Source organism: Falco biarmicus, chromosome 3 (genome assembly GCF_023638135.1).
Source record: "Falco biarmicus isolate bFalBia1 chromosome 3, bFalBia1.pri, whole genome shotgun sequence".
In the NCBI taxonomy this organism is placed as follows: Eukaryota; Metazoa; Chordata; class Aves; order Falconiformes; family Falconidae; genus Falco; species Falco biarmicus.
In genome coordinates, this window is record NC_079290.1 from 118,907,776 (window position 1) to 119,045,624 (window position 137,849).

The window sequence follows — 137,849 nt, forward strand, 5'->3', positions numbered from 1 at the left end:
GCTTTAGCCTCTCGGTAACCTGCTGTCCACATTGTCCTTTCCATCCCAAATGCTCATTCCACAAAGCGGGGGACAATCAGAAAGTTTGGACTAAATTGTAACACCCTGTTCAGTCCTTTAGGTGGAAGGTTGAGAAAACAAATCTGATTATCAGAAAAGGGGTTGTTTGTCCCAAAGAGCAAAACTAAAAGTGCAATCACTTCTTTGCCCTCTTGACTTGATGTCAGACATGAATCAGGCGTGTGGGCTGGGAGGGCCCGCTCCAAGGCTTGCAAGGTCTTAGCTGAAATAGTCTGACAAACTCAGATCCCACAGGCTGTTCCTGTATCTTGTGTCTCTTGAGTCTTCTGCTCCAGATGCTGTTTTGCAATAAATGCATCACTCTTTTTGTACGCTGTTGTGTAAAAGTGGAAAGACAGGCTGGGGCCTGGCTGTGCTCTCCCGCTGCGGTACCAGGACTGAACAGAGCAGGAGCAGGGCTGGGCAGTGCAGGAGGTGGCAGGGGCAGCATCCTGAGCACATGTCTGTGCCAGGGGAGCTCCCCGTGCCCCCCAATGCCACAGAAATCCTCCGCTGCCCGGGGGCAGCCACAGCCCGGCACAGCCGGAGGCTGCTCCAGCTCCACACCAGCACCGCGCACCTCGCACTGGGGAAATCCCCAGCCAAAGGCAGCGAAAGCACGGTCTTGCCTCACGGAGACAGGCTGCTCTGACAGCGTAACTGGAGGGAGAGGCCAGCCTTCTCTGCACTTCTGCATTGTGTGCATTGCACAACCGCTGTGCGGGGTGTGAAACGCGGAACTTTCCTCCGATACCAGACGGCTCAGTCCTTTCCCACGCTCGTGGCCATCCGCCGTGCGCTGGGAATGAGCTTTGCCATTGACCCGTGGGCCAGTTAACACCTTCTCTGCGTTTAGCCCAGTCAGGTAGGAAACCACCTCCTGGACCCTGCCTGCTGGCTCCGCCGGCTGCCACGCTGCCATGGGCTGAGTCATACCAGAGGCTCCCGCTGCCACTGACATCATGGGAGTCGTGAGGGGGGAGCCCTGCAGGCTGTTTGTCTTTCTGCCCCCGTGACACACATCTGTCTCATGGGAGGGCTTTGGGGCAGCCAGCGCTGTCCCACATTGCGCAGGGCCCCCGATAGCCATGCTTGGCCCCCTGCCTGGGGACCGCGCTGACCTCACCATCCTGGCCCGGAGAAGGAGGAAATGAGTTTCCTGACCGGGAATGTGTGCTCAGCCCAGCAGAGCCAGGACCTCCCATTCCAGCTTTAACAGGAGGGCTGGGGAGACCCAGCCTGTGTCCCAAGGGGCTCACCCTAAGCCCACTGAGCACAAGCTGTCCCTAAGCTGCTGTCAAGGACTTAACCCCTTGGGTTTGTAGACTTCGGCAGGGCTTGAGATGTCCTTCCTTGATCTCCTGGGTGCCTGGAGCAGACACTCCAGCCTGGGAACATCCAGAAGCTATTCGTGCATGGACAGCTTTCTTCCGTAACATTCCCGTTGCACGGTGACAACCACCAGCGCGTGCAGCAGCTCGGGACTGGCGGTGCTAGGGGAGCTGAGGGGCCAGGCTGGCGTGGCTGACCCTCTGCTGCTCCCTCCCACTGCGGGCACTGAGAGCTGCCAGGTGAGGGCACGTCCCTGTGTCTCAGGGAGATGTTCCTGCTCTCAAGGCTGGAAACGCAACAACAAACCTCAGCGGGGACAGCACAGGGCCATGTGTCCCTTTGCTCAGGAAGCGTTTGACACTTCTGGGTTTTGCTACATGTCTCCATTCATCCCAGAGATGTGCCTACAGATGACTAACAGCTACAAGCCATGACACCGCGCCTCGCTGCGAAGCCGGCCTTGCTGACGCGGCTTGCTCGCAGCCTGTGTGCTGAGCTGGGGCTCGATGTCACCACACGCCCATGTGCCAGAGGCATGGGGTGGCCACGGGGCTGCAAGTAGGCACCGGGGCTCTCCCTCAGGACCTGCAGGGATCTCAGCCCTGGGCAGTTTGGGAGGTTTTTTCCCCTGCCCCAACATGTGCAGGGCACAGGGAAAGAGCAAACACATCTCCCTGCTCCCTGCAGAGCGATGGGCAGCCCTAGCCAGCTCTTTGGGGGGCTGGGGCTCCAGAGGCATAGCTGTGCCATCTCCCCTCTGCACGCCCATAGCACAGGCATGGTGAGCTCTGCATCTCCTGTCCCCAGCGAGGTCTGCTCTGTAGGATCCTCTGCCACCACTGGAGGGGAAGAGCAGGAGAGCTCCCGGCACTGCTGCCCACCACTCACTTGTCTCAGGCATGCTCTGCTTTCGGCTCCTTAGAACAAAAACTGCTTCCCAGATGTATGTGACTTCTCAAGAGGTATTTGTTCAGCTATAAGCATAAATCCTCTGCTCTTCACATTGCTTTGGGTGGGATAAAATATTCTGTGACTGTCTATTTAAACATCTTATGTTAATACCATGAAGTGTTTGTTCAGCTTCTATTATTCTTTTAGCTCTGAAGTCAAAAACACTCTCAGGCATGTCAGAGTACAGCAAATCCACAGCTACAGATGCTGCATCTGAACAAAACTCAGGCTGAGCAGGAAGGATGTGTCTGGAGAAGGGGACAGCTGACATTTTCCAGCAGAGGGGCCATGACTGGGAAGGGCTTAGCAAAACGGTAAATAGCTGCTGTCACAGACACTTGCATAACCGCTTGGTTTTCCTCATCATTATTTATTAGTTGAGTCGGTTGCTTCTCCCTGCTTTTGAATCTGCTGTGGCAAACCCAAGGTTAGCCGGTAAGCCAGGAGCGCTGCTTCAGAAAGGAGAGGGTGCTGCCTGCATGCAGATGCTCTGGGAGCATTCTGTTAAACACATCTGCTGGAATGAGGTGATCACAGCAAGGAGGAATCATCTAGATATTGAGTCACTGACGCATCCTGGGCAGGGGCAGTGGGACCAGTCCTCCCTGGCTTTGGTGCAGGGATGTGGGCAAACCACTTTCCCAGGGCCAGCCAAGCGCTTTCCCTGCTGCCAGGACGGTCAGCAACAGATTTCTTGCGAGCTGTCTGACACCAGCCATGGTTGGTCTGTGCCTTGCTGAGGTGCAGTTTTACCTTTTGTGGAAGACCTCAGGAGATGCACACTGAGCTGGACAGACGGGAGGATTCATTTCGCAGCCCCCTTGCAGGGTCATCATCCCTGGCTGGTCAGCCAAGACCTGACGTGCTCGTGCAGCACCACATGCTGCACCTGGGACAGCCCACACAATGGCGAGGCTTCTGCTGTCTCTGCCATTTCAGCCCTCAACTATAACAGATTTATAGTCAAAAAGACCTGGGGAAAAAGGCTCTTTTCCTTGATGGAAGCGCAAGAGAAAAAAAGTAGTCAGGGTGTGGCCAATCCATCTGTCACTGAGGAAATAAGCCCGTCCTCTTATAACTTAATGCCATCATTCACTAAGACCAAAGGTAGAGATCAAGGCTGCTTACTCGGAGTAGTACCTAAGGCCGTGTCTAGTCAGGCACACAGGCAGTCGCAGTGACAGCCAAATATAAATTACTCTGGCGTGGTCCCTCGGGAGTGCGCGCTCTCCTCCAGAGCAAGCAATTGCCTCCCAAATATGTCTACTCTGCAGGGAGCCCTCGGGCTACACAGGGAGTAAGTTACTCTGCAGAGTACTTATAAGGGTCTCCTTAAAAGCCAGGGAATAAGTTCAAGACAGAATATTTCAGAGAAAAATCAGTCTATTTGTCTGCAGCTGCAAAGGAATCCCATACTCGTGGATGAAGGCGGCACTGGGAAGACAGCTAGCAATGCGACGGGTACTGTGGGCATACGGGCTCAAAATATCAGTCAGTAAGTTCTACAAATCCCGGTTTAGCTTCTACTGTAGTCCTCCCTTGCTGCATTTTCCTTTTATCTGAGAAGGCTTGAGCTACCTTTTGTCCTCTTGAACCACCATGGCATGTCACACCAGGGACGGGGTCCAGGAGCTCTTGCCCGACAGGAGCGGAGCTGCCCTGCAAGAGGGGAATGACCTTCCCACTGGTGCCTCCGCTGGGCACACTTCCAAACCGGAGCGATGTGTCAGCTGATGGGTTCTCACTCTGGCAACCAGCTACGATGCTGCCATCAGAGACATCTTTATTGAGGCAAAAAAGAGAAGCAGATGGTCTCTCAGTCAGCATCTCCATAAATGTGAGTGGTTGCATCTATAAAAGCAAACTGCTATAAAGGGATGCTGCTAAGCTTTCCTTCCAGCATTATTGCTCGACTTTCCTCATGAGGCATGGTGACCCTCTTCCAAAGAAAGGGCATAAATCATCACTGGCTTTTTCCTTTAATTCCTGGATGTGCTGAGTCCTGTGTAATAAATTATACTGCTCACTGTAGAAGAAAATTCAGATGCAGCTCTGCCAGCCCCTTGAATCCCTAGGTCACAGGTGATGGGAGGGTTCAGTCAATCTACCCGGCCTTGTTCACATCAACCAGGAGCACATGTCAGTAAGTGAGGTGAGACGAGCCATTAGGTCACCCCGCAGATGAGCAGGGGATTTAGGATGCCAAAGCTGTTGGGAACGTACATGTTCCGAGGCAGCCAGCCCCAGCCCCGTCCCCCCCCAGCGAGGTCTGAAGGCATGAACTCAGGCTCTGAGCAGGCACAGGTGCCTGCCCCTCACTGCTTGGGGCTTGTCTACACAGGACTCTTAAAAAATTTAAATTGAAGTAACTAAATCTAAAATGGATTAAGGAGCATTAAAATTCTGCATAAAACTCTCATTCAGAATTAAAATGGCCTTAATTCAGTTTAATTTACTCCCAAATGCTACTAAATAAGGCCATTTAAATTGTCCTTAATTAACATAAGTGGTCCCATATAGGCATTTATAAATGAGGTTTAATTAGCCCATTTTTAAAAGTGAGTTAGCTGCCTTGAGCTTCCATAGGTAGGCGAGCCAGGCCCATGGCTGCTTTGCTGACAAGGCTCCTGATTGAGGCTGGTTAGCAATGGGTTTGTAGCGCTGGCGTCTCTTCCCAAGCAACTGGCACGAGGCCAGCTTCTTCCCCGCCAGCAGATAATAAGATCCTTGAATACCACCTATTTTGACTGCGTTAAATGCACGAGTGGGAGATGAAAGGCTTTGTCAGAGGACGAGTTCTTCCTTTAAGATCTGGGACACGGGAGTAGTAATCCCTAGAAAAAATCCGTAGAAAAATGTGATGTCAGGGTTTTGTGAGACTTGCTCATGAGCACGGAATCAGACTGGAAGAAAGCTTGCCTTGAGTCGGCAGGGAAGTGGAAGGAGATGGAGGACTGGGAGGGACCGAGCCCATCCCTGGGACAGGCCTTCTGCTATCACAGGCTACCTCGCTGTCACCACTGCCCCCAGATGCTTTTGTTCCTTTTTTTGCTTACTAGAAGCCCCAGTTCAGAAAGATAACCCTTCAGCAGCGTGAGGGCTGCCCTCGATACCCAGCGTGGTGCATTGGGCACATCCTGTGGTCTCGTGGCTGGCCTTGCCTGCCCGTGTCCTCCCCCTCGCTCTCACCAGTTCCTCCTCAGGAAAGGCCCCACGCATGCGCGCGATGCCGAGGGGATTTCCACCTCCTTCCTGTGGGCGCAGAGAGCTTGCAGCAGGATGGAGGCACGAGCACCGCTCGGCAGCCCAGCAGTGCCAGCAGACGGCCTGTCCCACAGTGAAAAGGGGACGATGCAGCTGCCTGATGGAGGGCACAGCACTGCCGGTGCTCAGCCCGCTGCTCCCCAGCCAGGCCTCGCCAACAAGCCCGGCTGGGCGCCTCAGCCCAGGGACCTGGACCGTGTCCTCCCACACGCCATCCAACCGCGCAGCCCTGCAGAAGGAAAGGCAGATTGCTATGAGATGAGGGCATGACCTCTGGTGCACAACACAAAAAAATCACCTTTCCCAAAACAAAGTGGGGTTTGGTCGTGCCTGGAAGCAGAGTGTGCAAGGTGGAAAGCATTTCTGCAAAACACACCACCACGGAGGTGCTCAGTTCCCCTTATGAAATCCATGAAATGGTTATTGGCATGTCTCTGGCAGACTTGGTGCTATTTAGGGTCCTCTGAATATGGCTCCCTTCCCTCCCCTTGGGCTGATTCTTTGCTCTGCAGCTCCTCTGGCATTCCCTACTCCAGGACAACTCGCTGCTCCAAACTCCATGTCAGTGGGCTGCTGCGATCATGGTTTTCTGCAGGGTACTGCTCCCCGGGTAGCGGCTTTACCGAGGTCTGGCTGCATGTGACACCCCCGGGTGCGCAGAGAGGGGCAGAGACCTTTGGGTGTGCTCGGAGGGAGCAGGATGGCAGATGGCTCCTGGAAACCACAGTGAAGGTGGCACAGCAGCCACACAGGTCCAGGGGACAGCGGAGCAGAGGCGTGACTGTCCCTGAAGACACTGCATGCTTGTTTCCACAAGGAATTCAACAGCAATACCTCCTCCTCTGCGCTGTGTAGTGGGGATGGGTCAATACACTTTCAAATCACACCAATTAAGTGAAAGCTGGTTTCTTGCTTTGGAACTAAGAAGCTTCCTTCTCACAGGCGGGCAGAGGTGTCAGGACTGTGGGACAGCTCTGCTCCTCCAGCTCCTCTCCCTGTGCAGGGGACCCTTCGTGTGCCTCGGGGACGAACGACTCTCCTGCCTTGTGTGCGCAGTAGCGCAGGGCCTTGGTGCATCCTGGTCCTGGCAGAGGCTTTGTTCTGGAAATCTTCATACCCTCAGAAGCTGCAGCCTCCACAGGAGCCCTTGCGATGCCAAACAACTGAAGCACTTTCTCTTCAAAGCAGTTTGTAAATGTGAAAATGGGGGGGGAAAAATCAAAAGTAACCACTGGGAGTTTTGGGGTGGGGCCAGCATATTGCCCCTTTTGACTTTTAGGGAGAAGCCAACAGACCCTCTCTGTGCTGGCTTCTCTTTTTACCAAATCAAAGCAGGCAGCGTGCAGTTGCTGTCACTGCTTTGCATAAATCAGAAGATCCAGCTTTGTGGCTCTTACATGGGGTATTTCCTATAAAAAGCACATCTGTGGCCACACTTTTTGGTGCAATAGGCTTTATCCTGGAAGCAAAAGCAGAAAAACAATGCTAAATTCATGCTGACTGGAGTAGATTCCAAGGGAAAGAAGAGTTGGGAAAGCACCTACTTAAGTACTGACTAAGGATGTTATCTCTCATCTGAATCTAGCCTCTGTGTGTGTGTTACTGTTGAGTACACAGTGCGGTTTCAGACATGGCCAGAGACAAGAAAAAATGATTGTTTCAGGGTAACCACAAGGAAGATGAATGCAAATATATTCCTGTAACTGGGAGAGTTCCCTTGCTCTTAAGTTGGGCTCTGGTACATGGCTTCAGGGAAGCAAATTTGCAACTACCTTCATTAAGTTGTTTGGGAATGATTAATCAGAAGTCAGAGACGTAAAATTTTTGCACATTGTGAAATGTTGGTTGAATTCCTGCAGTTACGTACTGTCTGCAAGGGCCGCTTCAGGGAATAGTCAGGGGACAGGTACTGGTGGCTGACAGATGCTTCCTGTCGGCTCTTATCTCCTCTGAAAGCCGGGGCTGATAAGCTCCTGCGGGCTGAATCACAGCCACCTGCATCACGTTGGGATCAAAGTGGTGCAAGAGACGTGTGGCAGAGGCTCCAGCCTCCCGTGCGGTGCACGCCCAGCGCGCAGCCTGTCCGGGCACCCTCCATGCAGGGCACTGCCGGCACAGGGGGGGCCACTACAGCAGGAGACACTGCCGTCACCCCTGAGTGCGCTCTGCCACGTCCATCCACCAGGTGCCTTCCGTGTCACCGTATGCCGTGTCCAAGCAGTGGCTGATGGCAGTGCAGCACAGAGCACCTGCGCCAATGTGCACGAAGCCTGTGGCTGCACGTTCACACCTTCCTTCGCGCCTTCACACCTTCCTTCTGCCTAAAGCTGCCTACAGCTTCGGCTTGGCTTAAACAGCAGTGGCTTGTCCTTGCACCTGATACAACCCGCTGCCCCCGGCCCTCTGTCCCCTCTCCCTTCCTGGTTTCAGCTGCTTCCCAGCCATGTGCCGGGCACGCCGCGGCCACCCCCTCCTGAGGGTCCTTAGGCCCCAGCCTGGCCTTTGGCGTGGCGGGGGCAGCGGGCGGTAGCACCATACACCCCGTGCGGGTCGGGGGGCACCCAGCAGGCGCCGTGGGGCTCTGGGACTCAGTCACCACTTGACACCCACCTCTGATGGGGGGTGGGGGGTGAGGGGGGTGGTAGTTAAAAAGGGTCAGGCCTGGAGTTTTGACGCATTGGTTTTAACCCAAGAGCAGCCAAGGACAAGCTGGGAAGACCTCTGAGGAACTGGCTATCGCCCACGCCGCCGCAGATGTGCCTGCCTGTGCCAACGGGGGGCTTCGCCGCACCGCCCGCCGCTGGCACCCCGCACAGGGGGCCGGGGGGCCGGGGCAGAGCAGGAAGCAGAAGGGCTCATTTCCCTAAGGAGCAGCTTGTCGGGGCAAATCTGCCCGCGTTGCAACACGATTTGCATAAACCCCAGGTGTTTGCAGGAGGGACCTGCCTCTGCATCTGCCGGGGTTATTCCACAGGCAGCGGCGGCGGGGCTGGACGGGGCCCAGAGGCGGCCGCCAAGCCGCCGCCCCGCGGCGCTCGCCCAGCGAGGCAGGCCCGGCGGGCCCCGAGGCGAGGCCGCAGCCCGAGCAGCGCCGCCTCCCCGCCCCAGGGCCGCGGCCGGGCGGGGCGCGGGGCGGACCGGGAAGCGGCCGCCGCACCGCCCCCGCCCGCGCTGCCCTTCCGCGTTGGCGCGGCCGCGGCCCGGGCCCCGGTATAAAGCGGCGGCCGCCGCCCGGCCCGCACCGGCCCCATGGAGACGCAGCGGCGGCCCGTCGGCGGCGGGCCGGTGAGCGGGGGCGGCGGGCCGGGCGGGCTCGGGGCGGGCGGCGCGGCCCCGCGGAGGCCGGGCACGGGGGCGCGGGGGGGGCCGCGCGGAGGCGTGCCGGGGGCCGCCGCTAACGCCCGTCTTGGCCCGCAGGTCCGGGGCGCGACCGGAGGCCGGGAGTCCCCCGCGGGGAGCCATGAGGGCGGGCAGCGGCGGCCCGGGCTGGCCTGAGGCGCTCCCGGCCGCCAGGCTGCCGGCGTCCCGGCTCGGCGGGAGGATGAGCGGCAGAGAGCCCTGCGAGGGCCGCGGGCTGGGCCCGGGCCTGCCCGGCGCGGAGCCGGCCGAGGAGGCGGGCAGCCCCGGGCGGGAGCCCTGCGACAGCGCCGAGATGCAGCTGAAGGTGGACTTCTTCCGCAAGCTGGGCTACTCCTCGGAGGAGATCCACGTCGTGCTGCAGAAGCTGGGCCTGGGCGCCGACACCAACACCGTGCTGGGGGAGCTGGTGAAGCACGGCCCGGCCGAGCGGGACAGCGGCGAGGCCCCGCCGGAGGCCAAGGAGGCCCCGCTGGTCCCGCGGGGGGGGGCGGCCAACAAGGCCCCGGCGCCCGCCCCGGAGGAGACGGAGAGCGAGAACCTGAAGCCCATCGTCATCGATGGCAGCAACGTGGCCATGAGGTGGGTCTGGGGGCTGTGGGCGGGCACCGGGGGCTGCCCGTGCGGGGCCCGGTGTGGTGCGGCTTTTGCCTGAGCTCCAGTCCGGAGATTGGCGTCTGACACGCTCTGGGTTTGGCACCGAGAACAGCCACCGCTGGCAGCCCTGGTGATGCTTCCCGAGGCACCTCGCCGATACGTGCGGCGCTCGCCAGGGCGAGTGTCACCCTTGCAGGCGCCAGCCGTCTTGCTGGCCTCTCCCGCCCGTGGACCCCACAGGGCTCTGGCTGGAGTGGGCATGTTTGCTGGGAGTAAAGATGTTCCCTTGTGCTCTGGCTCATGGGTAGGATAACTGGAGATAGGTTGTCTTCTTACCTAATGGCTTTATGTAAGTTTCTGTAGCAGGAAGTTGCTCAATAAATAATTATGGGGTTAATTAGAGAAGACTTTGTAATATGGAGCTGTCTCCTGCATTGGAGACTGGTCTCCACATTACGACTCTCCTATTTTGGGTGGATTTGGTACAGCGCAGAGGACGGGTGAGAAGTTGAAGAGACACTGTAGCCTATCGAGTCACCAAGGCAGGGCTGCGACTCCTCCTCAGCATCTCTGGCATTGTGGTGGCGATGGGGCAGGTCCTTGGGCGCTGCAGCCAGAGCAGCCTACGAAGCCGCTTGGGTTGGAGCGGTAATTTGGGAATGCCGGAGCCCTAATATCCACGGAGCACCCAGACTCTCTGGGATGGGTATTTACTGGCTTGATGACCCTACTTTCACCTTGGCGTTTGTTTCCCACGATGGTGAGCGTTGTGTGCTCCCCACCTCTGCACAGGGGGTCTGGGCTCTGTGAATTTAACGCACCAGGTTTCTAAACAGGGCTCTGTCGTTGCAGTTGAAAAGCAAGCCTCCTTCACAGTGTTTTAGCCTAATAGGTTTTGTAGCATATGTTTGTGTGCACAGAATTTTTAATAAAAAAAAAAACAGACCAAAAAACCTGGGTGACCACAGAGCTGCCGTGTGTGTTACGGTAGATTTTTTTGTCTAAAGCAAAAGTGTTGAGTGGAGCTTTGTTTACGTGTGTGGTTTTCTCTAAGCCATGGTTGACAGTTCTGAGAACAGGACTGAGAAAAGATGGGGTACAGTCTGCTGTGTGTCCAAGAAATAGAGCCTGCGAGTCCCAGGGCAACAGAGGAATTCCGATGGCAATCAAGCAGGGCTGGAGAGTAAAAGATATGACCTTGGTGTCTCCAGGAGAGCGCAGTCCTGTTCCTGCAGCTCTCCAGCAGCTGTGCAGTCACTTGAGGAAAATGGCCCACTGCGGGACCTGTGCTGAGCGGTGTGGCTCTTGCAGCGGAGTTTACCTTTGATAAGTGTTCAGCCTTCAACAGAATTGGCTGCTGCTTTTGAAATGAGGAGCCTCTTACCTCATTTATCCCAAAAGCACAGGAGGGATCACAGCAAATGTGACTTAGGGCAGGCCGGGCGGTAACAATGCTGCCGATAGGAGTTTGACATGAGAAAAGCAGTCTGGCTTTTTTAAGCAATTTGCTAGAAGGGGAATTCCATTCTGAAACTTCCTGTATTGATGGTGTGATGTTCCCTGCTGATTCATTTGCAGTGTGTACCGGGGCCTTCCTGAGCAGCTCTTGACAAACATATGCAAATCATAGTGGAAATTAGCTTTTACTTCCTTCTAAGGGAATTTTTTCTTGGCTGTTGCCAAATCAGATCAGCCCAATTAGCTACCTTCTGTAGGTTTGAGACCGGTAGCAAGGACTCGGGGAAAAAAAAAAAGTTTTTAAAAAACTTCATAGTAACTTGTGTCTGGCTATCTATGGCAAAAACAGACTGACATTGGAAAAGTTTTCAGAGCATCGTTCTGCTGATTGTTAATATCAGCCTTTCTGTAATTTGGGATTCTTAATGAAGATGCGTTAGGTGTCTCTTCAGGTACTAGTTTTATTGCTAAACTTATAGTTCTTTTAGAATAAGTATTTTGGTACAACTTTTCAATTTTCTTAATAGGAGGAGGGTGAGGACAGGAGGAGAAGTAAAGCCTCTTTCTAGTGGTACTGTAGTAATTGTGCTGCTTAGCTGTGCCTCTGCTGGGATGGAAGCTCCTCAGTAACTTACGGAGGAGTTCACTGGCACGCTAAGTGGTGGTGGGAGTTGAAATGTCATTCAAGTGTAGATGGGAAGAGTAAGACTTGTGGCAGGGTAGTCCCCAGATGGGGAAAATCTTACTGAATCATGAGACCAGTTATCTTTAGTGTAGTACATATTACCAGAGTGTCATCATGAAATGCAGGCTATTAGATCTTGAATGACAGATCAGGCTGTAATACAAAAAAGTTGAAAGCTTGCCAGAACCATTATCAGCAGAAGAACTGATTACACTGTAAATACTGGCACTTGTAAAACAGGAGTGGTAGCTTCCTCTTAGAAGTTCTGGAAACTTACTGATATGACCTAATAATTAAGAAGCAGCTTTTTGCATTGGTACGTAGCTTCTGATGCTGTTGTCAAACTTTGTTCTCAAACTGCCAAGTTGAGACATTCAGCACTGATCCTGTAACCAGGAGTTACTATTGCTATTTTATGCAAATAGTGCACTTATATATGCATATATAAAAATATGTATATATTGGGGGGGGGGGGGGGCAGGCATAATGTAGCGAAGAAGCATTTTTCCTCAGTGCTGATGTCCTTGAGGTAAGAGTGCATAAAACCTTGTTTTCCTTGAGTTATCAGAATAGCTTTACAAACAGAACACCTAGTGAGGGTACAGTTTACACTGGCAGAGGTTAGCCACTGGTATTAGCTGGCAGAATAGGACAAAGGGTGTTCAAGATCACATTGTACTCAGCACTAAAAATAAAGATCTAGAGTCCAGAGCGAAGCAAGAGCTCTGTTTCAGAGCAGCTGCAACAGTTACAGCTGCTTTCTCCCTCCCAGTGAGGATATGGGTATTTATTGGCATACTGAGGTGCTAAAGGAACAGTAATTCTGTGAAGAGCTTAGTGATGTCTCTTTACACAAGATGAGCAATGAATGCTGATTGTGCTACTCTAAACACTTCTTCACTAAAGATTATCTGAACTGCTGGATCCATTTGCTTAGTATATTGCCTGACAAGTCTGTACATAACCTGAATATTGAAGTCCTTAATTTTCTTCTTCAATGCAGCCATGGAAATAAAGAAGTGTTCTCCTGCCGAGGTATCCTTCTGGCTGTCCAGTGGTTTTGGGACAGGGGACACAAGGATATTACAGTCTTCGTGCCATCTTGGAGGAAGGAGCAGCCACGACCAGATGTGCTTATAACAGGTGTGGAAATGTGAAAACCAAAAGCAGCTTTTCAGGCTTACTGCTTTGTCACTTAATGAGCTTGCAAAGTTCTGGCTGGTTAATTACTAACTTATGAATGGAAGATCTGAGTGGTAGGAGATCCAGCAAGCTGAGCTGACCAGTGAGAATTAGTCATTAACTTCTCCCCTAAGCAAGTTCTTGCCTGAATCGGTGAAATAATTCAAGAACAAAGAATGTAGTGCTAGTCTGTTTCCTAACTTGTCTCTTACCGAGTTTTTTCTTCTTTCAGGGACACACCTTCATGCTATGTATTTGACAAACATATTTGACACTGTAGACTGTACAGAATTTCTACATGCTAAAAGTTAAAGCTCAATGGGAGCTTAGTCAGAATTATTCAAATTGAGGGGACTTTGCTCTGAACTTGCGAACAGCTGAGATTTCTAAGCAACTCTCCTCAGAAATCCATGCACTACATGGTACAGCACCATACAAGATACTAGCCTGCCAGCCTTAACTGCTGCATGCAAAGGGCGACGTGGCTGGGACTTGCTGTGTTACAGCAGCCTCGGTGGTGGGTTCTAAGGCTTCTTGGGTGCCATGCAGGCAGCGGGGCTAGGAATCCACCTCTGACAGCCTGATCGATGGTATAAAACAGATGAGAATGCAAGCTGAGCTGTGGAGAGAAGAAATTACTTTAATTTTGTCATTTATTTATAATGTTACTTTATCTGTGTGAAAGCCTTTGGGCTGTGTAAGTGTGTTCACATTTGTGTTTGTTCTAGACCAGTACATTCTCCGTGACCTTGAGAAGAAGAAAATTCTGGTCTTCACCCCTTCCAGGCGGGTTGGAGGCAAGCGTGTTGTCTGTTACGATGATCGATTCATTGTGAAACTGGCACATGAGTCTGATGGCATTGTGGTTTCTAATGATACTTATCGGGACCTGCAGAACGAGCGTCCTGAGTGGAAGAAATTTATTGAGGAGCGTCTGCTGATGTATTCCTTTGTTAATGACAAGTAGGTTCCCATTCTTTCTTTGCTTTAAAAAAAAAAATTCTGTGTGAGCGTGCTGTGTTGTTTTAATGAAGCAATAGCAAGTGATGCATGAAAAGAGCAAAATGCTGGTACAGTGTGGAAAAAAAATCCTGTAGAGATATTGGGAGGTATCTTAAATAGCTGTTCATGGTTTGGAACTAGGAGCTGTGCTGTAGTGGAGTTCCTAAGAGAGCTCCAAGGCTTGATTTCTTCACAGGACAATCATTTGCAGGCCTGGCAGCAGGTACTAATTTGGGTCAGCAACAGCACAAAACCTCCTCTCTGCCTGGAGTGAAGCACTTTGTGCTGGTCTTTACCAGGTGACAGGAGGGCTATCTCTGCAGTGAAATGGGAAAGTTTGGGGTTTTTTTTAGAGCTCAGAGAGCTTTTAATCTTCAGCGAAATGGGAGACTTTAAGAAGAAATTAACCCTGTCCCAAGAAAGTGAACTGCTCCTGACTGAGATTTATTTTTCTTTAGGTTTATGCCTCCAGATGATCCCTTAGGGCGACATGGCCCCAGCCTGGATAACTTTCTGAGAAAGAAACCCGTGGTGCCAGAACACAAGAAACAGCAGTGTCCTTATGGTAAGACTTGCCTTCTAAATGTGATGACCGAGGTCTCTGTGCAAGTGTAATTCATACATGAGTAAAATTCAGCTGCTCATTCCATGTTCTGCCTTCCCTTGCAGGGAAGAAATGCACTTATGGAATTAAGTGTAAATTCTACCACCCTGAAAGGATCAATCAGCCCCAGCGCTCATTAGCTGATGAACTCCGAGCCAATGCAAGGTTGTCTCCTACCAGAAGTACTGCTGCCAAGGAGGAGAAAAAAGGCAAAAGAGGTTCCCAGGCAGAGGTCTTGTGCTCCGTGCCCACAGAGAGTGATAAAAGCTCTTTGCAGAAGGTCTCTGCAGAGAGGAAAAGCTTGACCCACAAAGCAAAACCCAGTGATGTTCCGCTTCAGGTCAAAGGCTGTGTCTCAGGCAGCGTCCCTCCCAACAGTGGGAACCACAGGTCCTCCGACAGGTACCAGCAGCCTCATATGGACTCTCTCTCTTACATCTCTCAGGAGCATCTTGACTCAGGCATTGGGTCTCTGGAGAACCAACTGTCTGACATGTGGCCTTACAGATCTAGCAGTCACTGTGATCATTCCCCTGCTGATCAGATGGCAGTCTGCAACTGCGGTAGGCAGAGGCCTGTCTACCCACATTCTCCCGGCTTAGAGCAAAATGGTCTGGTCTCTTACAAGCATGGTTCCCATAAATCTTCCTCTGGTGCTAGCTTCTTGCAGTATAGCCCTGAGAGATCTCACTCAGGACCCCCTCACTCTTTCTCAGGCTACGGAGTACCAGTACACCCAGCTAATGCTGGCCAATACAGTCTGCCCAATGAATACACTGCTCCTCCACCCCATTCTCGCGAGTTCTGGTCTGAACCATACCAGATGCCACCGCCTCAAGTGAGATCTACCAGCGTGCGAGATCCTCGTTCGGTACAGAGAGCCCCAGGGCCAGCGTATGGGGACTCCTGCCAGTGGGCTGTCTCTGACCAGTTCGCAGAGGAGCGAGCCAATGTGCATGTCAAGCTGTGTGGCATATTCCATCCCCATTTAGTTGATGCTGTGATGAGCCGTTTCCCTCGACTTCTGGATCCCCAGAGGCTAGCTGCAGAGATACTAACGTACAAGTCTCAGAACCCCGGTATATGAGGGATGCCGAGGGCAGCCAGGCACGTGGAGAGCTCGAGGGGCAGTGTTTGCGCTCTGTAGCTGCCATAGATGCCTTCTGAGGGCTCCTCCTTGTTTCTTGGAAGTACCGGGCTCCAGTTGGAGGCTGGATTCCAAATGTGGTACGCTCACAGCAAATTCCGGTCTAGGCATGACAGTGTGCCCCTGTTAGAGAGGTGAGAGCACCCTAGGGCCCCGTCTTACCAGAGGCTGTTGAAGAGGCTCTGGGTGCTGAACAGGAGGAGGGGCCGTAGCTTCAGAGCAGGATTTTTCCTTTGGGTTTGTGTGGCGAGTCAGGCACACCCCAAATTCCTGCAGTTGTTCAGGGCCAAATGTGACCTTATTCCTCCTGTTAGCTTCAGGTTTGAGATGGCTTGGTGTGTTATCAGGTGTGTGGAGGGAGGATTCGGGGGAGGGGGGGGGCTTGTGGAAGGTGAGGGGGTTACTACCTTTGCACTGGTGTGAGGCTTATTTGTGAAGACTGAAATGCATCGTCAAGGCTGTTCTTGGCTCTTAAGTAGGCCTGTTTACCAAACCACGCAGATCTGTGGAAAATGTTTGATTATAAATCTAGTACAAAGCTGGGTTTAGCTGACTTTAATTTGGTTTTATTGGTGCACTTCTTTAATGATGCTTTCCATACCCCTCCCACTTAAGCTTACCTTCCTGAGATGAGGCAATTCTCCGGTATGTACCACAAGTGCTTAGCAAGCTGCTTAGCTCCCAGAAATGAGAGGAGCTGGGAGCACAATCCCTTCTCGGGATGAGAGGCCTGACACTGCTCCAAAGCGACATGCGAGCTGTGTGTTTGTCATCTGCTGGAAAACACAGGTGTCGGAACACGAGGATGACCACGCTGTTGATGCTGCTCTAAAGCAGTGACCTTGCCTGGTAACCTGTCCCAGGCTATCTCTGTACAACGCTGACAAGGAGGATTTATGATGTTGTGCCTTTTGTCTTCAGACAGCAATAGTTTTGAGCATTCGGTAAAACAGCTGTAGTCATGTCTGGGCTGCTGCCAGTCCTGGTCACGAGGATTCCTTAATATTTTTCTCTGTAAAACTGTTGCTTCATCTTCCTTCTTACTAATGTTCTCCTGTCCCCTTCAGCTTTGTCAGACTAGCAGCATCCAAAAATGTAGAATAAGACTTATTTGGTAAGACTGCTCCCCTCTTGTTCCCTCTTACTCTGTAAGGTGTTTTGTTTGGTTTTTTTTTAACTGTAGATACTGTAACAGATTTTAAATATGCAAAACCAATTGCTGTAGTAATTGGTTCTGGTCCTGGAATTTCATTGTGCTTAGAATGCAAAGATGTTTCTTGCACTTGCAGGCCAGAAGCAGTTGATTCGTTGATACACATTGTATCTGTGTTTTTGTTATGTTTTTAAAATACGTCTATCTTGTGGTTAAACAGAGGTTGTTGAGTGGCATATTATGAAGGGGAGAGTGGAATACGGCTGTTTTCTGAGAGCCCTTTCAGGAACAGATTTGTCTGTTCCTCTTCTTCCCTCTGTCCAAGGAGTGACCTACCCAGACTGGCACCATGTGCCATAAAAACCACAGGGACACAGAAACCTGTATACCTGGTTAATTATGATACATTACAAATTAGTAATGTTTCATGTTAGTAAGCAAAATGCTTCTTAATTCTAAGTAACCTGATACTTTGCATATTTGTAAATTACAGGAAAAATGGTTTTTAATGTTATTGTCCAGCAACTTGCTGCTTGATGCTGTTTTTAATTAGTACTGTTCTTGACTCGGCCATTGTGTTACTTGGCGTGGTGTGTGTTGTTTTTCTGGTGGAATGCTGATGTATGCTTCTTCTCTTGCAATCAGAAGGTTATCATTTTATACTCGCAAGCTGACATTTTACTGAACTTTCTGTATCGTTATGCAGTATATAGTTTATGTACTGAATGGAGGCAGCCACATGGAAGCTGTGGCAAAGTAAGAACTTGTGTTATATAAATAAAAACTGCTGAGTTGAATTACTTGGTCTCTGGTGGCTTTTTGGAAGACTGTTCAACATTTTGGTTGTTTTTCCAGGAAAGCTGGAGAAATTATCCCTCATCCCTGGGGTTCCTCTGACAATCTTCAATCTCCATATGCAGTCGAATGGCAGCGACAGTGTGATGGCTGGATATTGACAGGCTTGTTAACTGATGCAGTGTGACAGGTCAAAAAAATCAAATTGCTCCAAATTGGTGTAGCAGAGAATAGTGATAAAAAGTTTATTTGGCATTACTGAAGTTAGCTCGCTGCCCCGGGGATGCACTGGCAGTCGAGGTGCAGTGCAAAGGCATGTGGCTGTAACTGCAGTATGGGAACAACCATGTTGGATGTCTCGTGTGCTAAAGAAGCGCGTGCTCATCATTATTTTGGGATAAACTGTGGGCTGTGCTTCAGTTGTAACGGACAGTTCCAGAGTACAGTCTGGAAATAAATACCCATGTTGTCCAGTTACATAGCACATCTGTGTCAGATGTTGCACATGATCGTATGCTGACTGTAACATGTCAAGACTTTGCTCTAAAGCTCTGTTACCAGCTGGGAAGGAAATGCAGTAGGAATATCAAGGCTCACATTTCTGTGTAAGAATCTTCCCCTCCCACCTGCTGTACCGCAGTACAGCATGTTCTTATCTGACTTGTTAAATACCTTTATGGTCTTTATTCAAATTTGTGCTCTTAATTTAATACAGGGCAATGGCTATTTCTAGTTAATCAAAACCAAGGAAGGCAGTGCTTTGATAGTACATTGTCTGAAAAAATAAATCCGAAACCTCACAGTCTGAAAGGTCACTGACGTGCTGTGGGAGAGGAACATGCCCGAGGACGTCATTTGAAGTGACGGTAAGCTTTTGTGGCTCCGTACAGGTATGGTGGCCAGGGTCTTGGTGGGGAGGGGATTAAGTGATGCGTCATGAATTGGATCAGACCTTTTAACCAGGTGAAGGCTTTTCTGCTGTTTGTAGTGGGGTTCTGTAGCTGAAAAATGCTGCAGGATTTTTAAGGCTGGTCTTCTATAAAATACCTTAACAGGGGACTTTGGTTTTGCAGGATGGGTAGGTGTAGGGGGGAATGTTGATTTTTTACTTCTATCAAAGCTGGGCTGCTGCAACTAAAAAAGCCTGTGCCGAAGCACAGATGTTCATTTACCATAACCAGGAAAAGAAGAGCTGGTGGCCACTTTCTTTGGTTATGATGTGAATGGCCCTTTTCTATTGCAGTGACAGTCCTAGTGGCACAGCAAGTTGAGGGGGTTAGTCCCCAACATGAATCTTGTCAAAATTATTCCCACAAACTTCTGCTGTGTGTGTTGCTGTGCCCCCTGCCCCCCCGAAAACCCAGCTGAAATCTAGCCACTGCTGCTCTGAATTCTCTTGATCTCTTACCCAAGGCTTCTGCATGAGAGACCCCGTGCCTCCTGCCCCTGGAGCAGCCCGTGTGTTCCAGTGCGAGTACTGCTTTCTCCTACGCCAGGCAGCCCAGTGGTGCCCAGGAGCTCGGGAAATGTGGGGAGTGCTGATCGGAGCTGTCACTGCTGCGTATTTTTCCCCCCTGCGCAGTCGTCTGCACTGAGTCAGAGGAGCTGCCTACCTGCACGCTGCGGGCTGCTGCGCTTGGGCAGGTTCTCTGTGCTGTTATTGTGGAATTTTCAAGACTCATCCGGTGGCTTACCACTTCCTTGGGGCACGGCGGCGAGGGGGACCTGTCATGACTGCTGTGCGTTGGCTTTGTGTTTCTTATCCAACTAAAATAGGTTAGACCTTGTCGGGTTACTGCTCTGTTGGTTAAGGAGGTCACACACAGGCACCCCGTGGAAAGTTCCCTGTACCTCAGTGGGCTTGCGCTGCCTTCGTCCTGTTGGCCTCGTGCGGCTGTAAAGCCTTGTGCTGAGCCCTCAGGAGGCTGGCTCCTCTCTGAGCACCTTCTCCTACCCTGACCAGGTGAGGAATCGCTGCTGTTCTCTTTGAAAGGGGGAGCTCCCAGCTGAGCTGGAGAAAAGGGGTGCAGAAGGCTCCTGAAAAGTGTCGAGGCACAACCACGGGAAAGAGAAGGATTACAGAGATGACCCAAGGCTGTTTCCATTGGGCAGTGGGGCCAAGGGGAGCTGGCCGAACAGCTGCGAGCTCTGCAAAACAAGTCTGGTGAGCCCATCCAGTGCTGGCTCTTTCCTTCCAAATCAAGCGTGCCAGCCTCCAGCAGCGGGCAAGTCGGTCCCACCACGCGCATTGCCCTCAGCGTGAGGGGGCAGCCGTGGCTGCATCCTCCCCAAAAGCACAAAGGCAGCATAAAGGGAACCAAGGAGCGTGGGCTGGGGTAGGAAGGACTGATGTGAAAGTGAGGAGGCAGTGAGCGTGCTTGTAAAGAGCGATGGGGGGTCCGCCAGTGTTTTGGGGATAGAGAACAGTGTCCTCTTTGCCTTTGTGGTAGAAATAGATGGAAAAGGTAATTAAATATCATCAAAGGAAAGGCTTTGCTCCCACTGCACAAAGAAAGGATGAACAGGCACGAGGAGGAGCCCTCCATAAGTCAGTGCTGCAGGATGTCTTGACTTTGGGCTTTTTTTTTTTTAAATCAATACTCAAAAGAGGGAAGGAAGAAGTGGGAAGCTGTGCTGTGGCAGAGGTCAGGGTTAGAAACTGCTGTGTTCTCATCTCCTTCCCCTGTGCTGGGCGGTGACCCCGGAGGGGCCCTGGGTGGCGGCTGCAGCCCCCAGCCCCGTGGGACCGGGCACCCAGTGCCTGCGAGGCCCCAGCCTTCGCTCGCCTCTCCCCTGCGCCCGCTGCCGTGTGCCCTTCTTGCTCGCTGAACTTTTGCTCGAACCCATCTGGTTCCCTCCCCTCGGGGGATTTCCAGGATGTGGCTAGCCCAACTCTCATTTCAAGGCGTTTCCAGAGGCAGGAATCTGACCCAAGGCTCCTGCACAGGCCGTGGGAAAGGGGCGCCTATGTAATGGAGGCACATGTGTGCATGGCATCACGTGGGGGTGTGACAATGCCACCGGCCTGGGGCAGGCCACCTTACAAGGAAGCAGGTTCAGCATCAAACTGCTGATTTCACCCAGCTCTGAGGCTGCAGGGCTACTTCTCTCCCTGCAGAGAGGAAGAGGTGCCCCGACATCTGCACTGCATCTTTGAGGCACTTTGGGGTACAGGTTTGCTGCAAGAGAGAAATGCAGGAAGTGAGCAAGTCTGCAGAGTAAATGCGGCACCAAAGTGAACAGAAAGGTGCAAGGGTGGGAGAGGGTCTGGGTCCTGCTGGAGGGAAGCAAAGCTGACAGCGGCAGGGAGGCTGGAGAGTGCTGCTGGTGCCGGTGCCCCTCAGCACTTGCCCTCCAGCCACGCATTTTTCAGTTCACCTCTCACCATGCTCCCTCGGTGCCCTGAGTACCCCCGGGCTCCCTAAGGCCGAGGTTTGCTCCAGGCGCTGCGCCAGGCCAGCAGAAGTGCTTTCTTCTGTCTCGGTTTCTCCTTGAGCAACGCCAGACCCCAGCCCTCCTGGTGAAGCCGTGACCCATGAGCGAGAAGCAGCTCTCAGCTTCCCCGTGTGCCCCCCCAGGCCTGCATTGCACAAATACTTTGGACTAAATACAGCATCTGGTTGAGCAATAGGTCAGGAGGATTTGCATGGCGTGTTGGCCCGGGGGAAGGTTTCCCCAGCCTGTGAGGCGGTTATTGCCTCACTCGGAGGTGTCACGGTGAGGGTGCTGCAGCAGGGGCTTGGCCACCCATGGGGGGCTGCTCCAGTGGGGAGGAAGAGCTGGTGAATGTAGTTAACGCTGCTTGATTCACCCTCCACCTCCTAAACCCTGCCCCTGCAGAGTGGCTGAGCTGCTGTCGGGGTGGGGGTGACGGGGGATTTCCAGCACAGCCCCGGGGGCTGCCTCAGGAGAGCTGAGCTGTGGGGCCAGGACCTTGTCACAGCGCTGCAAAGCTGCTGTCTGATGTCCCCAGCGCTCCTGAGGTCTCTTCACGGATGCTGCTGCCATTCCTGCAGGAGAGGGGATGGCCAGTTTGGGGCTGGGGTTTTGTGGCAGCAGGGACCCAGGAGTGGCTCATTTGCGTCACCTGGTTTATTTTGATATTTCTTAGTGTGGGCCTGTCCCACCTCAAGCATCGTGCGGGAGCCAGGTCAGTGCAGGATGAGTCAGGCTGCTGTTCCTTGCATTGCATCAGTTCCCCGATGGTGCAGGGTGCTGCACGGGCACGTCGGGAAGAACGATTCCCTGCTCGCTGCAGGGGCCTGTCCCCAGCCCCTGCACCCAGCCAGCTCCCTGGGGTGGGGGCTGCAGCAGGGCTGTGGGGATGGTTTCCACGCGCTCTCTGGGGCGCGGGGGGGTGGGCAGCAGGCCCAGGGTCGCGGCAGCCATTCCGCAGCGTTGCAGGTTAATTCCCAGAGTCAGACAAGCCTGCCTGGTGCCACAACAAAACCAGAATGGAAGTGTTCCCATCAAAGCCTTTGTGCTGGAGGCCAGTTGCGAGGGCTGCAGGGCCGGCGGGAGCAGGGTCACTGGCAGACCCTCAGCCGTGTGCGCTGGCACTGTTGGCGAGCGCCCATAGTGTGGGCAGCTGGCGGTGGCAACCAGCGCGGTGCTGGGGCTGGCGAGACACGTGGTGAGCGATGGGCACAGTGCGCCCACCTCTTGGCGGGGGCGGCTGGTTTGCACTGGCTGCTCACAGGGCAGGATCAGTGCCCGGGCGGGAGGTGCTGCTGCCACGCGGTCCCCACTGCCCGCGCTTGCCGCGAGCGCTTCCCGGGCTGAGTGCCGGCTCCGGGCCAGCTGCCGTGGCGTAGGGACCGGGCCCCTCTCTGCTTTAGCAAGGGTTCGTCTTGGTACCCCCTCCCCAGATGGCTGCGGGATGGGGGTCTCTGCAGCGCGGTGGCGGAGCAGCCGCCCCAGCGCGTGCAGCGGAAAGACCAAGCAAACAGCCCCGTGGAAGGTGGCTGCCTGTATTTCACAGCGGTGGCTGGCAGCTGGGGGGGGGGGGGGGGCAGCAGCACGCAGCCCCTGAGGCTGGGTCAGGGCTTGGGCACAGGGTGGCTCCTTGCCCCTTGCATGGGGGCCCAAGGCTGATCCTGCCACGTGTGGGGCCCTGTAGCCGTGCCAGATCTGCCCTCCTGCGGGGTGGGAGGCTCAGCACCCTCCTGCAACGCCCCCCGGCCCCTTCTTTTCCCTTTGCTGGGCCAGGGGCTGCCTGACCCAACCCAGCGCTTTGGAGTGGGCAGAGGCAGGTTTGCCCAAGCCTGTTCCACCCGTGGCACGGCCCCCCTGGCTGCGCCATCCTCCAGGAACGAGGGCCCCTCGGCCGCCCCCGAGAGCCACGTGCTGTTGCAAGGAGCCAGCTGGGAGTTGCAACTTGTGTGGGGCAGTTCCTGCAGGGGACTTATCCGGCCAACGAGGAAGTAAACGGGGCAGCTCTTGGGTTTTGCAATCCATCCGTCACCCCAGTGTCTCCAGCTTGTGCAAGGTGAACAGGAGCTGGCGGTGACCTTACTCCTTGCTCCAGGAAGCTCCCAGCAAGTTGCAGCAGATCAGGAAGATGCTCGTAGCTGGGCTCCACCAGAGACAACCTGCCCAGGGCACAGCCAGCCCCCGGGGTGGCCGTGGCAAGGGGTGGCTGTGACCTGCCCTGGGCAGTGCAGGAGGCTGAGCTGCCTCCTGCTCCCAGCGGACCGGCGGGGCTGGGCAGGGTCCGGCTGGCACTAGGGGGTGGGGGCACGTCCAGGGACACGGCAACACAACTGGGACCGCGCCGTCCTGGCCTGTGTCCTGTGGTGCCTGAGCAGGGAGGGACAGGTGGCTCCTTCTTGTCTCGCTGATGCCCTACTTAAACCTTCACTTACGGTTTCTGCCTGTCACGGAGCTGCTGGCTCCGAAAGGCGGCACGGGCACGGGGCCAGCTGCCAGCGTGGCTCCATCCACCGGCGTCCTTTAACAGAGCAGAAGGGCGAGAGGGGAAGCGATGGCTGGAGCTCTGCCATGTGTGGGAATGCCCAGCCAGGCTCCCAGTGGCAACTGGTACGGAGGGCTGGGAGCCTTCCTCGGCCCCCTCACCTCCCAAGTACCTCCCAGGGCAGCCCATTGCTGCCCAGTGCCCACCAGTGCTTCCCAGTGCCCAAGTGGCAGCTGGTGAGTTCCCCATGTTGCCCACTGGCAGAGCTCAGCACGCTGCCCCCTCCCCAGCTCTGGCTGCAGATGGCAGGTCCCCCCCCTCCCCAGTCACTGCCTCCCTGTCCCCCCATAACCCCCCAGACCCCAGCTGCTACCTGCCAGGCTCTCTCCATCGCTCCCACTGGCACTTTGGTCCTCCAGCCCCCCCAGCAGCTCAGGGTTGTCGCCGCTGTCCCACTGCCACGGGCGCTCCTGCAGCTGGGACAGGGCATGAGGGTCTGGGGGTATCAGGGGGCTGGGGGGACTGGGGGCCCCATGGAGGACTCACCCGCTGGTGCAGGCCTTGCTGCTCCCGCAGCAGCTCCAGGAACCGGCTGCTCCACAGCAGCTTCTCGGCGCCCAGCTCGGTGCAGAGGAAGCGGACATCAGCCTCCAGTGCCTCCAGCCTCGCCAGCACAGCCTCGCTGACACCACCGCGCTGCTGCCGCTCCGCCGCTGCCCTGGCACCACAGCTCAGCTCCCGCCAGCGCCCCGCAACACCCACCCACCCGACCTCTGCACCAGGGTCACCCCTGCCTGCCCCCACCACCGTGCCAGGCACCCACCTGCCTGCCCAGGCTCCAGCGCCGGTGGGGAACCCCCGTCCTCCTCCTCACTCCCCTCGCTGCCACCTTCCAGCCTCAAGCGCAGCGCCACGCCGAGCTGAAAGCCGCCACACACCGCGGGGACTGACATGTCCACGGGCAGCTGAGCCCGGTGGCCCCGACCCTGACCAGGGGACCCTGCCGTGCCGTGCCCTGGGGACCTACAGCCACGTTGGTGCCACAGGGCCACCCACAGACCGTGTCACTGGGCTCAGCCATGTCCCGGGGGTCGGAGACCTCTGCAGCCCCCACAGCCTGGGGCCACGTTGGGGAGTTACCTCCTCGGTGACCTGGAAGGCGCCGTCCCAACAGCTCTTGTAGCAGATCAGCAGGTACTGGGGAGAGGACGGCGGCCGCGTGGTGAGAGCAGCAGGCTCAAACCTGCCCCAGGGAGCAATGTCCCCACGTCCCCAGGGCTCTTGGTGGGCAGAACCGTACAGTGCCTTGAGCCAAGAGCCAAACCCCAAGGACGAGGGTCCCGATCGCCCAGCCACGCTGCTGGACGGCGCGCTGTTGCCCACCCTGGCACCACCGCTACAGAAACAGAGCCGCAGCAGCACCCCCACCCCCTGCCCCGGCCCCTGGCTCTGGGCACCACATCTGGAGCCAACACAAGTCCGTGAAGGCAATTGGGGAAGGGGCCACATGGTACCGACCCACGCCAGCCTCCAGAGCCACTGCAGCCCCCGCAGCGCCATCCCGGAGAGCGACAGGAGCCACCAGCACCCAGCGCGCAGGAGCTGCCTCCACCTCGGCACCAGCGGGCCGTGCTGCCTGCCCATGGGCACCCTGCAGGCCAGGAGACACAGGTGACGTCCCTGCACCCCCAGGAGCCTCTGCCTCGTGCACCCGCCCTGCTCCACGCACCGGAGGGACGTGCGGCAGCTGTGGGGTGCACCAGCTGACACTGGTGTCCAGCCCAGCTCGCCCAGTGCCAGGCTAGCGAAAGGGAAGGTATTTTCAGGGCCAGATCGCAGCACAAGGCACCCGCTCGGTGGGGATGGCTGCTCCCCTTCCCCAGCTCTGCCCCCTTACCTGGCGCTGCGCTGCACCACGCCTGGACCCCTCCCGGCGGCGGGGCAGCTGCTGCCTCTCCTGCCTGGCGTCAGCTCTGGCTGCTGCTCGGCCCCTTGCTCGGGCTCGATAAACTGCCTAATCCTCCTGGCGAGGGATTAGCGTTCCTCCTGCCCTGCTTTCGGTGGCCGTAAGGACAGCTGCTGCTCTGCCAGCCCTCATTTGCTCTGCTCGGGATTCACGTTCTGCAAGCAAAGGGCTTGTGATTTATTTTCAACTACTACCCTTAGCTTTCAGGTAAAAGCCTGTGCAATTCGCTCCGACTCCTGCGTCCAAGGGCCAGGCACCGGCACTCCTGGGGATCTTTGGTCACTCAGGCTGTTTAAGGAGAAAGTTAGCAGTCCTCAGGAATAAAAATCAAAGTTTTAGGCACAACAGCCAGACTCCAGCATCCACCTCACGCCACTCTTGTAGGTGATGGTGCTTCTGTTCCCAAAGGGATCAGAGACCCTGCGTGCTGTCCCCCAACCTGACAGTAACACCGCAGGGAAGCTGGGGCTGTGCCCACCACTGCTTGTCCTGGGACGAGCGACCGTTCCGTCCCGGGGCAGACCTAGACCTCCCGGGGCCCCTCAGCAGCCGAAGGGCTGCTGCCCACCAGTGGGACCTGGGGGCGAACAGCTCCACATCAGCTGAACAGGGTGCCTTTAACTGGGAACCAAGCGCTTGCCATTTAACTTTCTGCGCCGATCAATGTGCTGCCCAGGGCTGCTGCCATCAGACACTGTCCTCGGCAGAACGGCTGTCCCCTTTCTTTAGTGACAAACGCTGCCAGCGGCAGCAAAGTTTGCATTTTCCCCTTGTCCCCGCAGCACCCCTAATGTGCATCACAGGGAAACTGGAGCCGGTTGACACTTTGCCACAAAAAATGCCTGTACACACACAGGACTCCAAGGTACACCAGCCCTTTGCTGTGCCTCTGCAGGGAGGTGTTCTGGCCACAAAGGTTACCGCAGCTTTCCTCGAGGTCAGAGGTGCAGCAGAGACTTTTACCCTCTGAAGTTCAGCTGCTCTTGCTATCCTTGCTTTTGGAACAGCAGCAGTAGTGGGAGAAACCTGCTTTTTTATCAAGGCCAACTAGACAAAAACCATCAGCTAAGACTTCTTTGTTTTCCAGAGCTATGGAAAAGCAAGGCCTTGTAGGAGCTCATGCTATTTCCTAGATCTTCCACCCCCCTGTATTTAACCTCTGTGACTTAAAACACGCAAAAGTAGGACAGCTTTGCAGCTTGCCCATTAAGCCGTTACATCCCGACACCCCCTGCAGATAAGCAGTTGCCAGCCGCACAACCACTTGCTCTACTGCAGGATAAGCCAGCTCCCACCGTGAGCAACTACGGAGCTGCCTTCATCCCTGAACCAGACAACAGAACAGGGGAGAACTTGGCTCATATAATTTTGCCTTCACTCCTGGGTAATGCTCTGCACTGACTGGGTTGCCTGGAGGGAGCTGAAAAAGACCCAAGAGATGAGGAAAGCAGAGGTGCAGCAGAACGGAACGAACACGCGGCTGTAACAAGCACACACGCACGTGCTGGGGGGCTGCAACAACTCTCCCCGTGGCACTCTCTATCGGTGATGTTTAGGCAGACACAAATGCATTACAGCACCAATAACAAAGGCAATTTACCCTCCCGAGAAAAGCAAAGCTTATTTCAACATCAACGTTGATCATCTTGACCTGGCTACTGTGAAAAGCACCTAACGCTCATCCCTCTGCGTACTCTTCCAGTGGCAATGCAGACTGCTCATCCCTTATCTGCGGGCATCCTGCCAGGATCAGCAAGAACCGACTGACATCCAACTTCTACCTTGAAGCGGAATTAGCTGAACGCAGCTGGAGATTAGAGCCTGGCAATCCTTTCGAGTACTCGATGTTGTGTCTACCAGAGGGAAGAAAGCACAAAGGAAACCTCCTAAGGGTCACGAGACAAGGAACAGCTACTACGCAAAAGTGGAAGGATTCCAGCAAAGCTCCTCATAAAGCAGATGGAGCATAAACAGCACTAGGAGTCAAATTTTGGACTGAACAAAACATGAGAAGAGAGACAAACATGTAACTTTTATTGTTTATGTACAAATGACAGAAGTTGGTATTAAAAAGAGAATCCACCCAATCTCAAACATAGCAAAGAGCAAGATGGCTTTGAGCTCCAGCCCTCCCTGCCTCTAAAAGCACTGCGTAAATTTTAGGAGATGTTGCTTAAAATTAAAGCTAGAGAAAAGGGTTAACCACCTTCTTCTCTACTTGAGGAAGAATCAAAATGAGCTGTTCCACAAAATGAAGAACCTTCCACTCTACACGGATTAAAACAAAGAAACCAAAAGTCATTTTGTTAACTATACACTGGTTTAAAAAAAACCCAACAACACAATAAAACCAACAAAAAACACAAAACAAAAACAAAACTACAAAGCTAAGTATTGGCAACGGAAGTAATCTAAGTCTTAGAACATGGATGGGACATACTGAATCATACCCCAGTTCCAGTGGAAAAAGCAATACCTCTCCATAGGTTTGCAGATGACAGGGGTGGCAGCAGCAAGATCAGCCAATATTAGGAAGTTCCCAACTGAGGTGGAAGCACAGAATAGTCAGGAATTCAGGACTACTACTACTACTATTACTACTACTACTACTACTACACCTTAGTCTTCCTGCAACTCAGGTGATTTAAAAATGATGCAAAGTACATGGTCCAAGATTTTCTCCCCCCATCTAAGTTCTTTAGAGCGAGCCACTCCCATCTGCAGACACTTGGCCAGAGAGCTGCCATCATGCTCATTCAGTCGACTGGCACTTTTCTCAGTGGGGATTCATGTAGACCTAAATCCCGGAAGCATCAGCACTGATGAGTCTAGTAGTCCTGCAGAGAAAGGAGAGGACAGGCACACTGAGACGCTTCTACCTTCAATTCTGCTTGCAGAGCTGGGATTTTCAGTCTTCTCTCATTTCTACATACCATTAGTTGCAGGCAAAACAGAAAAGAGGCTTTTTTCTTGTAGCTAAACATTCAAAAGAAAGGACCCTTCAAAACTTTAATTCAAGAGCGCATCAACTCAAACCAGATGCTTTTAACGTTCCAGATCATGACAAGATAATAGGATGCAAAACAGCTTTTTCCATAAAAAGTGTGTAGGACTTAACTGTGACCTAGCTTCGTAACAAGCCTACCTGGGCTTATTTACTGTTAAATCCACAAGACAATGCTTCTTTCATACCATGAGATTCCTCGACCACGAAAATAAGATCTTAAATTACAGCAGAGGGAGGCTTTTTAAGCTTAGGAGTCAGTCAGCCACTCAAGTCTACAGATGAGCAATGAAAACAACGACAGAGCACTGATACTTACGGCTCTTGGCTTTTTGTTTAACTTGAGATCAATCCTGTGGTTGGAAAGATAAGAGAAATGTCCATTTCAATACATTAAGCCAACACTAGAGTTCAAAGAACCAGCTACTGCATATGGCACAGGCTACAACAAAGACTATTTGGTTAATTCAATCCACATTCTCAATTCGGCTGAGCCAAATCACTGTCCCAATATTACTGGACAAGAAAGCAGCAAAGAGACAGAGAGTGGATTCTTTATAATTTGTCAAAATGCATATTCCGTCCACTCACAAAAAGAGTTAATAAAGGTTCATAATAAAAATCACAGGGAAGTTATGCAGCATAAAGAAATAAGGTTAAATACGCATGCTCTATGTTAATTTGTTAGATGTGTAACTATGCCATAGGTAATTATTCAGACATAGTGGTAATGGTTATTTACTTGGAATAGAGATAGGAGTTTAAGATGACAGGGGTTATACGAGTCAAAGGTACTGAGTTTATTACATTTTTCCAGAAGGAAATATCCAAGTCTACACTAATCTCCTTCAGAAGCAAAGCCAGAAGAATCAGTTTTTAAACTAAGTTTTTAAGTTAAAAAGTTTATCTATTTAAAAATGAAATAGAAAGGTAAAGAAGAGTGAAGTTAATTTAATTTTGCTGAAGTTATTAAATAAAATGTTACCTCCATCACGCTTTTCTGTTTTTAAAAAAAACTTCCCAGCCTAACCTAATATACATACCTACAATTAAACAGATAAACTATGGGTTAGAAAGGTCTCAAAAGGCACATTGGTGTCTACACACTAACAACACAGCACAAGTACTAATTCAAGTCAAACTTACTCAAAGTCATAATCAAACATGCCAGACGGGCTGAGGGGCAGCATTTGAAAGGAAGAAAGCAATAGAAATTAATATACTAATGAATTAAATAAATTAGTTGATTAGCCACCCTAGCGAGATTACTAAAAAATAAAATAAAAATAAAATAAATAATAAAGCCAGTGTTCAAATGCCATAAAGTGCTTAAGATATCTTAACCAGAATTGGGCACAAAAAGCACTCTAGACGTGGCAATCCAGAGTCCCCCTCCCCAATCGGATTTCTGGGAAAAAAGAGGCGTTAGGACAGAGGCAGAGTGGTTTTATGGAGGGAATTTCAAAAGGAAGCTATCGGATACTTGAGAGTGCACACTAGCTCACAGGCAGAGAGAAAAACGGATTTGCTTGCAAAAGCAAACGAGCGGGTGGTCAGGAAGCAGTGGCTTTGTCTAATTATTACGGCAAAGCAAAGCTTGTTCAGGCAGAGGTGGAGACGACACGGAACTAAGTGGCCAACTCCGCATTCGAATGTTCTCATAATGCACGCGCATATGCACACACATCCTCTTGCACTCGCCTCCTTCAGAGAGCTAAAAAGAGAAGACGGTCACTTGGCCAAAGCTAATGACAGTTTGGTAACATTCCCACCCCTCGCCTCAGCACTCACACGGACACCACGGCGCTGCCGCTAGAACCAGCTCTGCCCCAAAGCTAACGGTGTATTTGTTGGAAAGGACTTATCATCAAATCAGCTGTAACTTAGTAGCTTTTCAGCACTGAATTTCTAAGAGGAAACAATACTGTTTTCTCCTGAAATAGTTTCTAGCCATGAAAATTGCTGAGCACACAGAAAATAACGGTCTTGGCATTCCCATGGTCTCAGACGGAACAGAGCATGAGTTCAGTAAAAACACTTTCATTTCCACCTGATGCCCTGGTTTTAAGGGTGGGGAGTTAAGCTGCCTATTCACAACAGTTCTGCCCAGCCCGAACCCCACCTTCCACACAGCTCTGGGTGGCGCACAAAGCAGAAAATCCAGCGGGGTCAGTGCACCTCCTGGGTGCCTGCTCCCATCACCTCCCCGTTCTTCAGGGACAGGTGAGCAGAACTCAGTCGTATGCTGGCAAATGGAAGAGTTTCTGAACAAAAAGACATGCCAGTATTTCTTTTTATTTTTCTCTTTTTCGTTCCGTGACACTCAAGAAACAGACACACCGGTCTCATCTGAAAGAGCACTCTGGGCTGTAATGCATTTTAAAACACTTTGCTACACTTTCAGTAGACTGGGACTGTTTTGTTGTTGTTTCTCTTTTTTAATCTAGAGGTACTTGACAATTGTTTGGTCTTTTCTGCCAAAAATTTAGGGGACAGTCAACAATGGCAATCACAATTTTAACAGAGTTTTTATTAGAAACTTATTTATCCTCTTTTAGTTATCTATCTGGCCATGCTAAGCACTACAAAATAGTCAATTACTAACTTACTAAGCCCTTCTGTAATGTAGATGCATCTGACGTATCTCTTGGGACGTTAAGAATGGCCATACCAGATCAGACCAGGGCTCCTCATGTCCAACACTGTCCCAGACAGTAGACAGCATCAGCTGCTTCAGTGGAAGGAATGTAGAAGAAACCCCAAAGCAACACAACCTGTCAGTAGGGCAGTTTCTTCCTAACTCCTGTCACTAAAGTTCGGGCTATGTAACAGAGCAAAACAATTTATATTATTTACACCTTTTGTATTGCACCCCGCTGCATCTGCACTGGATTGGTTTGCTGTCCATTTAAGTGCTTAATTTTATAATTTGTTTGAAAAAGCAATTTTCTTAAGCGGTACTTCAGTTTTACAGACTGCTTCTCTGAATTTGTCTACAGATGTAGTTTCTTGTGTTATTCCTGAACTTCTTTCCAATTGCCTACAGGCCAAAAAAAAAAAAAAAAAGAAAGTTTTGAACTGCTTTGGATTCCCAGCTCATGAGGAACCAAAGGGACATCCAGTACTTTAGGATGTTTGCCCAACAAAAACTGCTGTAGGAAGAAAATTCTGACCTAAGAATTAAAGACACGCTAATGACTCACAACCTGATAAACAAATAAAATTAGTTAAACATTCTTCAAGTGCTATACCTACCTCCGTATCTACCAAACCAACCTTCCCCCAGCAATCTTTGTAAATTTTTACCACTTTTCTTGAAAACATTTCTCTCTTGTGATTGTATGGGAAGGTCCCTTAAAGAGGAAAGTAAAGCCCATCCATACATAAAGCCAACAAGCTCAAAGTTAGCAAGAACACTTTTAAAAAGCTCCTTCTAATAATCTTTAGGTACCATTTGCAGCAATCGTTTCCAGTGGTGCAGTTCTGCAGTAAATGTCTCCTCTCCCCAAGGCCATGGATTTCCATGTTTTTTTCCCCTTAGGCCCCAGCTCCACAGTGCACTGGCAGACGGTGTAGAAAGCCCTGGGCTAGCTCTGCTGGGGGGCACCGAGCCATGGCTAAGCAGCCCGTTATGCGGGCCCACGGAGGGCAGTGCTGTAAGGCAGGGAGCTTATTTCAGATTTCAAAGCCATCAGCCCATCACGCTGCATCATGCCATAGGGGCATACCGTAAGGGGCAGAACCGGTCATCTAAATTCAGCCATAAAGAGTTCAGGAAATCTTTGTTTCACATGAATTTAGGTCAATTTAGTAACAAACACTTTGAGGTCAATGTGACAAAGCAACTTTTCTATGCCCTAATCAAGAGAGCCAGTTTGGGATGTGCCAGCTGAAAGGGTTTGGAGTGGAAATCTTCGTGAAGATACTGGCAGTATCCACAACCCTCAAAACATTCCGATTTGCTTTTACACTCTCCTTCTCCACAGAAAGTACTGACATTCCTATCTTACTTGGTTCTGCAGAAACCAAGAAGCAAGGACAGGAGGCCAGGACCGCACTCTTCCCCTACTGGAAGGAAGGCAGCTTTATGACTCTCCTGGACAGACAGAACTGAAAAAGCCTGGTCAAAAGCACAGCTGTACCGGAGCTGGGGTCAAGCGCCCTGCGCTGCTTGTTTAACTTCTTCCGTGTGCTTTCCCCTCCTTGAGACACTGGGGCAACGGGGTCCTGAGGAACACTACAGGATGCACACAACTGAAACCCAGAAAAATTGCCAAAACGAGCCACCTGAGCTGCTCAGTATTCTAACACGTTACTAGCTCCTTTCACATCATACAGTAAACTCAATGACAGCTGACCATTCAGAAGGTATGACAAGAAGGCTGCTGGTACCACTAACCTGTGTCGATTTTTGTTCTTCCGTTTTTTGTGGCTGCTGTGGTGGCTCCCAGAAGAAGTAGAGGAAGCAGCTTTCTGGGGTTTCACCCCCTGCACAGACCCATCCAGCTCTTCAGCATCCTCCTGGTTGGGCTCATTCTCCTGATTGTGAAAGTCTGGAGAAGTGTCACTTTCTGTGCCACTGCCTGGCTCCCCTAGAGCGTGACAAACACAGACGAGCACAACAGTTACCTCCCTGCAGCTCATATCCCAGGCTGCCCTGGCAAAGCCCTGCATGGAAGAAGCAACTGCCAGCAACAGTACACGGGGCAGCAGACACACTGAGCCTTATGGCACCAGGAGGTACATAAGAGAACCTGAAAAATATTTCTGAAGGACAGCAAGTGGCCTCCTCGGTAACTGAAGCACGCTAGAATTGCAGCTGATTTGGTATTGACTACAAACCCATTTTTTAAAATCCTGAATGTGTGGCCCCTTCCCACATCACCTGCAACTGACTGACAGACACACAAACAGAAACCCATCCCTTCAGCTCTACTCGCCTCCTTCTTCAAAGAGCACAAAGTCCATTTAAATAAGTTTTATGCACAACAAACCCTTGCTGAACATGAGTTTTCTCGAGAAAGGAAGCTCAACTTCTGTTTCTCACAGTGCCACTTTGCCGACTTGCGTAGCCAGCGGCTGCGCTGGGAGGAGGCGGCAGCCAGCCTACGAGGAGCAGCCACAGGTCCCGGGACAGGGAGCAGCGAGCACAGCACGAATCCAGACAACTGGAGACAGAGCTGAATGGTGGGGAGCAGAGTAATTCTTTCCCAAGTCTGAGAGAAATGAAAAAGTGACTTACGCTTCTCAATGAGCTGGTCCTGAACTCCAGCTAATGCACTGACCGCCTAGAAAACCAAAAGGGGCGTTAATGAAAGCCATAATCCACTTACCACTTTCCGAATGTTCAAAACCACAGAGATCGCCTCACAGAGAAAGACACATCAAGCTTTCGCTTGAAAGAACATATGACCTAGCACCAGCAGAAGGGGGTTAGGAGCAAAAAGGTAAGACACAGATGGCAGTGACAAGTGTGTGGCATGGGTGGTTCTTGACTGCAATTCCCTTTCGCCTCTCCGGACGCTAGGAAAAGGGTTTCTGAAAGAGGCTGCGATGTGGGATGAAAGTGCTTGGGTCAGGGGTGACAGAACAGAACAGTGGTCCTGCAGCAGCCTGAGAGACTGCCACGGGACCAGCTGCACTGAGGAGCACCAAGGGGTGGAGGGGACATCGATGGGGACAGGGATGGGGCAGGGGACGGGGCAGGGGATGCGGATGAGGCAGGGATGGGGAAGGGGATGGGGACGGGGCCACCGGCCAGGCCCCACTGGGGCCAGGCCTGGCACTCACCGCAGCCGAGGTGACCGAGGACTTGCTGAAGAGCCGCTCAGCCTCCTTGAACTTGCGGTTCCTTCGGTCGTTTTTGCTGTTGGAGTTCCTGAAAAAGAGAGAAAGGGCGTCGCGGGGGCCCGGGGGGCGGGCGGGACCGGGCCGGGCCGGGCCGGGACTCACTTCTGGTTGGTGAGGTAGCGGTCCCAGCCGCGGATGATGTTCCCGTACATCTGCGTGTCCTCCAGGTAGCTGCCCTCGAAGGCGTAGATCTGCCGCTCCAGGTTGGCCAGCGTCTCCTGCCGGGCACAGGCAGCGCATGGAGCGGGCCCGGCCCCGCGCCCGCCCGCGGCCCAGGCCCCGCCGTCCGCCCGCCCGCCCGCGGCCTGCAGGCCCCGCCGCCCCCGCCCCCGCCGCTCACCGCCAGCTCCTGCTTGCGCTTCACCAGCTCGGCCAGCTCCCGGCGGGTGTCGGGGATCTGCGGGGGGCCGCCGGCCTTGGCGTGCAGCGCGGCCATGGCGGCGGCGGCCTGCGCGGGCCGGGCGGGGCGGGGCGCGGCGGCGGCGGCTGCGCTGCCGGGAGGGGCCGCCGGGGGCAGCGCCGAGCCCGGCCCGGCCCGGCCCCGCTCCGCCCCGGCCCGGCCCCGCTCCGCCCCGGCCCGGCCCCGCTCCGCCCTGGGGCGGCCCCGCCGGGGCGGCCCCCGCCGGCCCATCGCCCGGGCGCGGAGGGGTGATCCGGGCCCGCCGCCAGCCGGCCCGGAGGCCTCGGGTCAGGCCCTGCCGGGGGGCGGCCTCGGTCTCGGCCGCAGCGGGGAGCTGGCCCCGCGGGCCCGGCCCGGCGCAGCCGTGGCGGGGGGGGGGGCGGCCGAGCCGGGCAGGCTGAGCCGAGGGGCGTTCCGTGCCCCCGGTGCCCGCAGCCTACTCAGCCGGGCGCGGGCTGCTGTGAGGCGACGCGCGCCCCGCGCACCCCCGCCCCACTCCCTCCCTCCCTCTCCCCCCCAGCCCCACGCACCCCCGCTCCCCCCCCCGCCCCACTCTCTCCCGCCCCACTCACCCGCGCCCCCCACAACCCCGCTCCCCCCCCCGCAGCAAGGCCTGAGCACAGGGATGCGGTGCGAACCCCCTCGCGCACACATCCCCCCCACCCCCCAAATCACACAATTTTTTTTTAAACTCACTCGGTGACCTGAATACCGAGACGAGCATGGGAAGTCCATCTATTTCAAGGAACACGGGAGAAAAAAAAGACACTAGGGACTAGGAAACTACCAGTGATTAGGGCTAAATTTACAAATTCTTTATTTAAAAATCCCTGGTGTATATATAAAGGAGATCCTCCTAGCCAAAACTTGTTCTACCTACTGTTTGTAGCCCCATGTCAATGCCCCATATTTACACCATAAATGTTCTAGCCTGTGTATACAATATGCAACACTTGTATACACAAAGTATATACACAGCAGGTACAAATAGCTTGTGACCAAAGAACAAACATCCAGGCAAATTAGTAAATGGTGTGGAAAATACACATTTCTTATACCATAAAGCAATGGGGAGGAGACATCCAAAAATAGGCAAGACTTTCAGTGAGTGGGATTGTTTCTTCTCTTCCCAAAGCAGCGTTTTGTTTCACAGGGGAGAAGACTAATTTCAAACAGGTGACTTGTATAACTTTTCATAAAAAGAAAACTTAAATAGTGCAAACTGTGGTTAAAACATGTCACCACGTTAAAGGTCTTTACGTGTAATACAAATGAAACCAAGGAGAAGTTATTCATGGGGCAGGGGTGGCATCAGAAATAAAGGCCCCAGCTTCAGACCCATACACTCACCATCCAGTAACAGCTTCAGCACCACACGCTGGAACCGTGCCGGGCAGACGCTGACCTAGACCTCAGCCCCCAAATCACAGTATCCTCACCTAGAGTCCCAGGGAGTGTCTAACTTTGATTTCAAATTACCTTGTCGTTTTCAGGTAGTGTAATCCAGCGAAACATCCGTCCCTGAAAGTCATCACAAGGCAAAGGAACTGCCCAAAACATACAAAGACAAGAGGGGCTTTGCAACATTTCCACCTTCTCAGTCATGAGCCGGGTAAATCCTCCTGTCTAGAACTCCTAACAGGCAAAGGAATTTGGCAAACTACCAAACAAGACTTCTTACAAAATGCACCGGGTTACTTTCTAACTACTAAAGTAGCATTTTCAAAGGGCTATAACAAAACAATTAACAAAAATAATTTAAAATATGCCAGCTGTGTTTTACACCGTTTTCTAGAAGAGGACAGTCTTTCAACATCTGTCGAGTACTTCCAGCATCAGAGCTTTCACTTCCAGGTGCTCTTTGCTTGTCGGAGGGGGGGAAAAAGCAGAAGAGAAGAAAAAACAAAACAAAACCAAAACAACCCACCTGTATTTCCTGATATGCAGAACTATCAAAAATGAATAATCAGTGAAGTCCCCCAAAATAAACTATGATAACAGACCAGCAACAGAAAAAGGACTTTAAGGCAATAAGAGGCATCGGTGCTGAGATGCTCCAATGTTTACATCCCAATGCACGTTCAACTGCAATGAATTCCTCTCCCCTGCCCGCCCCCCAATTTCCTCCTCATCTGTTAACTGTCAGACTCTTCCTCCTTCTCATCATCATCATCATCGTCCTTTGTGTTGGCCTCAGATTTATCTGAGGATTCATGGAGAAGAACATATTCCCTGCTACTGAACCCAAACTTCAGTACATCCTTTTCCTTGAGTTCGTAATAACGCTGAGGTTCAATCCGCTGGTTATTCAGAAAAGTGCCGTTCCCAGAGCCCAGGTCGATTATGTAGGGCCTCACTCTGCGGCCAACGGTACCATCCGCACGCGTGTACTCCACAAGCCTAGCAAAACAAAAACCACTGATTCAATCACAGCAGCAAGAGACAGAAAACATACTCCAACAGCAGACACGTCTTCTAACATGCAAGCCCCGGTGCTGTTAATGCGTATCTGTCCTTGCAGAGATCTGAACTAGTCTGATGAAAGCGACATGAAACTGCGTGAGACTGAGCAGATTCTGACAGACTGCATCACCTCCTAAAATTTCTGATGATATAATACAGTAATTCCGACAACAGAACAGATGGCCATTCCCTAAGACGGCATCTTTGTCTTCCGCAGCCAGCAACCCCTGCTGCTTCAGATCTGCAGACTTTGTTGTGAAAGACCAAATGAATAAAACCTCTCCTTGAAATACTTTTACTGCCAATTACACCTGCCAGTTTATTTCAAGTCAGATACACACACAGTTCTGTGATTAACCCTGCTGTGTTATTTGTCTTACTAAAAGGCTGCTTGTGGTTAAATGAGAGCAATCGCAGATATTTTTGATTACTGCTAGGACGATACGCTGCAGCAGAACATAAATTCCATCTCTCTCTAACATACTTACACCAAATTCGTACCTCTCAACTGTGCATATCCAGGGGTTTTTTTTGTTTGCAGGTTTTTTTCCTCCATAAATTCCTCAATAATCCTGTTTCACCAGCAGGCAGAGTAATACTTACCGGTACTGAAACACAGCATGCTGCTTTGAGCAGGAGGGATGGTCAATGGGGATATCTGCGATTCTGCGGTGCCTGCCCAGAAGATAAGCACTCTGCCTGTGAATGTACATGACCGGGAGAAACTCATCGTTTTTGAAAGGATAGAGGCGCCACCGCTTCTTCGGAATCCGTGCTTCGGGGGGCTCACTGTACTTAATCACAACACCTCGGAAAGTGTTGGTATCCTCTAGAAGCGCACCAGAGAGTTCAAAGCTTGGCTTCTCTTTGTTTACAGAAGCTTTTGCTTTAGGTTTGTTATCAGATTGCCCGAGTTCTGGATTCTGGTCAACACCATTGCCTTCGTTATTTTGTCGATGCTCTCGTCTTCTCTCGTTATAAAACTCCCTCTCAGCCTGCTGCTCACGGATGTTCTGAACATCTCTCTCTCTCTCGTGGCCTCGAACTCCAGGCCTTTCATTTGCATTCTTCCTTCTGTCAGAGTGCTCTCTGTGTCTATCTCTGTCACCGCTTCTGTCTCTCCTATGTTCTTGTTCTGATGAGTATCTCTGCTTTCGCTCCTCGTTTCCTCTACGACAATGATCATCTCGCTCCTGTAACAAAGAATCACTTATAGTAATGTATTCAAAATCAGAATGAAAGAGCAGTAAGCCTGCCGCGTTTTAAGAAATCACAGTCCTACACACGGACAACGCGTACTTAGATATGCTGTGTGCAGAACTAACACGAAGCGAGGGGAACTTAGTTCCTTGCCAAACTATCTGGATTCTTACAATCTGTGCCGAATAAAGCAGGATGAAGAAACAGCACGATGCATCACCTGCTCCCGAAATGCAAAGCAACTAGCGGGGGCAGCCTGGGTAGGGGGCAAAGGCCGGGTTCAGGTGCGTGTGTGAACGCCCGGTGGGTTAAGGCAAAGCCTGGGGCAGGCAGCAGGAGCCGTTAAGCGGCTATGACCCCCCGACCCTCCTCTTCCGAACAGGCCGTGCTACAACGACGGGAAGACAGTAGCTGCCGGCGCGCGGTGGCTGTCCGTACCTCGCACGGGCGGGTCCCGCTGCCGCTGGGGCCGGGCCCCGGGGCTACCGGCTGCGCGATTTACCTGCTTCACCTTCACGGCGGCGTGGTGCGGGCTGCGGCTCCGCCTGCCGCGCGGGGACCGGCTCCTCCGCCCCGACTTGCTCTTCCTCTTGGGCGATCTTGAAAACAAGAGGGGGGTGTGTGGGGGTGGGGGTGCGGGGGGAGGGGGGGGGTGCGCCGCGGAGCCGCGGCCGGGCCGGGCGCAGCCCGGGGCCCGCTTCCACCGGGCCGCCCTACCTGCTGCTCCTGCCGCGGCTGCCCTGGCGCGGCCCGGCCGGGCCCCGCCGCTCCTCGGCCGGCGGCGACTGGCTGCCCCGCGCCGAGCGGGAGGCGGAGCGCCGGGGGCTCCGCTTCTCGGCCTTCACCGTCACCTCCCGCCGCCGCCGCTGCCGCCGCCGCTCGGCCGCCGCCTCCATGGCACCGCCGGCCGCCACAAAGGGAAGCGCGCGCCGCTTCCGGCCCGCGCGCCGCCACCCGGAAGCGCTTCCGCCGGGGGCGCCCCCGGCCGCTTCTGCGCCTGCGCCAGGCCCGCGCGTGCGCGCTGCCCCCCCTCCCCGCGGCGGGCGCCGTCGCCACGGCAACAGCGGCCGCCATGATCCCGCCGCCGGACTCGCTGCTGCGCTATGACCCGCCGGTGCTCGTCAGGCGCCGCACGGAGAAGCGCTGCCCCGGGGCCGGGCCAGGCCGCCCGCCGGCGGCCAGTGCCTCCCGCGCTCCGCAGCCCGGGCCGCTGAGGGGGACGCCGGGGGCCGCGGCCGCCCAGCAGCCGCAGGAGCTCCTCAACGCCATCCTGCCGCCGCGGTGAGGGGCCGCGCCCGGCTGCGCCCGGCAGCGCCCGCGGCCGCCCTTAACGCCCGGTGCTTTTCCTGGCAGGGAGTGGGAAGAGGAGCAGCAGCGCTGGGTGCAGGAGGTGTCCAGCGCGCCCAGCACCCGCCTGGATGTCATCCATCTCCAGGAGCAGCTGGACCGGCGGCTGCGGCAGCGGCAGGCGCGGGAGACCGGCCTGTGCCCGGTGCGCAGGGAGCTCTACGGGCAGTGCTTCGGTCAGTGCCGCGCCCGCCACGGCAGCGAGCGGCGCCCCTCACCCTCTCCCACCCGGCTGCAGCTCCCGGAGCCGCGTCCCCCTCAGCACCCCTCCGGGCCGAAGGCTGACACGGCCTCGTGCCCCCGGGCCAGGCTGACAGCGGGCCACAGGGCCGACACAGCCCATCAGGGTCACACCGGGCTGCAGGGCTGACACTGGCCCATCAAGGTCACGCTGGGCCATGGGGCTAACACAGCCTCAGTCCCCACCGGGCTGGGCTGACACCAGGCCATCGGGGTCACACCAGGCCGCAGGGCCGATACCAGGTCACGGGGCTGACAGCAGGCCAGGAGGGCTGCCACTGGCCCATCAGGTCGACACTGGGCTAGCAGGGCTGACAGCGGCCCATCGGGCTGGCACCAGCCCATCAGGCTGACACGGGGCCGCAGGGGGCAAGGGCTGCCCTTCCAGCAGCCGTGCTGCGACCGTTAACCCCAGCTGTCAGCTTTCATACAGAGCATTTTACCCTGTCTCGTTACTCACAGAGCTGACACTCAGAAGACAGGTAAAGGTGTGCCCGTGGTTTGAGCAGGATTCTTCTAGAGGCTCTGAACTCTACTGGAGGCGTCCGAATAACTGCAAAAAAATCATTACAAACGTTTAGGTGTTTGCCGTTATAGCTTTAGTGGAGCGGTATCACTGTTGTTACCATAGGTTCTGTACCACCACTCCACTTTTATCTGCTAGTGCTGATGCTATAGCTGTAAAGTAAGAAAAAAAATAATTACAACCATCTGTAGTAAATCTGCGTTGCTTTGGTGGCACAGAGACTAGGTAAAAGACAAGAAACTGGAGCCTGTGTGTATCCAGCATTCCCGGGTAAGTGTACAGCAGCTACTTTAACTAGGCTGTTGTAACCTTTCTTTAAAGATGAATTGATCCGTGAAACTACAATTAACTGCGCAGAGCGAGGACTATTGCTGCTTCGAGTCAGGGATGAAATCCAAATGACAATTGCTGCTTATCAGACATTGTACGAGAGCAGCGTTGCGTTCGGCATGCGGAAGGCACTACAAGCTGAACAAGGCAAATCTGACATGGAAAAAAGAGTAAGTTGGGCTGCTCAGTCCATAATGTAGTTTTCTGCACATGATACTGCGGAAGGATGTTACATATAGCATTTTGTATGAAATTGGTTATTTCTATTTCCACTGGATGGCAGTAAAGATCATCAAAATACTTGTCTTATTGTTTTCCTAGGGCCTAATTGCACTTCCCAAGTTATGTGCTATTCTATCTGGAACACTTTGAAGACTGTGCAACATACAACTTTGTTCCATCTTAACTGAAAATTGATTAGTAAGAAACACAACTTGAGATATCTCTACTCTTTTCCAAGATTGCAGAGTTAGAAGAGGAAAAGCGAGAGCTGGAAAGACAAGTGAGTGAACAGAAAGCCACGTGTGAAGCTATTGAAAAACGTGAACGTGAAAGGCAACAGATAGATGAAAAGAAACACGCTGAAGAGGTTCAGTTCCTGAAACAAATGAATCAACGGCTGAAGGTTAGTAAAAAAATTCAATTCCAAATAGCAAGGGTAAAACTTCTCATTTTGTAATTAGAAAGATATAAAAGCACCCTTCTGCTTATAGTTCTAGAAGTGTTACACTTACAGTGCAATTGTATTAACATTCCACTTTCTTTAAATTCTTAATGACATGAGTTAATAGCACTTTTGCATTCTCTACTTCCATGCTCAGTCAGCAGCTGGTTGTTACCAGTAAACCTCATGATGCAAACATCAGGTCAGATTAGCTGAATTCTAGAGATACACACATTTGCCGGGGAGAGATCAGAATTTGTTCAGAAAATGATTGTTATAGTCAGCTGGAGAAGATGATGACGTGCATGCAGCTGAACCCCAAATGGAGAGGCTTCAAACTTCGCTGATATCTCAGGAATCTATTTCTGCATAATTTGACTATAAGGTTATAATAGTTAGCACCCCTTCTCAACTACAATATAGAAAATCTAGTAAAGGCAAATTAAGATGGTTTATTTTTTTGCCTTTGGCCATTAAAGCTGACTCCCTGATGACAAAACACACCATTTAACATTAATTATTTCCTAGTAAGAATAATCGTGTACTTATGCAGGAGGGACTGCATAATCACAGCAGTATTTTTGTGCAAGCTGCTTTGGTGAAAACAGAGTTGCTCCTCACTACTTAGCTTTTGAAAGGAAATAATCCCACACTTTTTGAGTAAAGAAAAAATGTACCTTAAGTATTTCTGGCTAGAGCTAAAAACAATTTCCTTTACACCAAGCTGCTTTCCGTATTTGCTGTTCCTACAGTTTCTCCCTTGTAAACCATTAACATCTTCAGGCCATCTTGAAGTATTTTAGGGCGTAAAATGGAATTGCTGTTAGACCAAGTATGTGTTGCCACTGAATCCGTATTTCTTCCTTGAAGTAACAGCTGTGTGTATACCACTGCTGTAGTTTATTTTGATGGCAGCTCTAGGAAGAGGACAATCTAAGAGTCCTGGAAGTTCCGTGCACGACACGCTCCCTAAGCATGGGTAGCTCTCCAATCAATCTACTAATTGGGCGTCAAGTTGTCTCAGTAACTGAGAAACTTGCTGTTCCCAGCTACTTTTGTCCCAGAGTCAGAGTTTGTGTTCCAAATGTTAGAGCCAAATATTCAATTTAGCTAACATAGTCCAGCCTGAAATCAGAGAATTCAGACCACTGTTTCAACAGCTTTTATTTAATTTCCTCTTCAGTGCTTTACATTATAAAAATGAGTCTTTCATTGTATGGAACCAAAGCCAGCTCTTTTCTTCTCAGAATGCAACAAGTGTGTATGCCAAGAATGAAAAGCTAATTTATAAAACATGTAGTAAGTAACGGAATAGCTAGGAAAAAAAAACAACAACCACACAACAAAAACCTGGCCTGCTTCTCTTGAAGTATTGCAGCATCCCTGAGCTCCTCACTTTGAATATCTACCAATTTATCACTTTACAGCAATGTGGGTGTATTTTTTAGGTTGAATCTAATTTGACTTACTGTCTCATTTGTTTTTCAGGCCCAACTTGAAAGCATCATTGCACGAAATAAGTAGATTTTTTTGTTATCCTCCAGGCAGTGCTCAGAATTGCTGTCAGAGCAAGAAGTTTGCAATTAGTGACAAAGACTTATCTTCATAAAACAATCTTGAATTTTTGCTTACCAGTAACTGAAGGCAGCATAGTTGTGTTTCTTTTTCTCTTGAAGATTTTAAATTCAAAACCTTAATTACTGCGCCCACTTTTCAATGCCATCTCAGCATTTAACTCCTTAAATAGCAAACCTGTCTGGTATTGCCTGCAGGCAATATGCTAGGTGACCTTCAAAGCAATAAACTAATAAAACATTTTTATGTGCAAACATCTTTGTAACATTATTACTTTGAAAATGTAGAAAATTCAGAAACCATATACAAAGTGTCTACAATAAATGTAAGTCACATTCACAAAGAATGAAACTGCAGGTAATTGTTGGATGGGTGTTTGGAGGGTATTTCCTTGAGTATGTGCAAGTCGTACCTCAAAATCCTGTCAGAGCCGTCAGCAGTAGCCTATGAACAACACCAAAGCTCTCTACGTGGTTATTTCAGAGGAAACAAAGGGGATGATGCCATTCCACTTCTCATGGGAAGCAAATGAAATCTTTACTTGAGGTACCTGTATAAGTAGCTGGTTATACACAGCAAGCAGACATGGGAAAGATATCACTGTAGTCATATGAAGAACTCCATGAAGTTAGTTTCCAGAAACAAAACCACCCAGCCCAAACCAAAAAAACCCCACCACCACTGAGTAACACTTCAGGATATGTTTTGCCAGCGCAGTGTTTACTGGCCTTAGATGGAGATGTGGAAATACCCTGATCTCCAACTGCATAAAGAACTTTCAGATGATGCAGAAACAAAGAGTGAGATGCTACTCCTGGGAACAAGACAGACAAGTCAAACTAGGCTTTGAATGGGAACTACAAGTTTTATATTAAAAAAAGCCACTGCATACTAGAGCTGTTTTATGTAAAATTTAATAGAATAAGAAGTTATTGCTTATGTTTGTATTTTTTCTGCTTTGATCTTTGTCCCTCCAAGCCAGTTTTTTTCTTGTTCTTATTCTTATTTTTCACGTTGTGAGTTTCATAATACCGGACTCCAACTTTCTTGGAGCGCTGCTGCCTCTCAGCTCGTCGTCTCTGCAAATACACACAAAACACATTAGCAAGTCCACGGTACCCCACAGCCTGAATGTTTGCATTCTTTCAAATGTTGTTCACTTTGCATTCCTTAAATAAAATTATTTCAAACAAAATATTACACCTCTGCTTTTAAAATGTTAGAGGAAGATATGCTTTAATCTTTACAAAAGTAGTGATCAAGGTATAAGAAACAACGTGATGTGCACAGTCACATAAGAGGTCTTTAAAGGAAGGTGTGACAGAACGTTCATAAGAAGATTCACTCTTCTGCTCCCCTCTGACAGTCCTAACAGTCCACAGCAAACTCCAAACAGCCCTCGCTGTACAAGTTTGCTTACGAATCACTTTCAAAACCCTACAGACTATGTCACTTGGTATTTTAAGTTGTTCTAGAAGAATTGTTTAGATGTGACTAACATGAACAGAAAGCAGCAGCAGCTCCTGTCTGAAGACAGACTAGTGCTGCCCATGTAGTCCCAAGTTCTCCCATCTCCCAGCAGTTAGACCCCTGCTCTCTCAACAGCACCAGTGGGGATGCAAACCCCGCAAGCAGAACAGTTACCTGCAACAGATTCACCCCTTCAACGCTGCCACGGTTACCCGCTGGGTAACCCCATGGGTCCGCGCTCAGCTGGACGTGCTACTGCCCCATCTCACATCAGCAGCAGGTCACCCTGTCTTCGTACTCCCCCTATGTGAGCTACAGTCCCTGCGCTCTCTCCCCCCTACTAGTGCCCAGTCTAAAAGCTCTTAAGGAACAACGGGCAATTATCTATAAAAAAAGCCAGCTCTATTACCATGCTTATTGAACTACAAGAAATTACACTTACTTCTTTGGATGTAAGTTTCTTGCAAGGCTGTTTACCCAAATCATCATCACCATCATCTTCCTCTTCTGCTTTCCTTTTCCTTTTTTTCTCTGTGCTGCCTGCAAAGAGCAGAGATCACATACTCAGGCATCTTCCAGAACACGCAACTCTTCGCAGAACTTAACACAGAGGTCACCAGCCCATCTACTCCAGCAAAGCATTCCTTTGGTTGTATTTTAACAGCTTTTACCTAAGCAACATGCATGTTCCTCAGCAGAGAATCACTCCCTATTACTATGCAAACTGCTCCTGAGAAGCAGATTGCTTAAAGCCCCACGGAAATCCAGGATTTCATAGTCTTGTCAGAATAGGTTTCTCCCACATGATTTTGCCTTTAATCAAACCTACTGTTGAAACGGAAGCCACAGACTTCTGGAAGTCACCACAGTAAATGCTACAGCCTTAAGTACCTCTGTGCTTTCATAATATAAATTTTCTAAACCCCCTCCACTCCCTTCCGTGTACTATCACCCCATCTAGAACAGCAATTGCTCGGACTGCACTCTGCCCACAGCATCATTCTTTTGGAAATGCAACATTTGTCTTCACTTTATTCTCCTTCGCTAGTAGAGGGACACGTTGTCTTATAGGGACAGGTGTTCTAACGAAAGGCTACAGCAAGGTCATCATGCAGCCTATAGGTTAGCCATGGCAAGATTTAAATAGCTTTAGGGGAAAAAGAACTTGCAATCAGGTGCTAATGGATGCTTCTCCCCCTAAACCCTCTCTTCTACTGCTGACAGGATTTCAAAATATAGATTAAGAACATCTACTAATGTCATTTTACCTCTGTCTTCGGTTTCTTTAGGTTCTTCAGACTTCTGCATGGATTTTGCAAACACTTTTTCACTCAGCTGCTTAGGGATTCTACAAAAGATAAAATAAGCAACATAAGAATGTTGTAACACAAAAGGACACCATCTCCAAGAAGTGATCAGTCTGCAATAGATCCAAGTAGTGTGTCAGCAGCAAAACCACAGCCTTTGCACCTAAAAAACATATTACAGTAATCTTGCCTCTGGAGTTACTGGGCTTGTGTGCTGCACAAAGGGACAAAATAAAACAAACTTGAAATCTCAGTCCTCACAAAGCTGGCGGATGGGCTTTTCTAAAAGCGGGCATGGTGCATGAGCTAGGATCCTCTTGTACATGCACGGGGAGCCAGCAGGCACATCCAGGTAGGACACTGGCCTTGGTATGGCTCAAGAAAGGGCCCAACATCAAGCAGAGATCCAACAATGTAATATCGCTACCCAGAATACCAACAGATTTCTAATCCATAGCTTAAGAGGCAGCTTTCCAAAAGTGAGGACTAGTTATGCTGGTAAACAGGGCTTCTTGGAAGACTCTTCCAAAACCAAACTGCTGCTTAGCCAAATTCAAATATTTATGGCTAAACTAGATAAGCTGTGGCAACTGGTGTCTGGCAACACAGAGGAATCAGTCAAGCAAGTCACAAATGGAGTGAAACTATAGCAGAATCACTTTAACCCTTTCCCCCCTCCCCTGCGAAATATCCAAGTCGCTGAACAGATTCATATACCTTATTGCTGAGAATCTCTTGGCTTTGGCTTTGTCCAGAAATTTTTTGTATTTTGCAATCTTATCATCCAAAGCCTTAAGAACTGCCTTAGAGCTCTCCTTGGCACCTACTACAGCCAACTGCGATTCCTCCTCTACTGAATCCTGACGTTGCTCATTTTCCTCTTTCTCCTTTTCCTGCTCCTCCTCTCCAGAAAAATCACTGTCTGTTTCATCAAAACCTGGCACATCTACAGGAACCAGGTCTTCTTCTGAGAACTGAGGTGCCACATTAATCCTCCCAAAGTTCTGCCGAACATGTGCCACGAGTTGCTTAATTTCAGTGTCCATATTATTTTTCTCTTCTGCTGGCTCCACACTTGATACCAACTCAGAGATTTTCTCCTCGTTACTATCCTGGCTTGATGTCATAGCTACTTCCAGTGCAGGAGGCTACAAGAAAGAGAATGATGGATATATTATCCACAAAATCTGTTCCACCACCTTCGAGCGCAATTTTCATTTTATGTCTTTGGAAAAAGCCTAAGATGACAGGCCAATGACATGATAATTACTGATGTTTCTGGTAGTCAGATGATTGTCAAATGGCCCAGACATCTCTTTACAGGGTATTGCTACCTGGTCCTCACCAAATTCAATTGGGCATCATCTGAATCACCAGGCTCGGGCAGAGGACAAGATGCGCACTGCCCAAGTTACATGGCACTCTGGGAAAAGCAGCAGTGAATACCATGAGGAAAACTGAGTAATATGTGAGAAGAGGCACGAGCATCACATTCTCACCTGGGGACCTGTTTCTGCATTCGGTGGCTTCACAAAGAATGGAATTCTGCCCCTCTGCCAGTCATTGAGAACCATCTTGCTCACGGTTTGCACATCAGGCTCACCACCCTGAAAGGAACCAGTAACAATTTATGTCCACGTCTGCAGGGCATACTGCCTTCCCATTTCCTGTAAGCAACAGAAACGTTCATATTTCCCATAATCAGTAACAGGCCACATGCTCTACCGGCCTGCAAATAAAGTTGTCACACCTTCAGCAGTTTTCCAGTCCTACAAGCAAGTTTCTCAAGGAAGTCTTCTGTATCCTTCCAGGAATCAATTTTGTACGTCTTTCTGATGTACTCTGCTTTGGCTCTTTCCAGCACAGCACTAATATGATCTTCAGGGTTCTTAATCTTTTCAACTTGAACCTGAAAATAAACGGTAGAATATCAACCCTTTGGAAAGCGTGCACTCATTTCTTTGAGCCCATCATACTAAAAACAGAAAAAAATCTCCAGTGTTTAGTGCAGATACATACCACTCCCTTCAGCACGATGTCTGTTTCTGTGTCTCCAGATGGATAAACTACACCCGGGCAGTCGATGAGAAAAATCCGCCGCATCAAGGTAATGTATTGCCACACCTGAAAGAGATCAGTAAATCCCCATGTTACCTCTTGCCACACAGCCCACTGTTTTGCTTTTTAAATGCACAGTGTTAATAGAGAGGAGTCATCTTAGGAACTTGGTATCAACACACAGAAACAGAATATAACCTGGTGTTCTTGTTCGGCAGCCAGGATGTACTCACCTTGCTCCTTCTGGATCAGCCAACACTATCCCTACAGGTTTGCATCAAACTACGAACTCACAGCACCAAGGTGAAGAAACTACAGTTACAACAAACTACAATATTCTGTGGTTTTCCTCTTCCATGACCCTTAACTTTAATGATATTTAGGGGTAAAAGGCACAGGCTAGCAAAGATTGCCATAACTTTGTCTTCTTGTTTATTGCCACATTCTTGAAGAACAAGAGTTCCTCAAGCACTAGGAGAGCCTGACAGCACAAATATACCCAATCACGTGACTCAAGAGAGCACAGACCCTGAGCCAGGGTGGCTGAGCATTCAGATCACAGCACTACAGCCCAGGGAGAGCAGGGACGCAGGAATGCTTCCAGTAGCCGTGCTCCAGAGCAACAACTCCATCAGCCACCCCTCAGACTCAGGGTCACGTAGCCTGTACAGTTCAAGTGCTAGACTTGAACATGTTACCCTAATTTTACATGAAATCTGCCTTTGACAATGCATTGACATAATTATTTTTTATCTTTAATGTAGGGATCTCTTCCTACCTTTGTTTCACCTGCAATAGGGGCCACATTGCAGACCTTCTTAGACCGTAATGTATTGATCACTGAGCTTTTGCCAACGTTCGGATAACCAATGAAACCCACGCTGATCTGTTTCTTGTCAGAGTGTAACTGTTAAGAAATAACGCATCTTTTTAACACCTCATAGAGAAAGACAGAATTACTACTACAGTTCTGAGCATGTGAGCAGTTACTGTTCTCACTATATTGGAAGGCAAAGGGGGCTCCAAAGTACCAGATCAAAAAATGAGATCAGCTTTTTTCTATCAGGAGAAATGTGTAAGGGTACAACCAATTTGCCATCGAAAAACTCCAAGGATCAAAGAAAATATCTGCTACTTCAGAAGGAAGAAGTGAACCTCTCGCATTCCCAGTTGCTCTAAAATTACTTGTGAATGCCTTATTTGGAAACCATTTAGGTTGAAAAACCAAGCAAATACCAACAGTATGTAGCTGGGTAAAGAATACAGATGTGAAAATTAACCTAAAGACACCAGAAAGTGCCTTTCTTGGAAAGACAAAGACACTTAAAAGGAGAACACCTTAAGAGGATATGCGTACATGCAGGACGTGAACTGGTGTGAGGTATGTTCCCTTCTTCTACACACTTGATCAGACCTAGGAGTGTCTGTGGGATACTCTGTCTACACAAAACCTAGGCCAGAGATTGCTGGTCAAACCCACTCCTGCTGGATCTCCTCAGCTTGACAAACACTTTGAACATATTTGAAGGAATATTTTCCATTTTTAACTCCAGAGAAGGGAGCTTTATTAACGGAGATGTTCGCTGACAATGGCCATAGGGAAGCACACTGAACCCCAAACACTAACAAAACAAAAGTTTCCACCCTAAAAAAATAACTCCAGCCCCTGCACACAACAATACAAATCCCCCAAATTCTTCTGTACCTTTCCAAACTGCCTTAAAAGCTGTATGAAAGCACCTTTGCCAAAAGGGTTTGTGAGGCTGGCGTGAAAGGCGAGTGTTGGATACTCCTGGGAAAGGACAGCAACCCAGCGCTTCTGAAGAGGAAAACATTAACTCAGTTAGGGATCCTGTGCTGCAGAGGTGGTGAAACAATCTGCTTATGAGCAGAAGTACACAGCATCTTCACTTGGGTCACAAATGTGACTGTCTATGAAAATTGCTCTGTAAGAACCTTTGAAGCATTTCACCAACCCAATAGCTAAAAGCACTGCGTATTGTTTTTATAAAAGACAAGCAATTTCCCAAAAATGCCTTCACTGCTAGCTAAAACTAATTAGTTTAACAATATAAAGCAAACCAGCTGTGGTGGATATGGATCTTAAGCGGACTAACATTTAGCATACTCTGGAGACATCAGCTGAACTGTTAAATCCAGACAGAGGAAGTAGAGAATTTGTGGCTGGTGAGTGTTGCTCAACTCAGCCAAACTTGGACAGATTTACATTGTAATTGTTACTTTTATAGCAGACAAGCAGCGAGCTCCCATTGACCCAGTTACATTATGCCCTTTGAGACCAGCAAGAGGACTGGCAACAGAATTAAACCAGAGGCTACAAAAGGAACAAAGAAGGTCCAAGGAATAACAGGCAGGACTGTGCTTACAGTAGCCCAGGTAGGAACAAGATCACATTTGTTCAGGACAAAAATGAGATGTTTCCAGTGCTTCTCCTTTTTAAGATAAGATTCCACATGAGGGGAGCGAGTACCCATGGGATCCCTGGCATCAAGAACTTGAACAACAACATCTGATGAGTCTATCACCTGAAAAAAAAAATCATGCAGAAGGAAAGGATTTTACAGAAAGCAAGACATCTATAACTCCAAAATTAAAAATAATTATTTCCTGAACTACATCATTAATCTGTAACCCCCCCGTATCCTTCACAAACAACTGTTACTTCCCTACAGAGTAGTGAAGCTCAGACTAATATCATCCACTCTCCTCCTAAGTCCCATCCAAATTCAGGCTGGACAGCTGAATAGTTTTTACCTACTCTTATGCAGGAGGAAGACGCTTGTAGCACTTGGGAAAGAAAACACTGCACCCAAACGGGAAAATTAATTGCTTCAGTAGACAAAAACAATGTTCCCCATCCATTCTGCAGCAACTCAGTTCTGCCATTTCATAAAGGATCAGGATATAAAGTATGTTTTCTGGATCAGTATGAAACACACAACCAAGTAGGAACCTGCTGTTAGTCCACTAAGCATCTACAGCAGGGAGCTGTCATTTTATGACTTGCTTCAAGCCAAGCAAATTTGTTTCAGTTATTTCCTGCATTTTTGGCAGCGTCTTACTGAAATCTGTTTTGCTCTATCATTCCCAGCACTTTTAGATCTAAATGAAAAGGTTTTAAGCTACATTCAGAAACTCAGAGCAAAAAGTCAAGCAATTTCACACCTAGCAGTCACTGAGAACATACAAACTGCTCTTACAACCTCAATTCATTCTTAGTCTCCATTTCTCTAGCAGCCACGGTGGCTCACAGGGAACGGAGGGTCAGAGCCCTCCAAAGACAACCCTATCAACATGCCAGATGTTTTTAGCCTCAAGAAACTTAAGGGCATGTGACTGGTTTATTTGTGGTGAAGCCCCAGGAATTCAAGGGAAACGAATATCTTCACTCTGCCAGTCTGTCTCTACGTGATATATTATGGATGTCTGTTCCAGGGGGACAAGAGCTCAAGAATCAAGCTCAGTCACACAGAGATGTGAAAATGAATCTCTGCTCCCTTCTTCAGCTGGCTTTTTCTGTTTGTGTTTAGGTACTCCATCAGTACTGAAGAAAGGGTATATGGTTTCAAGTCAGACAGTTCAACTAGGCTGACAGGAAAGCAGGCAAGAGAATGACAAACTCGGAACAAGTCTGCATGAAGAAAGTCACTTAATGTTTCTAAGAAACTTTACAGCGAGATCAATTGTATCAAAGCTTCCCTAACCGAGCAGTAAATGGTTTTCAGAGCTATTCTGGTTGTCACTGTACAGGATTTCCAACGCTGTGAAGCACCTGACTTTGTAAAGGCTGAAAGACAGATATGACTCTATAAACATTGCTTACCTTGTAGAGCTCACCCCAGATTCTTTTGGACTGTCCTTTCTTATATATTTCCTCTTGTGCTTCATCTCTGAAAGCGGATTACCAAAGACATCAGCAACCACAATAACAGGGTTACGGTGTTGTTTTCTCTAAAGCCATTTACAGACAAAAGAGGAGATGAGGCCCAAGTAACAGAGAGCTGGATTCTGCCCCACTCCCCATCCTCCCCCTTCAATCTACCCATTTGCAGAAAGATCCTACAAACATGTGCCCTTTCAAAGATTGCCATCTGGCCACTAGTCAGTTTTTTACCTAACCCAAAATGTGAGTTTGGAGATATTCTGACAAGCCACAGAGAACAAATCACAAATAAAGAAGAGTCTCATGGCAGTAACAGTTTGGTTAAACACACAGGGACAAAACAGAATTTTAAAAGTCCCAAATTCAGCTCATCTCACTTTCCTTACTCCTCATGCAGTAACAGCATTGATAGATGTACTAGATACATCTTTAAAAATAAAGCTGGCTTTTCAGAAATGTAAACAATGAATAAATTCTCCCTTCTATTTACCTTACACCAGTGTCTTCCGTCACGAGGTCTCGGTCCTTGCCCTGATCATAAGATCCTGATGAGGCTTCAGCATTCTCCACCAGAGACTGCACATCACTTGCAGAAAGATTTGGTCTTTTCCTCTGTGATTTGGGGCCAAATGTTGTTTCAAATGTTTCTGTGTCAAGAATGTGAACTCTGGAAGTCTGACGAAAAACAGGTTGGTAAGAAAAACAAGCATTGTTTTTTCCATCTCTCATGGCACGCAATGAACAAGACCTTAGATCAACACAACCCTGTGACCTGTGACAAGAGTTACAGGCACTTTCCTAACAATGTTTGAGTTTTCCAGCTTAATCTTTGAGAAATATAAGAGTGGATATTTAATAAGCAACAAAACACACTGCACTTGCCAAAGAACTATGCTTCAGTTCTTTCACCATAAATTATGTCAAATGTAATTAAAGCTACAATGATGAAAATTTAGCTGCTATCTTTGATCATTTCTTATTTTTCTAACAAGTGCACAAATCTCGCCAAATTCACAGATTTTTGTCAGGGATAATTACAATCAAAGTTGTAGATTTTAAAGCCTGTAATGAATGCCAACTTTTTTTGGAACAACATATAATTCATTGCTGAAAGTAGTAATTTGTTTTTGTAACGCACATTTTACTTTCTTGTAACTTTTTCCTTTATTTAGGTAACAATTTTTATGACATAAACCTGGAAAGTTTCCACATGAAAAAATAGCATGAGTCCAACATAATAGTTCAGACATCATGAAAGAAACCTGGTAGTAACTAAAACTTGGTGTACTAGAAATGACGGCTACATGCACAAGCATTTCTGATTCAAGATAAACACATATTTGAGTTCAAATTCATCACAGAAGTGTCTGCTGTGTGAAGCATCCTCAGAAGAGGTCCCTCTGTCACACGAGCTGTTAGAAGCATTAGAAGATAAGGCGGCAAGCTGCTACAGTCATCCTAAGGAGGTACGCTAACCTAGGAAGCATTAGAGTAAGTTTCCTAATGGAAAATGAGGATTTCTAGTAAATAATAGATCTTCTCACAAACTACAAGGAAATAACACACTGTTTCTTTGACTTCACATTCAACGTCCACAGCAACAGGCTCTCAAAACCATCCTTCCTCAAGTCATTCGCTCCAGCTGCCCCTCCCAGTGCTTCCAGAACACAATATTTCACCAGACTGGACAGAGACTGCACCATCGCCCAGGTAAGTAATAGTGACAACACCTCTGTGCACATAACCCAGCTTTCAGCCCGTACACACGAGTGATACACACGTGAGGTTTAATCCGATCATAGAACAGGGACATCGGCAATTTTTTTTGCTTCATGACCACCCTGTAAGGATCTTTCATGACAGTTTCCATCTCTTCTTGAAACTTCTGTAGGGATGATTGCTTGATCACACGAGTATTTCCTGCATGTAAAGATAAATATTGCACCTGACCATTCCTCATTTTAACCACTTCAGAGACCCCAGGTACACCAATAAAATATTAATACTCCATCTGGAATCAAAAATACCAGTGACAAAAAATATGGCATTTTACTTGAGACAAATCCCAAATTAGGATAAATAAGGCAATCCCTTTCTTCCCCACCACTTAAAAACAAATTTTAAAACTATCCCTAGGACACATAACATACGTAGGCTACAACACACACACACATGGGCAAACCCCAGAAAATGACCAAAGGAGACAGAATAATCACACTTTAGAGGAGTGCGCAGAAAGCAGACACCTGAAGTGCAGGTACATGCACAGTGTGAGCCCGTACTCATGCCTACAGCAGGGGTCCTTCAACTTCATTTTCAGGAACCATCCCACACATCACCGAGAGCACAATTCCAAAATAAACACCCTCCAAAAATACAAAGTTCGACAGTCTTTAAGCTTGCCTAGTCTGAAAGTTGAAAAATACACTCACCAAACCATTTAATATTTGGTTCCACTCTTGCAACTGTGCCTGGTGCCACTGTTGACTGATACTGTAGAGGCTTAATCACTTTACCATACTTGTTTCTAAGGAAGAAATGAGAACACATGTAAATACACAGGGGCAGCACTGACTCCTCTAGCACTTTTGTTTGCTAGACCAGAAAATTCATCCACAAAATCCAGAAAAACCCTTCACTAGAACTGGTGCCCCTGAGAGTGACACTGGGGATGGTACCACCTGTAAAGGCTAATTCACTTAAACACTGGAACAGAAGCAGTAACGTCAGCCAGCGCACGCTCCTAAGCCTCACTCCAGCTTGATCAGACTCTTCTGTTTACATCAGACCAGGAATGGCTTAATGGGGTGCAAAAAGCACCAAAGGACAACTTCCCAGTAAACACGACCTTGCTCTCCCACGGGTTCATGTGGACCTTTTTAATCAGCTCTACCCATCAGCTGGTGCAGAACACTCATCACAAGATGATTTCCAAGTTGAGACCTGGCTTAAATTTAGTAATTTTTAAAAATACATATTCTCCAGTCTCAAAACAAAGTGCAATCTGGCAAAACAAAACAAAACTGCTAATCTGAACCAGGACTCTCAGAAACCCCTGCAGCATCTACGACATGGCAGAGACACATGTTTACAAGGTGGGGGCTACTCCGCAGCCAGCAATTCTCAAGCAGAGCTAAGGGGTGTCTCTCAGCAAAGGAGCCGTATGGAAGTCACGCTATTCAGGCATTCTGAGGCAACTTTTTAAGTTATGCTGTCGTGGGAAATTAAGGAATTCTGGGCGGTTCTGGGTTCATGACATTGCAATGAGACCATGTCGGCTGTTCTGCATCACGTTTCCCAACTGTATTCCCTGATACGCATCGCTGGCCTGGTGGAGCTTCCCAGCTCATGGTATTAGAGAAGACACGAAGGAGTGGCTCCGTGCCAGGAACTGACATTCTGTCATCAGAGCCCGGCCAGCCGCCCCCAGTGCGGTCCTGCTCTGCCACACGGGCTGCAGGCGCGGGCACCGGGGGCCGCACGGCTGCTCCCGATGGGCACGGCCCAGTTACCAGTGCCCGCTCCCTGCCGTGCCCGGCCAGACCCCGGCCCCGCGGGAAACCACCCCCCGCCTAGGGCCGGGCGGGCACACGGAGCCGCCTGCGTCCCGCCGCACCGGGAGGGCGGCTCGGCCAGGCCGCGCTCACCTCCGCTCCTTCTGCCGGTACATGTTGAGGCGCCGGATGGTGGCTCGGTCCCGCATGTTGTTCCCTCCCGCGCCCTCCACACGATCTGCGGAGACAAGACAGCGTCAGCCAGGGGCGGACCGACACGGCACGGCCTGGCCCGGCACGGCACGGCGACCCTGCACGTACCGGGATTGGTGCTGGCGCGGGAGGGGTTGATGGTGCTACGGCCCTTATAGCGTGGCTTCACCATGGTGCTGAGCGGAGCCCCCTGCGCAGGGCCGGGCAGCGGTCACAGCCGGACCGGGGGGAACCAAGAGGCCGCTCCGCCACACGCACAGCACCGGGCTGGAAGCGCCGGCACAAGCACTTCCGGTGCGGGGGGTCAGCGTCATGACGCACTTCCGCTAAGGCCGTCTTCCGCCTGCGCAGGCGCAGCAGCGTGCCCCGCTCACCACGTGTGCCCCCCGGTCGCCAATGCAACGCATGAGGCGGCCCCGGTCCCCCCCACATCCCCCCGGTGCCCCGCGGTCCCCCCGGGCTTCCCGGTCCCCCGCCCCGGCTCGGCGTCACGCCGCGGGGGCAGCTAGCGGGGCAGCCCGGGCCGCCTGTGCCGCGGGGCGCTGCGGGCCCGGCGGGCCGAGGGGGGCGGGGGGCTCCGGGCCGGCCGAGGGTCGGGGGGCTGCGGGGCGCCGTGCTTGGCGGGGGGCTCAGTCACCGGCTCTGCCTCGCCCGGGCCGCACCGCCTGGCCGGGGCTGCGGCCTGGCACGGCAGGGGCACCGCAGGCCGTTCCAAGGGAAGGGGAGGCTGTACTAGCGAGGGCACTGGCACAGCAGCGCTCATTGTTTGTGCAATGTTGTTGTTCACAGAAGCATAATCAGAATCACTTGGGCACTTAGCTTTAATGCTTCTTTCCATTCGCAGATGAATGCATGCGGTCAGCAAAGGGGCTCAGTGGTGCAGGGGTGCTGGCGGGAGCGCTGGCGTCGCGGAGCATGCTTGTATGCAGCAGGGCGGCAGCGATGGGATGTGTGTTGCCACACGGGGTTGTTTTTTTCTGGGTTACTGGCAAGGACCTTTTGAAATTAGAACGGTGGCGTTTTTATATATGTGTGAAGAATTCCATGGACAGTGCAGGAACTTGAATTAAATTTAGGCAAATTATATGTCTAAAGACTAAGCCTTATGTTCATGTTACTGCCAGATTTTTATAGAAATTGGAAAGATCATCACCTAGGGGGAATTAACAAAGCACCACCGAAACGGTGTTAATTTATACCAGAGACTGCATGGGGGCCAAACTGCTCAGCACATTGGGGAATCATTCTCCAAAACGAAGGTGTGGCCTATCGTTTCTAAATAGTTATTAGCAGCAGAGTGTTCATGGCTAGTTAAATTTCCTTCTTGTTTTGCTAATGCTTTTCTAAATCCAGAACAATAACAGAGCTGCTGAGATTTTGTTCTTTTAACAATTTTCAGCATTTTGCTGTTAGGTGGTGCATAGTCCCAGTTGTACAACGAAGTCTTAATGAGTCAAGACTTGCGAGATGTTTTGTAAGATGGCGGTTATGAATTCTGAGTCTGTTTTGATTAAGGCTATGATTTCTGTTTTTGCTCTTAATAGAATTATCTATGCCTTGGGCATTTAAAAAATACACATTGATGTGGGCATAAAAAATTAATTCCAAATTGTAGATAATTGTTTAAGCTATCAGACTTGAGGCTCATGTAGAAGAGTTTTCCCAGGACAAGTGTGTTTTCCATTAGAGTTGATAGGAATCTGTCAGAAGATCCTTTTGACTTTCGGATTTTTAGACTAAATAGTTGAGTAATACTTGCTCTGTTCTCACCCACTCTTTCTTCCTTTTCCTTAAGAAAACACCCTTTTTATTGTAGCAAGATATCTTGGACGGTATCCAGAAAATTGCTGTCTTTTTCTGTGAAAGAATAGAAATAGCTGGCTTCAGACATGAGGTTGTGTCATGGAGAACTTTTATTGGCAATGCCTCAGAGTTAATTGTTGAATTCCCACGTCGAAAACTTTAACAGGGAGGTCTCAGCACCGCTCTCCCCAGCCTTGCTTACGGTGAGCCCTGTTGTCCCAACTGGAGTGGGCGACGAGCCTATGGTTTCTGTCATGAGAAAATTTATACTGATAACATATGGGAATTGCGTTCAAATTGGCATAAATTCATCCTTTCAGCTGCGCTCTCCTCTCCCTCATGTTTTTCCTGACCAAAATTATGTTACTGGGGCTAAGAGTTAGTATTTAACTTGCAGTATCTCTGTAGCTGTGGTTGTTTACTTGTGTATCTGATAACATACGAGTCAGATATTTTACTCTACTAAACTAATTTTTTGTTGCTCTATGACTCACATTTTTTCATTTGCTATTGATGCATCCTCCTGTTCCAATTTTTAACTTTTCTTCTTCTTCTTTTTAAATTGGCTACAGTGGGATGTTGTCCATGCTGCGTACCAGACCGGACAGGGGGGTTAGTGATGGATGCCAGGCCTGTCGGATCTGCCAAATGGCCTCAGCTTCTTTGACACGACTAGCCTGACCGTTGCTGAAATGAAATAATTCTAAATTTTCCGTGGCCTCTTCCTTGTCAAAAACCCAGTGAATGCGGTTATGTGATGCCATCAGAATGACTCATTGCCATAATTACATATGTTCTAAGGGGTTATTCCCATTGTATTATTAAAAACTAGTGATGCTTGATTTTTGGCAGGGATTGTCTTCCTTGTATGATTTACAGATTTTGTCAATTGAATGAAGGAAAAGTAGATTTCCAAGACTTCAGAACAAGACTGGACTTGTACTAAGAGCACTTTTTCGGTGTGGTATTGAGCTACTTTGTTTTATTTAACAGGATAAAGGCAACATCAGCCATCTTACTCTCCTTGTTGCAGTGATTCCCTGCAGAGCACAAGGACAGAAGTGGGTTTCGTCGCTTGCCTTCAACATCGTCCCAGGCACAGCCAGAAGACACAGCAGGTGGTTTATTACCAGAGTAGTTTTCCCAACTCAGTTCTCGGGAATAGGTTTTCAAGGATGTAGCTTACAAGAGCAGGCGGCAGGGCTCCTTGGCAAAAGGCTCCAGGTTTGACAGGTCCTTAACAGAAAAAAACCAAAGCGATCCCAGATATCATTGCCTTGGATCTGGAGTTCCCAAAATGGTGACTGAAAGCAATAGGGGGAGGCCAGAGGGAGGAAAAAATTGAAAGTCAAGCAAAAAAAAAAAAAAGGCAAAAAGGTGAAAAAGCCGAGCCCAGCACTGTGCCCAGCAGAGTCGAACCCTCGGCCCGAACATCCTCCGAGCCTTCTGCTTTACTCTTTGAATGTCTGCCAGCGCTATAGGTCTTTCACAGGAACTAAGTGTTTACTACCACTCTGGAAGCTAAAGCATTTGCATGTAAATGTTTTACTTTCATAATTTGATTTTAATAGTCATGGAAAGTGACTTCTTTTCTAGAAAGCTGCACATGCCGCATCAGGTGTGTTAGCCTTGCGCGTCAGCAGGATCTGACAGGGCCTTTTTCAGGCCGTTTCAGCAGTGAATGGCAGGTGAGGTTCTAACCAGGCATTTTAGCTTCTGGTGTAAATAACAATGTATTATCTACCTGCTAGCCTTTTTTTTTTTTCTCCCTCTTTTCCCCCACTAAGATTCTGCTGCTCTTCAAAAATCATGGAGATTCTGGCAAGCAGCTCCATCTAAACTACGGTTTGGCATTCAGTTGGGTATAATATATTATCATGTATATAAATGCCATCGGTGTGATTTATTTTTGGTGACTGGTTAACTACAGCTGGTATTTCTGTAGTTTTAATAGAGGGTTTTTTTGAAATGTTATGCCTAACAGCTCTCTCTCTGAAGACTATTGACTTAATAAAGTCTGTAAATATATATAAAATACCTCTTTTCGTGTTCTCAGACAATGTAATCCAAATAACAGTATTAGGGATATATATATTCACTATCCTACTCTATTTCCTTTAATCAAAGCTAAGATTTCTTCTGAGTGAGAAATTGTTTTAACATAAACATGAACTAAAAAGTATTTACATTGCCTCCATCTCCATGGGGGTAGAAAGCTAGTAAATTATTGTTTGAGGAGTATGTGTGCACACATTGAACTTGACTGTAGCAGATGAAAAATACAGATTTATATTACACAGAGAGGGTAAGAACATAATGCAACCAACCTGTGTTTGGTGAAATTTGTCTGCTTTAGTCTCTAAATCTCGGCAAATGAGATAAAAATTAAACAGTTGCAAGACTGTAAGCTGTTAATATATTATTCCTTGTTTTTCGTTCCCCATTACATGGGATGAATTACCCCAAAGCTAAGTAAAAGCCTAGAAACTGTCCTGCAGATTTTGATTAGAATTCTGTCCAGTGAATAAACACCCGTTTGTTCAACAGTAAAAATGAAGATTTTTTTCCTGTGCAACAATGTTTCTGAGGAAGGATCTGGCTGGCTGGCTGTATATCTAGCAACTGCTTCTCCAGCTCAGCAACTAGGTGGTCAAGGTACAGAACGGGAATATTCGCAGAAGTCAGAGCAGCAACGTTTCCATGCCGTGATCCGTGTAGGTATATTCGGTTTCAGGATGGCAGACAGAAGTTACTTAGGAGAGGCTCTCTCTTTCCAGACATTTTTGGTTAGTTGGGATTTGAGTCCAGTTTTGGTGAATAAAGCAAACAAAGCTTGTTCAGCAAACCCAGTTATTTATTTATTTGTTTAAAGAAGCATATTTTACAGTCATGCCATGGAGAGAACACCACAACAGATTTTATTTGATGGGCTGAAAGAGAGCGTTCATGTGCATGTGAGTTGAGATGACATCAACCTGTCTAAGGAAATCTCCGGCTCGGACTGTTGAGCTGAGTGTGCAAATCATGTTGGTCAAAGGCAAAATGTTTCTAAATTCATAAATGAACCAGCTCTCTGGGAGTGGGAATTAGCATAATTCTGGAGCTGATTGAAAAAAGAAATTTGATTTATTTTTTAATACTTTCCTCCTAATTTTTCTAAGACAATTTAATTTTAAAATCACCCATACTGAAAAATCTTGGATTTTCTTAGTATGCATTTTAAACTTTCCTTTGCCTTTCTCCCTTTTTCTTCCCATTTTGCTATGAAAGAGGAAGAAAGAAGGGAAAAGGCCACAACAGAAAGAAGTTTGTCAGTTTTTCTAAAAAAACTGGAGAGTTCTATAAAATAGGTTGGTTGATTTGTTGCATGCGGTGTAGTTTTGAAAAAGTTGTGCTAATATTGCCGTGAGTTACTGTAGGGAATCCAGTCAGTTAACAGAGCCTCTGTGTATAAAACCTTACTAATGCACTCTCTTTAATCCTTGTTGAGAACTGGATCGAGATGCTGCAGCAGGAGGGAGGAAGGAGTCATTTATGAATTAGCAAGCTGAGGTTCACGAAAGGGTTACTGATTATTGCTGCTAAAAAGCGGAAAGGAAAAATGGTTCTGCTTACATGCAATGCCATGGCACAAACAAAGTAACTTCTCTCACAGGCTAGCTGGGGCTAGAGAACAGTGAGATCCGATCTTTCAGCTGGGAGGCTTTCAGGAATCTTCTGAACATGATCCATAAACAACTCAAAGGATGACTTTTAAGAACCTCTTTCTCTCTCTGCTTGGTATGCTGGTCGTTTATCATTGTGCTGAAATGGAATCCCCTTTAAAAGATATAACGGCTCCTTGTTTACTTAAACGCAAAGTGGATGATGGGCTGAAAGGTTTTGCTGCCAGCAGAGCAGTCACAGAGAGCTTGGTACAGCTCAGGAGCTGAAACAACTGTGCAGCTCCCACGTTCTGCACTGAGCCAAAGCAGCCGCAAAGCGGATGGGGTGAAGGGAGAGTTTAGGTGTCCTCAGGCTGGAGTCGAGTCCTCAGCGGGTGCCACGAGCCGCCAGCTCTTTGTGGGAGAGGACCAGGACGGCCGGGCATGGGCAGGCGACCCGTGAGAGCGAGCGGGGAGCCCTCCCACAGGCATCCCTGCCGGCTCGCTCTGCCCTCCAGAACCAGAGCAGAGAGGGTGGTGCAGAAGCACACGCAGTGGAGATGGTATTTGCCAGGTTTAGCTTTGGGTGAGCTTTTTGCTGCTCATCTCCTTACCAGGGGAGCCAGGAGCTTTAGCAGTGCATCACTGATCTGCCCCGGGCACATCTCTGGGAGCCACCACACCTCCCCTGGCTCTGTCCCTCAGGACCAGAGGGCTTTTGCTGAAATCTAGAGGAATTAAATGTCTGCACATATTTATATCCAGGAAGCACATTTTAAAATACAAAGGAAACTGAGCAGTATGCCACCTCGTGAGGCTGCTAGAGGTAAAGCTCTCCACGCAGAGAAGGCAGCATTCACGTGCACCCTGCACGAGTCTCACCAGGTCTCTGTCCCGCACAGTCCTCGTCCTGGTTCCTCTGCCCAGGTGTTGGCTCTTGCAGAGCAGGAGTGCTTTTGCTGAATCCAGGGAATTCCAGTCGGTGGCACACAGACCAGTAGTTTCTACCAAACTTTAAAAGTTTGCTTCTCTTCCACAGAGCCCGAACTCTGCCTTCCCCCTCCCGCCTGCCTTCCCTCCTGCTACGCGCCTGGGTGGTGTCCGGACGGATAGACGAGCGTGTCCCCAGCCTGGGATGGAGTCCCGCAGCTATGACTGTACAAGCGGAGACGCGATATTTCGGCAACCTGCGGTTTGTTGTAACCTCTCATTTTCTCAGTCTGCTGTATGTTAACTGGATCCTTCAGTGGGAAATTCCTTAGGGGCTCCGCGGAGCACAGCTGGGGTCCTGCAAATGCAGGATGGCTGATTTGCGGCTGCAGTGCAGCTGGCAGCATTTTCTGGGATTTTCTTAAAGCTTTGGTGAGTTTCCCTTCTACAAGTGAGTCTCTGTCCTGTGGGACACCAGCCTCCATAGGGGCCAAGGCATGAACCACACACTCAGGAAGCTGGTTGTCATTTTGTTTTTTGTTTTTGTTTTTTTAATTTGAAATAACTCTTTGAAGCAGATTCAGGGCAGATACCACTGACCTCTTACCACAAATGTTTAACATGTATTCGCAATGATAAAGTCATACAGCTTAAAACACAAAACAAAGGGTGGGGGGAAGAGAAAGAGGCCATGCCTTTGTGTGAGTCTGGGTCCCGGCTTGGGGAGAGCAGCTGTGTGGGGCCAGTCTCGTCCCTCTGGGTACGACCGTGCTGTGCTGAGGCCACGGGCCTGGTCTTGAGTTGAGGCCTTTGGTCATGAAGTCTCACATCTGGGTCCTTCGCTGGCTCATACTCCACCTTTCCTCCCTGCAGCATCCCCCGCGGAGCCCTGGGGAGGTGGGCTTCCCTCCACGTCCACTCCCACTCCTCGGCAGCTTCTTTCTGCAGTCCTGGGTGCTGTGTGTGTGTGCAGCCTCCCTAAGTATCATGTATGTGGTTTCTCTCGGGTCTGTGGGTCAGTCTGGGAGTATATGTCTGTCTTTTCTGGACATGTGTACGAGTTGTGTAGCAGTGCTCTGGTTCGATAAAGCTTTCATATACATAGCAGCAATGAAGTCTTGCCATCAGGTGACATAAAGGGGCAGCTACTGGGCAGGGCTAGCGGACGTTGTGGGGACCGCGGCCCCTCTCTGTTTGCTCTTCCTCTTCTTGGTGCCAGACTTCGCGTCTTTGGTGTCTTTCCGATTTCTGTTCCCATTTGCATTATCTTGCTTGCCTTGTTCTTCCTTTTTCTTCCTTTTCCCTGCAGTAAAGCAAAGGGGCACTGTGAGGCTCTCCGGCTGCGCGAGCTGGCCTGCGGCCCACCGCTCCCCACGCGCAGAGGTGCCCAAGAGCCGCCCTCGCTATGCTTTGCATTGCGAGCTGTTGCCTAAACATCAACGGGGAAGAAGGATCAAATCTGGATTTAGCTTTGTAATTGTCAGTCTCCAGCAGAAGCGTTAACACTTGCACTTCTCTGCGGCCGCACACCAAGCCCCTTAGCTTACGCGCGCTGCTGTGTGCATCAGAGGAACAGATCGGCTGTGCCTGCCTCCCCCTGCCCGCTGTGTAACCCCTGTGGTGATAGCCACCCCTCCAAACCCGTTTCCTTCCAAACACTCAACTCAGCTGCAATCCTTGTCCATCCCGTAAGAGGACAACCAAACGACCATTCATCCTGAAGACACTGTAATTCCTGGGGAAAACACAGACCTAAGCGTTCCGGTAGAGAGAACGACTGCCATCACCACAGCGCACAGGCATGCACTTTGGCTGCTCGGCTGCCTTGCTGCTGTCTGGCCACAGAAGAAGCTAAAATATCTGAAAGCCTGTGGGACATGTGGGAAGCCGTGCTGAGCATCACCCACCCAGGACTCTGTGCTGGTTCCACCCTGAGGTCTTTCTGGCTGCTGTCACGTTGTGTTCCCTGTACCGCAGAGCGGTAGTGAGATGTGCAGCACATTTATGATACTGGACCATTGGCTGAATACTTGTGCCTGACAAAGAAAGGGTGCCAGGGTGGGGTGGTGAAATATTCCGTATCAGCTCACCTTCGGGGCACTGGTTCTTCTGCACGGTGCATCGCCGCACCTCCGTGGTGGCAGGACACAGGGAGACGTCTCCAGAGGGAGCCTGCAGAATCCGCCGCGTTCGGTCTTCATTGCCCTTCTTGAAGCCACAGAGCTTCCTCTTCTTGGAGCAGGGCCCCCAGGGCCCCCACTCACTCATTTCACATTGTGCTGCCGGATAACAAGAGAGGCCAGAAGTAATTCTCATTATTCTCATTTCTCCATCACTGCCTCAGGACCTCCCGGAGCCCTTGTGCACCATCGCACCTCTCCCCCACTTTAGGTTTGAAGGGCACATGTGTTCCCCAGCAGCTTCCTAAGTTTTCAGGGCACCCCCCTCCTGCCGTACCACACAAACCATGAGTCACGCTTCACAGACATGCAGCAGCAATGCTGGGGTGCTGCTCCCCATCTAGGCTGGATTCCAGAGGCCTCTGCCCTCTGAAGGGCTGGGTCTAGCCTGTACTGTCACCCACTCAACACGGGTATGATGAGCCATCGTCTCTGAGGGGTTTGTTTCATCATATAAAGCAAACTGTAGCAATACATGCAACTGGACCAGACAAAAAGCTCAGTGAAAGGCCCTGAGCATCGCTTACCAGGACTGCTGCATTCCATGGTGCCGTTGGCAGCAGAGTAGCCTTCGGGGCATGTGACATAACATCTCCCTTTGTGCAAATACAAACCTTCCTTACATTTTGTGCAAAAGTTTCGACTGAAACAGGACTCACAGTTCTCAATTTTGCATTCTGGGGAAAAAAGACACAAAGCTGTCACGTAGTCTGATGTGAGGAAAGGACTCGGGAAGATCTTGACTGCTAACTGGAGTTCACTGCTGGCTCCAAGGGGTCTGCCAACAGCCAAGGCAAGTCTCTGAATGTCCTGCCAGGCCTGGTTGTGCTACTTAGAAGTCAGTTTTCTTTGCACTGTCCCCTGGTACAGGACAGAGCCACTGTGCTGCAGCTCTCTTAGCCAACAGCAGCTGCTGCCAGTTCGAAATCAAGCAGGGTGGAAAAGGCTTGGGCTGGTGTTCAGCTTGAGCATCAGTCAGCCAAAGTGGGACAGTGCAAAGAATAAAGTCTTGTGTCAATTGCTCCAGCTGCAGCTACAGTGTGGGCTGCAAAGAAACGGAGTTAGACGGAAATCTGGCCATGATGGTGGTTTGCATGAAACTGCCAGGGAAGTGATCACACTTTTCCATGTCCGCTTCTCTCTGGTGCTCTGGCTGAAAGATGCAGCCCCAGGCCAAGGATCTCATTCAGAGAGCTGCTTGGCCATGGTGAACAGGCAGAGGCAAGAAGAAAAGGTACTTGTGCGAGCAGTACATTAAAACCCGAGAGGATCTCCCTCCTCCTCCTTTCTCCCAAAGCAAAAGGGTGCCAGTCTGGCAGCCCAGGTAACAGAGCTTCCCAAATGTCCTGCAAGAAGCCACCTCCACAGCATATTATGCGGCGCTGAGCATGCTGTGACAGGGTAACACAGTCCTGAAGGCTTTACTGGTGGCCCTCTGCTCTAATGGACCATTGGTCCATCACTACCACCTGCCTGCAGCACGGAGAGACCCACGGAGGCTCTCAAAGACCAGGAAGGCCAAAACTCACGTCAAAATCTGCATGGAAGGGCTGATGTGGGGGTGGGGGATGCCTACCTGCCTTCTAGAGGCACTATTCGGGCAGTATCTAGCAGCTGCGCAAAGGGAAGGAGCATAGCCTGGCTGCACGCTGACCCAGCTGCAGGGGGGAAGCATCTGGGCACTTGAGGCCCATTAGCCATCATCAGCATAAATTGCGGGGTTATTCCATGGGTAGATCGCTGCCCTGCTCAGCACAGCCTTCTCCCCTCTGATACAGCCCCAGCATCTTCTCTCACCTGACCAGAGGCAGCGTGATCCCCTGCAAAGCACTGCCACCCTCCCATGTCTCGCCCCTTCCCTCCCACCCCCATACTCACTGATGCACTTGTTCATGTCTGTATTGCGAAGGCCAAAGTATCCCAGTGGACAAGATGGTAGGCAAATCCCAATTTGCCGGATATCATTCCTCTCCAGAAGGATGAAGAGTTTGGGGGAACATCTCAGGCACCCATTGAACTCTGAGCACAGGTCGCAGCCTCTGGCACAGCCCTGACTCAGCTCGGTGCTAACTGGAAGAGCAAGAGAGAAGCAGCGGTTAGTGCAGCCCGCAGGGCTGGGCTCTGCACGCTCCGGCTTCAGCCCCCAAATCCAGCACCAGCGGCAGGCAGGGCAGGGACCGGGGCAGACCGAGGGCTGGGCTCCTGCTGCACCCATGTCCTCGCCGTGGCTCCCGGCACCGCTCTGGCCGGGTGTTACAGCCCCTTGCCCGATGCTCGCAGGTGCCAGTGCTGTGCCGAGCGCAGGCGCGAGGGTCGTGACAGTGGCAGCAGTGATGAGCAGGACCCAGAAGCAGATGCCAACTTATACAGAGTCCCAGTGCTGTCCCCCCACCATTCCCCTGCCTCCCAGCTCTGTTCATCAGCCCCGCTGCCAACGCTGGGCAGGCACCCATGAGGGACACGCGCCCGAGTGGGCCAGCACTTCCCCACCGAGTCCCCTCTCGGAGCTGGCAGTGCCACCCCGCAGAGCTTACAGGCACGCTGAAGATGAGCAGGAACCAGAGCCGTGCGGTGCTGGAGTGAAACCGTCTGACTAATTCTGCACTGCACTTGGAGCCAGGCTGCGTCCCAGGCTAGATCTCGCTCTGACCCTGCTTATGTTAACTATAACTGGCAGTGCAGGAGATTTCACTGCCCCCAAAATAGAGATGTGTTCTCAGCTCCTAGATTCAGTCCAAGAAAAATACTCAATCCCATGTCTTGAGAGTTTTCTGCTTTTAATTATCGTATAAAATGATGCTTGTTTTGAAACCAATAGCATTCTTTGCAGGCTAGAATGCAGGTTATTTTTATTAGTTTATTATGCAAGCAGCGTCCTTGTTTATAGAAAAGCTGTGTATTTTAAAAATGTATTCTTTTAAATGCTGTGTTTACTACACTTCAAAAGCAAGCGTGAAGGACCACAATGTTCACATGCCAGACCGAGAGGTAAGAAAACTTCCCTCTCCCCTCGCAGTGACCCCAGACCCCAGCAGCTCCCCTGCTGCCGGTCCCAGCCTCATCGCTGGGTCTGCGGGTGCGGAGGCTGCCGGAGTCTCGAGAAATGAAACAGAAGGCAGAGGGGGTCCCCAGCCCTGAGGACCCTCAGTGCCCGGCTGCCAGGAGGGTTTGCTGGGTCTGGACTGGGACCTCCCCTCAGCATTTTGGGCCCTGAAACCCCAAGCGCAGGGACCCCCAGGTGATCCAGCCCCATCTCTCCCGCAGCGCCGAGCCGCGGTGCCAAGGCCTGCCTCTATGGCAAAGGTATAAACCGGGCCCTCGCTGGAAATTGCACTTTATAGCATTAGCCATGACATCAAGTTTTCCTTGTTCTCACAGGGCTCAGCAGTCCCAGTTTTAATATAAAATCATTTTTATATAATTTAATTTAAAACAGTTTTAATGTAAAACAGTTCTAAAACTAGCTTACATAAATGAAGGCAAACCCCTGTGGCTGCTCTTGCACCGATTCAGCCGAGCTGCCCTGCCTGAGCCCCGCGCTGGGACCGGCCAAGGACCATCCAGGCTGGAGGGAGAATTAAACCCCTGTGCACCTCAGGTCACCCCGCGGCCAGACATCCCTGCAGCAGCTGAGTGGGCACCCGTGCATGGCGCATGGCCAGGCAGAGCTGCCGGGGGCTCTGGGTGGGACAGGGCAGCCGGGGGGAAAGGCCGGTGTGGGGTGGGAGCCCGCCAGCACAGCAGGGCTGCGGACACAGATGGGGAGCGATGCGCGGCTCCTGCTCCCTTCCTTTCCTTCTGCTGCGCCTGTCTCCCAGGTGGGCACCTGACCATGAGGTGGTGGGGGACCCGGAGGCTGCCAGCCTTGGCAGGGTGCAGGGTGGGCTGCCCGCTGCTGCCTGCCCGCTCAGCACCTGCCACAGCAAAGGTGGGCTGTAGGAAGGGGGGAGGCTCACCCCATCCTGCCCTGCAGAGCAAATTCCTCCAGCCTTGAGTGCTCTGTGGGCACCAGTGTGCCTGAGGGCTGCAGCCCTGGGGAGCAGTGCTGGCAGTTCCCTGCCCCGAGCTGCAGGCTGTGGGGCTGCTCATCCCCATCCCTGCCCGGCAATGCCTGCGGGGTTAGAGGGGGCTGCTGCCGCGGGCTCAGGGCTGCGGCAGGTCCAGTGGGATGGGGTGGCACATATCTCTGCATGGGACTGGGACCCGGGGAGCTCCCAGGGGCACCCCAGGCTCTGCCCAGCTCCCTGGGTTGGTAAACACATTCACCATCTGCATGAACCATACAGCATCACAAGAAGAAGTAGAGAAGAAAAGCGTTTCATACATACTTCGTCTTTGTCTCTTGCCCTTCACCACTTTGCTGCTGCCTGTTAGATCCATCGAGCTTAGAAAAACCACCACCACAAACAGTCCAAGCTGCATAGTAACACTCCAGCGCTGCAGCCCCTCCGTTGCAGGGTGATCGGAGGAGCCTGCTCCACAGCTGGGGATCTCTCTGCTGCTGCTAAAACGTCTCAGGCGGGATCAGAGCTGAGAGTCTGTGCACGAAGCCTGGTACAGGACCATATCCACAAACTACACCAGCAACAGCGAGCTTAGGTAGCAGGTAACATGGCTCTACCTTCATCCCCGTAAGGAGCGCAGGCGCTTGGCTCTAGTCCCATCTGGGGGCTCTGGCAGTGAGCATTAGCTGCTTGCAGTTTCCCAGTGCGCTCGCAGGAACTGCAAAGGAAGAGGAGGACAGATTAACTCAGCAGCCAGCACTGCTTCAAATGACGGCTGGGCTCGGCACTGAGGTGGGAGAGCGTGGAAGCCGTGGGGCAAACTGGGGGAGCGATGCACAAGGGGTGCGGGCAGTGGGGCAAACTGGGGGAGCGGTGCACAAGGGGTGCGGGCAGATGGTGGCACCCGGAGTGGTGTGGGGTAAATCACCCTCCAACCTCATCCACAAGTCAGTGTTGCTTAATAAGTTAGCACACAGAGAAACGCCTAACCCAGCTTTGCCATCTGCCGATGCTGCATACAGTTATAGCTGTAACTTGTTTAAAATAGTGCCAGTCCCCCTCGGCCGCCCCTCCTCGAGTAGCAGATGGCCTCTGCGGACTGCCAAGCGCACAAGATGTTTCCCATCAAGTGGGCACCTCTGGGGCTGGTAGTCGAGCCGAGCAGAAAGTGAGCCTGCAGTCCCAAGCCAGAGACAGGGCTGTCTGGGGACGGGGTGGGATCGTCCCACGAGCTGCCTGAAGTGCCGCGTTTCTGCTTGGAGGGAATTTCCAAACCTCCCAGCTCCCATTCCCCCGGAGCGGCAGGGAAGGGTCAGCGCTGCCTGCGCAGGCAGAGGCAGGGCCGAGCACAGGAGCTGCTCTGCCCAGGGCTCACTGGCTCTCGCACGGCCGTGCCAGCGGAGGAAGCCCAGTGTTTGGCAGCGAGCGCGGCTCTAAGTGCTTGTGCTGCCCTCGCCAAGCGGCAGCAATGAGTTGCCCGACATGCGTGGCAGGACGGGGTGATGAGACAGCAATGCCGGGAGGACAGGCTGGGCAACAAACCAATTGCTCTGCATGAACTTCTTGGAGAGCAAAGGGAAGCCCGGTGCAGCAGGAGATTGCCGGGTGGCAGCCAGGCGCAGCCAGTCCGGGAGCTGCTGTGTGTCCTGTCCTCACCCTGGAGCATCTGAGACCTTGCTCCTGCTGGCTGCCTGCCTGACTCTGGGGGACAGACAGCGCAGGCAGGGCTGCTGCAGAGCAGCGTGCTGCTCCTCCGAGAAATGACCTGGGAGGTGGTTTTCTGTGTGCCCTGTGGCTGGTGTGCAGGAAAGGCAACCTCTGAGCTGCACCAAGAGCTCTGGCACTGCCAGGCAGAGCCACGCTCCTCTCTGCAGCTGGCAAAGCCCTGCCAACGGCTGCCATTGTGTGGGAATAAAGGCGACAACATTCACTCTGTGAAGTCAAATGAAACAGAAAATGGTTTTAATCCTTTTATAATAACTGCGCAATCACCGATGCCCCAAATGGCCAGTGGTGATGGTGCTGGAATGAAGCCTGGCTGCACCCTGCACGCTGCCTGCAGGACGGACATGGGCCCCAGGGTGCCAGCCCCCTCCCGTGCCCACCATGGGGTGGGGGACCTGCCGAGGGGCCACCAGCTGGTGCAGCTCCCCCACTCCAGCCCAGCTATAGTGTAGTTATGACTACAGCAGCAAAATACCTGAATGGAGAGGGCTGCCCACAGCAGCGGTAGCGGGCTGGCAGCATCTTCAGTCAGCTGCTGCCTGGAGATGTGACTCGGGCACCGCCAGGTCTTGTAGCAGCACATGACTCAACACCGAGAGGTGCCCCAGGAGCAGGCACCTCGTGGTGGCTTTGGCTCACATGTGCTGGCAAGGCATGGAGGCCATCGGGTGCTGCAGAGCACTACTGCCATCCTCCCGCCCCGATGGCTTTGAACTTTTCACCATGTCCCTGCTGCGACTCTGCGGAGCACTGCTGGGGCAGGAGCACAGCGCTCCCTCCCCATGTGCTTGTCGTTACAGCCCACAGCTCATCCACAGGATTTTCAAATAAATAATTAGTCACTTGTGTAAACACCAACTTGTTCTGCACTTCCAAGTCTGTTTGCTGCAAGCTGCTTTATAAACACTGTCAAGTGCTTAAGCTGGGCTGTTGGGAGTGTTTACCCGAGCGGAGAGCCCTACAGAGGGGGGATCCCACCCCAGCCCCACAGCCTCCCTCCGCACTGCACTCATGTGCAGGGACCTGGGCACGGTGCAGGGCTCCCGTGTGCAGGGGTGAGGCAGCATGGGCAGCCGGGTGAGGAAGGACCCTCCGGCCAGATGGCATGGCACACTATGGCAATGCCTGGCAGGGCACAGGCAGAGGACCCCGGGGATGCTAGCTGGTGTGAGCAGGGCAGCGTCAGAACAGCAAGCCCAAACTCTCCCCAAATTAGTGCTGAGCGCCAGCTGCTCTGGAGGGAGCATGGTGTCGCCACCCCGATCCAGCTGCCCCTTGTTTTTAATTACAGCAGCTTTGCAGGTGAAGCGCATTTGCAGGAAGTACACACTGAACCCGCTCCGCGTCCTGCAGTGTTTACACAACACTCACAGTTTAGGCAAAGTCTCCTCAGTGTGGGGACAGCAGGGATATTCTCAGGGAGCAAATACAGCCCCGGCGTGCCAAGAGCCAGCGTGAAGCTCATGCCGCCGCCGCATACCCCATCTCTCAGGGTTTGTTCAGTACAAGGGCAGGGAAGTGCCATGGGAAACCTTGAGGGCACAATGCAAACCGGACAAGCACATGCTTTTTCTCCTTGTATCCTTGTTTTCTATCCCAAAGGGAGCTTGGGCCTCTGGCCAGAGCTGCCCACTCAGCACAGAAAAGCTACTGGCATCCTGGATGCTGAAAAGCCAGTGCCAAGGTGGTCACTACCTTGGCGTCACTACCACCATCTCCATGTTTCAAAAGCTCCCTGCGAGCCCACAGTGCCTGTGGTGTGCCCGCCGGCGGAGGCTGCAGCAGAAGGGCTGGGCTCCCAGCTCTTCCCACCCTCACCTCAGGACACAAATTATGATTCTTTCTGCTATTGCAGCCATCGGTCAAGCTCAGGTTGCTGCAAACAATTTCCAGTCTAAACTTTAGCAGGATTTATGCCATTATCCCATCGACAGGAAGAATTTGGGGTAACCTGAATCGTTCTGAATTCATTTGTGGAGAGACCTGGCCCCTGCATCTGAGATGACAGTAAGCCTTGTTTGCAATTCAATCAGGATAAATTGGTCCTTGGGAGCTCCGATACAAACCAGAAAATGTAAACCATCCAGATAACTTACCATTAGTCCTCCTACACACAAGGTGAGAAAGACCAACATTATATCCCTGGGATATTTGAGACCTAATCCAGAATAACTAAATTGCTGATATATTGCCTCTTGCTGAATGTATCAGGCTATCTGTAATGTAAACGGGCTCTCCAAAGGTTTACTGAGCCTGGGAGAGAAGGACCAGATGCTTGTTTGAGGGCTGGAGGCAGGACAAAGTCTGACTACAGCAGCAGCATTAATGCACCCCCAGGAACTGCCAGGTCAGCTGCCAACAGCCAGCTGGACATCAGCGATGGATGCAGGGGAACTTGGGTTTCCAGGTCCTGGAGCCAGCTAGAGAACTCAAATTTCACCTTGGCAGCCTGTTTAGGGGGTGCAAATACACAAGGAGAACAGGTTTCAGAAGCATCTTTGCCTGCAGGAGGAGTCACAGTTTTGCAGGGTTTCACCCAGGTTCCTTTGGTCCCAACCGTCTCCCAGCCCTGCACTCGGCAGGCTCGAGCCTGGGCGATGGCCGGCACCCAGGGCAAATTGCCTCAAGCCCTTCGCAGCCCCGGGGCAGGCAGAGTCTGGCTCCAGGGAGGTTGTTTGTGGCAGCAGCCAGCTCCACGCTGCCAGCAGATTCCCCAGCCTGCCTTTACGTAAACTTTCAACAAGCCCATCCAATAACGATAATGGCACCCAGATATCAGATGTACTGGGAGGAGAGCAGGAGGAGGAAGAGGAGGAGGAAATGAGGGCAGGCTGCTAAGGAGAGCAGGGCCACATGCGAGGATGGGGTCTGTGGGGCACGTGGCGGTCCTCGCTACCAGCACGATGAGCTGCTGCCTGGCATCGGAGCCAGCCAGAGCAGGGCTGCAGGGAGACAAATGCCAGCGGGTACCAGAGGGGAGATAAAGGAGGCTACACAGGGGCAGGAGGTGCCTCTGCAGACCAGCACCAGGACCGGCCATCCCATCCAAGGGTGGCACAGCTCCCCAGTGCCCACCAAAACCCCTAGGCCGGCATCAAGCAGCAGTAGGATGGAGCGATGGTGGTGCAGCACCCTGCACCCTGCGTCAGGAGACACTGCTGCCACCATGAGCTCCCCGCAGCCTCCCCAGTCCGGCCCGGCCCTGCCCTGGAGAGCGGCCGAGCTGCTTTTGCAGCACGGCTGAACCTCAGCAGGTGGGATATAGCCAGCGGGAGAGGAGGCGTCTTTCCAACGAGCAGAAGCCCACACACGCGTTTATCTCACTGCGTGCCTTGCCCTCCCCTGGCAAAAGTCTCCGGCAGGCAAAGCTTCCCCAAGACATCTAAAGCTCGCAGCCCCAGGTGTGGCGGTGCAGCTCCCCAGCCCGGCGAGGGAGCTGAGCCAGCAGGCTCCGCAGCACACACCTTCCCTTGCTCCCCTGCGCCTGCCAGGAGACGCGGGTGTCAGGAGCCAGCCCCGGGGAGGTGAGTGCCGGCTGCCTCGGCACAGAGCCCCTTGGGGCAGGAGGCAGCAGCAGTGGGTGAAGGCTGCACAGGCGCTGCAAGCTGGCGTGCTGCAGGACCAGCGGCAGCAGCACCCATCTGCCTGGGTGCCCCAGGCAGCTCCTTCAGCCCTGTGGCACCATTACTCCTATTTTACAGGCACACAGAGATGTGTCCACGGTGCCGGTGCTCCCCAAATCCCATGTCTCTGCTCTGCCTGCACCATCCTGCCTGCGTGGGGTGACCCTGCATGGCTGGAGCTCCCGGTCTGCTCTGGCAGCCCTGGAGCAGCAGGAAGGCAGTGGCTGCTGCAGGTAGCAGGCTTGGGGACCCTCATTCTCTTTGGGAAAGTCTCTCTCCCCCACTGCCTTTCCGAGGGGTGTTTCCCTGTCAGCAAAGCAGAGATGGTGCTGAGGCTACAGGAGCAGCACTGTGAAACCCTCCACGGAAGAAGGTCCCACACACACACGGCTCAGTCATCGCGACTGCCACAGGGTGTCTCACACGCCTTCAGACGGCAAACATCTCTGCACATGCACATGCAGAGCCACTGTGTTCTGCTTAATCCTTGAAGCAATAAAAGAAGGCTGCATTAAGTCAAATTTCCGAACCAGAAGGTCTTCATTTGATATTATATCTGAGTGCCAAGTTCTGCAAAATCCCTAACCCATAAACTTCACTGAAAAAAATAAAATAATAAAACCAATCTGGCAGCAGAGTTCTCCACAGCATTGTTGAGGTCTGACTCCTTCCACCAGCTTCTGCACTGCATTCCCCAGATCTGCGGAGCCATGCTGTGACCCACTAATGGGGAATACGTCGAGGAGAGGCTCCTGCCCGCGGCTGCCCCCCTGCCCCAGCCTGGCGGCGGGGAGTCGCTCCAGGGCTCTGCCGCAGCAGCCCCCCAGCCTCCCCACCGGCTCCAGCCCCCCGCTCAGCACCAGCTCCTCACCCGCCTTGTGCAGCACCCGGCACAGTAGCTGCTCCAAGTAATGCTGCGATTAATAGTGCCACAGGCCTCTCTCTGGGAGCGCTTGCGCTTCAGCATTGTAAAACATCAGGAAATTTTTTACTGGGGGATTTCCATTACCCTCTTGCTAGCACAAGAGAGGCAGCATATTGGTCTGGAGGAGAAGGAAGCAGCAAAGCCTCGAAGCAGGCTGCAGGCTCAGTGTGTGCTGGTTCACAAAAACAGAGCAACGTCTGAAAAAGCACTGGCGTTGTCCTGGCAGGCACAGCTGTGTATTGCAGACGGGGAAGCTGCAGTCACCGAAAAAGCAAACCTATTTCTAGTAGGTACAACTTCAGGTAGGTTCAAGCCTCCTACAATTCAATTAATCACCAGATGCCAACCAGGGACAAAATGCACTACGACAGCAGCAATCAAAACAAATTTCAGACCGGGAACTGCAAAACAGTCCATTTCAGAGCAATGCAGACCAGGGCACTGAAAATCTCGCTCTTCCATCAAAAGGGCTCTTCAACAACCCTAAAGGCCCTATCCCCATGCAAGTACATGCTCAGCAGATTCCCCGGGAGGTGCAGAGTGGACACACACCATGTTAGCCCACAGCCCCAGCTCATGGAGACCCTGAGTGTGGGGGGAGCAGGGGAGTCTAATGCAAAACAGGAAGCATAGCCAGGGCTGCTGTGCACACATCCAGCTCAATACCCAATTCCCCTCTTATTTCACTGCTAATGTGTCTAAAAAAAGGGCTTACAGCAGCTTCCCACATCTTACTCTAAATGCAGGCTGTTTAAAAGCAAATTTCCAGGGCTTGCAGGAGCCCAGTGAGTCACAAGCCGCTGTGCTAATCAGACGAAGCCTGGGGCAAAGACCCTAAACGGCACCTGGGGCTTTCTGCTTGGCCTTGTGCAAAGGAAGCATCTGCCAAGTGTGAGCTTCCTGCAGGGATTCCCAGTGCACTGGCTCTCCCACCGAAACGTCACTGCTTGGGAAACCTGAGCCCTGCAGAGCCAGGAGCAGCACCGATTTCAGCAGCAGAAGAAAACACAATTGGGAAAAATAACAGGAACCTCAGCTGTGGGCACTGGGAGGACAGGGCATTCGGCTGGTAGGAGCGAGTGAGCAGAGCAGCCTCAGCTTTTTCCAGACCAGCCATTGCTGCAAGGCTGGCTCAAGCACGTGTGAGTTCTGCCCTTCAGAGGGGTGAAAGCAACCTGCACCACCAGGACAGGGGGAACGGGCATTGCTCGGGGTGGTTTGCAACAAAAGACATCCTGCAGTTGGCCCCCATCAGTTGGCCCCCAAGCGTGTGGGGAAGCTGAAATCCCAGAGGACCATCCTGGGAGGCAGGTTGGTGGTGGGCACAGCTGGAAGGGTGTCTCCATGTTTGCCAGGTTCTCAGGCAGAGACAGGCACTTCTGTCCTCAAGGACATGACTGGTTGCCCTCACGCAGCCCTGGGGAAGGTGTCTGCTGGCCGGTCCCCCACCTCTCTTGGCTGCGTGGTCCCCACTGTCCCACTCTGGGGCCATCCACACAGGCCAGGGAAGGCTGACCTGGCCCCCAGCTCTGGCGCTCACTGCAGTGTCACGGCCCCGTAATGCAGGCAGGGAGCTACTCTGCCAGCTCACATCTAGCTCAGGTGATGGAAAAGTGGGGTTTATGCACCGTTCTGCTGCTGCCTGTGCACGCCAGTGTGGGCAACTTGTTTCAGCTGTGCTCAGTGGGTCACATCCGTGGCCCCGCACCCCTGGCTCACTCCCTGCTGTGTCCCTCAGGGTGGTGCTGCTGCTCTCGCAGCGGCCATGCTGGGGCCAGGGAGCTGATCCAGCTGAAACGAGCCTTTTTTCCAGGGTGGTTTCCAGGCATGTCGCCGCACCGGCGTTCCCAGGCCTGTGGTGCTGCCACCATCCTCCCACCCAGCCTCCACAGCCCTGGCCCTGGAGCGCGGATGGGGTGATCGGCAGTCAGCAACTCACCTGCTCCAGGGTCACGGATGGACTTCAGACAAAATCGTTCAAACTGGAGAACACTCCAGGCAGGTGTTTCAGTGCAAGTGCTGGGTCCCTGTGGGATCTCAACATAAACCCAGCCATCACAAAAAGCACCATAAGCACTGCCCCAACTTCACGGACCTTCAGGTACCAGGATTTTTTGCACCGATACACACTGACCACTGTGCAGGAGAGTGAAGGCTCCATGCCTGCCATGCCATGCAACACTTGCTTCCGCCAGCATTACCTTATTCTTTTGCCTTTCAGCATAAGACACCGCTTCAAACCCAAACCGCATCACCTGAACCGCCCCTCATCCATCTCCAGGGCCATTCAAGGAAACGCACACGCCTGAGCCTACGAGAAACGCCAGAAGTCCAGGGACGATCATTCCCTAGTCACCCACACCCACGTCTCGCAGCGCCCGGGCTCAGTCGGTGCGGAAGACCAGGAGGAAGGAGGCTGAAACGTCACCTTGACCCGAGCCCTTGTTGGGGAGCCACGTCCCCGCCTGGCTGCAGGAGCATGCTGCAGTGAGCCCCAAGCCCTCGCTAACCCACGGGCTCGGCAGCCCAGCACCGAGATCCAGCAGCGCTTCCCCTGCACATCAGCATGGGGTGTTAACATGGACGTCTAATTATTACCATGATCGCTGTTAACCATTTCCCCACTGATCCCCCATCCAAACACCCAGGGAGTACGTACTTACCCCGCACTCTCCGGGTGCCTGCCGCGCCCCCATGGGTGCTGTCCTCTGCAGGAGGCTGAATTAGGTGCAGCCACAACAATACTGAGACAGCAACTGCTTAACTGCCTTGTCCCCTCATTGCTCAGCTCGGACACGCTCCTGTCTCTGGAAGTCAGTGGGAAAGCAGGCAGGGCACTGCAGCCTGCTGCGTAGCACTCAGCCTCTGCACTGCGGCCGGCGGGACCCTGGGCTGATCCAGTATCAGCAACGAACTCCAGCGAACTTATCAATATTGCGACCAGCTCTCCGTGTCCCCTTCCCCGGTCTGGGAAGGTAAGAGTGGCAGGGGACAGCGCACAGCAGCCCAGCTTCCCTGCAAAGCCCCACGCACCTTGGGGGTGGGGGAGACGGGGATCCCAACAGATCGTGCTGTGATTTCTCACAGCTTTCATTGTCTGAACTCATTATCCACATTGCACAAGGCAAACCCGCAAGTCGGATGCTGACAAGGCTTGCGTTCCTCATTAGCAGCCCACATTGCAAAAGCTTCATCTAAACAAACATGCATTCTGAAACCCTTACCTCTGACTTGTCACTCCCTCATCACTGCTGAAAAGACTCTACTGGTTTCTCAGTTTTAAAACACTACAAGACCAACTACAAAAATCCTCGGTTCCTCCAGAGAAAGTTACATGCACGTTTCTGTCAAAAAAAATGAAAAATATATTCATGGCGAATTCATGGAGAAGTCTGGTGCGTTTGGGTCTGGGTACTTTGTTCACTTGTTTTTTAGAGCAGGTTTCAAACAGCTTCCCAGGTTTTGCGCAGAGAAACAAACCCTTCTGTGATGTGCAGGATTTCAGCTCGTAAAGATCGCCCAGGCTAGTTCATACTCCATCAGCCCACGCTGCTCCCTGCGTATGCAAAGCAGAAAGTATGTGATCATATCAGAGCAATTTGCACATTAATAAATCCTGGTCTCAATGCCGTAGACTCCATCCCCATCCACCGGGTAGGGGCTTTTTATTATTATTATTATTACCAGAGTATCCAGCTTTGTAAAGGCATCTAGTGCAAACTCCTGCATGAGGGAATTCCACCCCACTAGTACCACCTCCTAAGACAATATCCAGCCAAAATATTGTGACTGTTGCAAAACCCGGACTGGAGCTCCACAAAGGACCTTCCCAGCGTTGCAATCCAGAGCCAACGGGGTCTCAGTAAATTACTGCAGAGTGACACACCATCTAGTTGTCTTTGTAGTCTTTTTTATTTATGACAGTTAATTCGGAGTTATTACTAACATTTCAGTGGTAACTGGCATATGAAGTCATCAGCTGTCACAACTGCATCTGTTAATAAACATGTCAAATATTAAAAGCAGCTTATTATCCTCTGGAGGGGGGAAGGCGCTAAGGCAAAGAGCTTGAAAGCCTGCTTGTTTTTCAATCTCTGGCTGTGCAGCAGGAGGAAACGCTCACGCTCAGGAAGGCAGCGTGACTGCAGTGAGGCTGTGCTGGATACGTGCCCTCCATCACACCTGAGCAGCCCAGGAGCTGTGCTCCCTGTGCCATCACCAGCTCCCCTTCCCTTCCCTGCCTTAACTGGGGTGCCCAGGAGAGACACAGGACAGATCCCTGCTTCATGTGGGTGCACTGGGGAACATCAAGGCTTGGGCACGCTCCCTGAGATGCACTGCACCTGGCAAGCTGAGCAGGATCAGGCCTCGGCAGCATCTGGCAACTTGCCCTTGCAATGCCCTTGCGACTCCCCTATGGAGGAGGCAGAAGTGCCCCAGCCCCGGGGAGCCCGGGGGGAGGTGCAGGGAGCCCCTATCCCTGCGCATGCCCCTGGCAGCAGGAGCTCAGGTGGGGAGTCGGTGCTCCCGGGGCACACGGCCGTGGAGCCATGCTGGGATCTGCATGGCATCTCTCTTTCCGAGTGGCCAGCAGTGCCGTGTGGCCAGCAGCAGCGGGTGCCTGTGCTTGACTGACCCTCATCCCTGGCTCTCGTGGCACTGATGCTCGGTGCCCCAGCCGGTGGTCCCAAGGGCATGGCTGTGTGGCAAACCCCTTGGCACACTGTGTCCTGCAGACCCTGGCAGTCTCCTGGGGAGGGTTGATGCTTCTCTTTGGTGTCTCTGAGAACTGGGGGAACGCGGACAGTCCTCATGTTCCTGCTTTGCAGGGTCACGGCCCACCCCCACTCCAGGGTGGGCTTAGAAGGACACAAGGGTGTGGTGGGAGGGATGGCAAGGTCTGCTCCATCCTCCCTTATCATTTAAGGCCATCACCCTCAGTACATGAGGATGTAGTACGTCTTCTCCCTGCTTTGCTAAGCTACCCATGCTCTCGGCCTCTGCAGCTGGGGAGGGGGCTGCTGCTTCTTCACGTTCACCTTCCCTCTCTTGGGAATCTCACACAGAAAGCTTGCCCTTCTCTAACTCTTTCCTTGTCCAATTGCCTCTGGCTTTCTCTGGCTGAAGGTAATTTGCAGGCTGTGCTTTTTGAGGAGTGATGCAAAAACCAGTGCCAATATCTTCTAAACTCTCTACATGAAAGTTATTTGCTCATAACACAAGGTACTTTCCTTAAAGCCCAAACCAGTGACCTTTACCTTCCCCCTGTTGTGGGTCCACTTCTTTAACCGTCTGGACATGTTTCAGCATTTATTTTAGGTGGAAGATCCACTCAAGGAGATACCATTCTGTAATGGGTAAAATTCTGTCCTAGCTTCTGAGAGTTCCTAGGGACATTGCAGGACAACGTGCTGGTGGGTGAGAGACCTGTGCAAGCAGGGTGACTCACCCTGCAGTGCTTACAAAAGTCTTGAAGCAATGAGAAGCATTATCTTCACTTGATACTCCCCAAGCTTGCAGGGCTCCTAGCTGGAGGCCGGAGGGCACAGGCTCTTTCAAAGGCTGTGAGGGGCCCTACAGTGGCTCCTGAATCCCCTCAGGTCCTTCGCTGGGGGACAGAGCAGGTCCCTTTTGATACTCCGCTGCCCATGGGCCCCTCCTGAAGATGTCTGTGAGCATCCCCAGCAGTCACTGGCATGACCCCTGGAGCACGTTGTGGGGCTCGGTATGGAACTGGCAGCCCCGAGGAAAAGGAGGGATGGGGGATGGGACATGGCATAGAGCAGCCCCCCAGACACACTGGGGCTTGGAGAGTCTCATGGATCTGTGTTCTTCACACACTTGCAATCATCTCTGCTTTGCACAGCGCTTATGTGGGGGCAGGTATGAACACAAAGATGCAAAATAACCCAAAACAGGCAAGAAGGAAAATTCACCCCTTACACAGCTTTTCCTTTGCATTGCATTCGGGTTAATGCATGTGTGTATGGAAGTTTTATTCATCCTGAATTTTCTCTGGCACCTCGTTAAATATCCCTAGTTTCCTACTTGTAAACAATATCTTCTGAGATCATTGCTATCTCACAGGAGCATTTGTGAATGTGTTTTGAATATTGGGCAGATGCTAAGCCGTCACTGTTGCAAGTCTCCTTATTAAAGACCTTTTCTATTTATATTTGGAGCTTTTTTACTTTCTATTTTAGGAAATTCTGAAGTACCATCAAATGTTGCGCTGAGACAAAATCACCTAGCTGACTGTAAGAGTAAAAAAATCCAATGAACCGAAGATCTTGTATTTTATGCTTGCATTGAATAGCCAAACTTTTTTCTTCCTAATCTCCCTCAGAGCACTGGAACTCCAGTTGACAGCTGTAGATCAAGTTTCAGTCTGGAGCAAATGTTTATAACTAAGCAATAAACCCTGAAGACAGAGCTCTGTAATGGACATGCTGACAAACCCAGCTGCAAGAACAGGGCTACCGGACACGTCAATAATTAGCGAACAGAGCAGTATATCTGACTGAAGGCAAAGGAGACGTGCTTGCCAGCTTCCTGGTGTTAGAAGGTATCATTGCAGAGGACAGTAAATCACACTAAATCCTGCCTTAACACCCTCCACAATAAATCCAGCATCAAGTCCCACATTTCTTCCCCTTCTGACAGGCAGCTAATTTACCGTTTGGGTTTTCTTTAGCTAATGGCTGTGGAGGCTGATCCTAAATTAATCCTAAACAGGTTGTTTCTTTCTTGTACAAAAGGACATGAAATTCCACATTTTAGCGGGGTAAAAACGCTGAGCGGCTCCAGATTGAAAGCAGAGCTGCTGAGCTGGGAGGTTTTCCCTGTCACCCACAGAAGTCCTGGCCGAGCAGGTGCCCAGCAGCCAGGGCTCCTCTGGCTGGGCCATGCGGGTGCAGCACCACGGCAGGCGGTGGTGGCAGTCCCAGCTTCCAGTGCTGGAGAGCAGCACCCACAGCCTGCAGCATGCCCATGGGTATGCCCTGTGCGGAAAAACGGGCAGACAAAGCAGGCAAAGACCACCTGAATTCACCAGTTTCAGTTGCATTAGGTGGAAAAGCAAGAGACAGGTCTAATCCTGCGCTACAGGTATCACCCAGCTTGGGCGACCCTGCCCATTTGGTTCCAGCCTTTCCCTGGCCGGGCTCCATGACCTGCTGTGCACGAAGCCAAGGGGAGAGCCTCACTCACCCATTTCAGCAGCGTGAGTGCTGACTCCCCCCACATCCCCCAGTCTGCTGTTCAAGCACGTGGTTCCCCTCCCCATTAAAAACCTGCCATTTTCTTGTCTTAGCTCATCCCTCTCCGGTTCCTGCCCTGCGTCTCCCTTCTCTCAGCCAGGGAAAAGCCTCTTCTCCATGGAAAGCCCACCCTGTCCGGGAACCGTGGGGACTTCCAGGCTGGGGCTGAGCTGAGTCCTATCAGGAGCCATGTCCCTCAGCCTCTGGGTGCTGCTGAAGGGCCCTGGGGTGCAGGCAGCGGGTCTGCACCCAGCAGATCCGGCACTGAGCACCACAGCTTCTGTCAGACCCAGGGCTCTGTGCCCTTGACATTAACCCTGTGTGCAGAGGCAGGTACCAGTGCCTACAAGTTCTCAGCTGGCACAGAGGGTGCATTACTCATCCTTGGTGCCTCATCAGCCTTTGATAATATCTCAGCATAAGCAAAAAGCAAAAAAGACGCTCGCCGAGAAAGCAGAAGGAAAGCAAGAACGTCCTGAAGTTGTCTGTGGTGCTCCTAGACTCAGCCTACGGTGTGCTGCTTCTCTGCACCCTGCTTCGACACAGAGGGCTGCTTCTCAGAAGGCTTATCTCCTGCAGAATGATTGATAGCCTGGGCAATTGTTTTCAATAATATCTGAACACCTGTGGTCCTCAGTCCCCGGTAATACAGTTATCCCAATTGCCTAACTTACTGCATAAACAACTGCTCTGGTTGCAAAGACGACTATCAGGTTCCTGACACAGGCTGCACAAGCCGCACTGGGGGGTCAGGCATGGGGGCACGCAGGATCATGCCTTCCACGGGGCGATGTGGGAGCGAGAGGAAAGGGAGCTGACTTTCTGATAGGATCACCCAGGCATGCCTCTTCTTCCCGGGCAGAGCAAGCAAGCCTGGGCTTTCAGCCGGGCAGCACTGCTCGCTGGCCTTGCTTGACGGAGGCGGTGCTGGCAGCCTAGCAGAGCCAGTGCCAAGAAGTGTGTCTGCACCCGGGAGTGTCCCCGGAGAGGTCACCCCAGTTTTGTGATGAGCAGCCATGAGCTGCAGAGCCATGACAATGACTTCTGCATAAAACTCTTTGTGGGCAAAGGAAGAGCAAGATCTGCATGCCCCATCCCACCCCAGGTGTGGTGTGGGCAGCGTGCCAGGTGCCTGCCTGCACCCCCCATGCCCCTGTGGACAGGTCAAGAGGCATCTGGCAGGACTGGCTCTCTTTGTGCTCACCAGGCACAGGGCAGGGAGGCAGAGTTCGCGTGCGCGCCCCGGCGAGCTACCCTGCTTTTCAGGATCTCTCTTTCATGCCTGCCAGGTTTTCTGACACTGTGCCCCATGCAGGCTGGACATTTTGCCTCTTTCCAAGGAGCGACGCTATGTGCATGTTGGGAAATGCTCCTTTCTCATTTGCTTCGAAGGCCCTTTTCCCCTGTTGTTTGAGGAATGCTGTTTGAATTAGCTCCATGGATTGCAAACAGACCCTGTTGTTTTCCTTTCCCAATGCAGGGAGGCTTCTGTTCTCTTTGGCCTGCTGGATTAACCAGGGGGCCTTACACACTGACCCCTCTGCAGCTCAGGGAAGCTAATTTAATCCCAATATTGTTACAGATCACAGCAGGACGGATCTCACAGATTCCTTGAGGCAAACCAGCACGGAGCTCTGGCAGGGACAGCAGCACACTGTGTTTGTAGAGGCAGGAGCTGCTACAATTTTTTCTATAAAAAAAGTTTCTACAAAACTTCTGTGGCTGGGGAGGAGGGCAGTGCTGGTGGTATGGTGGGGGCACCCTGGGCATGGGGTCCCACAAAGAAGCTGCTCCACCTGCATCCCCCAGCATCCTTCAGCATCCCCTAGCTTTCCCCCGCATCCCCTGGCATGCAGGAGGGTGGAGGGCCACTCTAGATCCTGGCAGAAGAGAAGGAGATACAGACTGTCATCCCCTGGCAATTTCTTTCTCATTATTTTTTTCCCTTGGTACCTGCTCCTGGGGTTGGATTTTTGAGATGTGTTGTCATTAGGCACATACAACAGCCACACTCAAACCCTGCCTGCTCCCACCAGCTAGCACCTGCTCCATCCCTGTGTCAGTCCCTGGACGGGTCACCTTACTTCACATCTGCAAGGTGGAGCCGTCCCCACTGTGCTGGATCACAAGTGCCTTGCTGCTCATCCCCAGCGTTGCTATCAGCGTGGAAATGGCAGGGTTATGGCAAAAGGTCCACAGCTCCATCCCCAGCCCTGGCCCGGCTGGGGCTGCCGTGCTTGTTGCACCAAGTGCTGGGCAGGCTGGAGGTCCCTCTGCACTGCCTGCACATGGCCCCACACATGGCCCTGTGCACTGCCCTGCTCGTTGCCCCACACATTGCCCCATGCATGGCCCTGGGCACTGCTCTCTGCTGTCTCTCTCTCTCAGTTCATCAGTCCCCTACTATGTAAGAGCCCAAACAGGCAGGTGGGTTTGGAAGCACCTTTCTTGGACAACTTGACTCTTCAGTAGCTCAGCTCCCCACCACCCTCCCTTCCCCACATGTAAGCCAGAGCGCTCTGAGGTCAATCATAGCCAAACCATTGGTGAAGGTGGACACTCATGCCTGCAGCCTTTTCTGCTCCTTAATGAGTCCCGTGGAAGCGGTCTGTGATGTGGTGCCGAGCTTGGAAAAAGGCATCCAGCACCTTTACAGTGGGGCAATCAATATAAACCTCACTTGTATTTTCATGGGGAAGATATGCCTTCTCATCCTGCATGCAATGCCTCAGCTCTTCCTCCCCTTGCTCTCCCAGCCCCACATGAGACACATCACTCCCCCCAGGGTGAAAGTCCGGCTGTTCAACAAACCCAGCCCAAGCCTTGCTCCATCACGCAGTGCTGATCCATCTCCAAAGCACATCACACCTTTCACTTGGGCCACAGCAGGGGCTGCTCTATGGGCCAGCATGGGAGGGGACAACCAGCCCAGTCTGCCAGCCACAGCCAAGGGGGACATCCAGCCCCAGCGAGCGGGGCAGGGCAGGGGGAGCAGGAGCCACTGGGATTCATGAGGGAAGCCCTGCCTCTCCCAGCATCTCTCCTGGGGGCTTTGATTTTCGGGAAAAGTAAATTGCTTTGGGACACTATTGAAGGACAAGTTTAAATGATGACACACCACAGGGCTGGGACTTCCAGCATTTCTTGTGACTCTGACCAGAGCTGGAAGTGGAAGAGGCTACTGGCACAGCCAGGAGGACACAGAACCAAGAACCTCTGCAGCAGAAGCAGCTCCATTGAACACCTTGTTCCTCTCCAGGCTTCTGCCCCCTCCCTTCTGCCTCCACTGCTGTTGTGCCCAGCAGCAGCAGGCCAGGGGCTGGTGCTGCCATGGCCTGGGCTGGCCCCACTTTCCTGGGAGTGCAGGGCAGCATCTGGGGAGATGGGACGGGGCACCAAAGGGAGCCACAGTCCAAAGGGCTGGTCCTAGGAGGCTGGGCACAGGGACGGGAGCTGGGCATGAGGGCCCCTGCCTGAGCCCATCCCCCCTTCGGCCATGAGCAGCTCTTGGGAACATTCCTGCTGCATGACATTTCCCAAGGCATTGAGAAAAGAAAAAAAAAAGGCACTTTTTTCCCAATATAAATTCTTGCAACATTAAAAAAACCCACACAATAGCTGTAAGCCCTGAAACGGCTGGGGGTAAAAAAGCTACAGCTTGACATGGAAATAGCACTACCATCCCCACCAACCGGTCGAATCCCAGATGTGAGACATCATGTGTGACAAAACCCCAGAGGCAGGACACGCAGGAAGCTTGTAATTGTTGTGGGCTCCCATTGCTGCATGGGGACACAGGCTGGTGACCTCGGGAGTCCTGAGTCCCCCTGTCAGTAACCTGCAGCAGCGAGAGCAGAAAGTTATGGCTGCGCTGGCTCTGCGACCGACGTGGGGCCAGGGAGAGCCCCTGGCATGGCTCCCTGGAGGGACCCAGGCGGGTTCAGGTCCCTGGGGCGATATGGGGACCTGCAGACATGAGTTAGAACTACCCGCTGACCCACAAAGGGCCGCAGCACCAGTGTTGCTGCTGGGGGTTGTAGGGAAGTGGCACGGAGGGGTGCACAGGGCCTGTCCCCAGTGTCCCCAGTGATGGCGGGCATGCGTATGGCGGGAGGGAGCCTTGCAGGTTAGCCCAGGCCCGTGCCAGCAGACTGGAATATCACTGTACTGAAACCAGCCTAAATAAACCAGCTTAAAACATATGTTGAGGGGATCCTTGTGAGGCCAAAGCCATAGAAATGCACTTGCTCTGCTGTGTTCTCTGAGATATTTGCAGTACACCTATAATTATTTTAACTACAATTAAAGATTCACACCGAAGGAGCATGGCGAGGCCTGCGCGCACGGCCTGCCTTCTGCTGCCATGGCTTCCCAGGGATTTCCAGTGGAGCCAAAAGCTTTGCTGGTGTGGATGGGCTATGTCTGCGTATTGTGTTTTAAACTATATAATTAATTGAATGCAGTGCTCTGCGAGGAGCTAATTCTGCTGAGGGATTTTGGTAATTGTACAGACATTGAGAGGAGCAAGGCCCAGCCCCGCGCTCGGTGGGGAGCCACGGGGAGGAGGCCGGGTGGCGCGGGGGGCCAGGCCCTGCTTTTGGGGATGGCAGAGGCAGGGCAGTGAGCGGGGATGCACGTTCCTGTGGCTGGGCAAGGGGAAGGGGGAGGCTGAGACGAGAAGGACGAGGGGGAGATGAGGAAGCCAAGAACTGGACGGTCCGCCATGATGGGGCAAGCCTAGCTCTAGTCACCAGGCCCACGGCTCAGTGGGAGGGATGAGCAGAAGAGTGGTGGCAGCTCTTCCCTCTTCCTCCTTCTGCCTTTTTTCCCCCCTTTCTCTCAGTTCTTGAAGTGTTTGTCGGTGAGGCTGGCCCAGCCTGTGCCCCACATCACCCTGCATCGCCCTGTACTGTGGTACTTATTGCACACACCGTCCTCTTTAAATATCTGTGTCTGCACGGGAATCATTTGCATGTATTTTAAATATCTTCAAGATGACAGTGTGGAGAAGAGAATGGATTAAGCCTGGCTTTAAGAGATGACAGAGCACAAAACAATGATCCCGGACAAAGGCGAGAACGCCCCAGCCAGGCCTTCGCTGAGTGGGCTGGGTGGTGGAGCGGCACTGCCGGAGCCGGCTGTGGGGCTCTGCAGTGCATGGAGCACACGGAACCACAGTACTCCTCCTTGCCTTGCACCTTTTCTTCCTGAGGAAAAGCTTAGGTCGTGCTGGACAAAACTGTCTGTGGCCAGCAGCTTCCAGTTCAAGCAAATGCATATTAGACACTATTTCTTGGAGATGCCTTTTCATTTACAAGGCGGGGAAGAATAATACCGTAATGTCAGCAAGAGAGCTACCACAGCCGTGACAGCCTCTCGTAGTGCTTCTGCCCTGGGAGCTTTGGGGTTTCTTTTCCAATCAAGTTTTTCATATGGTAACATTCAGAATTTTGATGGTAGATGAGGCTACTTTTGTTCTAAGAGAGAACATACTTTCACTGTTGCATGGCCCAGGAATGAGTTCTCCACTATTAAAATGTAATTTAATTTATCTCCATGGATTTTGTGATGACTAGGATTTGTTCTAAGGAGACCTTTAAAGGAGAACTTTTGCATTATTAAATGTATGTGCTAGGAAGTTGAGTTCTGGCATCCTCTGATAACCAAATTTCTTTTCTATCCTCCACTATATCCATCATGATAAAAGCCCCTGCCAAAGCCCTAACTCAAGCCATGCTTCTGGCATATTGTGAAACGAATCAGGAGGGAAAAAAAAAAGAAAAAAAAGAAACCCACAAGATGATCTAGTCCAGTATTTTTTTTAATCAAAGTTTCAAGGATATTGATGGTTTACCTCATAAGGTAAACATTTGTAGCCCAGTTGCTTTCCCAGGGTTAAACCAGAAACAAGTGGCTAGCTGAAACTGCAACTAATTTGCTCTGACAGACTCCAGTCAGACTCAAGATGAGTTTTCTTGAAAATCACAGGCCCTTTACACGCGGAGCAATGGCACTGGTACCTTCCCACAGTGGGCCACAGGATGATCCTGTTTTCCAGGGACAAGCCCGATGGATGCCCAGCTCCTGCAGTTCCCCAGGGGACCCTGCTGTGCTGCAGGACAGCTCTGTGTCCTTGGGGCAACGGGTGAGGGATCCTTGTCCCTTTGCCCCTGCCTCACCTTCCCATGGTGGGGAGACACTGCCTGTTCTTGTGAAGGGCAAACCCCAGCCATGCACTGGTCCCGGCCAGCAGCAGATTGCCCACCCTGGCGTGTGACCATGCCCCCACAGCACATACCCAGGAGCAGGGGGACAACTGGGGCAAGTCAGATCTCTGCTTGGCCGCTGGCATCTGGGATGACCTGGGGCAGGTCCCCTTGTGCCACAGAGCTCATTCCTCAGCTACATGTGCCCCCAGGCCCCCACCATTCCCAGATACAGCCCAAGAGGCTATGGAGGGGGTAGCTCTTGTTCCAGATACACCTTGGGGTCATGGACACGGCCCCAGGACCTCAATCCCAAACGCAGGATGGGGGCACTCCAGTGATGGGCACGGCATACACGGCTCTGCCAGTAGGTTTCTCCTGCCAGCTTCCACACAGTACGCTGGAGGGGACAGCCCGAGATGGGCAGTGCAGCCCAGGGTGTCCCAACAGAGTGGGACTTAGGCAAAGAGACACTGAATATTTTTGGGTGCCCCACAATTTCTCCAACGGCATCACTTGTGCCCTCCTCCCATGTTACCCGTGTCAGCTAACCCCAAACTGAGCCATAGCAGCACGGGCTGGGATTGGGAGCAAGTGGCACAGGCAAAGCGGGGTCAGGCTGGAGCGACCCAGCCCGGCTGTGGGGACACTGGTGTCTGTTTGGGCAGCCAGTGATTAACAGCAGCATTCTGCTGTTCTGCCTCCTCAAAACTGCATGCAGCAGCCTGGGGCACAGCTCTCAGGGCTGTATTTATTCTTCACTGACAGCTGCTTGATGAGGAAGTCACTGTGAAGCCTTTCTCCTTGGAAGACCCAGAATTAGTGCACACTGGTTCCAGCTCCATGTTCACTACCTGCTAACCCATGAGAAAGATCCAGGATTTGACGCCAACCAGCACTTATTTAAGCACCAACTCCTGGCCCCAGCAAAATCTCAGCACCCTGGAAATCCACATCCTCCCTGTTCTCCCAAAATCGCCTCAAGCAAGGCAGCGCATGTGTCTCCCCATTCCTAGTGGTCTACCCAGTGCTTGTCCAGCACGACCGCAGTCTGCTGCTCACCGAGCCAGCATGCTGGGGCTCAACAGAGGAGACAGCACAAATGATCTTTCCTTGGTTCAAGACTCATGGTGCTACTGTGCTCTCTGTTAAAGGCACGTGCAGTATATGGGGTTTCCTGCGTACAAAGAGGAAGGTACTTTTTTTCAGTGTTTAATTTTATTACTTCCCCGATGCATTAGCTCATGGATCGGAGCCACAGCAAACCATGCCATGAAAAGAGCTCCCTTCCCTAAGAGCGTCTCCAGGGCATAACAACGGCTCTTAAGCCAGGAGAGAGCCGAGATGATTTCACCACCAAAGCTGGCATCACCCCCAGGACTCAGCATGGCACGCAGCACCTTATTGGCACAGCTGGCACAGCTGGCATGCCCGCCCAGCAGGTCACCATGCTGGTGCAGGAGGACAACATGCCTGTGCAGTCCCGGCTGCCGGCTGCAGAAAGCTGCTGCTCTGCTTTGCGTATAAGTCAAAACCTGTAAGCTACTGGTTACAGAGACACTCACTGTTTTAGCAGACTGAAGCAGGAGAAGGGAGAGAGCTGCCAGATCCCAGCTGGTCTCTGCTCCAGGAGCTGATGGAGGATTAGCCCAGTAGCATGTCTTTACAAATTGTCGGTTCACAGAGTACACAAAACAAAGCTCTGAGGACTGAGTGTCTCAGCACAGAGGCAAAGGCAAATGCTCTGGGAACCTGACAGCTCTTTCCACCCAGACACACAGATACGGGGACCCTGGCTTCCTGCAGTCTCCGCAGAGTGCTGCCTGTCCCACAGCCGCTCAGTCTCGGCTGGGGCTGGTGGCTCAGAGGAAATCCCTCCTGCCTCACAGCCTCATGGCTCCTGGCTGAGCCTCTCCCTTCCTGGGCTGATGCCCCACAGACCAGAGAGGGTTTGCAAAATGTCTACGGGTCCCTCCTGGCACATCCTGGCACGAGGAAGCCATCTGCCCTGGAGCGTGGGGAGGCTGCTGGAGTCGCTTCTCTGGCCCACACAGCCTCGACCTTCTCTGGAAGGCGTCAGCCCTGGGGGCTTGGGGTGGACTGACAGCACTGTGGAGAGCTAGCAGACAGGCCCAGAACTGCACCGACCAAGTACGGCACTGGGGGAAGCTGTCATGACCTAACATCTACAGCCCTCCGAGCCCGGCATCGTGTCCTGCCCCAGATAGGGAGAGAGATGCAGGGCTGTGCCTGCTGCACGGGCTTATGGCAGAGCTGCCTGTCCCCATTGCCATCAGCTGATACTGCAGCACATCCTGCTCCCTGTCCCAGCTCCTTGCCTGGATGATGCTGGGAGGCTGTGGCATGTGCCGGGTCCGAGCCGATCCCTCTGCCTGCTGCTGCCCACGGGCACCGGGACATGCCAGGCGCTCTCCCCATGCCCTTCCATCAGCCATCCCTCCCATTAAATCCCTGCCCTAAATGCACGGCTGCAGTCCTGCTGCTGGAAAGCAAATGCATGCCAGGCTGCGGCAAGGCATGGAGAGAGGCGTGCTGCCCGCTGCATGCTGCCTGCTGCCCGCTGCCTGTTCCCTGCCTGCTCCTGCTGCTGCCCTCCCGCGCGGGGCCCGGGCCTCCCCACCGGCCACCCTGTCACACGCGGTGGTGGAGCTGGAAGCTCTCGCTACTTGTTTCACGGGAACTTCCGACATTTCAAAAATTGTTTTCATTCTGGCTTGGAATGAAGACAAATATTTCAGAAATTTCCTGGATAACATAAAGTTTAAAATATCCTCCAAACTAAAATAGAAGTAGTAGGCTATCTTGCATTATGTCATATCATGCCAGCTCATGGTACACTGAGCAGAATTACAGATGACTTGTCATGAGATGTAAACAAAAATACAAATAATGTCAACAAGAGAGGAGAAATGAAATGCTGAAATGAGAAATTCTCTAAAACTATTCCCCCCCCCCCCCCCCCCCCCTTGTGCAAATTGATTCTCCATGGGATATTGCTTGGATTTTATAAAAGGGCACGATCTGGCCAAAGCAGCTCTTCTGTTCTCTGGAGAAGAAGGAACACCCTGCCGGTGCTCCCCACCAGCCCCTTCCAGCCCCACAGCCCCGCAGCAGTGCTGCTGCAGCCGGGCTGGGTCCAGGATGTCCCCTCGCCCCCTGCCCCCTGCTCCCTGGCCACGCTCAGTCCTTTATCTTGTTTCTTGCAAGCCAAGGGCATGCGTGCTCCACGGTCAGCCCAGCACACCCCGGGCCCCTGCTGTCTGCCAGCAGAGATAACGCCAAGATGGATAAAGCTGGGCGCTGGGGTTAACGGCGCGAAGCGACTGTAGGAGGAGAGGAGGAGGAGGAGGTTGTGTGGTCCCGCTCTGCCCGGTGCCGGCCGCAGCGGGGCCACGGCTGGGGACAGCGCTTACCTTGGCTCAGCTCTGCCCGGCTGGGGCTGGCTCCTGCCCTCCCTGCGCCCGGTGCATCGCCTGGGCGGCCGCTCAACACCGGCGCGGCTGCCCCACGCCGGGGCTCTGCGCCGGGCAGACCTCCGGGCGCCGGCTGGCACCCATCCCCCTGTCTGCCCCGTGCCTCTCCAGAAAGGCACTGCTGGGAAGGAGCGCCGAAGCTCATGTCTCAGGCGCTGTATCCACCCCTTCCCACCCTCTTGGGGTTCGGTCCTGCCAGTTCCACTTGTGGGCTGTCCTCACCACTTTGGGCCTTTCTACCGCTCCCCTTCTTGTGGCTCTGGATGTCACCACAGACACGCTTTTATGAGAGTGGGCTTGTGCAAGGCTTGTATAAAGTGTTCTCAGAAATACGAGGTCCTGTCATTTGTAAAACTAATAAAAATGTCCAATAATTTTTACAAGGGAAAAATGAGTCATTGGATGGCACATTTCTCATTACTGGCATTTTACAATTAAAATGAGCATCTATTGAATCAATCCAAAGCTCTTATTGTTAGCAGACACTAATAACTTCCTGAGCTATTGAAGATACTTTTTTTCTGAAGAAACATGACCCCTCACCACGGCATTTCTCGTCGAGAGTGGTATCCAGCTGAGACCAGCTCTGCTCAGCTCCTGCTGGAGTGGTTTCAAACACATCCTGATGAGACTGGTGGCTATAACTGGGTGGGAAATTGTTTTTAAGCCCTCAAAAATGTTCAAGATTTCAAAATTTTTCCCGCTCCACATGGGGATGAATCCAGAATTGTTCAACGTTTTTACCAAAAAGAAAAAAAAAAAAAAAAGTCTTCATGGAAACCAGCTCCGGAATAGCCAATAACCATCAGTCATGCTGAGCCGGGCAAAGCGGGGACTCCTGCCCGCCCCAGCCCGCTGGCGGCTGGGACCGCCATGCTGGTGGCTGCGCTGGCATAAGCTGACTTCTCCTCCCAGGGTGGGACACCCATCCCAGACCTCATGACCTTCTCTGGTGAAAAATGAATCCAGTGAAACTTTCCCAATTTCACTGCAACAGTTGCGCGTGCATGGCCAAGCGCTGGTCTGTGCTGTGTTCTGCCCCATGCAGGAGGCAGACCAGCAAAACAGGGTCATCACCACCTATTGCCTTTGGAAGATGGAAATTTTTGCAGCTGCTTCTGTTTTCAAAACCCACTAGAAACTTCAGGACGATATAGGAATCCTTAATTTTCAATAGGCACTAAAACCATCTGCTGCTATCTCCTGAAAATCAGCCTCCCTCCAGATGTCTCAGGATGGATCCTGGCAACCACAATCACCACCTGCTTTTGAAAGTGGACACCCTGATAGAAAATGAGGGATGGTCTGAGAAAGGTTCAATGAGAAAAAGTCCTGCAGTGGCACAGGGTGCAGCCAGTGCTCAGAGGCTCCCAGTGCCCCCAGCCAGTTCTCCTCTGCCTACGAGGGCTCAGTGCAGCCTCATGAGATTAGTCTGAGAAGAGCCAGCTTGGCTGTGGGACTCATTTCTCAAAGTGCCTTTAGATGAAGCAAAACACATTAAAAGACAGAGCCCACATATCGCCTCCAGCAGAGGTGTCCAGGGAAAGCTCCTGCTGCAGAGTTTAGCTGGGGGAGCTCCTGGCTGCCGTATGGCCAACCACCAGCCAAACCCTCAGCATGTGCCCTGAGGTGCACCTGCCGGGAGATGGTGCTGAGGACAGTTGTCACTGGTGCAGCCCCGGGGGGCTCCCACGGCCACCCACACCGTTTGCCAGGACACTTACTCCCACCTGCTGGCAAAGCCCAATGAAAAGAAATTCACTTGGGCTTTGGGTGACCTTCTTCCTCTCTTTATGTTCATGCTGGCATCAAGTTTGTTCTGAACCTTCTTGTAGAAGGCATGTTTTAGGAGTGCTGTTTTCCCATGCGCAGCCACCTGCACATCCCCAAGGCAGAGGGAGAAGCCTTTTCCTTGCCATGATGCCAGAAAAGAGAAGCCAAATTATCCCCACGTGCACAGAGAATACAGTCAGTTTCTGGATGAGAACGGACATCTTTCCTCCAAAACCCCAATGGACCCTGGGCAGCCAGGCTGCTGTCACTTGTGGGGAGGTTCAGTCCCTATTTGTATGATCAAACACGTGCAAAGCTGATGAAAAACTACCATGAAATCCCACTGCACAGTAGTAACAATGAGCAAGTGCTGGCTTCCAAATACTGAGTGCCCTGCCAAAGAGCTGGCAAGTACAGATCCTGCTGGGCTGCGGGGGTCCAGATGCTGCTTTTGCCACTGCAGATCATCTTTGTGCAGGTCTGCAAGAGACAAGCCCCAACCCAGCCACCTCTCTAAGAGCCTGCTCGCCAGAAATGAATGGCCAAAACACTAACACTCATCCATGGTGGAGACTTCACTCTGTCCTTGCTAGAAGAGTCCTCATCTGTGCTGAGTAGAGGACTGGAGCAGGCACTTGGTGCTTGCTGGCTGAGCAGTCCAAACTGGGCACATCAGAAGGATGCTGGGCTCTGCTCTCTGTGCACCACGCTGTCTCTGGACTCTCCCGTCTCTCCATGCTCTCCATTTCTCTCTGGAGGGGACAGTTCTTTCTCTTGGGAAAGTGCAATGGCAGTGGGGATGCTGATGCAGGGCCCAGATGTTGGGGAGAAGCAGATGAGGTTGTTTTCCATTCTGTGTTATTGTGCAATGGCTCCAGAGCTGGAGACGCTTCCCACTTCTTTTCCTTTGCTACTGAAACACGGGGGTTGGGACGACAATATGTATTGTCGTTTATAAGCACTGTAAGACTCTCCTGGGACCTACGTGCATAAATCTTGTGTTTGCTTTAGCATTCTTTTTCTCTCTTACATCCTTGCAACAGAGCTTCTGCCTGTGCTGTATGTGTGTGAGACTGAGCTCCGCAGAAAATGAAGTCCTGCTCCCAAGAGCATCAGTCTGTGCTGCTGCCATACTCCTCTCGTCCTGCTCCAAAGGAAGGGCCGTGGGAACTAGCTGCTAATCCAGCCTGTCCCAGCCAAGGTCCCGCTGCGGCTGCCAGGTGCCTGAGCGCAGCGCACACAGCGGGCATTGCCGACAGCCGGCAAGAAATGCCAAGAGCTTCCCTTTATGGCTCCGTATTTCCTGTTAAATTTTTATGGGATTTCCTCAGTGTTCAGATTTATGAACATGCTTGCCTGGCTTTGGAGGCCCAGGATCCTGGTGTGGGCAGACACTGGCAGAGATGAATGGGGAAACCTGCTGCCAGGCGGGGGCAGGGCTGGGGGTCTGCCTGGCTCCCCGCTGCCCAAGGCAGCAGTTGCCATGCTGGGAGGCCAGCCCCGAGTACGGGTGCCATGGGTGCCCCTGGCCCAGCCGCGGTCCCCACCACCCACCCGCCACAGGGCCAGCTCCCAGGTGCCATCGCAGGCATTCGGCCCCGGCTCCCGCAGGGCTGCCTTGTGCCTGGCCCTGCAGGGAATTTGGCGTCCCCGCCACAGGGACTTATCGGCTGATGTCGCAGGATTTCCTCACCCCGCCGGGAGCGCACAATAGCGAGGACAGGCTGCTCCGCAGACACCCTAATCCCTTGGCGATTGTGCTGCGTTTCGGGGGGTGACAACAGTTCAATGAAGGTTTGCAAGGTTAGCAGGAACGTTAATCCTTACAGAAGAAAAATGTGACAATTATTTAATGCCATGGCTGGAAGCTTTTGTGCTGCCCTTAGTACAATGTGTTTGTACTGGGCAATGTCCTATCTAAAGCATTGCTGAGGACAAATGCTACACAGGCTACCTGGGCACTGGCTGCACGGCTGCCAGGGCTGCAGGGCGCAGGGTACAGGAGGGGATGGGCATCTGTGCCAGGAGGCTGCAGCTGGTGCTGCCAGATGTCTGTGCAGCCTGGCTCTGCTTCTGCTCCGTCCCTTTGAATTTTCATATGAGCAAGGGAGTTTCTGCCATCATCCAATGAAAGCACAAACATGTACACGGCCAGAGCACACACGGACAGCTCTTGGGAGTAGCAGAGTTCTTTATTGTCTGAATTCAATTTCCAGAAAATTGGGTGTCTTTTACAATTCAGAGATGCTGCAGAAGAAATGCAGCTGATGAGCTCCTGCTCTCCGAGTTTACACTGTGGTGAACTGCCGGAGGAGAGCGTGGAGGCACACGCCTGCTGAACTGCTCCAGGATGCAGGGTGGGGAGTGTGCTCCAAAATGGGTCCAGAGACCTGCAGAGGAGGGGGCAGGTGGCACGGGGACAGAGGGAGATAGAGGACCCTCGGTTACTGGACAATGATTCCCAGGGCACATGATGAGACTATTGCAGCAGTTGCCCCTTCCCTACAGAGTAGACGTGCTCTGTGGTCCCAGCACCCCAGGGGCAGCTCAGCAGGGTGGGGAGCACCCTCCGTGAGAGCCTGCCACAGCTGCTGGGGGCTGGAGGAGATGTGTGAGCGCAACTCTATCTGTGTGAAGCCTTGGCCGCTTCCCGAAGGACAGCTCTTCTGGCATTAGTGAGTTGCTGGGAGGTGGAGGAATGAAACACCCTCGGCGCTGCCAGCCAGCTTGTGTGCAGAGAGCTGTGACAGCCATCCGGGGATTTCTCTGGCTGCAGGGACTGAGGGAAGGGAAGGAAGGGATAAAGCACTGAGATCACAGGCGGGATCCCGCCTGCTCGCCCAGAGGCAGGCTCAGCACCACAACACGCCCCTCCAACCTGCTCCCAGCAGCGCTGGTGAAAGTGCCGACGTGCTGTCCCTGCCTGACCCCACACACATCCCCGCAGCACACCGACAGCCAAAGGCAGCAGGAACAGCCAGGTCTGGCGGCGCTGCAATGACTCGTGCACGGCCAGCAAGATGGGGGAACCCCGCAGTGGTGCTTGGTGCTCCAGCCAGGCTGGGGCAGCATCTCAGCCTGGCCAGAGGCAAAGGCCTCACCAGATGTCCCCTGTGTAAGACCAGCAGCCTTCATCCTGTCCCAGCTCCCTTTTCCTGCCTGCATGGCTGGGGCATCAAACTAACTTCTCTGGAGAGAGAGGAGCTGCCAGAGGGCAGCCCCCAAAGCACATGGCAGGCTCCCAAGAGGCTTGGGTCAGCCTCCCCCTCACCTGCCCCTTCCCTCTCAGCATCTCCTGGCCACGACTGTCCCCTTGGGCATGCCAGGCAGGGCGAGAGGCCACTGACCGTGGGGCAGCAGGTGCTGGCTGTCACTTGGTGCTGGTGGCAGGCACTGTCCTCGGTGGACAAGCATGTTCACATGGTGGTGTGCATGTGTGTGTGCTCGTATGTGCGTGTCTAAGTCATTGCGGCTCCATGGATTTTAGGCACTGCAGGCAGAAAGTACAAATCTGCATCTGATTAAAACGGCCCTTTGTAATATAACCTATATGAGCCTGCACTTAACACCCATCATCCTGAGGAAAGCCCAGGCTCTCTTCCAGCCAGTTGGACTCCGTGCCTCCGGGGCAGATCTCCCAGGGACATGAGACTGCCGGGGCAGGAACTTGGATGCGTTTCTGTGTGGATTCTTCCCCCTTCTAGAGAGGCACAATGGGGCTTTGCATGAGTGATACAAACATGCCAGTTGTACTTAAGGTTGACAAATAATGTAAACCACACAATCTGGTTTGAGGGAAACGACTTCACCACAATTTATTTTAGTGCTTTAAACATCACGCCAAACTCTGTAGTGAATTGCTAAATTAATGCCGGGCTGCCATCTAAATAGACATCTTCAGATCACAAGCATGTTATAGGGGGAATGGTTTCCTTTGAAATGGTTCCCACAGCTTAAAGGCTGTGCAAAGAAAAAATGTGCCCAGGATTCAATTGCTGCCAACATGTGGTGGCCACATTTCTCTGCCGCTATTGGCCAAGTTGCACAGTAAAGCTGAGGAAGTATCATTTGAGGTGGATAGATAAACCAGTGATTGCAGAGAGACAGGGAATGTCATAAGCAGCTCACTCCGAGGAAAGGGATAAAGCAAAATAGCCTCAGTTCCAAGCTCTTAGCCTGCAAAAATGTGCCCTGCCCAGGAAGGCAGCTGGTCGTCCCCATCACACAGTTTCTCGGCTGCTCCTGATGCAGCAGAGAAGCTCAGCGAAAGCACAGTTGGATGTTTCTTCCACTCTTGGTTTTCCATTGGCGTCTTGGCTGATGTAATCAGCATTGCTGCACTCCTCTGCTCCCCTGGCTGCAGGCGGCCAATGGCAATTTCCACCCGCTCACAGCGGTGTCCCAGATCTCTAGAGAGAAAAGCCCATCAGATCCACTTGACGGGGGAAGCCAGGCTCCTGGGGCCAGAGCTCGCTCACTGGAGCCAGGAGACTGCACATGAGAATCGCAGGGAATGAGAAGCTGGTTGAACACCTTCCTCGTCTACAGGTCCACTTATGGTGCAGTTTGGAAAGCTGCAAAGTGCATGCAGATGTGTTTGAGCAGGGGCTGCAGAGGATGCCCTGCAGCAGTGTGGAGGGAAAGAAATCAGAAGAGACCCTGCCCCTCTCAAGGCAGCACAGCTGGGCGAGGGCAGAGGAAAGAGCTGGGTGCGGGAGGAGGGCTGTGCCGGGGGAGGTGCAGGCAGCATGTCCCTGCCTGTGTCCTTGCTAGCTGTTCTTTCAGTGGCTCCATCTGCGGGATGCTGGGAGCTCATGGGACCAAACACTCACCCCAAAGCACAACATGGTACTGCCCATGCTGTGTGCTGCTGAAGGTGGGGGGACAATGGGACCACGACAGCTGCCCCCTCCAGCATGGAGGAGCTGGGGAGGCTCATGGTGGGCACTCACGCCACATGTGTGCTTTACATATAGACTTCAAACACTGGAGATACCCTGGCATCCAGCAGCCAGGCTGTAGCAAGCACCCTGTAGACAAAGGATGAGAAGACAAAGGAGAGGGAAGGGAGCTGTCACTTGGCCACTGTTCCCACCCAGGCAAGTTGGGTTTTGTTTCCCCATCACCAGCCCGAAATCCATCTTCCATGCTTTCGTGGCTCAGTCGCTCTTTCCCCTTATGGTTTCCTTCAGCTGAGCTGGAGGAAGAATAAAGAAATGTCTCTCTGGGCCCCAGCCTCTTACAAGGCTCATAAATATGTCTCTGCTTAAAAACTCAAGGATTAATTAACTCATGAGTTTCTCCTAACCAAAGTTCTGGGAAAGAGCACCCTCCTGCGTGGGATTCAGCACGTCTGCAGGAGATTTCTCTGGGGCCTCTTCCCTGCCCACAGATGCCTGACCAGGATAGACCTGGGGCTGGGCATCACCCAGCAAACAGGACCCTGGCCCCACAGCACTACTGCACGCCAGCTGTGCTGTGCTGGGACTCCGGTGCCATGGGGCACCTGGGTGGCCATCAGCATTGGGCTCCCAGGACATGTTGCCATGTTGCCTTTACAGTGTTTTCAATTAGGTGCTTGACAATGCCCAGGCTCGGTGGTCCGTTGTAAATTTTGAGGGTTGACAGTGCCATGGGAAAGTTTGGACCAAGGGGGCTGGTGCCTCAGGGTGCATCTTGGGGCCTGGCTTTCAGGATGCACCAGCTGCTGGCCCTCCCATGCAACCCATCCCCAACCCCACACCACTTTCAAGCCCCTCACCAGAGCGGCTGCCCCAGCATGGTGGGGATGCTCCATGCTGGGCACCTGGGCACTGCCAGCCCCCATGTGGACCCTGTCAGCGGCTCCCATCTCATCATGCGCCCCATCCTGCTTTGGGAGGTGCAGGCTGCTCCCAAGGTGGCTGCCCCTTCTCCCAAGAGGTGCAGGGCAGGAGGGCAGGCGCAGTCCCTGTGTTGCCCTGCCCTGGGCCCAGCCCGGAGGGGTGCCGAGCCCTGCAACAGGCACAGGACGAAGTGGACTGAGGGGGCTGCTGGAGTGTGTGCAGGATCACACCCTTTGCTCGCAAGGTCCCTCCACCTCCACCGCTCACTCGGGCTCCCTCTGCAGCCTGGGTCCTCTCTGCAGCCCCTATGCCTCTGCACGGCAGCGGGTCTGCAGCCCGGCCAGCCTTGAGACCCCCCATGGGCGCTGGCACCCTTGCCGAGGAGATGGCTCACTCTGCGGCTCGGCCGTGCCCAGCACAGCCCCTGGGGAGGGAGGGTGTCTCCAGCAGCCGTCTGGTCCTTGGCACAGCGTGTCGGCTCAGTAATCGCTGGTCTCCAAAGAGCAGGAGCTGCCAGGAGCCACTCCTTCCTCAGTGGGTCTAAGCAGAGCTGGTACGAAACAAACAACTTTTGCAACATGTTTTGTTTTCCATCATTACATTTAAAAAGTAAATGGATTAAATCCATTTTGCTGCCACTTCACTATGTCAAGTGTAACCTGAGCACTGCTCGCAGGGGAGGCTGTGCACTGCGCGAGGCCTCCCCCAGCTCGTGGCACAGCTGCCTGGCTCTGCTGGCACCTGGGAGCAGTGCAGGGATGGGCTCGGACAAGCCGTGTCGGTCCTGTGCCCATCACCCCCGCTGCCCTGCTCGCTCCCAGGAGGGGTGTCCCCATCCTGCATGTCAGGCACGCAGGGCTGGAAGGGCTGGTGCTGAAGCAGAGAGGTGTGCAGGAAGCTGAAATGCCAAAGCTGAGCAGGGACCATCCCTGGCACACAATGCCACTGAGGAGGACTGCAGTGTCCCCCAGGGCTGGCGCCGAGTCTCTCCTTCCTCCACTCCTGCAATACTTCCCACCTTCTTCCCAACGTCTGCTGCCCAGCTCAGCATGGGCATCCCAGGCTGCTGCGTGTCACATGGGGCTGCATGCACAGAGTGTCACCCAGCAAAGCACCAGCACCAGCAGGAGGTACCCCCAGGAGCTGTTTACTGTAATGACATGGTCTCTCTCAGTGAGGTTTTTGTCCTGTCCTCAGCCCGGGTGGATGAGAGGCCCTGGGGACAGCTCTCTGCCAGTCCCCATCCCCAGTCCTGGAGCTGAAAGCATCTCACATGGCCATGCACCCAAGGGCAAAGGGGCTCTGCATATTCAGTTGCCCACAGCTCCCCCAGGCAGCCCCCACCACCTTCCCCAGCCCCTTGGAGATGCCACCCCTGGCCAGCACACAGAAGAGGCAGGGGAACAAACACCCTGTCCCGAACTGGCTGTTCCTCACCAGGGCATGCCGGCCGATTGGGCTGCAAAGGCAGCTCCGCTGTCCCAGCGAGTGGCTCGGGAGCGCCGTGTGTGTGCCAAGGGCAGAGCCTGTCTGAACTGCAGCGCAGGGTGATGCACTCCAAATCCCCTCACAAATGCAGAGCAGGGCTGGGAGCACCATTCAGAAGTCTGGATTTTCTCCTCTCCATGAAGGCAGCTGTCTGCACCCGGGACAGACCTTGATTACATTGGCACCACAGTCAAAGCACCCACTGATGTCATGTGAAGTGGAACTTGGCCCTTGGTGTGAGAGGACTCAACGCTGCTTCCAGCTGGCCTCCTCGCTGCTTCTCGCACTGTCTTTGGAACATAATTAATTTGCTCTGTTGGAAGGGTGGTTTCCAGCTAAGCAGGGATCCTCTGGGTTTACCAGTTGGTGAAAGTGGTTTCCAAAGCACGGGCCACCCTTTCTTCTCAAGAACTGGTTTGGAGAGGCAGTGGCAGCCCCCGTGGGCTCCTGCCCATCACAATGCCATACTTCTTTTTTGGATAAGCCCAACAGTTTAGCTTTATCAGACACCTCTAGATACAACATGGTTTCTCTGAAGCGCTATGGCAGCTTTTTTGCTCCCTGTGAGGGCTGGCTAGCATCAGAGAAGGCCATGGACTGGCTGCTGCAGGGACCCAGCTGCCCCGGGATCTGATGTGATCTCCCCAGTGCCGCCCTTAGCCACAGCAGCCACTGCGAGCACGGATGGGCTGAGCTTGGCCCTGCCCTGTGGGAGCAGCCATGCTGGCCGTGTGGCACCGTGATACCCAGGCGGGTGGCCCATCCCCGATGGCGCCCTGAGCAGTGGGAGCGGCTGTGGGCCGAGCCAGCTGCTTGGGCTTCTCCTTCTTCCACAGAATTTCTTCCCTCTGCCTCTGCACTGCCTGCAGCAAGGCTGCTCAGTGCTGGAAACCCAGATGTATTTCAGTGTCCCAGATGGGCCCTGCCCTTTGCAAGCTCCAGCCCCAGCTTTGGGAGCTGGAAGGTCAGGAACCCTGGGGCCACCCAGCCTGGACAGCACCTTGATGCCTGGGACGCTTGGGTGGCCCCTGGCCCTCTCCCACCTCCACCCCAATTACTTGCAGAGGCATTTTCTGAGCTGACTGCACCTCCATCCATCCCATCTCGCCCCTTGCCCGTGTGTGCACAGTCAGGCCCTGTGTGTGCTCCCATCAGGCTCTGGTCTGAGCTGGAGGAGAAGAGGAAACATTTGAGCAAACTGTTTTACCAGAAAACATGCAAGTGACTTTTTTAATAATAACATCCAAATGAAAACAATGTGGGCTTCAAAGTCCATCCTCAGGATGCTTTGTGGCTCACGGGCTTTCTGACAGCAACACTCCTTTCCATCCCAGGGAACGCACCCAGGAACACCAGCCCCTTCCCACGGTGCCTGTGCTGCCTCTCGCCGTTCGGCCACCCTGCATGGCTGAGGTCTGGGGAGAGGGTGCCAGCAGGGCTATGCTGGGATGCTGGGGATTCTGTCACTTTATCTGTCACAATTCTGTCAAATTGGCCCTTCAGTGGCTTCCTCTGTCCTGCCTTTTGCCAGGATTGCAGGCAAGAGCAGCCCTGGAGATCAGCGTGGCCACGGCTGTGCCTGCTCTAGAGGCAGTTTCTTGTTACCCAAACATAAATGTTGATGTTTGAGGAGGAGAGATGCTGATGGAAATGGAGCTGGCCCTGTTTGTTTGTTAAAGCAGCTATTTTAAACAAGTTCTGTTCACACAGCTTGCAGTTCGGAAGGAAGTTTTCCCAGCCATAATATCCTAGCTCAGCGCTGGGCAGACAATGGTTCAGCAGTTGCCTGGGATTAGCATGGTGAAGTCACCCTGCACAGCCTGGGAAGGGCGTCTGGGAAAGGGCAGCGGTGGATTTTGTGCTGGGGAGGCCGGGGGGGCAGGAGCCCCCTGGGGAGCTGCGGTGCGGGCATGGGGGTGGCAGCTGGGCTTGGAGCAGGGCACTGTGCAGCTGCCCAGGCTGGCAGGGTCCTGGGCGAGCGCTTCAGGACAGCCCTCCGCGGGCACTCAGCATCTCTGTGCCCTGCTTTTTTTCTCAAGAAAAATGGTTCCATGCAAAATATGTTTTTGTTAAAATACTTCCCACAGCAGTAAGCCTGAAAATGAGGCACCTTGTCACCAGCCACGCTGGCAGCGGCTTTGCCATCTGGCAGTGCTGCGGCGGTGAGCAGAGCCAGGCTGTGCAGGGTGACGGGGAGAGGTGCCCCCAGCCCCGCTCCCTGAGCCCAGGAGGGCATGAGATCCTCTCGGAGCTGTCCCTGCCCGTGCCCTGAGCACGGCCGTGCCATGAGCCCCGCGCTGCGGCCGCCCGGGCGCCGAGGGCCTGGCGTCACGGCTGCTGCTCCCTGGTGCGTTTACTTCGGGAAAGCAGACAGGGCTCTTGGAGGGTGGCGGAGGCGGCAATGCCAATTCCTTTATTCATTACAGCCTCATATACAAATAAAATCTTTACAAGCTTGCCTTAAGCTTTTAAAAATGCCGTTTAGGACGTGTCATTTGTATTGTCTGACTTCAGCTCCCTTGCACCATGGCTGATCTCAGAGGCAGTAAAACATTGCTTCCACGTAAAACCCAAATGATTTTATTTTATTTGCTGGGGCAGGGCAAGGGAAGCACTTACCAAGCAGCTTCCTTGGCTCAGAAGTGACACCCTGCTGCCCTGGGCAGGTCACCCTTCCCGCTGGGACATCTCTCCTCGAGTCCCCGTGTGAAAGCCCTGGGGGTCTCATGGTCTGGGGGGCACGAGGCCCTGGCAGAGCCTCTGTGGATGCTGCTCCCACCAACATGGGCACCAGCCACACTCTGGCTCACTTCTCCCCACAGCAGGATTTCCCAGACATCTCTGGCTGATGCCTTGTCAGCACCCCATTTCTGGGGGTCCCAGCCCCCTGAGGTGTCCCTGCCACTTGCAGCCCCCTGCCCGGTGACTTGCAGGGTGTTTTTGCAGAGGGCCATGGGCAGAACCTCCTCCACCACGTTTCCACTTGGGATGTCCCAGAGAGTGGCTGTGGCAATGTCTGCACTGCTACAAACATCAGAAGAAGATGCAGAAGATTAAAACAAATAAATCTCTGCCATCCCTTTGGTTGCTCTACGAATGCCAAGGCGTGAAAGCTCTGACTCCGGAGGTGCACATGGAAACTCTCCACCAAGGGGAATTAATTGCAGGAGCACTGGCCCGTAGCATGAAGATTTTTTCATTAAGGGCTCAGATGAAGCTTTCTTTTTCTTCCTCCTCTTAGTGAATCTTATTGTGATTAAATTAAAGGAATTCTCGTTAAAATGTTAATATCCTTCTAAGACTGTTTGTTGTTTTTCTCAGCTGCCTCTGGTCTCTTTAGAGCCTCTGCTGCCTTTTCCTAACATTTTCCAGCTCTTCTTCCCTCTTTATGCTGCCCTCCCCCCTTTTTCCGAGGCAAACTGGAAAGTTATAGTTGTGGTTGACTCGTGGCTGCAGGCAGTGAGTCACGCCGAGGATCCCCACTCGCAGCTCGTAAACAGGAGGGATAAACACACACTCCTGCCTGGGGCCTGGGGCTGCACCCAGGGGCCTTGCAATGGGATGGGATGGGGACAGGGATAGGGACAGGGATGGGGCTGCCTCCTCACAGCCTCCTGGGCCTTTCCCCAGTACATGGGGCAAAACGAAGTCAAAGCCTGTTTCCTCGTGGCTGTCACCAAGCCGTGGGCCAGAGGAGAGCCCAGGAGAGTAGCTGGTGACCCTGCCTGCCCCAGTCCCTGCCTGCCCCTCCAGCAGGAACCATGCACACAGGGTCCAGCAGCACCCCCACCGTGCTTGTTGTTCCCACCACCAGGCACGTGGCCATCCCTGATGCATCCCCTGCTCCCATGTCCCCAGGCCAGCAGCCACCGGGTGGGGTGAATGCATAGGCGGCTTCCAGTGACTCGGCAGCAGCGCCTAAAAACATACTAAAAAGTTACTGAAAAGTAGAGGAATGATAGGGGTTTTTTCCACAGCTAAGGAAAAAATGCTTATTTGTGGGCATTTTCCATTCAGGAGCATCCAATGCAAATACATTGTTCCTCTTTGAATTCCTAAGCATATGGTATTTTGGGCTGTTAGAGTTTAATATTCTTTTCATTACTGATATCTAATACAGACAAGTCTTGAGGGTTACACAAAACATATGCGAACCTAATTTGTTTTTACTGTGCCACATGTTTTTACTCCCTGCATCACTCAGTTAGCTTTTTTTTTTTAATCATGTGATCAGCAAAAACTTAATGCTATTTTTAAGCATGGTAAGAAAGTGAAAAACACATTTACTGTGACTGCAGAGTAAGAAGGGTGTAGATCTCCAGCTCTGCAAAAATAGCTGGTAGGGTGTGATAGCAAAATGTGATACTGCTGCTGTAAAAATGGCATTTCTTTAGCAGTGCAACTTGTCAAAATACTGCACTGCTTGTAAGGCAAATTCTAAGAATTCTGAGTTTGGAGTAATTTATCCAATGATTGAAAGAGATGAGAATGTGCTTCACAAATACATAGAACTGTGGCCAGCAAGTCACAACCTTCCCACGTGCCACAGGGAGCTCACCTTCTGCCTGCCCTTCCTCCTGCTTGGGAGCCTTCTCCATCTTTTCTTTTTCTGACATCTCTCTGGAGAGAACATTAATTTATTGACTATATAATCTTTAATGCTCTTTTTTTTTTCTTTTTTTTTTCATCAGATTAGCCAGGTGTTCACATGGGATCCATATTCGTACAGGGGATACAGAAGGATAAGTAACTCAGAGCTGTGGTCACCATGCCAGCACTGATGAATTGGTGCTTCAGTCTGTGCTCTGCAGTTGCGTCCCCAGTCAGCTGCTCAAGTTGGGATTGAGTTTATTTGGGAATTCTGGAGCCTGGAAATGAGGAGAACAGGGAAACAGGAGAGTCTGGGTGGCTGTGTGCAGGGCAGCTCTCTGCAGCTGGAACAGAAAGCCTATGTAGATGTCAGCTGTGTAGGCAGGCTCGAGAGATGCTCGTTGCCCAAGCAAGGCAGGTTCCTGGGCACAGGTCTCTGTAATGCAAGTGACCAGTATTAAATCACAACCAGCCTTAGGTGTAGATGGATCTTTAATCAAATCTCAGCCTTCTGACCCTCGGTTGTTGGGATCAGCAGGAAAGAGGAGGACGTGTGCTGACCTGCTGGTGGGCTGGAGGGAGGGAAGCATTGCCCACCCATGTGAGTCCGTTTCGGATGCTTGTGGCTGTACAAGCCTCCTCCACGACAGAATTGGTGTTCATTGCTCAGCTCCTTGCAGGTGGCCAAGGAGAAGTGTGGCACTCGGGACGGCAGTGCTGTCCTGCTGCCGGCTGAGCACCATGTGCCAGGAGCCTGCCCCGGCAGGTCAGGCAAACGTGAACCCTGGCAGCCCGTCATGCCGGAGAGCTTCAGACAACCCCAGACGCAGGAAATCCTGGTGCTGCCACATGCTGGATTCTCCATTCACACACATGTGCCTTATTAGCAGTGTCAGAAGCCTCCAGCTTGTGGGTGACTGCTAACCACAACCACCAGCATTAACCTCCTGCTTGGGGGTCATTTGCAACAACCCACAGAAATGCCTCAGAACTGGGCCATGTTGAAAGAAACTGGTGGGTTCCTAAAGAAAAAAAAAAAAAAAAAAGCACTTTATTATTTATTTATTTGGGCCTTTGAGAATTCTAGAATACAGTAATAAAAATGTTGTGGACATCTGGAGCCTTCCAGGCCGGGAATCCCAGGGTGGCCATGGTGTAGGACAGCTCCATTCATGGGCTGCGATCACGGTCGCCGGGCTCTGCCTGCTTTGTCGCAGCATCATAGAAGTATGTGGGGCCTCGCTCACCCTCTGACGACCAAGCGATCTGGTGTCAAAACCATCCAGCCACCCTGGGATGAGCCTGGCCACAAGTCATGGTAAACCCAGTCACTACAGAGCACGCTGAGCAGGTTGGTCGTTGGCCCGAGGCGTTCAGGGGAGTATTGACATTTGCAGTGGGATGGTGGAGCCGTGGGAGATGTCAGCTGCACAGACCAGAGAGGGACAGTGGTGAGGCCAGGACATAGCGCTTGGTGGGTCTGCAGAGCTTCTGGCTGCTAACGCAGAACTCCTGAAGGTGGAAACAACTGCTCCTTGGACAGTGCTGCTTCTGTGGGAAACCACAGTGCAGAGCTCAGTGAGGGACATGCTTGTTTCCCTGCAAGTCTGCAGCGATGCTCAGGGACGGCAGCACGGCCAGCAGTCCCAGGGGACAGAGAGCCGCAGACTCACCACGTCCTGGGTCGTGGGTTTGCATGCTGTTCTTGAGAACATTCGCCATGCTGCAATGCTTTGCCTGCCCATCCAGAGAGACCCCTGCCGTGTGTGGGAGCCGTGCTGTGAGAAATGCACAGAAGAGTGCTCCCCCCGCGATGCACTGGAGCAATATAGCAGGAGCAGCTTGCCTAAGCCAAGGAGAAATTAAATCTTACATTACATAACACTGCAGCACATGATGGAAGGGGAAAACAGGACACCCCAGCAGCTTTCCCAACACAAACGTATCTGTTCTCTCCAGCAGGAAAACTCTAGAAACTCCATTCAGGTGTCACTGCGGGAGCCCCAGCTTGCACAGCAAAGCAGAGGCCAGGTTTGCTGCATGCCGAGCAAAGAGGTTGGATGCCATGTGAACCATGGGGTGATGCACCATACATCTGCATCAGATACTCCCAGCATAAATAATCCATTGTGCTCGGGAGCCTGAGTCAGCCATGCAGCTGGGTTCTCCCGCAGGTCATGACTCATTTGGCCAAGATGCTGGATTTGTGTCAAGGAGCACATTGAACCTGAGCCTCTTTGTTACAAACAGGCCCTGGTCTTCAAAGGGTTAAGGGTAATTTGAATGATTCCTTTTGTTTAGATTCATTTCAGGTTTCGTGATTTCTGTTATTACTGCATAAAATCACTTGCAGGCACTCGAGGTGGGGGCTGGAGGGAAGGATAGCTGTAACAGATGTGAGCTAATTGGAAGCACAGCAGCAGCAACAGCAAGTGCTGCACGGTTCTTTGGGGGCCGAGTGCCGCTCAAAGGCTTCGTCACACCCCGTTTGCGAACTGCGCTGGCCATGGGGAGAGACTGGGAACAGGAAGATGTGCCGGGGTGGGATGGAGGATGCTAAAGAGCAAGTCTCTCCACTTCAGTGAATGTTGAAGTTCTCCTAATCCCAGGCCACCACCAGCCAGGGCCAGAGCACCAGGTGGTGCCCAGCTCCCAGCACCTCGGCACAGCTTTGAAGTCAGTGCCTGCAAATACCTCCAGGGTGAGTGTCAGGAGAATGGGGCCAGGCGCTTCTTGGTGGTACCCAGCCAGAGGATGAGGGGCAATGGGCACAAACTGAAACACAGGAAGTTTCAACTGAACACGAGGAAGAACTTCGTTACTGTGGGGGTGACCGAGCACCAGAACAGGCTGCACAGAGAGGCCGTGGGGTCTCCTTCTCTGGAGACATTCAAAACCCACCTGGACACGGTTCTGTGCAGCCTGCTCTAGGAGAGCCTGCTTTAGCAGGGGGTAGGACTGGATGATCTCCAGAGGTCCCTTCCCACCCTGACCATGCTGTGATTCTGTGAATCTGTGAAGTTGAATGATTCAGATTTCCGTTTAGTTTACAAATAAAGTTGGCTGGGTAAAGGCAAATATGATAATTACTGCAAAAAGCGGGCTGCTCTGATTGCAGCAGCTGCCTGGGATGTGGATAAGAAATGGACCTGAAGGGCTCCTCACCAGTGCTTCAGTGGATGGGCTGTGTGCTGCTGGATAGGGATGGCCCCAGTGTGGCCAGGATGGGATGGGATGGGATGGGATGGGATGGGATGGGATCGGATGGGACAGCAGGCATGCCCACCTGGGAACCTGCCTCCAGCATGAGTCATTGCTGCTAACATGGCAGACCACAAAAGGATTTTACAGAAAGAACCAGGAATAGGCACAAACCCTCTCTTCCCTCACTCCTGCAAAGCTGGCATCTGCAAGGGCAGCCCCTCTCCATCCCATCACCCTCCTCACAGTGTGCAGCTGCCTGGTATGCAGCCCCTTTGGGCCATTGCACACCAGTTCACCAGCGTGTCCCTCCAGCTCCCCAGGATGTGACTGGTCCTGTGTGGCATGTTCAGCCTGTGAGGCAGCCGATTTGCTTTTCACTGAGAGACGACCCAGCCTCGCCCATCCCTTCCAAAGGCAGGTGTGAGATGCCTCGCTGTCTGTTGGCAGCTGTTCGCTGGCTGAGGGCAGGATTTGCTCCTTCTTGCCATCCACAGAGAGATGCTGGGTTAACAGATGTACCTCATCCATGCCAGGCACAAGCTCTCTAGAACCTGCCTTGTTTCCAAAAAGCAGAGCAGAAGCTGCTGTTTTGCTAATACCCACAGAAAGGGTCCCATCACGCTGAGAAACGTGCCGGTGCCGATTAGAGCTGGGATGCTTGTGACTTGCCACAAACCTGCGTCTCACACCGCGAGAGGGGTGAGAACCTAAGAAGGTCATACAATAAAAATTCAAAGCATCCCGATCCAATAACCAGATGGAGCTGCAGGTGCTAATGAGATTGTGCGTTGTCTGTTGTTCCCCAGCTTGCATCTGTCAAGAGCTTTCTATGCCCCACCATGGCAACATTTGCTTTAATTAAAGAATCTCTGCGCGGCACCAGAGGGCAGATTCACCCAGCCGGGATTTGCTGCATTCACTGAGTCGCTAGACAGTCTGTCTCTCACCGGGGATTAGGCTGCGGGAAGCTCTTGGGCTGCTTGGCATAGAAAAACAGGAGAGCTTCTGTGTGAATCTGAGGAACGTGGTTCAATTAACTTTTCTCACTCTCCCTTTGGGACAGACACAGAGTGTGTCTGGGGGTTCACACCCCAGGCAGGTGACAAGGCTCAGGATTAATTAAGTAGCTGACATTCCCGGGGCCCTGCTCTCCTGGGAAAGCAGCGTGGCGCTGGGAGCCAGTGGTCCACTGAGCTGCCAGCGCTGCCCAGGGGGTCCCCAGCCCCCCCGCCTGCTTCAAGGGGGGCGGCAGGCAGCACCTTGCTCCTCGCTCTTTGTGGCTGTATAGAAAAGTCACATCCATCACCAAATCCATAGATTTGGTGGTGTGACTGGAGAAACCAGACACGGTCCAGGTCAAACAGAGCCTGCTTGCCCCAGGCCTCCGTCGCCAGATGGATACAACTGCCCGCCGGGACCCTCGGGATGGGGGACAGGAGCACCCCACATAGGGATGCCCTGGCTCCCCCAAAACCTACGGCTTAGCCATTAGACAGGCATCCAAAGCTGTTGCCTGCTTGCAGCTGAGGGACTGCCCTACCAGGCATTGTCCTCTCTGTCCAGACCTGGCAGTCCCTGGGGACTGCGGGAACCTCATTAAATGTCAACAACTGCCAGGACCTCATTAAATGCTGAGGGGATGGGCTGTAGCCCAGGGGGAGCCTGGGTCTGGGGCCTCAGCCACCCTTGCTCTGGCCCAGCCTTCCCGTGCAAGCTGTGTCTGGTTGCAATTGACTGCAAGGCTGCGGGTGATGGACCCATCCTCAGGTACCTTCAGAGCATCTCGCCTTCTCTTTGGCCAGAGCATGAGAAGCTTTCTCCGCACCATCAGGACAAAATTCCTGCAGTTCATCATTTTCAGTTGTTCCTGCACTAATTGGCCTTGTACCAATAAGACACAGCTTTTACTGTGTGTTGGAAACATGCCCTCAGCTCATCCATCATACCTCCTCGGCAGGTGTGCTCGGTGAGCGTGTCTGCGGCAAAAGGCATCTGCAGCAATGACTGCGCCCCGGTGCTGCCCGGCACAGCCATTCATCAGCACGGCAAAGGGCTCTTAACGATGCTCTCGGGGTAGCCCTGTGTGGGGCTGGGGGCTCTGCTCACCCCCCGGCATGGTGATAGCGTGGGGGAGCCTGCAGTGGGTCTGGTCCTGTTGTGCACGGTGGAGCCTGGGGGGAGCAGAAAGGCCGGCAGATAACGGAGGGAAAAGAAGAGCCTCAACCACCCGGGAGTTGCTGGGGTTTGTGGGGGGGTGTCCGTTTGTGTGTGCATCTCGCTTGGATTTGAGGGGTTTATTTTTCCGAAGCACAAACAGCGTCTGCCTTCAACTTGGCCTCATGACTCAACTCATGGGATGGGAGCTGTTGGGATTCATTACAGTCACAGCCTCTTAGCGGCCAGTATTAATGAGTGCTGGAAGAAAATTTTGGACCAGCGGTAGGGGAAGGAGATGTGTCTGCCCGTGTCCTGTCAGAGCTTGTGGTTCTTCTTCCGAAATCACAGCACTTCCTGCAACCTGGTCGACTTAACCAAAATATCTTTCGAAAGAAATCTGGAAATAGACTGCTGACACTATCAAAACATCCTGTTTTGACATTTTCTGAATGAATCATTTAGATTTTTTACTTGGAATGACCTCACTGCCTTTTTTGGTAGAGTGAAATAGATTACATTTATTGAAAAGTTGTAATCAAAACAAAGCGATTGATTTTTGCCTCGATGAAATATTTCAGTCCCCCTCCCTCAAAATTTGCTTTGAGGTTTTATATTTTCTGCAGTGAAGTATTTCTCTATATTATAGCTCTGTTCCGACTTAAAGCTAGATTTTGCAATCCCAGGATTGCAAAATTGGTCCGGCTGTGCAGCCCCACACACATCCCACCTGGACCAGCCCCTCGTAGGGTGGCACTGGGGGGTCTCTCCCCTGCGGCCCTGGTGGGTGCATGGCCCCAGGGGCAGCCCCATGCAGGGGGGATGTCACCGAGCCCCCAGAGCCGAGCAGCTGCTGCAGGCTCCTACCTGGCGGCCGGGGAGTGACAGGGGCCGCGGGTGACCTGGCTATTAGTGCTATTTGACAACTTGTTAGGATTAGAAAGCTCATCATAAAAATCTCCAAAATGAGCGCTTTTTGTGTGTGTGTGCAAGTTAAGCTTTTCTGCCCCAACCAGGAACAGATGTCTGGACTGGTTGATGAATTGGAAACATCTGAAACAACTTTCCAAGCTGAAGTACAATAAATATACCTTTCATCACGATCCCTGCAAGAGGGTTTTAGAGGCAAAAATCACTGAAGTGTTTAATATGGCCCACGGTGAAGAATCATTATAACAAATGAACCAAATTAAATGAGAATTTTTCCCCATTTTAGTGACTTTGCAGGGACTCCAGGTGTCACCTTTTGAGCATGCGGCTGGCGCTGCCCTGCCAGCCGTCCCCAATGGCTCTTCACTGGTTTAATACCAGCAACCCCAGTAGGCAAAGGGAGGATGGGGAAGCGGCACCTCCCCCTGAGCACGGAGCCCCCAGGGCCTGCCCTGACTGCGTGGGCAGGAACCAGGCACTTCGCACCAGGGTGGGTGGCTGTCACCTCCTGGCACATCAGGAGCTACAGTCACGCAGCGCACAAAGGGAGGCAGGTCCCCCGGTGCCTCTGGAGCCCTTCACAATGCTTCAACATCTTCTGAAGCTGCTGGTGAAGCCTGAGCTCTTCCCCGCTGCCCACGACGCCTGCCTTAACCCCTGAGCTGCCAGTGCTGCCATAGTCTGCCACTTCCGCACTGGGATGGGATGCAGGGGTAAGGCTGTGGGGGTCTCTAGTGTTGTGTGTGCCCCCCCCTCGCTCAGCACCCAGCACCAGGCTCTTCACGAGGGCATTGCCTGCCAAAGCCAGACAGTGCTCCCAGGGCTGCACCTTCCCAGCGTGGCACACAGGCTGGCTCTGCGGCTGCCCAGGAGCCAGCCTTGTCTGGACCAGAAGCAATCCACAGAGCATCCTCGTGCTTTAGTGCCAGGAACATCTGTCAAAGCCACGGAGGGCTGCCTGCCAGAGTTCAAGTGGCTGCCATTCTTGCTGTTGATCCTATGACCTGGATAGATGAGAATCTTTCAGCAGGAGTTGTCAGAAAGAGTTTATTTTTCCATGTCTCCACTTGGCTTATTCCACTGAGCAAAGTCATGTTCTATTGATTTATTCTGAAATCACATTTATTTTCCTTTAAGAAATAAAACCCAATATTTCTTCCTTCAAAATTCATGTGCGTTGCACAGGATTTGAGGGTCAAATTTTCAAGCGTGAGTACATCCATAAAAATCTCGTGCACTGGCAGGTAGCATCATTTACACTTGGAAAGCTGATACTAGAACACGTGCTGGCGCTCACCAAGCAAAGTGAGTTGCAGCAGTTCTGCTGCTTCGGTGGAAATTCGCTCCCGCTCCCATTCTGCAGCAGCCTGGGGCTCCCCACTGGTGTCCTTGCCAAAGGACAAGCATCACAACCTAACACACAGGAAGGATTTTGGATTCTGCACTGGTGAGTGCTGTAAAACAGTGTGAATAGGTGAAAAGAGAACAGAGAGCGGCTCCACATTTTGGTGTCTTTGGCCCTGGCTGCATTCGGGGTCCTGCAGTGACCCCCTTGTGTGGATGGAGCGGCTGTTGTCCCCCAGCCCTGCAGCCCTGGCTGCCACTGCCGTGCCACCGTCCTGCCGGGGAGAGGTGGAAATAGTCCTGTGGAACTTGCTGGGGACACACAGAGGTGTGGGTACACACCGACCCCCTGCCGGCACCTCGCCAGGGATCCTCTTGCCTTGGAGAGTGCGGCAGGCTGCGGCATCCCCCCGGTGATGCGTCCCCATCCCTGTGAGACTGGGGAAGCGTGCCGTGTTATATAACAGCTGGGTACTACTTTTATACAAAATACATTATGAAAATGGCCAAAACATCCCCAACACATGCTTTGACCAGAATGAGTCACTAGAACATGAGTCATAAATAAAGTGGACACCTTTGATGTCTCCATTTTCAAACACTCAGCGAGCCGGCCGTGGCAAGGGCTGGGGAGCGCTCGGGCTATCGCACAGATGTCTGTAATGGGATACTTATGCTCACACATCGCTTCCACGCCATAAAGTGATGGTGCCCCTCCTGAAAAGGAAGCATGTGCAGGATTCATTTCCTCCAACTTGCCTGGCTAAAACTTCCGCAGGGACTGTTCGCTAATCCCCACCCGAGCTAATGGAGCAGCTTTTGCTAATGGTGTGGATTAGAGAGCACGTCCCTGATGGGGGACAGGGACGTGAGACCCACATGTGCACCCACGGGCTTGCAGGTGTTGCCTCTGGCTTCACCCCCCACATCCCCTCTGCGCTACACGTGTCCCAGCAGCACTTTCTGAACAAATCCCTTGGGACAAGTGACCAGGAGCCCAGAGGGTCTGAGGGAGGGATGCTGCTGTTCTGGAGTCTGCTTGGAGCATCCAGTCATCCCTGGGAGTCACAAGCCCCGAGGAAGCCCCAGTGGGCAGGGGAGCTGACCCCAGCCACGCTCCTTGTGGTTCGTGTGCTGTGAGAGTCCCTGCGTGGGGCTCCTCTTCACAGCTGGCTGCACCGGGAAAGGCAATGGGAAAAACACTGCCCCAGCTGTGGCCAGATGCAAGCAGAGATCCCAAGGCATCGTGCAGACACAGGGAGAGAAGCTGCTTTGCTGTCTTTTTGATTTCAAGAGATAATAGCCAGACGTGGAGTAGTGGCAGAAGAGCTTTTGCTGGGGTGTGCACTGGCCTGGCAGCCCCAGACCCCCCTTCACGCCCACCCCGGCAGCCCCACACACCCCTCAGAACCCAAACGTCTATCCAGTGACCAAGCGCCAGCACCGCTGAGGACCTGCCAGCTCCCAGCTGCCACCTTCTGTAGTTTTCACCTAACGAACTGCGCATCCCTCCCATCCAGCTGGTGCAAACTGGCACCTTCTGTGCCAGGAGCTCTGTGCTGGGGATGGGACAGTGACTATACAGACTCTGTTGTGGTGCTGACTGAAAACTAGATTTATTTCTTTTTAATTTTTCTCCTATTCATTTTTTTTTTTTTTTTTTAATTCTATTTCTACAAGCAGGAAATCCAAAACCCCTCCCTGGCCCTTACAGCAGAAAGCCTACTGCAGATAGGCCATTGCTGAGGCTGCCTCGTATTATGAGCACCTACATGCAGTTGCTATTAAATATGCAAAACGCAAGTCAACTGGGTTGACATTTTCTCACTTGTGTGCCTTCCTTGGGATGCATTTTATTTCACTGCATTTTGTTTTGATTTCCAGGAAGTTTCACCTTAAATGGTCCAGTTGCATCTGAGAATGAAACCAAGGGAACAATCCTTACAATGTCTAAAAAAATATTCTGGCAAACCCCTTCTTTGAGAATCCCTCATATTTTCATGCCCTGAACCAGAGGACTGAAATGTGTCGGAGAGCAGCAGGCGTCACGTGAGGGATGCAGGTTTCGCTGTCCTTTTGAGAGAAAACAACCCACTCGTATCTGACCAGGCTGCTCAAATACGCTGAAAATACCCACTTGCACCCTCACCCAGGTGATGTGACCTGCTGCACCCCAAAGCTCTGCAAGCTCTGCCTCTGCCGCACAGGGCACTGAAAGCATCTCACATCTCCTTTTGGGGGGCAGGGGCAGCCCCTGCCCCGCCAGCATCTGCAAAGTCCCCAAGCAGCAGAGGCTGGGCAGCGAGCCCGCACCCAGCACCCTGCACCCCGCACCCTGCACCCAGCCCGCAGCCCCCCACACCCTGCACGCTGCACCCAGCCCCCTGCAACCCACACCCTGCACCCTGCACCCCACACCCAGCCCCCAGCACCCTGCACGCTGCACCCAGCCCCCAGCAACCCACATCCTGCACCCAGCCCCCTGTACCCCACACCCTGCACCCGGCCCACAGCAACCCACACCCTGCACCCAGCACCCCGCATCTTGCACCCATCCCCCAGCACTCTGCACCCAACCAGCACCCTGTACCCTGCACCCCGCACCCTGCACGCAGCCCCCAGCGCTCCGTACCCAGCACCCTGCACCCCGATCCCCCATCCCACCCCAACCCCAGTGGGCTGCAGCAGCCGGGATGGCTGCAGCCCCGTGGAGGGAAGCGAGGCCTCTGCGGTGGCAATAATTAGATCAAGGTGCAGCCAGGGTTTGTTTTCCGGCGGCTGCCTGGGTTCAGGCACGGGGGCTCCGTCTTGTCCAAGCGCCCGCATAAGAACCGGCTCAATCTGAAGCAACTTTCTCATTTAAGAAAAAATATTTTGGAAGCCACCACCTCCCTCCCCTCGCCAGCAAGTTTAGGGTTTCATAAAGCCTGCCTGGTAATGGGTTACAAATGTACCTATCAGTTTTACATTTGTTTTCATTCAGGCTCAGTGAACTCTCCACCGAACCTGGTGGTGGGCAGGGAAAGGCCCCCCCGCCCCCGCCCTGCACCCGCTCCCCTCTCAGCACACCCACAAGTGAATTGTTCTTCCATAATCTAAACCAACACTCCTCTCTGGCAAATTGGATTTCGGTTAAACCCTGTGACTTATGTGCAAATCCTCACAGCAGATCGCCTTGCGCAAAGCTCCCCGCGGGGCGCGGAGCCACCACGGACACGCGGAGCTGGAGCCTCCACAGCTGGTGTCAATCGGCTCAGCCCAGCGGCAGCAGCTGGGCAGCAACATTGCACCCCCAGATCCTGGGCGTTGCACCCCTGGGTCCTGGGCATTGCACCCCCAGATCCTGGGCATTACACCTCTAGATCCTGGGCATTGCACCCCTGGGTCCTGGGCACTGCACCCCCAGTCCCTGGGCGTTGCACCCCTGGGTCCTGGGCACTGCACCTCCAATTAAGCAGCAGAAAAAACAATCCCAGCTATGAGAAAAACAGCACAGTCTGAGTTCAAAGAGCCTCATTTTGATGTCAGAAATTCAGAATATAAAAGTTATCACGGTAAAATAGGCATGGCAGGCACTAGCTACGTATCATAAAATATATATTCTTTTCTGAACGTTATTGAACTTTTGAAGACGTAATAAAGTACAGTTCCCAGATGAGTCAACCAAACAGGTCTTGTCTGGATCATGTGAAACTGAAACTAAGCAAAGTCACCCATTTCTAATTTAGTTACATGGTGATTACATGGGTTCTCAGCTGAAAAGCAACAAGGATTTTTATTTTCTATGATGAATGAACATTTTTAGTGTCTGGAGTAGCAGCTGTCACACAGCTTGTATTTTTGCCAAGAAAGTAACTCAGAGGGGAAAGCTAAATTTTAGCTCAATGTTTTTCTGATTTTGAGATTTAGGACCAAAACGTGACCGAAAAGCCCGCACATCCTTGCGAGCCAGCTGGGCTGGGTGCAGAGCAGGCAGCAGGTGTTGCCACAACGGCAAGACTGCCTCAGGACTGGTGGCACGGGACAGGACCAAAGCTATTTCGCCTTCCAGCCTGCTCTGCACTGCCGCACAGTCAGGGCACCTCCCCAGCAGCTTCCGTTTGTTCACCCGTCCTGCATGTGGGAACAGCGGCTGGAGAATAATTAACCATCTTCGAGCAGCATCTTTGAGCAGTTCTGACGTGACCAAGGTAACACAGCCCCCACGCCTCCAGCCCCCCGAGGTGGGGTGGAGCTGTCCCAGCCCTTGCCCAGAAGCGTTTCAAAATGTGATACCCATAGGGGAAGGTGACAGAGCACCATACGCGACACGCCGACGGACACACCGACGTCAGAGCATCGGACACACCACAGCTCCATCAGACACAGCACAGCTCCAGGGCTTTTGTTTGCTTAAGCTCCCCCATGTCTGAGCAAAAGCTGCAGACATTAGTAAGATCCACTTCCCAGGCAATTATTCAGAGATATTACTGGGTTCTTCATGATCAACTCTGCTGCGAAGAATTCTCAGATGGAAAAAATCTATTTAATTTTGTGGTCTGTTAGCAATTTAAGTTGAAGAAGTGGTGTTCAGTTCTATTGTTTTCAGACCGTGATGGTCGTGTGAAAGATTTCTTTGATTCAGGATGCTGCAATATATGAAGGAACTGCAGACACTATACAATAATAGCACAGTTGTGGAAACATAGATAGTTGATCATGACCTGATTGCTAGCAAGATACCGATGTTGTTGTTTATTTAAGGGGATGTCATCAACTTAAAATTCATGTTTAATTTATAAGTTAATTTATATGCTAATCTAGATCTTACACTGACTCCAAATTAATGAGATCAGGAATGGGTGTTTTTCTCTGTTTCACCCGTCTTCTTTACTTTGTGCTCTTTGCCGCACCTTGGCCGAACCCTGCCTTCCCTTAGTGCATGTATCCCGGTGAAAATACTTGCTGCAGTAAAACCAAACACATGTCGACATCCTTGCCAGCGCCAGCCAGGGGCCTGGGTGCACGGTCTGTGTTCACAGCTTCCCCAGCACCGGGTGCGTTGCCCTCACCGTGTGCTGCAGCCGGCACTGGGGGCAGGAATGCTCCGTGGGGGGAGGCCATGCTGTGTGGCTCTCCGGCTTCACAGGCAGTGCAGGGGGACGAGTGCTTTTCATCCTCCCCCTCCTCTTTCTGAATTTCATATCTGGTTTGCATTAATCAGCTTCATTGTTCTAATCAGAATATCCAGAAGACTAGCAGCAATGACCACATTTGCGTCCCTGGAACTGGTTCCTGGGTGTGGGAGAGTGGGTGACGAGCTGGTGCATGGCTGCAGACCCCATCCCTTGTATCCAGCCATGCCCCTGCCCCGCTGCGCAGGAGCAGCAACCCGCATGCCTGTGCTGCAGCAGGGCTGGCATAGGGCTGGTGGGACAGCACAACCAGCGTCATGCTCTTGGCAGAAACGTCGCAACTTGTGGCACGTCCATGAAGAAATATCCATGCTGGAGATCTGGGGGCAAATGAGCCCCTGGGAGACAGGGGAAAGCAGGCAAGAAAACTGGGCTTCAGCACTGCCTGTGCTGCCCTCGCCTCAGTCCTGGGGAGCTGGGGAAAGGTTGGGTTTGTTGGCACCATCCCAGTGCGCTTGGGGACTGTCCCCAGCTGCTGTGAACCAGCACTACTTTGTGACCGTGTGGGGAGGCACTGACTGCTCCACTCAGAGCCTGGCCCCCATCACCCACCAAAGGGTCTTGATCTTTTATTAGTCAGGGCCTGACTGAGCCACATGTTTCAGCCTATAGGCTTTTCTTTAAGCTTTGTGGCACTTCTCACATCACACAGGCTCAGCAAGCGCAGTATGTTGGTGCGGACTGAAACGCCTGGTGCAGAGCAGCCCAGCGCCCTGATTGCCTATGGAGAAATAAGGAATTTATCCCCATCCTTGCAGCCCCCTGACTGGGGGGGTTTGCTGGCAGGACCCGCGGATGCTCAGCCCATTTCCGCAGGCGCGGGTGCTGCTGGAGGCAGCAGGACGGTCCCTGCCGCAGCACCAGCTCTTGGGAGCTCTGCCGTATGGGGCCCCGTGCTCACCGGGTGGCACCATGGGTGCAGAAGAGCCCGTGGGAGGCCGGAGGGTGCCCGTCACAGCCCAGGGCACTGCAGCACTGCACAGCGGCTCTGAGCAGCCCCGGGCTGCCAGCGATGGGCTTTCGCCCTGAGCCCCACAGCTGCCCTGGGGCTGAAGCTGTGGCGAGGTCCTCCTGTCTAGTCCGGGTCACCACCATGCAGTTGGACACCCATCACTGCCCAACCTGTCCCCCGGGGACCCATAGAACAGGTAGTTTCCATACTCTTTGTGATAATCTTTTGCTTATTTGAGCACTACAGTCACATCTCCGTCGGTCCTCATGCCCCCAGGCTAAACAAATCCAGCCCTGGCCATCCTTTCCCACGGACCATGGTTTCCAGACCTCAGGCTGTCCTCCCTCTCCTCCGGAGCTCCCCACCACAGTCTGTACCCTCCCTCAGCAGGATGCAGCTCTCCAGCCGAGGCCCCCCAGCAGCAGGGGGGAGATGTGCCCCAGGAACCCGCAGCTGGAGCAGACAGAATGGGGTTGTGCAAGGCGATGGGCGGCTGAGGCAGGCTGAGCACCGCCGCCAGCCAGGGCTGCAGGCGCAGCAGCGCGCAGTGCAACGCTCTCCTTTTTTGTGTGACTGCAGTTCGGCAGAGAAAGGTCTCACTTCATTCACCCCTGACTGAATTACTCGCAGCCAGCCTGGGGCTCCGCTTTCGTAAATGAAATACATGCTGTGATGACTGCTCCATTTGCCAAGAGACTGTTAATGGGTGACCCAGCGCAGTGCTCATAATTAGTTTCTCTGATTCCACCAACCTCCTCCAGTAGTCTACTGATACCAACCAGTACCAAAGCAGCCCAGAGGAGGGGATTAGCCTTGTTGCTGGCACATGTTAAACACAAAGAGGCTTTTCTGTGTACAGGCAAGCTTTCGCGTGCTGCACATTGCCCCGTTTAGTTGCTTACAGATCATCTTGTTGAAATGCAATGAAACGTGTACCCGCTTCTGAGATACAGATGCCATCTGCCAGGGAGCGATGGGCTCCTGCACCACTTGGGTTGGAGACCTCAGGGGAGAAGGATGCTCCTACAGCATCGTGTCCACCACACACAGTGGCTATCATTATTTATCATGCTTGAAGTATTAGCATAGACATTGATGTAGTGCTTAACAAGTCAAAGTGAACTTGGCCCGCTAACTCCACAGTGACATTAAGCAAATCTGCTTCTTATTATTATTTATTTTATCTGTTTAATGAAGCAGCAGGGACAGCTCCATAATTAAGGTCAAGCTGAGTGTTGCACTCAAAGTAAAATTGTCGTTGCAAACTCTCCCTGAAATGCCATCATTTTCAAAGGAATACTTCTGAAATTTTACAAGAAAACCTCTTATTTAGGTTAGTACTTTCAATGGGAATTCCCCCGAAGGGGAAGATTTTATATCCCTGGATCAAACAAAATAAATCCTCTCAAGTTATGAAAAATAATGACTAAAAATGTCTATTAATCCTGAATAAAAATTGCTAGTTTTCTAACTAGCTGTCCTGCTAGTTCTGGGAAGGCAGAGCGGGGGGTGGGGGTTGGGGGGGGCAGAGATGAGGGGCATGTGTGCGTGGGGACACGTGGAAGCAGAAAGGAGCCGCTGGTGTGGGCAGAGCTGGGGTGCAGGGCTGCGGACCCGAGTGGGCTGGACGCTGGGAGGTGGCCCTGCAGCGGTGAGATGGGGCTCGGGACAGAGGGGCAAGAGGAGCACCAGGATCCTGCCCTGGCCACTGCCACCGGTGGGAGTGACCCCGCCTGGCCACCCACCTCCTCTGCCCTCTTGAGCACTGTGACAGTGCAGACTGCTCAGTGCCACAGGCTGCTTGGTGCCACGGGCTGCCCTGTGCCATGGGCTGCTACGGTGCCACAGGCTACTCTGTGCCATGGGTTGCCCAGTGCCATGGGCTGCCACGGTGACCCTGGACTGCCCTGTGCCACAGGCTGCCCGGTGCCATGGGCTGCCCTGTGCCATGGGCTGCTACGGTGCCACAGGCTACTCTGTGCCACAGGCTGCCCGGTGCCATGGGCTGCCCAGTGCCAGGGGCTGCCACGGTGCCCATGGACTGCCCGGTGCCATGTGCTGCCCTGTGCCACGGGGTGCTGTGGTACCATGAGCTTTGCCAGTGCCCAGCTCCACCCCAGCTCCTCGTGTCCCAGCCTGGCTGCGGGCTCCGCTCTGTCTCCCTCACCTCCACGAATGCTCCTTCTTGCAGCTTCGTCTGGAACCAGCTGCAGTAGGAAACAAAACCAAACTGGCCTCCTGCCAGGCTGGTGCTGGCTGGGTGCTGGTGGCACTGCCAGCCCAGGGGGAGGGAAGGGACACCACTCTTGGGCTGCAGCCTGGTGCCAGGAGGTGCCAGTGCTGTCCCGGGGAGCTGGGCTGACAGCACCCCTGCCTAAGGACGGGTGGGTGCAGACACCCTCCATCGGGGCTTCCTGGGGTGAGGGCTCTGCTGCGGTGTCTCACCTGGGCAGGTCAGGGCTCATTTCACCTCAACACTTAGGAAAGGTCCGAAGGGGAGGGCTGCGGCACACCGGGCTGGGGTCTCCAGCAGGACGCCCATGGTCATGACGGGGCAGCAGTGGGGAACAGCAGCACAAACGCGCATCTATACATCTTGAAGTGGTTCCTAGCCAGAGGCAGCAGCGCAGGCAGCGGCGTGGCAGCCACGTGACAGGGCTCCCTCTTGCCGAGCAGCACGAGTGTCCCACGCACCCGGGACTGTGGGGTTTCCCTGGATGGGAGTGACATGATTAATAGTCTCATTACTGCAGCTTTCACTGCGCTGCCTGACACACGCTCTCTTGCTTCTACACAACTGTTGAGTCCTTGCTCTCAGTGCCAGCTCTGATTCATATGTCAATAAACACAGTGAAAGAAAAGTGGATTTCCTTGCCAAACGAAACAAACAGTATCTTTTTGGTTAGGGCTACAGCATCCCTGTGAAATCGGCGCCAAGGGGCATCGTGCTGCCGTTATTCCCTGCTCTCTCGATGCTCCCTGTGCCCTGCTGATGGGCCAGCAGCCCTCGGCAGGTACGGGGCACCCTGGAGCGAAATGTCCTGGCTCCCTAAGGAAGCAGCGTGCTCCTCTGCCCATCTGCTGCCAGGCACCTTACAGCAAAAATTGGAAAAGGATGGGGGAATGCAACGTTTAATGGCACTTTTATCAATAAAAAGGAGAGTTATATTGGCCTGTAGCCCTCCTGAAACTTTAATAAAAGTCAAATGATGGTTTTTCTTCTCTCCTTTTCCATTTATTTCTAATACAGACCTGCACTGGGACCAGATCAAGAATGCTTTTAACCTGTCAAAGAGGCCTGGTGGAGGCGTGCCCGGCGCAGGGTGTGCAGGAGGAGGCTCTCCGTCTCCGGACGGGTGCCTGGGCTCCCCTGGCACCAGCAGCCGGCATGGGCTACGTGTGCAGACGCCTTGCCACGAGCTGCCTTTGCCACCCTCACACAGTGATGTCCCCGGGGCTGCCACAGGCAGCTGCTGGCCATGTGCTGGGCAGTGATGTCCCACCAGCCCTGGGAGGTCCCCATTCTACCCCTTTCAGCATGCAGGGATGTGGTAATCATGACATCCCTGTGAAAACGTTTTTGGGTTTTTTTTCCTTCCTGGAATTTAGAATAGCTGTACTTGGTAAAGATGATGAGATTTAACACAATGTAGTTTTGTAATTTTAATGAAGTATGAAGATCTACCGGAACTCTGGAAATAGATAGCAAGAAACGAGCTCAGTGACTTTCAACGAGCTTAAGGAGCAGGACGTACACCCCTGATGCTCACACAGCACTGCCTGAGGTCTAGTGCTAATTCTCCTGGCTTTCATCAGACCCTTTTGCAACACCAAGATATTTTCCCTGCCTCGTTCCCCATGTGGAGCCAGCAGGCTCACTCCCTGCTAATGCGATGTCCCAGCCCGCGCAGCGCTGCCCTGCTCCCGAGCAGGCAGAGCACTGCCAGGAAACAATTGCATTGCAGCTTCAGCCGGGATTAATCGGGATCTGTTTGCGTTGGCCTGACACCGTCTGGAGGAGCTTCAGCCTGAAACCAAAGCAGGCAGGGGCTGCATGGCAGGGGACAGCCGCATGGCAGGGAGAGCTCAGCGGTCAGCGTGGCTTTGGGGGGACCTCACTCACCAGGATGCCGGCACGGGGAGAAGGCAGAAGGAAAGGCGTGCTTCGAGTTTGAAATGACCTGCAAATCTTTGTGACTTAGTTTCTTAAAATTCAAGCATGCAGCTGAACATTCAGCCGTCTCTCTTGGACCTTGGGAAATTCCTCACCCCTTTTTGCCTGTCTCGTAGTGCTCCTGCCTCTGGCTCGCTGGTATATCTGACAGGAGAAATTTTTGAGCTGTTGTGTTAAGATGAAGACTTACTATATCAATATAAACAAATATATAAAAAAAATTATAAATATATATACTAAAGACCAAATATTAAGATTTATTTGTCCCTCATATTGCTCAACCCTCTGCTGTTTTTCTCTCTTTGGGAGGATTTATTTCTCCCCCTGCCTGCAGTGTGCTAAGTCTCCTCCCGTACTCGGGTCCACACTCTGCACAGCCACCGGCGCCAGAGCTGGAGCCGGCACAGTTATGTCCTACAATCTGGAATCACCAAAACTTCTGCTTTCCACAGTGTGTGAACTAAGAGCGGGGGATAGCATTGCTGGCTGAGCTGGCATCACATTTAAATCCAGCTTTCAAAGCAGTATTATTTTCATATTAAAATGTAAATAATACAGGACAGTAATTATTCAGCAGCATATAAACACAGTCTAGTTTTGCTTTTTACATTCTTCTCATCCATCTTACAGTGATATACTGAAATTGCCAAAATGAGGTGTGATTTGCAACCATAATTCCGTTGCCAGTTTAAGCAGCCCTTCAGCTGGAGTTACAGGTGCTGCTCTCCTAAGACTGAGAGCTAGATATTGACTCACATCAGCTGATAAAATGGCTCAAAATTTAGGTCCTTGCACCTTGCAAAAATCTGACAGCACTCATCATGAGAGCGGAGGGATGGGCATCGGGGAAGCAAGGGGATGCTGGACCAGCCTGGGACCGGCGCACTCGGTGCTCTGTTCTTTTTAACACTTCATGCCCTCAAAGCCTGGCCATGCGGAGTATTCCAGATCAAATTGCACACTTCCTTGGTAGAAACAGCTGGATTTGCCAAAGGATAAAGGAAAATGTTTTCCATTAACACATCTAACACCCCCATTAGTGCATTGTCGGTTGTACGAGAGTGCTAATGAGATTTCACTCTGACACCATAGGAGGAGAGGCAATAATTGGGGCATGTTTCATTTTCATGGCTGGAGTGGCTGAACAGCAGCTATCTTATGTGGAAGCAAGGAAGAAATTAGTTAATACTTGAGTGACTATTAGATGGCTGCTGACAGATGCCAAAGGAGGTGAAAATGAGCAGTTCTGTGGCAGCAGCGCTGCTTTGGGTGTCCAAAATTGGACACAGGCATGGAGGTGGGCACAGGCACAGAGAATGAAGGTATGTCTGGGTGTGCTAAAGCAATCTTAGCTCATTCCTTAATTCCCTAAAGATTTTGCTGTGCTGTGCCCTTACCCAGGGGGTACCCAGCTGGCTGAAGGTAGCTCTGAGGAGATGTTCCCTTCCAGGGTAGGTCCCCGAGGGGGCTGAGGTGCCACTTGCCCTTTGCGCTGCCGCTGTGGTGCAGGCGCTTTGTGCCTCAGACGTGGCAGCACAGGGCGCGTCCTGGCCTCAGCCAGCCCAGGTCACCCTGCTGGTGTCTCGGCACGAGTCATGGGTGCTCCTCATCCTGCTGCTGGGACCCCTGATGCCGGGTGAGGGAGATGGGCTCTGCAGCTGTGGCTCCCCCCAGCCGCCCTGCGCTCCCCTGCGAGAGCTGCCCAGGGATGTGCTGGGAAGCCTTCCTGGTGGAAGGCAGCGATGGAGGGAAATATTTCTCATCTTAGCTAATGAGAAAAGGGAAAAATAAGGTGAGTGAATGTTTTATTTAATGGACGATTTAATTGCTGACATCTGTGATAAAAGCTGGTTTTTTCCAAACTGGAATTTGTGTCTATCTCAGGATGAAGCAGGGATGTGGGGGCAAATTCTTTGGAGAGTCCTTTTGAGTCCCATCCAAGGAGGATAGGGAATGAAATGTGGCACATGTTAAACATGTAAATGAGGTACTGATTTACTGATTTATCTGTTTCTCGCATGAGATCTTCTTTGGCTGCATCAAAATTACTGTATTATTTATAAGCCTTAAACATTTAAAATTAGATGTGTGGTTTTAAAACAAAACATCAAAACCTTCATGCAAACCACATTGTTTCAATAAGAAATTAGATTAAAAAAAGCGAATTCAAAATGTTTCTGTGCTGGATCAAACCTGCACCTCATGTGGTTCACATCCACATTGGATCCATTCTGTAGGACTGGGTTCTCTTTGCAATGATTTGCAACAGCGAACTCAAAATAAACAGATCTGGTTTCATTCATGGAATATTTCCTTGTTATTGAAAAGCATCATTTTCTGCACTGTCCCTTGACATTTCTTGGGGAAATCCTGGAGACTCACAGCTCATCTGAGGCACCAGGACATCGTGCTGGAGCCAGCAGTGCACGATGCACAGAGGCAGCTGCTCTCCCCACCACGCTGCTGACGGCTCGGGAGCTGCCGCTTCGCTCTCTGCGGGCTGTGGCCATCTCCCGGGTGGCAAAGCACGTTCCCCAAGGTAGCTGGCCCTCGCCGAGCCATGCGATAAAGGATTGGAGGAATCTGTGGAGCAGGGCTCACTGCCGCTCCCATTTCATCCCAGGGAGATAGCGTTGACTAGCATGGCAGTGCTCTGCCACCCTCTCCAAAGACATTGCTCTGGGCTAACGGAGAGCCTGTCTCATCCTCCGTGTTGTGCAGTCACCGTGACACGCTATGGCTGAAGTCATTCATGAGAAATGCAGTAAATCTGCCCTGGAAGGATAAACCAGCAAATAGCATGCTGCAGCTCGAACACCAGCAACCTCTCGGCCCCTCTGCAAACCCCTGCATCTGGAGAAGACGTGCAGATGTTTGCAGTCCACAGACCCCAACATCACCTTCTCCCTTTCCAAAAGCAAGACAAAGTGTAAGAACAGCTGCAGGCAGCACCCTGCCGATTTGCTCGCTTGCAGGGCATTGGCCTGCCTTTCCAACTCCAGGCTAGAGCTGCAACCTGGTGATGCGAATTAAAGGTCTGGGGCTGCCATGGTCGCTACTTTTGTGAAGCAGTGCGAATCATGCCTCGGAGCATTATGGAATCCTGGATTTAGTTGTACCACAACTTCCAGCTTCTGGCTATTTGTGCAACTAGTGTGTTCTTCAAACAGGGGAAAAAATGCTGATGTCTCTCACTTACCCACAGGGGCCGTTGCCCCAGCATCATCACCCCATAAACATGTCAACAGCGAAATGCAAACCAAATTGCAGTAGAGAAGCGCAACCATAGTCAGAATCACATCAGCCAGTTTGCCACTTAATCTGTAATTACACTTGCAACAAGAAGTTGAGAGAGGATGAAGGACACCAAGGCTCTACATCATGGGACCAGGCTTGACACAGCGAGGAGGTGTGTTGTGAGCCGTGCTGCATCTGCTCTGAGTCACGCTGCGGCGGTTAACGTGCCCCAAACCAGTAACTTCCTCCCCGTGAGGTTGGGAAGGACCAACACCCCATCTGACGGAGTGGTCACGGGGCTTGCCCGGTGCCAGGCACGGGGTTGGCATCACCCACACTGGTTGGGCAGTCCCACAGCCTGGTGTGAGATGGAGACAAGAGGAGCGGCAACGGCACTGAGCCATCCCGCTGTGGTGGTGCAAACAGCAAGATGAAGTATCAACCCATAAAACATCGAGAGGAGCAAAGACGGAGCCGCCACTCTCCAAGCCACTGGACTGCCATCGCTGTACATCTTGTGTGCGGGTGGGTCACAGATGTCACTGCCTATTGTCATTGTGGGGGTCTCCTGTCATCCTCTTCCCACTGATCCTGATGTTTGTTTTTTTTTCACTCCCAGCTTTGTGGTGTCTATGAATCAGCGTTACCCTCTACAGCTCTTCCCCTCCATCCTTCTCAGCACCCACTCCACACTGGGAAAGCCAGGAACCTTACTGGAGGACAGGAAGCATTTGCTAACACCCTATTTAATGCACATTTTTCTAAAAGCAATGGAGGAGTTGAGGGGAAAAAGCAAGAATTGCAGGAATTGCTCATTTCATTTCCTGTGGTTTCATAATTCTGTTGCTTACCAATTTTGAATTTCACAAAGCCTGTGGTTTCCCAACAGCCTTCGTCTGTGGGGAGGATACATTTCAGTAGCATACTGAACTGACATGAAATCCCAAACAAAAATAATATGACAGCAATTGGCGTTCTAAGCTATGTGAGAAAGAAATATAAATACCCCGCTGGCTGCGTTTGGCCCAGACAAGGAAGCAAAGCAAAACATCCCAGTGTCAGCAGGTAACCTCTGAGGGCGAGAACCAGAGATCACCTGAAACCCTGGGTCTCCATCCCTACACAAAATGAACCCAAGCGCGGGCCAGAGCCTCACAGCCCCACCGGCCCGTAACTGATCGCTGGTTTTTGGGAGTGGAAAACACCCAATTGCACGTTTGAAAACCACCGTGTGTTTCCACTGCCTTTGGGTCCTGGCGAGGAGTGTGCTGTGGCGGGTGGCAGGACGGGAGCAGTGGGGGCTCTGGTGGGTTTTCATCCACAGGGTTTATCATCCAGGTTTGGCACTGGGACCCCCTTGCTGGGTTCCTCTGCCTCCTGATCCCCTCCAGCTGGCCCAGTCCAGCCTGGAGCATCACTCCACTCCCCCAGCAGCATGTGGCACGTCACTTCACCAGGGCACCCCCCTCACTGCCACGCATCCCCAGCAATCACAGAGATAAAGAGCAGGAGAGAAGGAGACTGGAAAAGAGGAAAATGTCTTCCTGAATAAACAGATGAGCAGGGTGCCTCTGGCATCAGCCACACGCAGATGATGTTTTACCGCCTGTGCTCACGTGGATGCAACGTCCAGACAAGGAGAAGGCTCCTGGCAGGGCAGGGTTCAAGTGCGTTCCCAAATCGCCCGAGACACAAGTGGTTGCTCTCTGCAGGGGGTGCTCCACGCCTGGGGTGGGGGCAAGCAGCCCACCGCTGCCAAAGGTGGCCGCAGCAGAGTGACAGCGTGGGAGGGGAAGGGAGCAGGGGGTGCGTCACCCTTCCCTCTTCGAGCAGCCCTCCCTGGCGTGGGAGCTGGGGCCCGTGCTGCTGGTGCTGCTGGAGCTCGGGATGGGCGAAGGCTCCACTCACAGCCTGGGCTGGCCCATTCCCATGGACTCGGAGCTTGACCCTTGTCAGAGGAGTTAAGTGGGTGCACCAGAGAGAGATTTGTCCTGTTGCAGCTTAATGGAAAGCTCAGGGATGTCAGCAGAGCGAGCCCTGCTGCTGCGGTGGCCTCGGATCAGGTCAGGGATGGATGAGCCCGTAGCGATGCTCCCCTGACCCCGGCAGCTGGAGGGGAAGCTTGTGCAACAGCGCAGTGCTGGGACGGCACGAAAACATGTCTCTAAGTGGCTCGCTGGAACGATCCACGGATCACGGTTGATTAGATACAGTAATAGCTGCTAACATCCTCCTCTGGAAACTATCGGAGGGTTAGCTTGTGTTTATTGAAAATAAACTTTCAGAGGTGAAGAGAAGCCTATTGGTGAAGAAAATATGTCTGTGCACTCAGAATTTATAGCCTGCCTCTATAAAGCTGTCCAGAATCCGCGGATCTTTCCTTCAGATACTCATGTTAAAATAATTTTCATTCTGTTAAATGAAAAGTGCTTTAAGTTTGGCAGGGCTGTGCTGCTCATGCTCTCACCACTTCATAAATAATACTTTATAATAACAGCTCAGAATAAAACAAAAAAAAAAAAAGGGGGGGGGGGGAGGGGGGCCAAGGTCCGCGCTGAGCTCTCCTTGTCGGCTGTAAATACCTCTCGCCATGATGTCAGCTGCTTTGACAGAGGATCTGCCCAAATCACTACCACATGTGTAGCCAGGGGATGGGCTTTACCTGGACTTTCCACTTACTGAGTAATGTGGCTCGCAGTCCTGGCAGCGCTCTCGCATGGCTCATGGTTGCAGACTCCTCTATATTTTCCTGTTAATCAGTTACTAATATTGGACAGCGCCGTTTCACCAAATCATCTTCTATTTCCCCCACGCTTTTTCATCCTCTAAATAAAAATTACTTCACACTTTCCTGAATGTCTCCAATATGACTTAATTCAAAACACGCAGTCACGGGAAGAGGATGAGTGCTCCTCATTCGGACGGAAACCAGGACCCACGTAAGGATGGAGCGAGACGGTCCCACCTCTGGACAGTGAAGTAAGTGTCAAGAAACAAACTCCTCACTGCAGAAGATGCATCCAACTGAGGCTTTACTGCAACAATGCAAAACCAGATCTGTGGCCTGAGACGCCCCGCTCGTGTCCTCTGCTCTGCCGGCAGGCACCCGGTGCGGTGTGCGAGGGCTGGGGACGCTGGCTCCTTCGGTCAGTGGCATGGGCAGCGTCCTCGTGTTCGCAGGTGTGGAGGAGCTGGGCGGCTCCTGAGGGATAAACCAAGGGGCAGCCGTGCCCTCCCACTGTCCCTGCCGTGGCTGTCCCGCTCTGCCGCGGGCTGCGCGGGTCCTAACAGCAACACGGGGCTCTTAGGACCAATAATACTTCTAATGACCCTTGAAAATTGTTTACCAGCCCTTGAAGGAGCTGAATTAATGAAATCTGCCCAGACTTGGCCTGGGTGTGACTGAGCCCAGGGAGGGATCTGCCCCTCACCCTGCAGAGCAGCCCGGGGGCTGAACGTGACCCCCCCACTCTCTGGATGGCTTAAAGAGAACTTTTTCTCCCCGCATGGCTTTGTACCCCTGATTTTAATTAGTCTGCTCTGTGAAGTGGTTTGGGGATGCAGCTCGTATGAAAGGCACAGTAAAAAAGAGCACAGCCGAGTACTCAATAGCAGAGGGACGTGTCCACATGTGGCAGATGTTAGTCACATTGCCGAGCCCTTTGTCTGGAAGGACTCGGCCACATACACCCGGCTCTGCCATGAGGAAAGCACAGGGAGCGGCTCAGGAGCTGAGCAGGCGCTAGAAAATGGTGTATTTTGGCCAAAACTTTGAGAAATGCATGTGTAATAACCTTCACTAATGTCTGGCTGCGGCAAGCATTTCTAGCACATACCTGCCTTGAAGCAGGACCTTTAACCCGCACCTCCTCGCCCTGGCAGAGCTGATGCTCCAGCTCCCGAGCTCCCTGAGGTTCCTGCTGCTGCTTGAAGTCAATGATACTCGGCTGGGTGTTTCCCGAGTCAGGGCACGAAGACCACGGGCTCGTGGAAGGGTGGCAGCTCGTCACCCAACTACAGGCTTCGTTATCCAGCCCTGGCCCCAGCTTTTGTGTTAGCGGGAGGGAGATCTCTGAGGATTTGGCTCAGTGCAGACAATGATGCCATGAGTGCAGAGTTCTTTTCAGTGCCAACAAGTCTAACCTAATAAAAGGGGGAAATTTCCACTGACCGCAGGGGAGCAGGATGGTTGAGACAGAAAAAAGAGGTGGAAAATTATTTATGACAGTGTAATTGCATTTGAGACAACTTGTATGCAGCCAAGATTCCACAAGAAATTCAGGAAAGAAGAACTTTAGGTCAGTCTGACTTTGTCCTGTGTGTGTAGGGGGGAAATTTCCCTTGTGAAAATTGGACTCTGCAACCATATAAGAACTCATAATCAAAATTAATGTGGAAAATAAATTGCTGGCTGGCATCCCTGTCAGCAAGGGATGCTCACTTTAACTCTGCCGTCCTGAGACAGCTGCACATCCCAGCCTCCCCAGCCCCACAGAGCTGGCATTTTCCTCTGGTTCCTTTAAAATCTGGTTTTATTGTCCCCGGGGCTGGAAGGAGGAACAAAGGATGCCCAAGCTGCGGGAAGGGTGGCAGAGCCTGCGTAACTCCAGCCGGGCGAGGAGGGGCCGACTTGCACCCCTGTCCGAGGGCAGGACCCTGCTCTGCTCCCTGCCCTTGCAGGGTGACAACTCGTCCTCGACTCGTCCTTGGTGCCTCCCTGGTGCCAGGTCCCGGCTCGGGCAGTTGCTGGCTGTGCTGAGCTCTGGGATCTGTCCACGATGCACCAGCTGTGCCATCTCCCCTGTGCCGGGGCTGTGCCCCTCCCTGTGTCCTCCCGGTATTTTGGAGCATCTACAGTATTTTGGGGGGGGTGATTTGGGAAAGCAGTTTCATGCCCCAGAAGACACTGGCCCGGTCACTTCAGCTCTTTCCATGACTTCTCGAAGCTCTGGGGGCTCAGCTGCTGCTCCCTGGCCAGTGCGAGTGGCCTGAAAAATGATGAATATGTGCTTCTCTCCAGTGCCAGCTGGGCTTTTAAGCATCACGTGTTCAAGCTTTGCTCTGCCACCAAAGAAGCTTGAAACCTTCATTTTTTCAAATAAAGGTGAGATGTTCATGAACTCCTGCCAGAGTCTCTCTCTGGGCTCATTTGCTGGAGTCCAGAAGCTGGAACTTCAAGAAAAAACACCAGTTACTGCAAAAAAAGTTACATCCTTGTCAGACCAAAGGCTGTTTGTGTTCTCTAACAGAAAAAAGGGGCTGCAGAAGGAGCCCCCGGCCGTGCCGATGGGGAGCAGCACATGGGCTCCGGAGGTGCCGTCTCCGCAGGGAGAGGTTACTAGATTTTAACGTGGCTCTGCCAGAGAATATGCTGCTAATTCCAGTGGTTAATTTTATTATGTGTCATTTCCCTCCATTATTTGGTTCAAAGATGAAGACTAAACGTACATTTTAAAATTGTCCAGATTTCAGATATTGCCCTTGGGAAAGCTTCAATCTCATCTTTTGTTTTCATTTAGGTTTTTTGCAGGTCTGCAAATGTGTTTGTTTTAATAATGCAGCTGCAGGACAGATTAAAAAAAGCAAGTATTGCTGGCATTTAATATCTCTAATCCAGCAGTAAGACAAGCCTGCCGACTGTTTGCTTAATGTTCAACATCCTTTTCTGATTAAGCAAAAGGTTTGAAGTGATTATAGTTTATTTACAACAAAAGTGGACTTAAATGAGAGTTAATTCCTCCCCCTCCTCCCTCATTGGGCCGGTTGCCAGTTACCATGTGTCTGCTCCTCTCCCTCTTCGAGAGCATCCACAGAAGCCACTGGCAGATGTTCCCACCAGGGCTCTCCAAGAAGAGATTCTCCTCTGGGGGCGTCTGGGGTGGGGGGTGTCCCCGGGGGTCCTAGCTCACCCCACGGCGTGGTGGCCATCCCACGGCAGCTCCGTCGGGGGCTCGGTCCTGGCACTGCTGCCCGCTGGCTCTCGGGTGGGTGCCCTCTTCCATTTCCCTGCAGAAGGTCCAGCATTTCTGCAGCTGACATGGTACGAGACAGTTTTCATTTCAAGCACCAATATGCTTTATTTTTATTATCACTCATCAAACAGGCTTGAAGAAGCCAGAGGCCTCTCAGGCGAGCAGTGGCAGCAGAGCCTGCAGCTTGGGCACAGGGCTGGGAGAGTGGTTCATGTCCCCCCACTGCCCCATGATCCAGGGGGGGAGCAAGGAGAGAAGGGAAAAAACCAGAAAAAAAGAGGTGAGAGTGATAGAAAAAAGGAAGCAAAATGCATTCCCCAAGAGACCAAAAAGCTAAATGGATTTTATCAAAAAGCTAAGTAGATTTTTATTTGATTTCTAGTCAAAATTAAAATATTTGCACTAGTAGCTTGCAGATTGGTGTGTGTGGGTGGGTTTTTTTCGGTAGACAGCAGCATTTGACAGCATATAAAGGAAGAAAAGCCAAGGGGCAGCGTCCAGGGGCTCTTCCCAACAACACTGCTGGGACTCCCTAACGCCGACTGGCCAGGTCTTCATTCCAGACCCCTCAGCGCTTGTCAGTGCACTGCAGGTGTGAGGCACAGCTACGGGGCTGCAACGAGATAATTATTTAGAGATGCAATTGCATCCATTAGGCACTGAGTACCTGGCTGATAACCAGGTTACTGCTAAGGCACTTTTCGGGTGAGCTGCGCAGCCTCCAGCACAGGCGCTGCAGGGAGGCGATGCTCGCCGGGCACAGACTGCGGGGGCAGCCAGGGGATGGCGGCAGCGCCCAGGGACCCCCCTGTCCCAAAGCCCCTTCCTCCTCATGGGCAGGTGCATTTTCTGGTTGGGAACCTGGCAGGTCTCAGGCCTCCCTGGGGCGACTGCAGAAAGCAAGGGGGGAGACAGGGGGACATGGGGCACCATGACTGCCTGGGACCAAAGGGCTCCGGCTTCTCCCTCGGCTGCACGAACGTGGCTGGAGACCTTTGCGGTCCTGGTTGGACAGCTCATCATCCCTGTGCACAGACAGCCTATTTGCGACTTCCATGGCATCATTTCTTTGTTAATTGGCAGTAATTTTCCTATAAAAATGTAAAATTGCTTCTACAAACAAAATGTCGAGCGCACGCCGCACGCCGACGTGGTGAAATGCTGTGAGCGCAGTTCGGCATCTGAGCCGGCGGAGGGGTCACCCCGCTGCCAGGCAGGGCTCTGGCTGGGAGAGACTTGGCATTTCCCAGCAGCGACGGCAGCTCAATAGACACAATAAGGCTGGCGGGACCCCGAGGAGCGGCACGCTGGCATTGCCCATATTACTACCTAGCAGATCAATGGAGGCCCCGGCTCTCACCGGCAGGGAGTGCAAGAAAGAAAGACACAAAAGCTGCAGAGAGTGAATAAACTCAATTAGATCGCTGTAATTGCAACAAGAATTAGCGTGGGGGTCGGGCACATGTGCCGTCTCGGAGCAGTAATTAAAAGTGCAGTGTTTGCTATGCTGGGGAGGTGGCCTGCTGGGTCCCAGCAGTGCCCTTTGAAAAGCTCCATGATGGAGCTTCTAGCCTGGATAAATACAAATGTCAGTGCCTCGCAGCCCGTGGGGGGGACTCTCAATCCACAGCCCAGTGGGAGAATCCCCTGCTTTACATTCCCAACAGTTGGGCTAATTTCAGAGTCAGGCTTTGATGTGCTTTGGGGAGCCCTGTGTGCTACACACTTTCCCAGCGAGGCGCCCTCTCCCTTTCTCAAATGCTTTATTAATTTTCTCCTGTGGTTTTTTTTATCCTCCCTTTCTCTTGGGCCCGCCTGCAACTTCTCTTTTGTGCTCACACAGCGGGGTTCACAGCGGAGAATTTATATCATTCTGAAATATATATAAAGAAGGGATAAAAGAGGAGATGTAGGAACCTGCAGAGACTATAGCAACAATCAGTGCTGGGAGCCAGGGTCCTCTTCCTCCAGCCACCGGCGCCGTGTGCTCCCAGCGCTGATAACACCAGTTTCCCAGCTGCAGCCAGGGCTGCTCCTCCCCATCTCTGCCATCAGCACCGAGACAGGGACAACTGATGCCCCCAGGGACAGCGGAGGTGACAGTAGGCTGTTAATAACCATAACCAGGGCCATTAGTGCCCCACAGCAGCAGGACGGAGCAGCCAGGCTTCCCACCCCGGTTTCTGCAAAGGCCAGGCCAGGGGTCCCACGGGGACCAGCCTTTGTTGCCTGCCCGTGACCAGTAGCCACTGTGGAGGGCGGCGGTGCCAGCAGTGTGAGCACAGCATCTGCTGGCTGCTGGCAGGGCAGGCAGCTAGTGTGCAGGCAGCAGCACGGCTGTGGCACAGGACACTCGTGGCTCTGCCGGGGTGCAGGATGCTTGCAGCGCCCAGTACACCTCCCAGTGCACAAAGGCAGCATCTGGGTGTGCCCACTACAGGGCCCTGCCCACGCTGCCGTGGTCCCCAGTGCTCCCCTCGCCCCCACACCACCCCTGGTGCTGGTCGAGAGCAGCCAGCACCCGCTGGGCGCTGCAGATGGGGGCCAGCCAGAGCATCGCTGCTGGTGTGTGCAGACTCAGGGTTCGATCTCGCTGGAGCTGAAGCCCCTCTGTGAAACTTCAACTTCCTCCACCCTGTCCCTGTCCCCTTGCCTCCCCCTGCATCCCACCCTGCTGCTGGGCGGTGGCAACATCCACACGCCGCAGCGAGCAGACCAGAGCTGCTCAGCTCCTAAACTGGCATCGAGCTCCTTCCCTGTTTTTTATTATCAACTGAATTTGGCATGGAGGGGATTCTCTCCCCACATCCCGTTGGCACACAAAAGGCTCAAAAACCAGCAAAACCATTGTTTGTGCTTGAAGGGCGGGGACCAGGGTGAAAAGAACAGCATGTTTTAGAGCCCAGAGCTAGGAACCATTAGAGCATCTGGAACAGTTAGTGGGACAGGGGCGTTACAGTTAAATAAAAATGGGCGATTACAGAACCATTCCCTGGCTCTGACATACACAAGGGCAGTTGCTGCACACGCCTGAGCATGCAGTTAAGGGGATTCCTCTCCTACAGGCCCAGAATAAATGGGGTTTTCATCGGGGAAGCCTGAGGTCGGTGCGGGCGCCTTGCGCAGGACAGAGAAACGTGGCTGCCCTTTGCCAGGACGCGGTGCAGAGGCATCTCCACCAGAGGTGACAAGCGGCTTCGGTGGAAGGAGGCACGTTCCTCGGGGCCAGAGAGGCACCGGGGCCACGGAGCAGCCGGAACGCGGCAGCAGTGGTTCGCGCTCAGCCGCAGCCAAGCCCACGCCGCCCCAGCTGCTGCTGCAGCCGGCTCCCTGCACACGGTGGGGAGGCTCCCGCGCCTGCCAAGCTCCCCGAGCTCTCCGAGGGCGCGGGGTGTTCAGCCTTGGCTGTCAGTTTGCAGCTGGGATGAAGATTCTGAGCCAGCTTTCTCTTTTAATAGTCCCTTAGGAATGTTCGTGCACCATCCCTCCAGTTCCTGCTATTCAGAGGGAACTGGCAGGACTGGACAGCGCAGCTTTTGCCGAGATACAAAAGTCCTGCAGAAAAAGTCCTACTGTTCAAGGACCTTAGCCCTGTCCCCTGAAGTATGCTGTTTTCATTAAAGCAGTGAAATCAGATTTCAAAAAGACCAGGCTTTGGATAGCGGCCCTTGATTTGGGCCTGATGAACAAGATCCAGAAGCAAAACAAAGGCTGTTTCCACAATGGTTGGAGGGAAAGGGAACTGGTCCAATTGCAAAACTTGGATCCTGGCACCGAGGAAGTCTTTGTGTGCGAGACCTGTGGCAATGGATGGCAATGACTTCGGGAAATTCAATACTCGCCTAGCTCATAAACAGAAAACAAGGAAAATAAACTTGGGCAGATGGGAGGAAGCAGAGAGCCAAGCCGTGGATTTCTGCTCAGCTGGAAAAGAGCCTGTCTGTCCCAGGCTGTGGGTCCTGGGCTCAGCGGCTGCCCAGGCTGCGCTCGGGGTGCTCGGAGCTGTGGTACCGGGCGCTGGGCACCGGGCTGGGCAGCTGCGGGTGGCGGGAGGCAGCAGCCACCCCTCTGCCGCAGGCGCCGGCCTGGAGGAGAGGCCGTGGGGAGCCAAGGCAGGAGGGGCACGGTGGGGACGGCACAGCAGGAGACCCCGTGCCGCAAGACAGGAGCAGGGACAGCGGCAGTGTGCCCACTGTGGCTCACCCTGAGGCACGGTGGAGGCGCAGGCAGCAGATTACCTTGTGCCATTTCATGTGGAAGCTGGAAACACTTGGCTGCGGCGGTGACAGGGGTGGGATGACAATTTGAATAGAAAAGAAAAGAAGTTTCTCTGCCAGCCTGCTCCTGGCGTGCGCTGGTGCGTGTGCAGCCGGATCCCTCCTGTAAACCCTTGTGATTGTGCAACGTCTCTTGTCTCGGCACTGCCACCTCCCCCTGCCTGCTTGCAGCTGCTCAGCGGAGGAGAGCCAGGATCTGTGTGCATGGTGCCCAGGGGTGGGAAGTGGAGCCTGCTTAGGTTAAACCATTCACCGTACGTGCTGTGGGGCAGAAGAGGAGCCCACGGTGCTCATCAGACAAGGACGTGATGGCTGAGGATGTGACAAGAGCATGGAAGGGCTGCAACGGGACAAAGGCAGCAGTTAAAGGTTCAGTGAAAGAAACGATTTTTGAAAAAAGCTTTTGAGAACAGAGATGATGACTCCATAAAGCCTCAAGTCCACTGCCAGATGATGCCGCCTTTTTCAAAAACACAAGAACTAACTGTTCTCTCTTGGCCACAGACAAGAGGAATCAGTATTTAGACCATTTATGGGCCACAGAGGGTCAGCAGAGATATGAAATCTGTGGATTCATTGAATTCCCTCATTGCCACAACCCTACATTTGCAGTTCCAGATTCATGGAGCTCAGCATCCTGCCTGCCACCAAATGCTGCCTGTAAGCCCGCTGCATGCACTGTCCCGGAGCCGAGCCAGCTGCCCTGGTACCATGCCAGGCACCAGCCTTGGGTGCACCCTGGGGTGACAACCTGACACAAGAGCTTCCCCAAAATCTGGTACCGGGACACTGGAGTGTCCCAAGTCAGCTGCTGCGGGAGCAGTGTGCATCTAGGGAAAGCCTACGGTATTTTTGTCATTCCTTTGGCTCAGGAAGAGAAGCAGCATCCTCCCCTCACATCAGGCAATTATTGTTTATTTCAAGTTTTAAACTACTGGCTCATAAAAGAAAAGCAACCAAAAGTGGAGAAGCTCATCTGAGCTGCGCATGCTGGAACGCAGCGCCAGCGCCTGCACGGCACCGGCCTGGCACCACCAAACCCGCCGGAGGGATGGGGTCTCCCCGGAGCTGGGGAGCTGGGGGCCTGGCCGTGTGCCCCTGGCTGGACCGCTGCCCAGGACCCCAGCCCACTCCTGTTCGTGTGGCTGCAGCCACGCAGGCACCAGCGCCCAGGTCAAGGGGCAGGACCTGGCCAGCCCTAGAGCTCCGACCGTCCCTGCCGTGGCGGAGCCTTTGCCTGTTCAAACCAGCAAAAACAGACTAAAGAAATCCAAGCCAGCCACCTACTGCTCCTCCTTGGAAATTCATAGAAGCATCGTTGGCCTGACCTTCCTTTCTGACAAAGAAAGAATGGCATGAGAAATAGGAGTGATAAAATACAGTGGATACTTTGTTGGAGAAAAAAAATCATAAATCAGTATGAGAAGCGCACTTGAAACAGTATTTTAGA

General features: G+C 52.5%; 7 protein-coding genes and 1 long non-coding RNA gene across 14 annotated transcripts; 3 read left to right on the forward strand and 5 right to left on the reverse strand.

The window, feature by feature from the left end:
- Positions 1–8,356: 8,356 nt before the first annotated feature.
- On the forward strand, positions 8,357–16,016 carry ZC3H12A (zinc finger CCCH-type containing 12A). Its single transcript, XM_056330933.1, has 6 exons — positions 8,357–8,892; positions 9,025–9,546; positions 12,708–12,847; positions 13,615–13,849; positions 14,347–14,453; positions 14,558–16,016. The coding sequence occupies exons 2-6, from the start codon at positions 9,068–9,070 to the stop codon at positions 15,577–15,579; spliced, it is 1,983 nt and encodes a 660-aa protein (XP_056186908.1). The 5' UTR covers positions 8,357–8,892; positions 9,025–9,067; the 3' UTR covers positions 15,580–16,016.
- A 5,648-nt stretch (positions 16,017–21,664) lies between these two features.
- On the reverse strand, positions 21,665–27,335 carry LOC130145706 (uncharacterized). Of its 2 annotated transcripts, none has more exons than XM_056330935.1 (7): positions 25,399–27,335; positions 25,020–25,152; positions 24,642–24,698; positions 24,325–24,421; positions 24,048–24,214; positions 23,875–23,971; positions 21,665–23,537 (listed from the first exon to the last, which is right to left on the reverse strand). In XM_056330935.1, the coding sequence occupies exons 2-7, from the start codon at positions 25,143–25,145 to the stop codon at positions 23,464–23,466; spliced, it is 618 nt and encodes a 205-aa protein (XP_056186910.1). In that variant the 5' UTR covers positions 25,146–25,152; positions 25,399–27,335; the 3' UTR covers positions 21,665–23,463. The 2 variants fall into 2 exon arrangements, with proteins under 2 accessions (XP_056186910.1, XP_056186909.1); XM_056330934.1 differs by having other exon boundaries at positions 23,875–23,977.
- Positions 27,336–27,480: 145 nt separating this feature from the next.
- Positions 27,481–34,820, reverse strand: MEAF6 (MYST/Esa1 associated factor 6). 5 transcript variants are annotated; one of them, XR_008820648.1, is made up of 8 exons: positions 34,662–34,820; positions 34,424–34,539; positions 34,262–34,349; positions 33,714–33,759; positions 32,871–33,063; positions 29,457–29,514; positions 28,791–28,824; positions 27,481–28,304 (listed from the first exon to the last, which is right to left on the reverse strand). XR_008820648.1 is itself a non-coding variant. In XM_056330936.1 (8 exons), the coding sequence occupies exons 1-8, from the start codon at positions 34,755–34,757 to the stop codon at positions 28,296–28,298; spliced, it is 612 nt and encodes a 203-aa protein (XP_056186911.1). In that variant the 5' UTR covers positions 34,758–34,820; the 3' UTR covers positions 27,481–28,295. The 5 variants fall into 5 exon arrangements, 4 of the variants coding, with proteins under 4 accessions (XP_056186911.1, XP_056186912.1, XP_056186913.1 ...); XM_056330936.1 differs by lacking the exon at positions 29,457–29,514 and adding an exon at positions 29,618–29,647; XM_056330937.1 differs by lacking the exon at positions 29,457–29,514.
- A 694-nt stretch (positions 34,821–35,514) lies between these two features.
- Positions 35,515–39,334, reverse strand: SNIP1 (Smad nuclear interacting protein 1). Its single transcript, XM_056331672.1, has 4 exons — positions 39,102–39,334; positions 38,887–38,983; positions 37,788–38,377; positions 35,515–37,121 (listed from the first exon to the last, which is right to left on the reverse strand). The coding sequence occupies exons 1-4, from the start codon at positions 39,278–39,280 to the stop codon at positions 36,857–36,859; spliced, it is 1,131 nt and encodes a 376-aa protein (XP_056187647.1). The 5' UTR covers positions 39,281–39,334; the 3' UTR covers positions 35,515–36,856.
- Positions 39,335–39,406: 72 nt separating this feature from the next.
- DNALI1 (dynein axonemal light intermediate chain 1) lies at positions 39,407–43,738 on the forward strand. The gene is made up of 5 exons (XM_056331674.1): positions 39,407–39,665; positions 39,738–39,907; positions 40,819–40,997; positions 41,288–41,452; positions 42,980–43,738. Exons 1-5 carry the CDS (start codon positions 39,457–39,459, stop codon positions 43,013–43,015), a joined length of 759 nt encoding a protein of 252 aa, XP_056187649.1. The 5' UTR covers positions 39,407–39,456; the 3' UTR covers positions 43,016–43,738.
- Positions 43,739–43,964: 226 nt separating this feature from the next.
- Positions 43,965–55,814, reverse strand: GNL2 (G protein nucleolar 2). The gene is made up of 16 exons (XM_056331671.1): positions 55,621–55,814; positions 55,453–55,537; positions 54,238–54,332; positions 53,586–53,725; positions 52,296–52,480; positions 51,746–51,812; positions 50,289–50,447; positions 49,607–49,720; positions 48,680–48,808; positions 47,863–47,967; positions 47,594–47,752; positions 47,343–47,450; positions 46,561–46,991; positions 45,805–45,884; positions 44,979–45,076; positions 43,965–44,145 (listed from the first exon to the last, which is right to left on the reverse strand). The coding sequence occupies exons 1-16, from the start codon at positions 55,682–55,684 to the stop codon at positions 43,996–43,998; spliced, it is 2,169 nt and encodes a 722-aa protein (XP_056187646.1). The 5' UTR covers positions 55,685–55,814; the 3' UTR covers positions 43,965–43,995.
- A 4,343-nt stretch (positions 55,815–60,157) lies between these two features.
- RSPO1 (R-spondin 1) lies at positions 60,158–91,393 on the reverse strand. Of its 2 annotated transcripts, none has more exons than XM_056333568.1 (6): positions 91,246–91,393; positions 68,398–68,791; positions 65,948–66,139; positions 64,597–64,746; positions 63,980–64,168; positions 60,158–63,192 (listed from the first exon to the last, which is right to left on the reverse strand). In XM_056333568.1, the coding sequence occupies exons 2-6, from the start codon at positions 68,489–68,491 to the stop codon at positions 63,035–63,037; spliced, it is 783 nt and encodes a 260-aa protein (XP_056189543.1). In that variant the 5' UTR covers positions 68,492–68,791; positions 91,246–91,393; the 3' UTR covers positions 60,158–63,034. The 2 variants fall into 2 exon arrangements, with proteins under 2 accessions (XP_056189543.1, XP_056189544.1); XM_056333569.1 differs by lacking the exon at positions 91,246–91,393 and adding an exon at positions 77,571–78,005.
- A 34,787-nt stretch (positions 91,394–126,180) lies between these two features.
- LOC130146169 (uncharacterized) lies at positions 126,181–127,577 on the forward strand. Its single transcript, XR_008820780.1, has 2 exons — positions 126,181–126,675; positions 126,770–127,577. It is a non-coding gene; the product is annotated as an uncharacterized LOC130146169 (long non-coding RNA).
- Positions 127,578–137,849: the final 10,272 nt, after the last annotated feature.

Excerpts from the sequence above, each read along its gene's own strand:
- RSPO1 (XM_056333568.1), bottom strand. The coding sequence starts at position 68,491 with ATGCAGCTTGGACTGTTTGTGGTGGTGGTTTTTCTAAGCTCGATGGAT. Across the intron at positions 64,747-65,947 it reads AGACATGAACAAGTGCATCA|AATGCAAAATTGAGAACTGT; the intron begins GTGAGTATGGGG and ends TTTTTTCCCCAG. Across the intron at positions 63,193-63,979 it reads GAAGAACCAGTGCCCCGAAG|GGAAAAGGAAGAAAAAGGAA; the intron begins GTGAGCTGATAC and ends GCTTTACTGCAG.
- MEAF6 (XM_056330936.1), bottom strand. The coding sequence starts at position 34,757 with ATGGCCGCGCTGCACGCCAAGGCCGGCGGCCCCCCGCAGATCCCCGAC. Across the intron at positions 33,064-33,713 it reads GGACCAGCTCATTGAGAAGC|GGGAGCCAGGCAGTGGCACA; the intron begins GTAAGTCACTTT and ends GTCACGCTCTAG. Across the intron at positions 29,648-32,870 it reads AAGAACAAAAATCGACACAG|CCCGTCTGGCATGTTTGATT; the intron begins GTTAGTGGTACC and ends GCTGCCCCTCAG.
- ZC3H12A (XM_056330933.1), top strand. The coding sequence starts at position 9,068 with ATGAGGGCGGGCAGCGGCGGCCCGGGCTGGCCTGAGGCGCTCCCGGCC. Across the intron at positions 13,850-14,346 it reads TATTCCTTTGTTAATGACAA|GTTTATGCCTCCAGATGATC; the intron begins GTAGGTTCCCAT and ends ATTTTTCTTTAG. Across the intron at positions 14,454-14,557 it reads GAAACAGCAGTGTCCTTATG|GGAAGAAATGCACTTATGGA; the intron begins GTAAGACTTGCC and ends CTTCCCTTGCAG.
- DNALI1 (XM_056331674.1), top strand. The coding sequence starts at position 39,457 with ATGATCCCGCCGCCGGACTCGCTGCTGCGCTATGACCCGCCGGTGCTC. Across the intron at positions 39,908-40,818 it reads GCTCTACGGGCAGTGCTTCG|ATGAATTGATCCGTGAAACT; the intron begins GTCAGTGCCGCG and ends CTTTCTTTAAAG. Across the intron at positions 41,453-42,979 it reads AAATGAATCAACGGCTGAAG|GCCCAACTTGAAAGCATCAT; the intron begins GTTAGTAAAAAA and ends TTTGTTTTTCAG.
- SNIP1 (XM_056331672.1), bottom strand. The coding sequence starts at position 39,280 with ATGGAGGCGGCGGCCGAGCGGCGGCGGCAGCGGCGGCGGCGGGAGGTG. Across the intron at positions 38,984-39,101 it reads AGCCGCGGCAGGAGCAGCAG|ATCGCCCAAGAGGAAGAGCA; the intron begins GTAGGGCGGCCC and ends CTTGTTTTCAAG. Across the intron at positions 37,122-37,787 it reads CATGCTGTGTTTCAGTACCG|GCTTGTGGAGTACACGCGTG; the intron begins GTAAGTATTACT and ends TTGTTTTGCTAG.
- GNL2 (XM_056331671.1), bottom strand. The coding sequence starts at position 55,684 with ATGGTGAAGCCACGCTATAAGGGCCGTAGCACCATCAACCCCTCCCGC. Across the intron at positions 50,448-51,745 it reads TCTGGGGTGAGCTCTACAAG|GTGATAGACTCATCAGATGT; the intron begins GTAAGCAATGTT and ends TTTTTTTTTCAG. Across the intron at positions 47,968-48,679 it reads CTATTGCAGGTGAAACAAAG|GTGTGGCAATACATTACCTT; the intron begins GTAGGAAGAGAT and ends GATCTCTTTCAG.
- LOC130145706 (XM_056330934.1), bottom strand. The coding sequence starts at position 25,145 with ATGGGCAGGCAGCACGGCCCGCTGGTGCCGAGGTGGAGGCAGCTCCTG. Across the intron at positions 24,422-24,641 it reads CCTTCCAGGTCACCGAGGAG|CTCGGCGTGGCGCTGCGCTT; the intron begins GTAACTCCCCAA and ends GGCGGCTTTCAG. Across the intron at positions 23,538-23,874 it reads CGATGGAGAGAGCCTGGCAG|GACGCCGGTGGATGGAGCCA; the intron begins GTAGCAGCTGGG and ends GCTCTGTTAAAG.